The 144179-nt window shown below is 41.4% G+C and overlaps 1 protein-coding gene across 3 annotated transcripts; it reads left to right on the forward strand.

Annotated features, from left to right (window-relative positions):
* Positions 1-9624: 9624 nt before the first annotated feature.
* CA8 (carbonic anhydrase 8) lies at positions 9625-62511 on the forward strand. Of its 3 annotated transcripts, XM_048840760.2 has the most exons (9): positions 9926-10233; positions 10971-11162; positions 15564-15688; positions 44830-44925; positions 48829-48891; positions 50968-51016; positions 52884-52996; positions 60649-60822; positions 61232-62511. In XM_048840760.2, exons 1-8 carry the CDS (start codon positions 10026-10028, stop codon positions 60781-60783), a joined length of 981 nt encoding a protein of 326 aa, XP_048696717.1. In that variant the 5' UTR covers positions 9926-10025; the 3' UTR covers positions 60784-60822; positions 61232-62511. The 3 variants fall into 3 exon arrangements, with proteins under 3 accessions (XP_048696719.1, XP_048696718.1, XP_048696717.1); XM_048840762.2 differs by lacking the exon at positions 10971-11162 and having other exon boundaries at positions 9625-10233; XM_048840761.2 differs by lacking the exon at positions 48829-48891 and having other exon boundaries at positions 9925-10233.
* The last annotated feature ends 81668 nt before the right edge of the window (positions 62512-144179 follow it).

Here is a 144179-nt window from a genome sequence, read left to right on the forward strand (position 1 = left end):
TCATTGAATGGAGCTGTTTTCCAGTGGGGTTCCATAAAGACCAGTGCTAGGCCCAGTGCTATTCAACATTTTCATCAATGATCTGAAAATGAATGTAAAAATCATTGCTGATAAAATTTGCAGATTTCATGATTGGTAGGGTGATAAATAATGAGGTAGTCATACAGAGTGATCTGGATTGCTTGGTAACCTGGGCCCATTCAAACAAAAGGTGGGGTTTCAATGCAGAGTTATACATTTTAAGAACAAGGAATGCAGGCCATAATTTCAGAAGGATGGACTGAATCCTGGAAAGCAGTGACTCCAAAAAAGACTTGGGGATCATAGTGGAAAAGAAATTGAACATGAGCCCCCAGTGCTATGCTGTGCCAAAAAGAGCAAATGTGATCCTTGGATGTGTAAACAGAGGAGTAGTGAGTATGAGCAGGGAGGTGATTTTTCCTCTCTATACAGCATTGATGAAAGTGATACAACAATACTGGGCACAGTTCTGGTGTCCACATTTTAAAAAGGATGTGGAAAAATTGGAGAGAATGCAGAAAAGAGCGACCCAAAAATAATAATAATAATAATAAAAAAAGAGCTAGAGAAAATGAGAGACTTAACAAGCTCAGTCTGTTTAACTTATCAAAAAGAAGACTGAGAAGTGACTTGATTACAGTGCTCAAATAAATTGACTGATGCTCAAATAAATTGGTTAGTCTCTAAGGTGCCACAAGTACTCCTTTTCTTTTTGTGAATACAGACTAACACGGCTGTTACTCTGAAACCTTGATTACAGTGTATAAGTGCCTCACAGGGAGAAATATCTGGTACTAAAGTGTTCTTTACTCTAGTGGAGAAAGGAGTAATATGAACAAGTACCTGGAGGCTGAAGGCAATAAAATTCAAATTAGACACAAATTTTCAACAGTGAAGGTGATTAAGCACTGGAAAAAGTACCACAGGAAGTGGTGGATTCTGCATCCCTAGATGGCTTCAGATCTGGACTAGATGCCTTTCTGGAAATTATGCTTTAGTCAAACCCAAGTTACTGGGCTCAGTAACTGGGTGAAATGCAATGCCCTGTGATATACAGGAGATCAGATTAGATGATCTAATAGTCACTTCTAGCCTTAAATTCCATGAATACATGGTTTTATTGAAAAATATAAATAGTAAGATGGGCACTTTAGTCATCCCCACATGTTTACACACTGAAAAGTAAAATTAATGAAATGAAGAACTGAGCATCTCTTTGCTATCATTCTATACAATAGAAAATAAGGTTACCCCTAACCTCACTTGCTTTTTGTGCACTGCTTTCCTCTCTACATGTGCTCCACAAATGGATTCCCTTATACACCAACACTGTTCACCTTCCTCACATGAAAAATCCCAGTTTTTCAGCAGGATTGTTCATCTCAGTAAAATCAGGTAGGGTATGAGCCATTATATTTTCAAGAATTTTATCAGGGATAGAGGTCAGGTTAATTACTCAGATCATTCTTTTTTCTTTTTAAACACTGGACCTATATTAATTTCCTCCCCCATCCTTGGCTGTTTCACCTGATTTCCATGATCTGTCAAACGTAATCACTACCGCTTCCTCTATTTCCTTTGCTAGGGCCTGATCCCAAGCCCATTGACTTCAGTTGAAAGCTCTGCGTGACTTCAATAGTTATTGGATGAGGCTCCCATAGTCTTTCAGGAATCCCACCTGGTCTTCAAGATTTGTATTAGTGAAGGTCAGGTGAATACTTTTTTACCACCTCCTTACTGACCTTTTTTTTCCTGCATGTCCTATTTTATTCCTTTTAATTTGGCTCTCTGTGTATCTCTAGTCCTTTTTTCCTTCCTATTAAAAATGAAGACCTATTTATGCAGGAGTTCTGCCATGTTAGAGCCCTTACATATTGTTTTCTCTTCTGTGTTCCACAGAGATCCTATTTCATCCTCTGTCTGTCTTTTCCCCTGAATATATTAGGAAAAAACTCTTATCTCTCCATCATTCCTACAGTCAACAGGATTTTGGTGTATTTTTTTTTTAGCTTCTTATTTTTTGATGGATGTTATGCATTCTGCTTTTGGCATCACTCACGTAGAAATTCTACAAATGTAGGGCCTGATCCACTATCAACTGATGTTAGTGGAAAGGCTCAAATGGGCACCATTGGCTTATTCCCTTAATTTCTTTCGTATACCTCTTTTTAACCACATCAAGTGTTTTGTTACTATTTACGGTTTTCCTTTTGATTAGGATTGTTCCTTTTTAGGCTTGCGAGTAAACCTATCAACTTACAATTGGACTATGAATATATGTAAAGTGAAACGTGTAAGGGTTTTCAGGATCAGGGACTCTGATTCAATTGGTTGGTAAAAATAGGAAGCCAATTTCTCTACCTACAGGATCCAAACAACACCTATTGACTTCCACAGGAGATACTCAGATTCTACATAGGAGAATCAGGCCTAAGAAACCAGTAATATTTCAATATATCATATACTGTAACCATTTTTAAGGGTTTTTTGTGTAGAACTTTGTAAAGTTTCATAGGAATGTTTCTCAATGGAACTTAAACTAACAGGCTTCATACAAAACCATGAAATATACGGGGGTGCTGAGTTAACTCTTTGTGAAATTTTCACAGAAGCTAATCCTGATAGCTAAAATGGTTGGTTTATTAAACAAAAAAACCTAACCAACCCCCCCCCCCCAAAACAAACAAACAAACCCCCCCCCCAAACAGATGGCCCAATTTTGAATATTATCCGTATCTGGAATGCTTATACTGAAGGAAATGAGAATTCTCTGGGTAGTGGTCTTGCAGAGCTCTGGTCAACATACTAGGGCAGCCTTAGCCAGCACAAGCATGAAATATAGACACACATGGAACCTGTCACTGAGAAGCATTTCTCTTTAACTAACCTTAATCAGACTGTCTCCCTTTCTCCACCAGGGGGGTCAGGTTTTTATACCACCTGATCACAGCTTGTTTCTCCCATAATCCATTGTTCTAATCACAGAGAAAATTATGAACAACTATTGTCTTCCCCAAAGTGGTCCTGTTCTATAGAACCGTCCCTAGAAATCAGCCATTTCTGTTGAACCTTTGCCCTTTAAAATGTGCAGCTAAATCTTCTACCTTACCATATTTAACCCCACAGTCTAACAGACAAATCGAGCAACATTTCTAATTATTCTCCTCAATCTGAATAAAACAAAACAAAACTACCCTCTATCCCCCCACAAAGCTTAGTTGAGGAAGCAACTTGGCAAGAAATCAAGAGAGAAACAGCCAGACAGTGTGTGAGAGAGGGATGGTGGCTAGCCAGCCTCAGACAGAGATAGTCAAAGCAAAAACAAAAAAAGCTATTCATTCAGAAATCCAGGTGCTCCTCACCCCCTTAGACTCTAAATTAGCTCTTTCTTTAGGTGGACATTTCAGCACAGCTGTCCAACATTACATCTACTACTCCTTGGGCACTTCTCTTCTCCCCGAAGGCAGATATAAATCCCTAGTGTCCCCCTTCTACCCTCCATTAGGGGCCCCATTTCCAGGAATGCCTTAAAAAAAGAAAAAGTAAATCATGAAGGAATCCCATTCCTATCACAAATCAATCCTATTTTTTCCTGAGAGTCAGAGGAATAGCTGTGACTTCTACAACCATCACCAAGCATTAGCGTGCTGGTTTCTGGGGCATGGGAGGGGGGCCCCAGGAAGTAAATTTTGTGGAAGAGGAGCTATACTTGACTTGCAAGGTATCCTCTTCCTCCTTTTCTCTTTCAGTGCCCTGCAGAGAAGGGGGTGGGGCTGGAGCAACAGAGAAGGCAGGGAGTGTTACAGTTGCTTTCTTCTAAGGCAGCACAAGGACCTTCACTGAAGTAAGGAAAACATTTTTATCACTAAAGCTACGCTGTCTGCTTCACTGTCCCAGCCCCATCCTGTCCTGCTTTCTGAGTCAATTGAAAGAAACAGTACACATAATATCATGTATTCACCCTTTTTTTCTGAATCAGCAAAATCGTTAACGAAAAATAACACTGATCCAAACTGGGGCCCCTGCTTTAATCCTGGGTGAGCTTTGGACTGTGTGCCAACACTGTAAGAAGAAAGTTTGAGGCCTTTTAGGATTTGTTATCTCTCAGATTCACAACCTTTAAGGTTGGCAGAGTTGTTTTGATCTGTCAACCCAGAGGCATCCTAGTTGGGCTTACTCTAGCGATTGACATGAGGATTACCCTACAGCTCAGCAGAACTAATATGGGGTATTTTTGCTGTAGAGGACTTTTTTTTTTTAAGCACTCTTTACTGCTCTCTCTACCAGCTCATCCTCCTGTGGTTTGTGAGGGCTGGAACTAAAATGCTTTAAAAAGCTTGGTATTGAGATCTAGAACACTTGGGATCATTGTTAGTGGAAATGTATGGGTCCAAAGTTCCTTACAGGTGTTTGGATCCAGAGGTTTGATTGAGGCTTGTCTAGCAGTATTTAAATTGTAAGATCTTTGAAGCTGGGATAGTGGCTTCATAAAGCACCTGTCTGTAAAGTTCCCAGCTTGGCACAGTGTTGATGCTATACAAATAAGAATCTGTAAATAAAATAATAAACAAGCAATAATAATTAAAACCTAGATAATGGGTAACACAAGAATGGCTGATTGCAATCTAATGATTAAATATTATATTCTCAGACACTGAAAATGTTCTAAAATACAACTCTTCAGCTTGCAACAGCAGATGTGAGACCACTGGACTTAGCTGTCTTTGGGCTAAGTTGTCCTCTCATTTCCAAGAGACTGGATTATGCAACAGAAAAATGAACTAGTGTTAGGTCATGGAGTTCCTCATAGATCTTTTATTGCTGCTTTCCACAAATGGTTCTTTAAGGACTCTAACCTGAGGGAAAATATCAGCATTAGATACCCGAGAGGCAGCCTGGTTTAAAGGGTAGAGCATTGGCCTGAAATTCAGGAAACCTGAGTTCTGTTATCAGTTCTGCCAATGACTTGCTGCATGGCTTTGTACAAGCCACTGCTCCTACGCTTCCTCTCAATCTTTCTTCTATATATAGACAATATATGCCTCTTGAGGGCAGGGACTATCTCTTACTATGTGTTAGCATACGATTAGTTAGATAATAATGTGGAATAGGTACACTTTTAGAATGTGTAGGGCTGAGTATTATAGGAATTTGAGGCAATATGCAGAATATATGCACATTCAATAGATTACACCTATGCCACAGAACAGGAATGGGGCTAGAGGGTAAAACTTTCAGAAGTGCCTAAGTGACTGAGAAGCTCAAGCCCCATTTTCAAAATTGCCTAAGTCACTTCAGAGAGAGCTGTGCAAATAATAATTTTTTTGGTTTGCTGACAATTCTAGAAAACTGGGAAAAATTGTTTTGGGTCAACCTGCAAATAATTAAAAACACCAAAACAGATATGGCAAATTGAAAAGTAAAAGAAAAAAATTCATTTTGGGCAGAACAAAATTTTTTGTTAGACTGGAATCAAAATGTTTCATTTACATTTTGAGCCTTTTTTAAATAATTTGCATTTTTAAAAATAAAATGAAGAAAATTTCTACACACAGTCATTTCAACACCCTAAATCAGAACTTTCCATTTAAAAAATGTTGAAATGAAACATTTTATCTTTTCCAGAATAGATTCATAGATTCATAGATTCATAGATATTTAGGTCAGAAGGGACCATTATGATCATCTAGTCTGACCTCCTGCACAACGCAGGCCACAGAATTTCACCCACCACTCCTGCAAAAAACCTCACACCTATCTCTGTGCTACTGAAGTCCTCAAATCGTAGTTTAAAGACTTCAAGGAGCAGAGAATCCTCCAGCAAGTGACCCATGCCCCATGCTACAGAGGAAGGTGAAAGGAGGTGATATAGAATGAAATGCGAAATAGGGAAATACCTGCACGACAGGCCTTAGGTGATTTGTCTGAAAACGTTTTTGGTGGCCCCTCCTGCACCAACCCAAAATGCACAAGCAAAACACAACAACTAGAAAAAACTAACACACCAGGGATTTGGCATCCCTGAATGTGATCATTTGGCACCCCCAAATGTTGACATTCAGGGTGGCTGCACCAATTGCCCACCCCAAAGGTTGGCCCTGAATATATACTCTAAAAAAAGTGGTGATAAGATATGCAGAGATTAGCTTTCAAAACCATATGCTCACACTTTCTTGTTTTGCCCATACAGCTACATATTCTGCATGTGCAATTATTTTTTTGCAGTGACAATGTAGGCACTTATTTTAAAAATAATTGGCTCAAAATACCATATTCATGTTATACCAACAATTTAAAAAATACAGACATTCACTAATCTGCATTTTCTCCCCCAGTTATGTTCAGTTTTTAATCTACTGATTTAATTTTTCAAAAGAAGTTTCTAAAATTGCATGGAGAGGTATGAATGTCCAAGTATTTGGCAAGCACTTTTTCAAGAACAAGCGGTAGTCTGAGCTAGAACCCTTTGGACATTATGCACACAATCGAATCGGTTGACATCAGTTGTAACTGCTACTCATTTTGCCCAAGCAAATGCAGTTTTTGTGTATAAATTTATCCACCCACAATTACTTGATTATGAGAATTGATGTGCTTAGATATTTAGGCATTGAAAACCACACATTCAACTAGAGTTTAGGATAGATCATTGGCCCCACAGTGAACAAAATATCTAAAATATTCTGCATGTCATTTCTTTACTTTTTCAGATAGAAGAGTTTCGAAGACTGAGGACACATGTTAAAGGTGCAGAGAATGTTTTTGTCTGTTTGTTTTCAAAATGAACAATTTATCCAAACTGAAATTAATTCACAAAATGTCTTGATGTTGTTGAATCTGCATATTTCACAGACAAAAAGTTTTGGCTGAACATTTTCACCCGGCTCTAATTTAGGACCCTAAATCCCTTTGACTTTCAAGAGGACTTAGCTTCTTCAGTCACACAGGTGCTTTTGAAAATTTTACCCAGCACCTACATCTGATGCACAAGAAAGTCAGCAGTAAAAGGACTGCAGAGGAGCTGGAATATTAACAGAAATCATAAACCCGATGACTGAGTGTCTGGCCACAACCAAGGAAGTAATAAGATATTTGGATGCATGGAGAAATCAAACATATGCTAGGGGAAAAGCCAATGCCAAATATTCAATACCTACTGTGCCTACCTTGCCTCGTTTTGCGGAAAGATATGAAAAGTTGGAAAGGTAAAAATGAAGGGGAACAAATATAAGTAACTTCTTAAGCAGTGAATGGAGGCTAGAAAAACTAGTATTGGGTATTTATTACAATTCGGGAAATTGCAGGTCTAATCATGCAGTCGTCCCTGTATGAAATTCAAGCATGGACCTTCCCCCCTCAAAGGAAAACTATGACAGGAGCTGACTTAGTATAGGACATGAATGAAACACTGTATCTAAAAGGTATAATGGGAAGACTATAGATGCCCCAGAATGTTTTGAGATGTGTGAGATTCTGGAAGGAAAGGGAAATGAATTTGCAGTCTGGTAGGCCAGGCTCAAAGGAGCTTTAGGAGGAACTTGTTTTTTCACTGGGATGATTAGTGTGTAGAATCAATTGGTTTAAACATCAATAGCAGGAACTAATGTATATTTAAGAAATGCTTAGAGGGAAAAATATATTACAAGATACAGTCGAAAGAAACAGATGTGGATGGGTAACATGATCTCCTTAGTGCCAAAAGTTCCTGTTATATAATGTGTGTTTCATTTGTTCAAATGTCAAGGATTCATTAGATGATGAATTATGGAATTTAGGTTTGCAGTGCTACCCCCATGGTCAAGCAAAGCTGCAATTGTGCAAGGCAAGCGACCCTGAAATAAACTTAGGAAGGAAAATAACATCTTGGTTTAGAAAGGATCCAACAAGCTGCTGCCCTTGAACATAGCTCATTAGTGCAGTTTCATTCCCTTGATGAGCTCAGAAGAATAAATAATAAAGGTCTTGCAGAAAGAAACCTGTATTTGTATTCCTGTCCAAGAACGGGAAGCAGACCCGAGTGAGCTCTTCCCAATTTGCCCCATCCTCTTTTTACCTTGTGTAGTTGCATATATTTCACAATACTTGTTAGCTCTTGATTTATCGTTGTATTTTGGGACCCCTTTTCCAACCTATTCCTTCCTCTCCTGCAATAGCAATCCAAGGCTGACATTAACTTTTACTCTTGTTACTGCCCAGTAATCATAGGCATTACAGGTAAACTGGGGAAGGCCCAGGTTCACCAAGAGGCACAACTCGCTCTAGGAGCAATATGATGACATCAGTAACATAACCATGTGGTTAGGAGCTGCTGCCTCCTTTGAGTGACTGAGGACGGAGTGTATGTATGGGGGGTGGGGGCTCCCAGCTGCCACAGCTACTTAGCTACAGGTGGCTGGGGGAACTTCCTAACTGCTTCTGCCCTCTCTAGGTGGAGATGGGAGCCCTGACGGCCACTGTTGGGCTCCCTCCTACCCAATTGCCACTGGTGCAGCTTGTGCAACTGTCTGGATCACTTTTTATCTTTATACCCTCTGAAGCAGGGAGCCCTGTGATGAGACTGGTTCACTTCCCCCCCACCAGAGCTGAAGGCTGTCACCTCCACAGGCTGCTCTTGGGGCCGGGCCCTGTGAGGAGGCTGCCTGCCACACCTGGATCAGGTGTGTGTGTCCTGTTTATGGGGAGAGACCTCCTCCAACTGTATGCTGCCCAGAAGTAAGCACTCTGCTGGGGTGGGAAGGGCTGAGGCCTCCCTCCTCCTGGATGCACCCAGCCTACCCAAGGATGGGGAACACTGGACTAGGGAACAAGGAGGCCCCAGCCCCCCTGAAAAGCAGCAGTAGCAGGGGCTTATGAACAGGCAGTGGGCCCCATCAGCCTATCCGAAGGCCCCTTTCATCACCAACACAAGTATTACGATTATTTATTGTTTTTATTATCATAGCAGCTAGGAGCAGGACCCTGCTGTGATAGGTGCTGGAAAAACACAGAACAAAAAGACCTTGTCCCAAGGAGTTTCCAATCTAAGTAGGGGCAGAGTCAGGTGGGATGGAGTGGGGCCACTTCTGGGGTTCTCTGAGTGGGTGTGTCTAGGATCCTCAGCTGCCTTAATCCAGCTCTGGTTAGGGGCAGTTGAGATTGTGAGGATATTTACAGGTATGAGGGGGAAGAAAGAATGAGGGGGAAACAGAGGTGGCGAGGGGGGACAGAGGTGGGGGGCTACAGGGAGAAGACCTGTGATCAGAGTTAGGTAAGAATCAGAGAAGTGTAGGACTGGAAAGGACCTCAAGTAGTCCTCTAGTTCAGCCCCCTGCACTCAAGGCAGGACTACATAATAACTAGACCATTCCTGACTGGTGTTTATCTAATGTGTTCTTAAAAACCTCCAGTGACAGAGATTCACAGCCTCCCTGGGCAATTTATTCCAGCCCTTAACTACCCTGGCAGTTAGGAAGTTTTTCCTAATGTGCAACCTAAACGGCCCTCGCTGCAATTTAAGCCCATTGCGTCTGGCAAGAGTTCACTTCTGATCTCATATCTGCCTATGAGCTGCTGCCCATGGGATGGCTTCAGTACAGCCCCAACACACACTTCCTGGCGGTTCTGCATTAACTAAATCTACCTGCAGTATAATCCTGCTTGCAGCATCGACAGACAGACGGACACGGGGACAGATACTATCAACAGTATCAGCCCTCTCCGTTTATAGCACCAGTATGCCTGTGTAGTACCTACCTGTCTGTCTACTCAGGCTATAGTCTCTCTCTCTCTCTCTCGACTTTCTCTCCACTATTGTCCTCACAACAGTGTCTCCAGGACGTCTCCCTATAGAGCATCCAGGGATTTAACCTGTCTAATCACCTCTGAGAGTTACACAGAGTGTTACAGCCCCACAACCCGCCCCCGCGTGCTATGTGTATGCCACAGAAAGACACACACCGGCTGCTCTGCAAACCAAACCTCCAGCCACTGCTTGACACGCACGGCGCAGAGACACACACGCACACATGCCCAGAGCGCTGCGAACTAACCCCCCTCTCCCGCCCGAAGCGAACAGGCTTCCGCAAGGCAGCCCCGCTCAGAGAGGGACACCCCGGGACGCTCCGAGGGACACAGGAGGTGTGGAGGCGCTGCCCATGGCTGACAAGAGCTTCATTGAGAAACCCGAGTCCTGCCCGCAGAAGGAGGAGGCTTTGGAGTGGGGCTACGAGGAAGGTAAGGAGAGGGTGGGAAGGCAACGAGCTCCCCGAGCTGCTGGCTGGGGCCGAAGGACGGAGAAGTTTCACTGTGTGGGGGAGAAAGGGACGTTTCACCTATGGAAAGGCAAAGTACAGTGACATACAGCCCATCATCACATCATCTCCTCTTTAGTAGCTAAACTTTCAGGGTAATATCGAAGCTGAGATCATGGTGTCAAGGGGCACGGTCAACTTTCATTTGTCCCCAAATCCATATTTGGTACAAACACCCTTTTATGCAACATCAGGCCAATAGAAATATTTTCCCCATTAAACAAACAAGCAAACAAAAACCTAACAGGAGAAATCAGGTATTTTAAAATAAATAAATATTCCTCTGCTACCTTTAAAATTCAGACCCTGCAGCACTAAGAACCTGATAGTGAAACCAACTATAAAACAAAGTAGAACTGATTTAGTTTATTTCATTGTCCAAGTTCAGAGAAATGCAAAAAAGGCAAACTGATAATAAATTATGAGTAGCCAATGGGATTTTAAAAATGCATTCATTCATGTTGAACTATCGAAGATGCTATTAGTAACAGGGGTAAAAGAATTAGTTCGTTTACGGCATTTTTTTGACAGTGCCCCTTTAAGTGAAGGGGTCTCTTCAATGATATATTTTTGCATGTATGCAAAGGTTAAAGCTGCATGTCCTTCACGAAAAGCAGTCATATTTTATTTCCACATGATAGTTTTTCATTTTATTTTTAGGAGTCGAGTGGGGGTTGATCTTTCCTGATGCTAATGGAGAATACCAGTCTCCTATTAACTTGAATTCAAGAGAAGCCAAATATGACCCCTCACTACTAGAAGTACGTTTATCACCAAACTATGTTGTTTGCCGTGACTGTGAAGTAATTAATGATGGGCATTCCATTCAAATTGTCCTTAAGTCAAAATCAGGTATGCTTAATCATTGTTTACATTTTTTTTCCAACACAATAAAATGGATGATAAAGTTTAGATTATCTTAAGCAATATTCTCTACACTGTAACTGAAATGAGAAAGAACATTCACTTCTATAAATGGGCTATGATCCAAATCCTGCATCATTTTAGTCAATAGGAGTTTTGCCACTGACTTTAATGGAAGCAGGAGTGAGCTTTGTGGGTAGCAGGATTGTTATGGTCCAAAACTGGACATTCATTTTTTGTGAAGCTCTTAGAAATCTAATAATTAATCCTTATGTCAAGAAAGTTTGCTGTTGCTAGAAATCTAATAATTAATCCTTATGTCAAGAAAGTTTGCTGATGCCAGCCTGGTTCACAGCATGCAGCATTGTTGAAAATTTCCGCTTATGATGGTGTGACCTAATTCGCTTGAGCCAACAGTGTCTGAAGTTTAGAAATTGTCCAGAATATAACTACGATGTTGTGGAACTCAAATTGTATTTTATATATATGGCTGACAGAAACTGTGGACCTGATCCAAAGTCTATGGAAATCAACAGGAGTTTTCCATTGACTTCCATGGCTTTTGATGATGCATTATATGGATAACTGTGGACCTTGATGGTTCATTTAGGATAAGATGCTTGAATTATACTTAGGATGTTGATGGACCTTCAATTTTAAAGGGTCAGTATTTACCACAAAAATAACTAGAAAGCAATAAAAACATGATTTCCAGCTAAACTGAAAGTTGAAATCCTGGATGTAGAATTCTGTGATCAGAACGTTGGGTCTGGTTGAGCTATGCTCAGTGCAGGACTTAAAAGTCAGGAGGGAAGGTGGAGAGAAGCAATCCTTTGTGGCTTTCCAGTCCTGTGGTAGATAGGACCCAGTTCCGACCCTGTATAAAGTTAGAGGAGTCTCAGAACTGTGCTGTCTGGTAACAGCCTTGTAGAGGCTGTTATGAAGCACAAGATTGCTCGAGCCCAAGGCCTTCCAGCCATGCTTTGTTCTGCCTGACATGCCACCTACTCAAAGCAGTCTGGGAAGGGTGGTGCAGAGCCAGCTCTATGCCAGCTGGTTATTCACCTGTGCTGGGGGAATCCCCAGCCAATGCCCTCTAATTTTTGACAGGCCATGTGTGCAAAAAAATTCTTCTGTGCAAATTTTTGACAGGCTGTGTGCACAAAATATTTCTTCTGTGCAAATTGTTGTGCTTCTGTGCAAATTTTGTGCAAGCGGTGTTTTGCCGTGTGTGCGGGGTTTAGGATCTGTGTGCACGTGCACACATGCACAGCTTAGAGGGAACAGTGTCCCCAGCTGCTCTGTTAGTGCAAAGAGGTCAGAGCAAGGGCTCAGGATCTGGCCTGTGATGTTTATTTTCATCAAACCAATAATATAGGTGGCAGATTTGTATAGTGGAAGGAGAAACAGGTGTGCAATGTATATCTTTGAGATGAACTTTAGTCTGTCAAGCTAGCACTAAGGATTAATGTTAATGTTCAGAAAGTATGGTGTTTACCATATTTGAACAAGGATGAAAACTTGCACAATGTGACCGGTCAGTTCACCACAGCAAGTGTTCTGAGGGCCATCAGTGGTACATGGGTCATAGTTTGGGAACTTCTGTTGGGGGATTTTTACAGAGAGTTAAAAAGTAATACATGTCTGGATATGAAGTCCTTGAAAAGCAGTACAGTCACCTCTAGGTCACCAACAGGAATTCAGAATGATAGTGCCCAACTATAAGCTGGCAGTCTCAGTCAAGTCCCATCTTCTGTTCCTAGGTCTGCCACAGATTTCCTGTCACTTAATCTCTCTGTGCCCTGTTCTCCACCTGTAAAATCAGGATAGATGTTTCATTACAGGTGTATGTCTTCTGCCTCCAGGAGGGGGAGGAAGGAGTTAATAAGCTCCCTTAAGCTTAAAGACCACCACCAACAGAATGCCTCTGTGTCCAGTTCACTAAACTTGCCCGACCTACGATCCTGCTGCAGCTCCCACAGCTTGCCACCTCACCAGGGTGCTGTGAAGACAAATCTATTCAGCCAGCTATTTAATATATAATAAATGGGAGCTGCTGAGCACTGAGCACTTCTGAAAATATGGCCAATTAATGTATGAGAGGTTCCCATATACATAGCGAAGTAGCCATAGAAAAGCCTACAAATATATAAAGTAGATGACTAAAATATATATTAAAATCAATGGTTATTCCATTTCAGACTATATGTTTTTCAGTTGTATCATTGAACAGTGCACATATTGTTGTCATCTATAGAGCTGTCATTAATGATGGTTCTTTTGATCCTTAATTCAGAACATACATTCAGACTCTTCATTTGACTTTGTAAACATTTTACAGGTTGCATCCAGTTTCGGCACTGTGCATGTATGATATATAAGATGGAGGAAGCATGACTGACTTTATAATGGAGTAGAATAGATATGATTGAGAGCCTTCTTGAATATTTCAGAAATATTTTTAAGGGTATTCTACTAGCAGAAACACTTCTCCTTTGACCACAATGGAGGTCAGGTATACTCTACAAGGACTGACAGTTTCAGAATGATTTTCTGGTAGGGAATCACACATTGCAGAGAGGCAAAGTGCACATGAATATGTTCTATGCACTGACAATAAATACTCTTAACATGGGATGAGTATTATGAATTAAACCTCATAGATAGGTTTGGTGATGGTCCTGTAGATCCAAAACAATATTACAGTAGAGAGCACTTCCAGTTACACACACATAATGGGAATAATACTTCCTTTCACAAAAAAAAATCTGTGTTACTAAAGATATAATATTAATATAACACATTATCAGATTTTGCTGTATTCTGGGCATGTTGGTTTCCTCAATGTTTATCACATTAACAATGTAGCGCTTTGTCAATAGTGGTATAGTTAAGAGGAATATAAGATGCAAATTTGAATCTACACATGCACTTTAGGATAGTCCTGCTATCTTACAATTGAAAGACTTTATAACTGTGATGATACTTAGAAAGAGCATCAAAGCTTTATGTTCTGTCGATGTGGAAGACATACTAATCAGTATGGGTGACTTTGTCCTTTGTTGTAACTTATAGTAGAAATCTTAATTGGTGAGTTTTACCTCTGACATGTTACATTCTTTTGGCAAACAGTTCAATATGATAATATTGTGTGTTAGTAGTATTTCACCATAGCTGATGCTCCAAGCTGAAAATGAGATTGTATTTAGTTAAAATAGATACAATTATTTAAGATTGTGGATCCTTTATTGCATAAAGCCCAGCATAATGCAACAAAAAACTATTTAATTTTCACTAATTTACTGGTCAAAGAGGGTCCGATGCAAAGTCTATTGAAGACAGTGACAGATTAGAGTTTGAGCTTTGAAGCAGACCTGTAACCACTCTAAGCTCCAAATCTGCCCTTGTATATGAGAACATTACTCCTATTGACTTCCGTGAAGAGTTTTAAGCATGTACCTGAGGGCAATATTTGGTCCTAAGCAGCTTCAGGACTCATTGGACCAAACTCTGGCATGGATGGAAGTGAGGGCCAAAGTTTGGCTTCAGATATGTACACCTATGTGTATATCCCATTGCAAAAAGATAGATTAATGTCAAATGTTCAAGTTATAATTTATACTGCTTTCCATCTCCTATAACTGGGGGATGGATCTTTTTGTTGTTTAATTTTAAGGCATTATCCGACATTCACAACTGTGGCTTTTGGAAACAGCAATAAGAATATTCTGGCAGTCTAGAAGACTGTGAAGCATCTTCCTAGTGGTTTACTTTAAGTAAATACAGTATAGTGTTGATATTGAATCTTAAGATTATTTATTGCGAGCTCACAGAACACAAGGGCAACCTGTATCTCACAAGCCTGGCAGGTGGTGTCTATCAAAATATCATTATCTTACAAAACACTGGCAGCCAAGAATGCCAGAGTTTCATGACCAATTTCCGCACAATAAACAAAGGTGATACAGGCGAGGCATTTGTACAGCTATGAGGCAATTATGCAGTTTGACACCAGAAGGAAACTGCATCATCTGGTTAGAACACAGAGCTACTGTTTGGCTATCAGTCTATAAATGTATTCACTCTTTGGAGTGATAAGCATACAATGCTTTTATCTTGCAACATGACTAGCTGTTCCACCTTGCAAAACTCAGAATGCTGGATAATACCATTTTCATAGCCTTATATAACTGAGAATGAATTGGGATTCTGCAGATGCGTAGTAATACAGGAGAAAAGGCAGCAGGTATGTTAGCTTTGCTCCCATTTTCTCTAAGATAGATCGTAATACAGAAGTTTGCAACAATCTCCCAGTTGTTTGTGGACAATGTACTCAGCAGCTTGTTTGCTTGGAAAACTAAGTATGTCTTCATTTGTGTTCTTTTCCAGTGTTAGTAGGTGGGCCATTACCTCGGGGACATGAATTTGAACTACATGATGTTCAGTTTCACTGGGGGAGAGAAAACCAGCGTGGCTCTGAACACACTGTTAATTTTAAAGCTTTTCCCATGGAGGTAAGAGTGACATCGTATTGAAAAACACCTGCTCTATGCACAAGATGTTAAATCATTGCTTGATAACCTGGTAGTTCAAAACAGCATTTCTTTTTTGCTCCGCATTTTTCCTTCGAAAATACCGTCTGCTGAAGTGTGCTTTAGTGCCAGTAAATTGAGATTTGCGTCTTTAGTAATGTGCCTCTAGCATACATCGTATTGCATGATTAATTGGCCATAAAGTTAACTTGCAGAACTATTAACTTCTGTCTTAATAATATTAGCATTCTAACAAGATCTGCTATTTCAACACTTCCTATGTCACCTTGACTAATAGCTATAGTTGGGGGAAAATAGCTGTTGGAAGCCTTTCCATGGAAAATAATAATTTGGGGTAAACTTGTTTAAAAAAAGCATAAACAAATTGCTCATGAAAAGCTTTAGACATCTGAAAACTGGAGAATATATGAAATTCTTATATATAATCATAGCATGGAGTGAAGTTCAGCTTTGGAAAGAAGGGTAAAGGTGTACTGCAATCTTAAAATTTGAGCTGTTCCACAGATACTCAGCTTCATGTTCCACCATTGCAACTGTGCTGCAGAAGATCATTCCAGTATTTTCATTTACTGTGCACTTCATCTTTTGTATTATAAGGAGACTTTCTTGCCTTTTTTCAGAGGTTTTAAAATTAGTTTTGCCTTGCTATTTATCATAATCCCTTAGAAGCTTGAAATGGAATTTCCTATCCATTTATGCTCTCCTCTTCAAGTGCTTGGGCATTTGTTACTGGCTGGTTACACATGGATCCCACCCTGCTGGAATAGAACTTTTTAAAAGAAAAAGGATAAAAATCAGCATTTATTTTAAAAATAAATATAAAAATCCACATGGAGTTGTGGAATAGGTACAGGTTTAATGCGTAGCTTAAATAACTGGGTTAGGAACTTTGGTCATATCTTGGCCTCTGCTTTGACTGCTTTGCATCAGTCTGCTGCAGAATTGGCTTCAGGAAAGTTACCCCTACATGGGGGACTCACCAGGTAATATAGGGCCAAAGTAACAGCTTCTACACCACCTTTTACTGGACCCTGTATAGATGCATCCCCATGCCAAAGCAATTCCAGTGGCCCTTTGTGACAGTGGGCAACTGATGCAATATAAAGCAAACCTGCCCCCAGTAAGTTAATGTCCATTTAAAAAATAAATCAGTATGTAAAAAAGGGTCAGCATGGAGGCAAACCATGAAAAAGGTCCAGGGATTAGCCAGCAGATCTGATCAGCCTCTATGGGAACCCATGGTAAGCCTCCTTTAAGGGCAGCATGACAGCTGTACTAAAAATTCCTGACAAAGTGAGGGATGTCAAACCAAGATTTCATTACAGTTAGCATAGAAGTGTGTATATAGAGCTATAAAAGAACAAACTGGCTTCCACCTCATCTCTTGCATCAAAGCTGTTTTTGGTTAAGTTCTGATCCTAGGATCTTGGCTACTGGTGACAGTAGGGTAGGTCTAATGGCTGGAAGTTAAGACTTATTTATCTATTTAAAATACATTGTAAAAGCAGCATAAATGTGCAGCCTTACACACAGGTCCCCAAGTAGATTACTCTTCTCTTGGGGAAAGTTACCACTCTGGGGTTAGAAGTCATGTACAGACAGATATACAGGCTGTAACCCCATGTCCCTTATTCCCATACTATCCTGCTTTGACAGCCTGTAGATTGACTTCTTTGCATGTCTTTTGGGGAGACTGAAATGGTGGAGGAACCACATTCTCTGTAGAAAATTTCTGCTCCATGTTCCCCTTCTACCTGTGAGTTTTCTAGTCTTAGGCATACAGGGCAGCTAAATTTTGTCCAAATATCATACTGTAAAACTTGAGGAGGATGAAAGTAGGTGCTCATGACAAATATATATGTTCCTTCAATAGTACGATCTATGTCACAGCTTACAGAACACAGGATTCTAACCACTGTCTTCATTCCGGGGATTTCCACACATTACTTTTATCAAGAACAGTCACTTTGATCGTTAAAGCTATATTCTTGCCTGTTACACTGGCATCTTTTTGTGCGGGAGCTGGTGGTCATAGTATGTATTTTAGGGCCTCATTTTCAGCAGGTTGGTAGGTAACAGTAATTTAATGTGTACACTAATGGGTAGTGATAGGTGCCTATCCAGTTTCATACGCATCTGTGGACTGTGTGTTCTTGTCCTGTAGCGTGTATGTGCAAAGGCAAGCCTGAGAATCAGGCCCTTGATAGCTGTGCCTGGCTTTTCTGCTAGAAGAGAATATCTGCCCCAACTGCTGATTTTTGCCTTAGAAACCCAAAATACATTTCTGTCACTGATAATAAAAAACATTGGATGATAAGACCTTCAGGAGGACACAAACCAAGTGTATGAACAAATGATAAACAAAACTGCATGGTTTTTACTAAATCTATTAGCAACACACCAAACTGGGACCAGATTGTAATCGCTATTATTCCATTAAAATCCTGAGTAATTCCACTGAAGCCAATGTAGTAACTCTGGATTTCAACTGATATAGCTGATATGAGTATCTGACTCTCTGTATTTACTGATCAGAGCAGCAGTTTGATCTTGAATTATGACTCTATGATATAGGAACCATCCTACACACCCTGACATTAATAAACTGGGCCAGCTATTACAGAACAGCTACAGAATATCAGTGTAACAACCCTTGTAAAGTCTGACTTTAGAAAGGAATGTTACTTCTCAATGTTTGGAAGAGGATTACTGTATAGTTCCTTCCTCTGGTTCTTTACCCTTGATATCATAACTATTAGCTAGAAATTAAGCAATATCCTGTATCTCTAAGTGTAACAATCTATTATTTTCTAACTAGACATCTTGGAATCTTGTACAGGGTTAGGACATTACGGTTCATGGCTAAATAGATTAGCAAATTAGGCTTGTACTGTGACCTCTGGGATGAATACTTGAGCTCATTTACAATGTTGTTTTAATAAAACGGCTGTTTATGTGACTCAGAGGCTAAGTTCATTGTTATTTTTATTATTATCAGAAATTTGGTAAAGTCTTGTTTTTTCAGCTTCCGTAAGGGAAGAAGTCAAAATGTTGACTTTAATATATTTGTTATCATTTTAATTGAAACACTTTTAGTTGCAATAACCAAGAAAAGCCAGACAAAGCAGCAAACTGCAGGCAAAGTGGCAAACTGCAGTCTAATGTAAACATTGTAACACCTTTTAAAATATGTACTGTACATGCTGTTCACAATCCTCCTCCCTTTGTTCCTGCAAAGAAATACAATGCCCAACCTTGCCTTGCAGCCAAAGACCAGGAGGAGGTATTTCATACAGACTTCGTCAGAAATCATATGCAGTATTACTGAGCACACTCAGGGATACTTTACTCTCTCAGGCTTCTGATGCTACATGTTTGATAAAGAGCTCAACAGTAGAAGATTAGGATATAGTTCCATTTCCTTGAAAGATACAAAGGCTAGATTGTGACATGGAGTACGCACCTATACAGGGGAGAAAAGGGAGTAAAAGCTACGTTTCTACCTGTGCATGAACTACCCAAGCCTTGAGTGTGGAGATGAACGAGTAAGTGGGTGCTGAACCTCCTTACTCTTCAGCCCCTCTAGAAGGTGAGGGGGGAATGGGAAGGAAGGGGTGGCGAATGTGTGGAATCTTGATTCTCCCCCTCCTACTTGTTGCCTGGTGCAGGGGCGGAGGTTAGCAATTTACTGCTGATATAGGCCGACAGCAAATTACCACCCTACTGGAGCAAGGGAGAAGCATGGAGGGAATTGTGCCTGAGAGGTATCTCTGAATGTCCTAGTATGTCCCTGAACTTGTCCAAGGATGGCGTAGCTTACGCACTTGTACTGGCTCAGGACTAGATCGCACGCCCTGGTTCTCATGGGTGACTTTAATTTTCCTGATATCTGCTGGGAGAGCAATACAGCGGTGCATAGACAATCCAGGAAGTTTTTGGAACGCATAGGGGACAATTTCCTGGTGCAGATGCTAGACGAGCCAACAAGGGGGAGCTTTTCTTGACCTGCTGCTCACAAACAGGGAAGAATTAGTGGGGGAAGCAAAAGTGGATGGAAATCTGGGAGGCAGTGACCATGAGTTGGTTGAGTTCAGGATCCTGACACAGGGAAGAAAGGTAAGCAGCAGGATACGGACCCTCGACTTCAGGAAAGCAGACTTTGACTCCCTCAGGGAATGGATGGGTAGGATCCCCTGGGGGACTAACATGAAGGGGAAAGGAGTCCAGGAGAGCTGGCTGTATTTCAAGGAATCCCTGTTGAGGTTACAGGGACAAACCATCCCAATGAGTCGAAAGAATAGTAAATATGGCAGGCGACCAGCTTGGCTTAACGGTGAAATCCTAGCGGACCTTAAACATAAAAAAGAAGCTTACAAGAAGTGGAAGGTTGGACATATGACCAGGGAAGAGTATAAAAATATTGCTCGGGCATGTAGGAATGAAATCAGGAGGGCCAAATCGCACCTGGAGCTGCAGCTAGCAAGAGATGTCAAGAGTAACAAGAAGGGTTTCTTCAGGTATGTTGGCAACAAGAAGAAAGCCAAGGAAAGTGTGGGCCCCTTAATGAATGAGGGAGGCAACCTAGTGACAGAGGACATGGAAAAAGCTAATGTACTCAATGCTTTTTTTGCCTCTGTATTCACTAACAAGGACAGCTCCCAGACTGCTGCGCTGAGCATCACAACATGGGGAGTAGATGGCCAGCCCTCTGTGGAGAAAGAGGTGGTTAGGGACTATTTAGAAAAGCTGGACGTGCACAAGTCCATGGGGCCGGACGAGTTGCATCCGAGAGTGCTAAAGGAATTGGTGGCTGTGATTGCAGAGCCATTGGCCATTATCTTTGAAAACTCGTGGCGAACGGGGGAAGTCCCAGATGACTGGAAAAAGGCTAATGTAGTGCCAATCTTTAAAAAAGGGAAGAAGGAGGATCCTGGGAACTACAGGCCAGTCAGCCTCACCTCAGTCCCCAGAAAAATCATGGAGCAGGTCCTCAAAGAATCAATCCTGAAGCACTTACATGAGAGGAAAGTGATCAGGAACAGTCAGCATGGATTCACCAAGGGAAGGTCATGCCTGACTAATCTAATCGCCTTCTATGATGAGATTACTGGTTCTGTGGATGAAGGGAAAGCAGTGGATGTATTGTTTCTTGACTTTAGCAAAGCTTTTGACACGGTCTCCCACAGTATTCTTGTCAGCAAGTTAAAGAAGTATGGGCTGGATGAATGCACTATAAGGTGGGTAGAAAGTTGGCTAAATTGTCGGGCTCAGTGGGTAGTGATCAATGGCTCCATGTCTAGTTGGCAGCCGGTGTCAAGTGGAGTGCCCCAGGGGTCGGTCCTGGGGCCGGTTTTGTTCAATATCTTCAATAATGATCTGGAGGATGGTGTGGATTGCACTCTCAGCAAATTTGCGGATGATACTAAACTGGGAGGAGTGGTAGATACGCTGGAGGGCAGGGATAGGATACAGAGGGACCTAGACAAATTGGAGGATTGGGCCAAAAGAAATCTGATGAGGTTCAATAAGGATAAGTGCAGAGTCCTGCACTTAGGACGGAAGAACCCAATGCACAGCTACAGACTAGGGACCGAATGGCTAGGCAGCAGTTCTGTGGAAAAGGACCTAGGGGTGACAGTGGACGAGAAGCTGGATATGAGTCAGCAGTGTGCCCTTGTTGCCAAGAAGGCCAATGGCATTTTGGGATGTATAAGTAGGGGCATAGCGAGCAGATCGAGGGACGTAATCATTCCCCTCTATTCGACATTGGTGAGGCCTCATCTGGAGTACTGTGTCCAGTTTTGGGCCCCACACTACAAGAAGGATGTGGATAAATTGGAGAGAGTCCAGCAAAGGGCAACAAAAATGATTAGGGGTCTGGAACACATGACTTATGAGGAGAGGCTGAGGGAACTGGGATTGTTTAATCTGCAGAAGAGAAGAATGAGGGGGGATTTGATAGCTGCTTTCAACTACCTGAGAGGTGGTTCCAGAGAGGATGGTTCTAGACTATTCTCAGTGGTAGATGAGGACAGGACAAGGAGTAATGGTCTCAAGTTGCAGTGGGGGAGGTTTAGGTTGGATATTAGGAAAAACTTTTTCACTAGGAGGGTGGTGAAACACTGGAATGCGTTACCTAGGGAGGTGGTAGAATCTCCTTCCTTAGAAGTTTTTAAGGTCAGGCTTGACAAAGCCCTGGCTGGGATGATTTAATTGGGGATTGGTCCTGCTTTGAGCAGGTGGTTGGACTAGATGACCTCCTGAGTCCCTTCCAACCCTGATATTCTATGATTCTATAACTGGGCCAAACAGCACAATTTAACCCTAAAAGAACAACTAATTTTTAGAGTCAAACACAGGAAGCTGCTATAAAATAAAACTGACACTGGTCAAAAATGGTTCCTCACAATGCTAGCAACTTGACTGGGAGCAGAGTGGAGAGTTCTGTAGAATCTATCCCTTTAAAATATTGGCTGATGTTAGCTTGTTTTGTGCACACATTACTAGCCAGCTGCAATATGTTTTTTCCAAACCTTGTGCAAGCTATCAGTGGAAGGGAATAAGCTGCAAATCATTTCCAAGCCTTTCCAAGATGTGGAGGAAGAGAAAAACCTTCCCTTTTGCTGTCATAAATTTTCAATTAAAAAAACCCACAAAACCTCACAGTTGCCTGCGGAGTCCGAATGAGTTTTGAACAGCAAAGCTAAACAAAAGTAAAAAATAAAATAAATTAGAATAGTCTTTTGAGTAATGTAATATAAAACAAACTCATTTGTTCTGTAGTATTTTTCATCATGACAATAACTATCACTAAAAGTGCTGTAATAAATACGTAAAACTCACCCAGTCTAAATGAAACAATTAGATATTCTTTTGCTCATCTGAAATGATGCCATCTTAAGTATTTAATTGAGACAAAGTACTATTTTATGGCTTCAGACTAAAATTATGATATTACATTTCTCTCCCTCAAGCATCTTCAGCATCTGTTTAGCAATACATAGTGTTTGGTTCTTTGGATTTTTTTTAATGAGCACAGCTTTCAAATCAGATATATAGACTGTACCAATCTGCCCTCTTTCATTTCTGTGGGAAAAAATTCCATGCCTCTAAGGCACAGGTTTATACTGAACTTTACATTAATCTTGAAATGTCTGAATTAGGTTTTGTTAAAGCATTTTTGGACCAAATTCTGCTCACCTTTGGTATGTCTACACTGCAATAAAACACCTGTGGATGGCTCATGTCAGTCAGCTTGGGCTTGGGCTGCAGGGCTATAAAATTGCAGTAGAGATGTTTGGACTGATGCTGGAGCCTGGGTTCTGGGACCCTGAGCGGGGAGGGTCCCAGAGCCCAATCTCCAGCCTGAGCCCAAATGTCTATACTGCAGTTTTGTAGCTTCACATCTGAGGCCCTGTAAGCCCAAGTCAACTGACATGGGCCATCTGTGAGTGTTTTATTGTAATGTAGACAAGCCCTTGAGTGAAATTCACCCCTTATTTGGCATATATGTATAGGGTGACCAGACATTCTGTTTTTAAAGGTTTCAGAGGAACAGCCGTGTTAGTCTGTATTCGCAAAAAGAAAAGGAGTACTTGTGGCACCTTAGAGACTAACCAATTTATTTGAGCATGAGCTTTCGTGAGCTACAGCTCACGAAAGCTCATGCTCAAATAAATTGGTTAGTCTCTAAGGTGCCACAAGTACTCCTTTTCTTTTTGTTTTTAAAGGGACAGTCCCATATTTAAGCCCTCCTACAGGTGTCCCAACATTTTCTTAAAAAAAGACAAATTATCCCATATTTTTTGTCTCCCCTGCCCCCATCAGTACTGGCGGGTCCTGCTGCTGGCTGGATCTTTGATCACCATCCGCCCGCCCACCAGCAGTGAGCTGGGGGGAGGTCCAGTGGGGGTGGGTGTACAAGGCTGGTGGTGGGACTGGCTGCTCCCCATGCTGGTCTGTCAGCACAGCCCCTGTTGCATGCTGGCTCTTGGTCATCAGGGCCCCGCACCCCTATCCCGTTTCTGGCCAGCACTGGCTGCACACTGTGATAACTGGTGAGTGTGGGAAGGTGCCAGGCGTCAGCCTTTGCTACCCAACCATCAGCCCTTTACGTGTTCCCCCCCTTGCTGTCTTCTCCTTGATTTGTCATTTCACACCCCCCAGCCCCACTGCTCCTCCATATCCCCTCCCGCCCATGCGGGGTGCATCCTGTTTCCAGCACTGTGCAGAGAACCAGCCCCTAGTTGGAGTGCTCAGCTCATCAGCAGCCTGGCCAGCAGGCTCCTTCCTTCCCCCACTGCCTCTGGCTGGGCAGGCCCCCCCAGGAAAGCCCAAGACCCTCCGGCCTGGGGTGCTGGCCAGGAGGAGCCAAGCCCTGCATGGACCAAACCCCCTACACAGAGCTGGCATGGGGAAGCCTCTCCGTCCCTCAGCTAAGCTCTGGAGTGTGTGTGTGGGAAAGCGATTTCCAGCCTGTTCACGCCCCAGACCTGCAGGCTCCACAGCAGGCCCTGCGGCAGGGGCTTAGCACCCTCTTTACCCGTTCCCCCTCCATCCCCACCCTGGGTCCTTCCCCACAGGGAGTGCAAGGCTGCTGCTCTATCCCCTAGTCACTCTGCTCTGCTGAGCCACCTCTCTGGTCGGGTTAGCTGAAGCCCCTGCAGTCAGGTTCCCTGGGCCCTGGTGCACAATGCATCCATAGGGCTTAAGCCCTCCCTGCCCACACTGTAGCTGGGGGACAGGAGGCGGCTAGGTTATGTCAGTAGCCAGCAGCAGCCTGGAGGTGTTAGCTGCCTTTCAACGCTGTGTGGGCAGGAAGGAACAAGCTGCTTCCAATCACAGGGGAGCGGGGCGGAGAGAAGAGATGAGCTCTGTGAAGACCCAGTCCAGGTCATCCCTTCCCCCCTCCTGCCCCTGTGGCTGGAAGCAGCTCCTGTCCCTTCCCTATGGCACAGTGCTGAAAGGTTGCTGCTGGACACATCCTGGTGTGAACCCTAGGAGAAATCTGGGGAGAGGAAGCATGTGACCCTGCGTGCCCCCCCATGAGTTGCCTTGGGGGATGTGGCGCCATGTACCAGGAGAGGCGGGTCCATTTTGGGGGCCCAGCGAGGCATGGAGGATGGAGAGCGCCGGGCAGGGAGGGTCGGGTCAGTCGGTCACCCCCCACCCCCGTGTGAGGGAGGTGTACATGAGTGTGTATGTGTGTTACCTCTCCCTGTGTGAACCCTAAAGCCTTAAAGATAAGAAGATAAATAACAAGAATCCAACTATGCAGTATTCAGAGGTGAAAGTAAACTGGTACGGTCTGGTACGGCATACCGGCAAGAGCCAGTACACCGTGCCGGACCGGACTGGCTTCCCCGGCAGTGATTTAGAGGGCCAGGTTCCAGCTGCTGCAGGGAGCCCTGTGCTCTTTAAAGTGCCGCCGGGGCTCCGGCAGTGGGGCTCGTGCGGTGCTTTAAAGGGCCCGATGCAACTGCCACTGAGGGGAGCCCCAGGCCCTTTAAAGCACGGCCCAAGCCCTGCTGCTGGAGCCCCAGGGTAGCGGCGGCAGGGCTCCTGCAGTGATTTAAAGGGCCCAGAGCTCCGTGGCGGCCCTTTAAAGCCCTGGGCCCTTTAATTCGCCCCTGAGCCCCGGGGCTCCCAGCTGCCTCCGCAGCTGGTAGTTCTGGGGTGATTTAAAGGCCTTGGGGCTCCTAGACACAGCTGGGGCTCCCAGACACAGCCGGAGCCCCAGGGCCCAGCTTCTTCCGGTTGAGGCCATGCCTCTTCCGGTTGAGGCCATGCCCCCGCTCAAGACTCCAGCATACCGGTAAGTCCTTTAAGTTACTTTCACCCCGGCAGTATTTCTTTTTGATAGGGGCTCAGACATCTTGATGTTAATTTGAACATTTGTACTGCATAGTTCTGATTGCCATTGAGTTCGCTTGAATATGAGTAATTTTACCAGGTGTTCCGTATTCAGCATAGGGAAATATGATCACCCTAAATATGTAGTTCAGAGGCCTTTGTGCTGTTTATTTTATTCAATGATTTATTGCCTCATTTGTAAATTTGCTTGATAAACCAAAGCAAACACAAACAAAATACACGTAATTGTAACACAGGGTTGGCAATCTCTACTCCTCTCCATGCACACACAAATCCTACTTGCTTTACCTCACACAAATACTCCCATCAACCTCTTTGAGTCTGGTGAGAGGAGTAAGGCAAGCCGGCCCATATTAACAACACTTTTTCTGAGATTAGGCACCAATCTTGCACCATTGAAATCAGTGGAAGTTTTGCCATTAACTTTAATGTGACTATGATCTGGGCCATAAACTCAAATGGGAATGTTTTAAACACAGGCCTACATCTCATTCACCTCAATGATCTCATTGATTTCCTGCTTGTAAAGGATGGAATTCACTTCTTTGCAGAGGGGCAGCACAAAGCCTATGAATTGCTTAAGATCCATTTACGATCTCAAAATAAGGGGGTGAATTTCACTTTTTACAAGGAGGAGTTGGCTCAGAGTGCTTTAACAAAACTTAATTCTGCTATTTTAATTTTAAATTTTAGGTTTTTCTGCTTATAATTTTTAAGAAGTATTTTTAATAAAGTTCCCTAATAGAATATTAACTTAATAGTCAAATAACTAAATGACTGTTCAGTCTAGCATCATTGTTGACTAGTAACATAAGTAGTGTTTAAAGTAGTGTTTTTTATGACTAACAACTATTCTTTTATTCACAACCAGATCCAGATTCAAACCATCACCTGGTGAAAAAGAAATACACTATTTTACCTCTTATATAGAATACAAGTATAATTATAATATGTACCCCTTACACACACTTTATGAGTCAGGCTGATTCCTGGTACAACTCCAGAGTCATCACTGGAGTTACACTGGGGGTTGAATCTAGCTGAAGCTCTGCAAAAAAAGTATTTTCCAGCAGTTTTTCACTTAGTACTAACTTCAGATTTTCCCCTTATTTACTAGTTTGTGTTTTGTTTTTGGCTGTTGTGCAAAACTGGAAACCCTCTCTCCCCCACTCAGTAGACCAAAGAGAAACTGACCAAATGAAATAAATCATTACCATAATTTTAAAAGTAATATGAGCAGTATATGATTCCTGAAATAGCTTTGTTACCAGTTGCTAAGCTCTTTCATCATGAGATTTGTTATTGTTGTTGACAGATAATTTGATCCAAATGATCACTCACAGTTCCTAAATTGTACTTTGATTCTAGGTAGTTCACCAGCATGAACACCGAGTGCTTATGGCTTTGCTCAGTCACACATAGTTTATACTTTGCAAAGAATATATCTAGGAACTATGTACAGTATTGCAGTGTTGATTCATACGGCACATCAGCTGCATTAATGGTTGATATGCTAGCAGGCCGGCATGGCTTTGATATAGTCGGATGTAGGGAGAATTGCTTCTTCCAGCTCTTTGAAAGAAGGGTATTCATGTACTTACGTTGAATGTGTCTGGGGCCTTCTTTGTGAGCAAAAACTACAATTTAATTCAGGGGTGATGCTGGGAAGACATACAAGATACTACTCAGCCACCACCATTTAAGAGAAAAGTCACCAGCAGGCTAATCCCAAACAGCTCATTGCCCATCTGCTCCCTTTCCCAGGGATTTTCCTGTTTTTGCCCAATCGTGCAGCAGATGCTCTTGAGTCTCATGCACACCTGAGAATCTTTTGTGCTGGTTACTGCAATAGTTCCTCTGAAGCACCACTGTTACCAGTACAAAGGATTCTGGTATGCATTTAAGAAATGGAAGGTCCCCACTACAGATAAATCAGCCAGAAAGCAAGATACCCCTTTGGGTAAGAAATGACACGCAGGGAATGTTTGGTAGAAGGAAATGAGTAGCAAGACATGGAAGAGGTCTGTGGTTGAGGGCTAGTTTTTGCCTAGAAGGCCAACACACTAGGACCAAATCTTGTTGTATTCACTTAGGGCTAGGCTGTTGCGCTTAGCCACAGTGTGTAGTAAAGGCTGATCTGGAACTGCACCATCCTAGGGGGAGCACTGAAGGTGGAGAGCAGGGATTGCATTTATGGCATCCCTATGGAAGTGCAAGGCATGGAAGCACTATTATCCCCAGTGTATAGATCGAAAATTGGCTAAATGACTTGGCCAGTGTCTCACAGAATGTCTGTCAAATGACTAACTAAATGGCAACAGAACCCAGATTCATAGATGCTCAGAAACTGCTCAGAAACTGCTGAGGCACTCAGATACTACAGTATCTAGATACATAAATACTAGAGTTGGTAACATTTTTTTTCCAGTGGAAGAGTTTTCCTTTGGAAAATGCTGATTTGATTAAATTGAAATGTTTTGTGGGAATGTATCGATTTCATTGACATTTTTGACCAAAAATTATCGAAACATTTTATTTGGGTAAAGTCAAAATCTTTAGTTTCCATATGGCCAAAGCACTTCATTTCAACATTATTGTTTCAACTTTTATGCTGTATGAAGTTCAATATAACATACTGTAATATAGTCAAAATAATAAAGTCAAAATGAAACATTTTCGTAAGATCATTTAGATATTTCTGAAATGAAAATTTTCCCACTTTGTGGAAAAGGTCTTTTCATTATGATTTAGGATGAATGGAAATTTTGAAATGTCAGAATTCCTCATGGATTTAAAATTCTGAGTTTCAACCAGCTCTAATAAGTATCTATATAGACAGACCATTCTCCTGAGTGCCAATCTAGTACCTTAATCACAGACTATCTCAGAGAAAAGTCATTACACAATACTAATGCAGCATGTAAAACTGCAATTCAACAGCAGGCTATTAAAGATACACAATGAAGATTATTATTGTTGGAAACATGGGCAGTATTGAGCAGAAAATTGTTCTGAGCTTCCTTGAAGTGTGTATTATTTAAGTATAACTGCTCATTGGAGAGAAATGAAGATTATGTTTGGAAAATAATCTACTCTTGCTGTTACTGTCATCCATTTAGGAAGAACCTCTGGTCACCTTACAGCAAATATCAAACCAATTATCTGTAAAAATGAAATAAATCAGATGGGAGTGATCATTTTGTTATTCTGCCTTCATTAGATAAATCTATGTATAAAAATAAAATCAGTGAGATTAAGAGCCCCCGTCCTGCAGCCCTTGTTTAAATGACTAATCCTTCCTCGGGTGAATAGTCTGGTTTTAAATCCCTGGAAATTAATGCCAGTTACCTTAGGCCCACTGATTTCATTTGGGAAGCTGGTTGTATGAATAAATTTTCCAGAATTACTCTCTTAAATCACACCTCTCCATGTTTTCTTTGAAGCTTAGAAAACTGGTGGCTCTGATAGCACACAATATAGTTAACTCTTCCACAAGATGCAGTAAACTTGTATGCATTAATAATCATTTATGTTAATCCAGTCCTCTTGCCAGGTTTTGGTCTCTCAAAGCTTAAAAATAATATATCAACACACACACACGCATACACATGAACCAGCAAGATATCTACATAGCAAAAACAGAATGGAGAGACTTTTACAGAAATCCTCATCTTTCCCATCCCCCCCCCTTCCTAGTCATCCTAACTTAGAGGTAGTGGGAGGCCAGCCTGGAGTGCACAGTGCTTCAGCTAGTGCAGAACCTTGAGTACTATTATCAGCTGGCACAGATTAGAGCAGCTCCAAGGTGCTGTATCTTTCACCTAGCCGGAAACTTGGCACAGCAAAGAATCTGGCCTATAAATCTGACCGCGGGATTTACACAGCATTTCACGTTCCTGGTGAAGGGTTTGGTGCCAAAAGCCAACAATCGGGAGCCAAGTAATGACATATTTGCTTTTTTCTTCTTTTGTTACTATATAGAATATTTATTAAGGGTGGAAACAGTTTTCATTTTGGGATGATTCCTGTTTCCATTGTATCTCCTGCACACTCAAGGTGAAAAGTTGAAAACCTGAAAATAGTGGAGTTTGTCCTTGTAAACAGGAATAAAATTAGATTTGCACAAATTTGGTGCATAGCTCATCTTAGGAACCCTCAATTCCCCTGCCTCTCCGCCCCAGTAGCTAAGTTTAAAAATACATTTAGGTCCTCTAAGGTAGAAGCTGCTGTACCATTGAAAATGCATATAATTATTTGATGAAAAATGCCAAAATTTGAATATTATTCACAAAATATAATTCAACCAACTATAGGGCTGGTTGAATAAATGAAATACTTATTCACAAATAGCACATATGTTTGGTAAAATCATGATCTGTTCACAAACAGGAATATTCAAATGAAATGAATTGAATGAATTATCATGGTCCAACCTCTTCACTAAAGGAACACACAATAATTTACTTATAATGCACCCCTAATTATACAATTGTGGGGGGGAAATTTATTCCTCCCATAACTAGTGAACAACATATGACCTGACACAAGACCCTTGTATTGTTACCTTTGGTGGCCTAACTGCACAAACTTCTCTTAGTTCCTCTACCAATCATACTGAGCTGTTTGCCCCCACAGTACTCTATGGCAGTGAGCCCTGCCTGTTAATCATATTGATTATTACAGTGATATTTTGGTCTCCTATGCAAAATCGGAGTAAAAGGGTTTTGTGTGTGGGGAACTTAAAAGATTTTGCGAGGGATCAGGTCCTTCTCCCTGTAAACCAAGGCAAAGAGAGGAGAACCTTGCAGCTTGGCCACAGGAGCTACTAAAGCCCATGGCCTGCAGTGGTAGCTGTGGCTTACTGCATTACATGCAGGTAGCTCAAGGTCACATCTTGCCACTTTCATCGGTGTTGAGAGAGCTGCTCAGTATTCATCTCTGTGTCCATCAGAGACTCCCTGTGTGGCCTCCCTGTTTCCTGACCTCATGCACAATGGAAATGAAGTAGCGCTGTTGATTAATCACGGTTAACTCAAAAAAATTAATCCTGATTAATCGCAGTTTTAATCGCACTGTTAAACAATAGAATACCAATTTAAATTTATTAAATATTTTGGATGTTTTTCAATATTTTCATATATATTGTATTCTGTAATTGAAATCAAAGTTTATATTATTTTTCATTATAAATATTTGCACTGTAAAAATGATAAACAAAAGAAATAGTATTTTTCAATTCACCTTATCCAAGTACTGAGGTGCAATCTCTTTGTTGTGAAAGTGCAACTTACAAATGTAAAGATTTTTTTGTTGTTATATAACTGCACTCAAAACCAAGACAAGGTAAAACTTCAGAGCCTACAAGTCCACTCAGTCCTACTTCTTGTTCAGCCAATCACTAAGACAAACAAGTTATTTTACATTTACAGGAGGTAAAGCTGCACTCTTCTTATTTACAGTGTCACCAGAAAGTGAGAACAGGCATTTGCATGGCACTTTTGTAGCTGGCATTGAAAGATGTTTACGTGCCAGACGTGCTAAACATTCATATGCCCCTTCATGCTTCGGCCACCATTCCAGAGGACATGCTTCCATGCTTATGACGCTCGTTTAAAAAAATAATGCATTAATTAAACTTGTGACTAAACTCCTTGGGGGAGAATTGTATGCCCCCTTCTCTGTTTTATCCACCTTCTGCCATATATTTCATGTTATAACAGTCTCAGATGATGACTCAGCACATGTTGTTCATTTTAAGAACACTTTCACTGCAGATTTGACAAAACGCAAAGAAGGTACCAGTGTGAGATTTCTAAAGAAAGCTACAGCACTCGACCCAAGGTTTAAGAATCTGAAGTGCTTTCCAAAATCTGCGCGGGACGAGGTGTGGAGCATGCTTTCAGAAATCACTGAAGAGCAACACTCCGATGCCAAAACAACAGAACCTGAACCACCAAAAAAAGGAAAATCAACCTACTGCTGGTGGCGTCTGACTCAAATAATGAAAATGAACATGTGTTGGTCTGCACTGCTTTCGATTGTTATCGAGCAGAAACCGTCGTCAGCATGGACGCATGTCCCCTGAATGGTGGTTGAAGCATGAAGGGACATATGAAATTTTAATGCATCGGGCATGTAACTATCTTGCTATGCTGGCTACTACAGTGCCATGAGAACACCTGTTCTCACTTTCAGGTGACATTGTAAACAAGAAGAGGGCAGCATTATCTCCTGCAAATGTAAACAAATTTGTTTGTCTGAGTGATTGGCTCAACAAGAATTAGGACTGAGTGGACTTGCAGGATCTAAAATTTTACATTGTTTTATTTTTGAATGCAGTTTTTTTTAACTTAATTCTACATTTGTAAGTTCAAATTTCATGATAAAGAGATTGCACTACAGTACTTGTATTAGATGAATTGAAAAATAATATTTCTTTTGTTTTTTTACAGTGCAAATACTTGTAATCAAAAATAAATATAAAGTGAGCACTGTACTTTGTATTATGTGTTGTAATTGAAATCAATATATTTGAAAATGTAGAAAACATCCAAAATATTTAAATAACCTGGTCTTCTATTATTGTTTAACAGTGCAATTAATCACACAATTAATTTTTTTAATCACATGATTAATTGTGATTACATTTTTAATCACTTGACAGCCCTAAAATGAAGCATTTCTGCTAAAATTAATCCCTTCTTGTATTGTAAGATGGGGTAAAGAGGAGAACTTGGCTGGCCTTTTCTGTATTTCTGATCCTTACTTGTCTTTCCAACCTGCCAAAAATAGTTCTAGTCTTTAGAGTCTTTCCCCCATGGAAGCCCTTCCTGCTATTAATTCTGTTTTTCAGAGGACTGTCAATATTTCTGCTATGTCTTATTTGAGATGAGATTGTCATGTGTGAATTTACTGTTCAGCATAAGGACATACCATTGATTTATATGTAATGTCTCAATTCTCTATCCCTTCTTTAACACAGCCTAACAGCTTAGTTACTCTGACTGCTTAAGCAAACTTAATAGTTTAGTTACTCTGACTGCTTAAGCAAACTGGGCTGTCCACAATGACACCTAGAGCTTTTCTTCAAATGTTACAACTACTTCAGAACCCATCACCATGTGTATGGATAGTTTCAGCTCTTCCTTGCACTTTCACTCATATAAATTGAATTTCAGCTGTAGGTGTGCCATGCCGTCATCTAGTTTTGTTCAGGCCCTTTGGTGTGTGCCTTGCAATCCTGCCCTTTATTGACTAATTACATCGTTTTGTGTTGCCAGCAGATTTTCAACCCTTCTTCGAGGTTGCTAGTAAATAAATTGAAGAACACTAGTCAGTGCTGGTTTTGGGCTACACCACTACCAGCCTCTTGCTATAGAACAGGCCATTTATTCCTAATCTACGCTTTCTATCTCTCAGCTAGTTTTTAATCCATGATTGAGAATTACATCTTACCCCGTGGGTACGAAATTGGCTGAACAGCATCTCACTGTTACCTTGTGCTCTCCTCACATCTGTTCATTGTACCCACCTGTTGTCTCTTTTGGACAGAGGCTATCTTTTTGTTGTGTATGTTTACAGAACCTAGCACAATAGGGCCTCAATCATTAACTGGGCCTGTAAAGGCTACTGCAATACAAGTAAATAAACATATGAATAGTCATACTAATTCTGAGGGACTTTATATCACCAGCCCTTAGACTTTCAAAGTCAATTATATCCAATGGTTCTTCTTTCTCATTCAGTGAATTATGACAGGTTAGAGAGATACCATTTAGCTTAGCAGAAGTTGTGCTGGTTTTTCCCCATTATAGTCGTTGAGGTGCCTTCTAACTCTAATGATTTTTGTCAACTATGTTCCCTAGCACTGAAATGCTGCTCTTCAGTCCATACTTCTCAGGATCCCCTTTATTATTGTTTTCAAAGGTGGGCTGTCTCAGGGTGCCTCTGTTACTACCCAGTGAACCTCTTTGCCTAGCTAGCTCTGGTAGTTTCACAGCCAGCCATACACACTGGGCTGCTTATCTTATACCAAGGTGTGTATTTACTCCTCTCTTACATAGTAATACCATGCAATGCAGTCTTACAGCCAGGGAAGGCTTCCCTGCAGTGTATGCAAACTGTTTGCTTCCTTCTGACCTCCTCCTGAGCTGCCCCTTGCTTCCTGTTTCCTCCCCCTATGTTCTCTCCAATTACCTTGCTAGCCCAGTGCTCACAATGCCCTCCAGAAAGTGTATAATTGCCCTCAGCTGGACCTGCAGCCTTCTCCATATTGTCAGTGTTCAGCGTGCTGCTGATAGCACTCTGTCACGTGGGAACAAAGTTCTATTCACTTCTCTGTATAGCAGCCATTTTTGTCTGCTTTTAAAGGAGACTAAGGGAGTTAGGTGCCCAACTCCTGTTAAAATTCAGTGGAATATCAGCATCCCTGGGGTTCGTTTGAAAAGCCCAGCCTGTAATGATAAACTACATAGCTTTTGTTAGCATCCCAGGTGCATGTCCATTCACCGAGAGCTCTCCTCAACAGCCTGCAAGTATCCCACGTGGAACAAAACTGTACAGGTGATGTGGATGCTCAGCTCAAGATCCTTGTACCCTATTCCTCAGAGCCACACTGGAATCAGACCCACATTGCTTTCACTATTATTTATTTGTCCTCTGGTAGCACCTAAAGCCCCAGTCCTGGACCATGGCCCCATTGAGCTAGGTGCTATACAAACACAGAACAAAAAGGTAGTTCCCATCAAGCCTTCTGCACCCGTGGAAGGGACTAAGGAGGGAAGGCAAGTTCTGGCCAAAGTTGATGTTCTGTTCAGTTATCACCTAGCTTCACTCAGACTGAATTTGCATGGTGAAATGATATATTTTTAGCCTGACTGAACACCTGCACCTTGCCATTTAACCACACAGGCTTTTTTGTTTAGTTCACTTTTTTGCTTCCTTTTTGTGTTGTGGGCTACACAGACTTTCTGTCTCGCCACTAAGATATTCTCAAACAGCCTCTATACTGCTTCTATGAATTTTAATTTCCTAACTTTCCCCTTCAGGCTGTTAATAACTAACTTCCTATTTTAAAAAAAATCACCATTTTGAAATTGAGTGCCATGGTAGTATTCCTTGGTATGATCCCCCTGTGAGGATGTGGAACTTAATTACTGTATATTATGGTCAGTCTTAGTGGCTCAAACACACTTGCTTCTTAAAACAATTCAGCTGTAAGTCAAGTTTCTCCCCTTTAAACGCTCACACAAACTATTGGTTATGGTAGTAAGAAATTGTTTTCCAAGTCATGCCCTCATGTGACATTGTTTACTCAGTATTTGGGTAGCTGAAATTACACATTACCATTCTACTAGCTTCTATTGCCTTTCTAATCTCACATACATTTCTGGACCATATCCTAAGACATTGGTTCTCAAACTTTTGTACTGGTGACCCCTTTCACATAGCAAGCCTCTCAGTGTGACCCCCCCCCTTTATACATTAAAAACACTTTTTAATATATTTAACACCATTAGAAATGCTGAGGCAAAGTGGGATTAGGGGTGGATGCTGATGGCTTGCGACCCTCCCATATAAGAACCTCATGACCCCCTGAGGGATCCTGACCCCCCAGTTGAGAACCCCTGTCCTAAGCTTTCACTAGGACACCTTTGCTTTCACCTTTGCATTGTAGAACCTATAAAAGGAACATCATACCAGTTCCAAATGGGCAGGTGAAGATTCCCTTTACTTCATACACTCTCCTCCACTTTTGTATCATGTTGTGGGTGGAACCACAACATGATGCCCTGTGGCAAACCTGAACCCGTGGAACATCCTTTAGGGCAGTGTTCCTCCACCTTTTTGATACCAGGGACTGGCTTGTTGCCTTCCTAAACTGTGCCAGGGAGATCTCAGGGGCCATGCCAGTCCATGGATCGGTTGTTGAGAAACACTGCTCTAGAGAAAAGGAGTACTTGTGGCACCTTAGAGACTAACCAATTTATTTGAGCATAAGCTTTCATGAGCTACAGTGAGCTGTAGCTCACGAAAGCTTATGCTCAAATAAATTGGTTAGTCTCTAAGGTGCCACAAGTACTCCTTTTCTTTTTGCGAATACAGACTAACACGGCTGTTACTCTGAAACTGCTCTAGAGGACTCTACTGGCTAGTATAAGTTAGAGCAGCCCTTAGGTTGCTCTAATTTATGTCCAGGGCAGGTTCAGCCCCAAGGTCAAGGACAAGGATGATGATGGCTTACCACGGCTTTTGCTTTCCCCCATAGTTGTTCCCTTTGACTTCATCTTTGTTCTTATTGAGAGCCCCATGTGCATCCTAATTTTAATAAACTCAGATTTGTATTCCTGCTGAATCTACCTCCTAAGTATTCTTCTCTACACAGAAAACCTATTCTTCCTAAGACACTCTCTCTATATCCCATAGATTCTTTAATACGTAGTAATACTTCTCTTCCTCTTCTACCAAAACCATTTTTCTAGTATAAATTGCAGCCAGAAATCATGGTATAATGCAGTTCATTCTCATCTAACCAGTACATGAAAGCCAACCTATTTGTGTTTTCAAGCTTCCTGCATTGGTACAGAGGCATTTGTAGTCTTTATGTGTAATGATGCACTCATCTATATGTAATCCTTTGCACTGGGATGCCTATATTGGATTTCTCTGCCTTTCTTCTGGTGCAACCTAAATTAGAGCATGCCCTCTGATGCCTCAGATGTGAAATGTGAAGGAGAGCAAGGAAGACTACAACAAGGTGGAAAAGCTCAGGAGTTACCCTCTATTTTGGGACCCAGAAGAGGCTCCTCTGTAGCCATGCCACACATTGGAGGAGCTCAGCAATTTGGAGGAGGGAAATTCAAAGGGGTGGCTGGGCAGTAGTCGTTGTTGGTGGCAGGCTTCCCTCTGAACTGGGTTGCTATTCATGCAGATATCTGTCTTGAAGTTAATGCTGATCCTAGCAGCTGTAACTTCTACTCCATTGCACTTCCTTTTTGTCTGAGAGGGCCATTCCACAGTATTCATACAATATTTAAAACCAGAGTGAAATCAGGTTTGGATAGGATACATTTGGATACCCCTCTTGATAAGCTGTATGATGCTTAGCTCACCCAAACAGAACCTTGGAATCTCTTGAGCTTGAGAGACACACAGAACTAATAGGGACAGTCTTTGTCTTAAACCTTTAGAAATATGCTTAGCTGACAACAATACTGGCCTAAACAAACTGTTCCAGAGATTACAGTACCTAGTTGCACAGCTAATGGGAAATTTCTGTGTAACCTAGTTCTGACAGAGAAACAAACAGGCTCCCAAGGATTAATTTACATTTGACATTGCTTGCATAAAAGAAGGGAGTCTTTGTAATAATTAGCCAATGAGAGTAAGAATTTAGGCAATGGAAGAAAATGAATAGCTGATTACAAAAATAGCACATGCTCAGTAATCATAGTGAAGTTACAGTAGCAACAAAATGTTTTTCTAACTTAGATACACCTGAAAAATTATTCTTCAGCAATGGCAGCATATTATTGTACATATCTGCTCACTATGATCCTCATTCTTGTCCCGCATTTTTAGATCCTCCCTGCCCCTCCCCCAAAACCCAACAATGGGCATGCCATATGTCTGCCTTCCTGTGGGGAACAAATAGTGGAGCGAATATATAGAGGGAATCCACAACATACTGTTGTGATGTTCCCCTGATGTTATCTGGACCAGTGATCTGTTAGGTCACTCCAATCCTTGGCTCTGGGAGCCAGCCTTACCCTGCTCTGCTGTGAGAACCCCCACTCCTGGGCTGTTCCCGCACACCCTCTGGCATGTAAACTGCTTGGATTGTGCAACCAAATGACACTAGTCAATATCTCCAGTCCCAGACACAACCCTAGGAACCACTGTCTTGCAGCGTCCAGTTATGTACGCTGGATGCTGCAAGCTTATATGAGTTCGTCAATTTAACAAAGAAATTGATATGTACCAGGCTTGTTATCCCAAGGGGAGTCTCTGACACGCTTCAAACCATCGCACTGCTTCAAGTAGAATAAACAAACACATTTATTAACTACAAAAGATAGATTTTAAGTGATTATAAGTCAAAGCACAGCAAGTCGGATTTGGTCAAATGAAATAAAAGCAAAACGCATTCTAAGCTGATCTTAAAACTTTCAGTGCCCTTACAAACTTAGATGCTTCTCACCACAGGCTGGCTGTTGCCCTTCAGCCAGGCTCTCCCCTTTGATCAGCGCTTCAGTCACTTGGTGATGATGTCTGTAGATGGTGGTGGAAGAGAGAGGAGGAACATGGCAAACATTTCTCCCTTTTATCATGTTCTTTCTTCCCTCTTGGCTTTGTCCCCCCCGCCCCTTCAGGGTCAGGTGAGCATTACCTCATCATAGTCCCTGACTGACCAAGGGAAGAGGGATAACTCACTCAAGAGTCCAACAGATCCTTTGTTGCTGCCTATTCTAGTGTCCTTTGTTCCTGTGAGGCTGGGTTGCGTTTTTCCCATACATGCCCTGATGAGGTGTGAACTGCCCCTCTGTTTCTGGAGAGTTTTGCCTAGGCTTGTTTTAAACCACAAGGACACATTTTCAGCCTCATAACTATATACATGAAATTAAAACCTATAACATTACTATAACAACAATGCTCAGTGCATCATAAGCCTTCCAAAGACAGGACAAATTTTGCATTGGATACCACACAATCATTTTATAAGGATGAACATGGAGATGCAGGGGGTTCCCCCAGGCACAGAGTGTCACAACTGTGAAGTTTAAATCCCCAGCCATATTCTTCACAGAAGTGTGGAGAAGAGCTCAGTGTGAGAAGAGCACAACTGGGAGGCTCATGAGCAGAGCTAATCCTCAGGACCACATCACCATGTTAAAGGGGTGCCATGGGCCATGGCTGCTAGCTGGACTGGGGGAAGTGGCTACAGCCAGGTTGTGCAGGTGCTTCATGCTGCATTCTGTTCTCTCAACCAATGTGCTGTTGCCTTGTGCAGACTTTTTCTGTCAGGGCCCAGTCCTGCTGCCACTGAAGTCAATAGACGTTTGCCTTTGAGGGAGCATGAGCTGGCCTGTAATTGCCTTTCCAGTCCCAGCTGCTTAGTTTACTATTAAAACTGTCATTTGAGTAGTGCAGAAGGAATGGTTCTTTATGTTTGTCCAAATACTAAATGAGGATTTCATAATTCCTCTTATAACAGTTAAAGAAAGTAAAAATATATAATACTTTTTAATGTAGAAAAACTGGGCAAATTATTCCCTATTGTGTAAATGAATAACATACTTGTAGTCAGGGCTGGATTAAGGCTAAATGGGGTTTAGATCCACCAAACCTTTGTGTGTCTATCTCCCCAGACAGATGGCTTGCTCAGCCTCCCCTTCCCAAACAGACTCTTCCTCCCAAGTGTGAGCCTGTTCCCTTCCTCAGAAGGGAAACAGACCAACTCACCCTAATAGGTAACTGGCTCCCATTTGCCCACCACAACCACTGAGCCCAGATCTCAAAGGTCCTACACCAATCTGTACTGTTAATCAGATGTGTCATCATAAATAATGAACTGTGATTTATTCCATAGGGAGCTTTTCCATATGGCATCTCAGGAGGGGTCTGTCACTCAGATGACAGTTGGATATGGGAATGTGGCAGTAAAGGACAGGGCTAATAGTGAGTCAAGTCAGACATAGCTTAGAAGACTAGGTAACATTGCAATCCAGAGTTTGCACTGCTGGATGTCTGCAGCCAGGTACCTGATATAGCACTTCCTGACTAGGTTTCTCGATGTGTAAGAATAAGACTGGCTGACATCAGAGCTTAACTGATCGCTTTTGTTCTCTGTGAATTCATGACCCCTTTGAGCTGCACAGAACAGCCATTGACCTAGTCAGGAGTGAACTTTTACAAGATTCTGTGACTCTGTTTGTTATGGAGAGAAGCTGACTGCCAGAACTAATAAACCTATCAGCAGTACTGAGAATGCCTCTGATTCCATGTCAGGCTCCAGCACCCTAGGGCCCCATCTTTTCATTCAGACATAAAAGATCTTGCTCTGGTGGCCTGGAAACAGAAAAGCATGGTTTTCTAAATCAGGGTTGGTCAATCATTCTAAAGTCGCAGGTACATTATTAACATAGGGCCTGAAGCTCAGGTCCTTACTGAGTTTGTATTCAGTCCTTACTTACTGATGCAAATCTCAAGTTAATGTCAGAGGGGATTTTGTCTGAGTAAAACCATAAGGACTGAGATCAGTGCGTGTTTGGCTTAAGGAAGGATGGAACAAAAACTAAGTAAGGTCCTTAGGATATGGCCCCTACAGAAAGAAATATTTCTCCTAGGCTCAATCTAGTATCTGAGTTTCTTAGTGATACTTAAGAAGAAACTTCTGTCTAACTGATGGCAGAACAAGTCAATTTCATCAGTGCAGTGTTATTTATTTACCATTTTTAAAGTTTCAGTTCACTTTGAAAGGAACTTGCTACTAACTTGCCACTCATCCAGCTACAATAAAATCCTCTGAATTATTATTTTCTCCTCCAAGGAAAATAAGTTCTTCTTTGACAGCTAAGGACCTTTTCCTAGTTTTATAAATAGTTTATGAAAATACTTCTCATTGTGCATCCGAATGGCAGAGTAGCAGAGTAGCTGACTCTTTCTGGCTCAATAAAAACATCATAACCAGTGAAAATCAAAACTTTAACGGAGTAAATTGTACAGAACCTTTCCTGTTGTACTGACAGTCTCAGCTTGTTTCTCCTCTGAATGATGGATGCTTTAAAACCACATAATGATAAACTGCCAGTACAGTCTAGTGATTTTAGTCTATTATTTTACCAGATCTGTGGTTATAGTCATATCAGTCTGGGGTATCACCAGTATGTGTTCTTTATATGACTGCCTCACATTAGAGTAAAATGAAGGTTAGCAGAATATTGTGCATTAGTCTGATAAGGATCAAAATGTTAGCATCACTCTCAGAATAGTGAATATAAATTGGTGCATGTTGGATGGAAAGTGAAGCTATGAAATGTACAGTTACAAAGGCATCATATATTTGTATTATAAAAATCTTCAGAAGTGTTGGGATCAGTTCTTCAAGGTGGACATCCAACTCCCATGAATATTAACAGGAATTGTATGTTCTATCAATTGGGGAATGTAATCCTCAGAGTTCAAATTGTATAATCTCTGTTGGTAGATGGGTTTTCTTTTTTTTTTTGCCATCAGTAGTTGTTTTTATTTTTGTATCTCATGTTGTTACCTGACTTTTGTATGCCTAACCATATTACAAATAAAACAACTAACAAACAAAAGAACACACACACACACACAAAGAGTAAAAAATAAATGGTAGTTTGAAAACAATGCTTTCCTAAGAGCAGAATTGTTTTTCCACTTGTTTTCTGATGTCTCCCTTTCTTGGTTCCCCCTTGGTGTACCTATCTATTTACTTATATGGCCTCCATCAATTTAGCCTCTGAGTGATTCCCAAGTATATAAGACTAGAAGGAAGAGGTACAGTTTTGAACTCTCTTTCTTCCTCCCCTCCTGGAGGAGAATTAGCTTGATTAGTTTTTTAATGAAGCTATCCATCGGTTTATTTGTTTAAATGTGCATGTATAAAGTCATCAGTGCTAGAGCGAATGCAGTGAGGCATGGGGTCATTCTTATAGTATGATTTGTGGTCATTTCTCATTATGTTGCTTGTCTAATTCAGACTGTAAACTCCTGAGGACAAGGCCTTTGTCTCCTTCTTGTCTGTGAAGTGCCATGCACAATGTCTCCTGGAGCTCTTCCAGCAGGCACTGGGAACATTCTCACTGTAACCCCATTAGGAGCATGCACTGTGTGTTTACCTGAGGGGGTGGCACTGTCCCCCAATATTTTTCCTGCCACTCTCAGCTATGTAGTGGTCACTAGCAGAGAATAGCGCATGTGCTCAGGAGAATGCAGAGCCTCCCACTGTAGCTGGAGCGTGAGGGAGGGAAGGCTCCTTGCACATGCGAAAACCAGGCCCAATTTGTCCCTAACTAATGCTCATATGCGCCCATCTCTCATCACAGTTAAATTCAGGAGTCTTTTAATTCAACCCATCCTATTCCGCCCCTCTCTTATTCCCCATCTGCATCCATTTTTATCTCCTAGTAGTAACTGTCATCTCAGTGCTTTGTTTCTGCACCCACAAGGTGGCTCAAGCAACCCTCTGAAGCCAAGGGACAGAACCAGATATACAGAGTCCTGCACAGATACAAAATTTGTATCCTCATCTGATCGATGATCCACAAAAATGGTCTGTGGATGTGGATATCCACTACAGAGCTCTACAGCTACAAGAACACAAGAGCACTTGTCCTCCTCTGATGTGGACCATAATCATCCTGATCTCCACCAGGTCACTGCAGCAGCAAGGTGCACTTCACAGCACAAATCCCCACCAGGGCTTCTGTTGCACAGGACGCACTTCACAGTATTTCTGCTCCTCCTTGTAGACTGGCCACAGCAAAATTTGACCACTAATGATTTTCTTAATAACGGAGCTACAGTTATCAGTCTTGTTACACCGAGATTGGGGCCCCATTGTACTAGACAACGTACAAACTTGTAGTAGACAGTCTCTGCCTTGAAGAGCTTACAGTCTAAATAGATAGGCAAGACACAGTGGGGAAGGCACAGAGAAGTGAAGTAATTTGCTCCCCAGTACACAGCAGGTCAGTTTCAGAAATAGAATCCAGGTCTCCTATACCCCAGTCTAGGGCCCTAGCTACTAGTCCAGTCTGCCTCTCAACAAGTAAAGGATGCTGATGTTGTGCTATATGGGGCTGGTACATTCTTCCCCCTCATTGAGGAAAATCTCAAGTCATGCATTTTCCTTTTAGAACTTCAGAAAACAACATGTTGCAACGTTGCTGTCGGAATGCAAAAAAAGTCAGATTACAAATGTTACCTCTTTGAACGTAACAACACATTGAATGTCATGGTGGCTTTAGCTCAGATCTGCCTGTTGACTTAGTCAAAGTAATGGGCTCTCTAAACGTTCAAGACCATTGTTACGGTCACAGAAAGAAAGGTTTATGCTGACATTTAAAATAATAGCAGTGATATGGGGTATTGTTTTCTGCAGTACCAAGGACATTACCATCACAATTACAGTCACTGGAATGTTATTCTTTTTTGGGTGTCTGTACAGACCTGTTTGTAGGAAGTAGATTTTTCCTTGTTAATTTCAAGGTTTGTTATGTTCATGAGGCTGCGTGAGCCCCCTCTAGTGGCTAACATAATATCTGCAAATTCCAGTCTAATCAAATAATGTAGCGTTTTGGACAAATAGTCTGACTTAAGGTATAGCATTGCCTTCTAAACTAATTGGGTTGTATTAGTTCAAATTTTTCCTAGAGACAGTATTAGTAACTAAATTGTCCTTATTTGATCTTTTGTTTCGCTTTTTATAGAATCATTTAATATTAAAAAGTGAAAATGGAAATAAAGGTCATTTTGTGAAAGTTTCAAACTTATGAAAAAAACAAAATTACCAAAGGACACATTTAAATAGTAAACTTAAACAAGATGATTTGCTCCTTCACACTGATTTGGTTCCAAGTAAGGTTTTATGAATGCAGGAGTACAGGGACACAACTTAGTTCTGTGTCTTGTTTTAGCTGGTAATTTATTTGCCTATAACTTCTGTAGCTATGGGTAAGTACCTTTTATATTAGCACTTCTAGATGCAACTGGACTTTCTAACGAAACTTAGCTTGGAGTTTTCTTTATCATGTCAAATATTTGTGTTCAGAATGAACAAAATGATGTAATATGCTAATGCTAACAGTACATTTAAATATTCTTTATTGAATGTTTCTGAAAGAATGATAATCAGATTTGTATGTTTGGTTTCTATCTGAGCTGAAATAAGGGATGAGGCAGCAGTCTGAGGGCCTGATCATGGGAGATGCTCAGCAATCTAAGCAAACTCTCTGGGAGTGGAGAGCAGTCATCCCTGCTTGGGGGTGCCAGGCAGAAATAGTAAGACAGAGAAAAACTCTATTTTAAAGACTATTTTTTGAGAAACTGGGAAAAATGCTAGATAAACAGGTGACATTTTCACTCCTCAGACACGTAACAGTGCAAAATATCGATCACTTGATTTTACAGCAGGGAATTAAATTTAGTTTTTTGTTGCTGTTTTATCTGCATGGAATGTGCCAGGTCTGCTCCTAGATAAACTTAAAAGCAGACATGCTTGAGTGGGGGAAACCTCTGCAATGCTATGGGCCACAGCCAAGGAGATAACATGTTATCATTAGTGCTGGAAACAGTCAGCTGTTTGAAATACATATTGCCATTGACTATATAAAGCTGTCAGTCTTCCCCTTTCTTTCTTTTCATTAACAGATTGCTTCTATGACAGGGATTCCCAATGCTTGCTGGGCAGCTGTACCAGTTTGCCAGAATAAGACCTCCCTTTTACCAGCCAGTGACTATTGCTTCCTGTTTACATGTGCAGCAACTAATTCAAGCCCTGATTCCACAAGCTTTTACTGGCGCTTTGGGGGGAAAAAGGCAGCGTAATACACACTTATTATCCACCAATACCTTCATCTCTCGCATCTGCAAGCTGCCTGTCTCCACTTCTCCCCAGCCATGCTACCTGTGTTTACCTTTTCCCCATTTAACCTTTTCCCAACCCATTACGTTCAATGAGCATGGGGCGGAGGAGGGATTGTTGTTCAGTGATGAGGTCCCAGCAGTTCACCATTGCAGTGGTAGTTCATAAGACATGTACTATCAAGAAGGCACAGCCAGCCAATTAAAAGAACGTTAGGAAAATTTATGTCCACAGCTATATTCTAATGTGGCATATATGAATTTGAGGTTTGGAAGAGAGCTAGCTGGCAGTGAGAGGTAATGTCGATGGCTTGAGTTTACAGAGTTTATATCAGAGCCTCAAAATGAGGGAGTACACCATTTGTAATGCACTGCTCCCACATTGATTCATGCCTTTGTCATGGATACTTGAGAGCTGAATGCAAGGCATCCTTTCTGTGGTTAAAATAGGAGGGGAGGCTATCAACAGTACCTTCTTTCTTACTGGACTTATAATGGTCATCATGGGATTCCATCTTCTATAATATGTGCTGGCTTTGTTAGCTAAATCACCTTCCTGTTTTTCAGGTACACAGAAACTTTTACCTACTGGTGACATTCTCTGTATCGTTTTGTTTTAGCTCCATCTAATCCACTGGAACTCTACACGGTACAGCAGTATTGATGAAGCAGTGGGGAAGAAGCACGGTATAGCTATCATTGCTCTGTTCGTGCAGGTAAATATTTTACTGTGGTGATCACATGTTATCATTTGGCTCCTGTAAAAGAGTCCCCTTCTACTTTCTACCGTTAGTGATTTCAGAAAACAAAAGAAATCGACAGCTGCTTGTATTCTATTACAACCAATGTTCCCTCTAATTTTTGACAGGCCGTGTGCGCAAAACATTTCTTCTGTGCAAGTTTTTGACAGGCTGTGTGTGTAAAAAATTGCTTCTGTGCAAATTTTTGTGCATGCAGTGTTTTGCCATGTGCGCGGGGTTTAGGATCTGTGTGCATGCGCACACACGCACAGCTTAAAGAGAACAGTGATTACAACAAGTGTTTGTCTACATGTATCTTCAGTGTATATGGTAACTAAAATGATATTTGATTAAAAGCAACATATTTAAAATAATGTAACTAAAGAATGGAAAACGTGCCATCTAACCGCCTTGTCCTGCAGCCTTGTCATGGCATATAAGCTAAACAGCAGTGGGCTGGGTAGGTACTTGGATGACATACCTTTAAAGGTTTCAGAGTAACAGCCGTGTTAGTCTGTATTCGCAAAAAGAAAAGGAGGACTTGTGGCACCTTAGAGACTAACCAATTTATTTGAGCATAAGCTTTCGTGAGCTACAGCTCACTTCATCGGATGAAGAACAAAGAACACCTAGGTGGCAGCAGGAAGTGGTGTTGGAAATCTTACTCAGTCAGTGCTGAACACTAGCATGCTAGGTGGCACTGTGCTGCTGCAGGTGCTGTATAAAAACTGAAGTGCTGACCACGTCTTTGCTCGTTAAAAGTCCCACAGCACTCTTAATATGAAATAGGCTGTTAGCATTGATGTTCTGGCCAGACTTCTGCTTGGGTAATTACATCCAGGCTCCATCAATTCACCCTGAAGTTTCAATTGGAAAAGGAAATTCTTAAGTTTCTTCTCCTAAACTGTTGTGTACTGCGGCATGGTGCTACCTGTAAATGGTGGCAGTACAACACAGGTCTCTGCTTGGACAGGTGTGGAATCACACCCCTCCAGTGGGAACAGAAGGAGGTAGTGTGCCTCTGGGATACAACACCTCCTAGATCTCTCAGGGACCAAGTCCACTTAAAGTTTGCTCCCTTCCACTCTTGGTCAGTCCTGTTATTCAGGTCCTGGGAGATACGTGGACAGGAGGAGTGTTGTGTGGATAAGTCTCCACTTAGTTTAGCACAGGCCAGTGCTGCCAATAGGGGTAACCCCGTAGAGAGTTTGTGCTAGACCCAAGGACACCACCATAGTGTGGCCTCTGCATAGGAGCATAAGGTGGGGAGAGACTTTTGGACTGGGAGATGCTGGGTGATGGTGGTCATGGGGCAGCCCTTCCTGAAAAGTCAAAAATAAAGGGGCTGTGTGGCCTGTTGGTGACCCTGGGAGTTAATTGTGGGTTCATGTGATCTCCTGACTCTAAGTGACACTGAAGTGGCTTCAAGAGCTGTGAACCCTATGAACAAAGCCAACCAGTTTTGATTCCCAAAACCCCTGTGAACCCAAAGCATTGATTTCACACAGCCCTAGTCATGACAAGCAGTGAACAGTTCCATTTAAGGAGTTTCAAGGAAAAGAGTTATGATTTATGTTTTGATCAAATGGATTCCCTTTCACAGTTGTACTGTTAATTAGTCATATTCCATAATGAGCTTCTGAGCACCTCTGAGATTTACCTCTGTTTGAATGTAAAGGTACATTGGTTACAGTCTCAGTGTTGAGATAGAATTGTTAAACAGTAATGCTAGAAATTCTCAGTTCTCTCAACTTCTTATCCTACAGGCTTATGTCAAAACTGCTTATGTAAGTCACCCTCTAATTCCAGCAGAGATAACCTTGGAGTCACTTACAGAGTTACATACCATTCTTAAATAAATCTTTGAAACTTAACCAGTATCTTTTTTTCTACTTCTGTCTCTTGCCTTAAGCATTCCATGATGTTTTCTTATTAGCCAAGAAAGGCTCCACATAATTAAAAATTGTCTAAAGAAACATCATAATTTGCTTTATGCTACTTATTAATGGTCCAGTGAGAAAATTAAGTCACATTTTCTTTTCACTTCTGTTAAAGGCAGAAAGAGTGATTTTTTTTCAGCCCCTGCTGTTTATAATCGCTTCTTGGAGGTTTCTAACTCCTACTGAAATTTTTTTCCTCCTAAAAACCTATATGCGCAAACACATGCCCGAGCACCCCCAAGACCACAAGTCAGTTGGAAATGTTGGGTGCATTTTTAAAATAACCTATTCCTGCCTTGGTGCAAGTTCCCCCTGCACTCCAGTTCCTCCCATCCACAGGCATTGATAAACATTTGGCAGATTAGAAAAAAAGTCAAATTTTAGTTCTTTCAATCTTGTCAACATTCTTATGAATGTAAAAACACCGCAGGGGCTTGTTCTGCTCTCACAATGCATGGTGTAAGTTAGGAATAACTCAGCTGAAATCATGATGCATGGTGACATCAAAATCAAGCCCAGAAAGTTTTATGAGTTCCTGATTTTTAGGGAGGGATTTTCAAAATCACCTACTTAAGAGCACGAGTCCCACTAAAAGTCAATGGGTCCTGTGCTCCTAGATCACTTACGTGCTTTTGAAAATGCTCCCCGTATTTTATTCTATTGCCCTTGTTATACAGGAGGTCTGACTAGATGATCACAATAGTCCCTTTTGGTCCTCGGAAACTGTAAATCTATTATTCTATTCTGTATAGACTTAGATAGACTCTGTATAGACCCTCACCATCTTAGTATCTTCCAATAAGGCATTAAGCAATGTGAGTAACATCTGTCATAAGTGGTTCATTCTTTCTCTCATCCTCTCCAGAGGGGGAGAACTGTGTGTGCAGTGAAGTTTTTTGCTTCCGTAGGTTTTTTAAAAAATATGCCCATGCTGCTCTATAGTGCTTATGTACCTAGTTCAGAAACATACTGCATTTAAACAATGACATTTTGTAAACTATCTAAGCGCATTTGTTCCCATGTACATGTTCATACAGCTCTTAATGAAGTCAATGGCAGGCATGCATATATGTGTGAGCATATATATATATAGCTCAGGTTAGAAATGGGCCCTGATTCTATGATTCAACCTGGCTACTTTAAATCTACATTAATAATCAGGATCTTTCATTTTAAAAATTTCTTTCTACATGTGTCTTTTGTCTGCTTCTCAAAGACATTCAATAAAGGTCTGGGGTGAAATCCTGGCCCCATTGAAGTCAATGGGAACGTTTTGCCATTGACTTGAATGGTGCCAGGATTTCACCCCTGGAGTATAAAAAGGGTGTGGGTGTATATGGGGGGTTGGGGAAGAAAGGGGTGAGCTATGATTCTGCACTTCTCATCCAAGCAAACTTTCCTTCGCTTCAATGAGAGGTTATCCTTAATAAGGAGTGGAGCACACAGCCTCAGCTATGCAATACTGTGGGAACAAACTCAAAGGTTTCTGTCATGCTTGTGTACTAAGTTCTCTTCTACGTACTCTTCTAACAAAAATGTGTAAGGACAGATTGTAGCCTGGGCATTTATACCTCACGATGCTGCATGACTTTGACCCTTACATGAAGCATGTGCTGCACTGTGGAGGCAAAACAAGGTGAGTTCAGGCTTATCAACCTTGACTTTGATTTTTTTTTTTTTTAATTCTGCCAGTTTCTGTTACTGTTTTAAAGTTACTTAAATCTAGTTTCATTCAGGCCAATGACTTTTTTGTATGTGAATTAGTACCTCTTGTTTGAATTTGCCATGTACCAGAATAGTTGGTTAATCCAAGGTTGTATAACTTAACTACAAACAAGCACTGAATTGGCCAGACTTGTTGACCTTTCTCTTAGTTTTCAGAAACAATACAGCAGCGAAGTTCATTTTTGGGTTTGCTTGTTTGTTTGTTATGTTTCAGATAGGAAAGGAACATTTAGGCCTAAAGGTCGTAACTGAAATTCTCCAGGACATCCAGTACAAGGTGAGGAATTGTCTGAGGGAAGCAGAAATAGTTGACAGAGATGGACTGAATGGGGGACGGGCAAAGAAGATAAACTGAAGCAAGAAAAATAAAGAGAAGTCAGAAATGTTTGTGCTAAGATATCATGTGGGAGCCACAATACAGTGGTCACCATTAAAAGTCAACATTTAACAATAAATCCGACACAGTTAGTACAGTTATTTCCTATTCTGACTGCAGGGAAAGTTTTAATCTCATATACCAGTAACGGTTCACAAGTATTGATTTTTTTAATGATACTAATACTTTGTCAATGTGAACTCAACCACCAAGAAAGATCTGTATTGAATGTTCAGAGAACCCCATTGTCAGTAGTCCCCAGCCTGTCAGGTTTCAAGTTATACAAGAGCAGAATATGCAGACTGAACACCCAGGTAAAATCACAACTGCAATATGGCTATAGCATAGTGGAACCCTGTTAAGAGAGTCAATGAATTAGATATGGCATTGGAATGGTATTCAGGGGATCTGGGTTTATAAAGAGCTTTGAGATCGATGAATGAAAAGTATTGTATAGGTCTGAAAAGACTGAACCATAGGAATTTTAGGAATTATGTATTATTATTAATTAATCTGAATTTTAAATCTCGTTTTAGTTGAACAATATCTCATGTACTCCAGGTGTAGCATTCATTTCTACAGATTATTATTGTGTGTGTTTGTGTACATGTGTGTATGTGTGTGTGTGTGTAAGAGAGAGAGAGATTTTATAGAACGCTTTATACTCTATTGGTAGCACAGATAAAAATAGGAAGATCCTGAATGCGTACTCATGAATTCAGTGGGCCAGCATGATACATTCTTTGTGCATACATACATTTTATTTGCATTAAGCACATCAACATAGTCTTATATTATAAAGTGTCACACCCCAAAATCACATCTTCAATGTCAACCCAACTTTGCCATAATCAAAAGAGGTTAATGAGAAATTTATGATAATATATTCGCTAATACTTAGAATTGGTATGTTACACATTTTTCTAACAAGCTTTACAAGTCACGGAGTGAAGCACAACACTTCCTGCTCGGTGGGCCTGATCCAAATCCACTGAAGTCAGTGGAAGTCAATGGGCTTTGGGTTGGATTTGTGTTAGGCATTTTGATGTGGGAAATACAAATCCAGATGCTCAGGACTTGGCATGTAAAGGTAGGAGGGAACTGAATTTCAAACACTTTGTTTTAAAATGCACTTTTAGTTAATTCATTTTCCCGCACCTGTTAATAATCTCCAGGTGCTTCCAATTTAAAATAAAAATTAAATCAAATGTTACCAAATAACAATTAAAAGGATCTTCCTTAAAATGCTTCCCCTTTCCTAGAGCAAGACAGCCACTGCAGAGATCCTGCCGTCTGCTATTAAATACAAACGCACATGCAACATATAACAAAATATTCCTCCAGGGAATAACCCTTCCCTCCCACACTCACTGGTAATTTTTACATTTATAAAGTGTTGATGTTGGTGTAAAGCATCTTTTTGGAAAAAACCCCAAAGCTTTGAAATTCACTTTTGAAAATCAAAGACAATTTCAATTTTGCGGTGAACTCTGTCCTTGGATGCACATGTTGTCATCCATGATCTCAAAGGCCATCTGCTATTAGGCATCTATGGGCAGAATTTGGCCCTTAGAAATAATGGAGTAAACAGGCTGCTTGGGACAAAGCTCATGTAGGGGCCAGTCCTGTGTGTAGGCACGTTGCTTCACCTATGTGGAATCCCACTGAAGCTAATGCAGGAGCTGCAGGATCAAGGCCTTACAGGGGGCTCTGTGCCAAAAGGAGAGAGTAAGGTAGCAGAGATCTACAAAAATGGGCTGGGTAGCCTTGGACAGAAAATATTAAATAAATAAATAAAGGGGTTGTATAGCTGCAAGTACTAATATAATGATGATTCAATGGAGACTGTCAGCAGTGGTTGCCAGGGACAGAAATTCAAGGCTTACTGTGATGACAACTTTCAAAGGCTTCTTTTTTTCCCTTCAACATCTTTTTAATGAGAACTGGTGATGAGATGGATTTGTATTGATTTTTCAGGGGAAGTCCAAAACAATACCCTGTTTTAATCCCAACTCTTTATTACCAGGTAGGTGTTGTTTCATATACAGCAAACCTTTACTTACTAGTGTAGATGTACTGTTACGTATGTTGTGCTCTGAATAGTTGAATACCTTGTGCCACTTTACAAAATCCTGTTGCAACTCATTCTCTCCTGGAGAATAGCTTAATGCAGCTGAATTACCAGCAAACTCTCTGTAGATCAGGACATGGGTGCTCCATTGACCAGCGGTGGAGATGAACAGTGTCTGGCTATCAGCAATTTACCCACTGAGTACCCATTATATTTCTCATTGTGTCTAATCATTGTTTTCAAGATTACTGCCTCTGCCATGCAGCTGCCAACTGTGATACTCACAGGAAGTGACAGCATACATCAGTGGCTTCATTGGTGCCCTAGAGGCACAGACCCAGCCTGGGGTGATGTGGAGGTACAGTGTTTTCCTGAGCATTCCACCTGGGGAGTGTGGATGCCAGTATATTCTTTAAGATTGTGCAACATCCACTACTCTCTGGCCAGCCAGCTTGATAATCTTCCATCCCTGCTGGCTCTGGGGGAGACATTAGACCCAGGTTAGAGGGAAAGTTGTGTGCTATCTTTGTGCAGTGCTCTCTCCTCCTCCAGGCTTCAGAGGGTAGATATTAGTAATTCCTTATACAGAGCTGTTTTTCTAAACAACTATTTGTACAAAGTTTGATAATTAATCCCCACAGCTCCGTTGGGCTTGATGTCAACGGAAAGCATGCCCCAAATGGTAGGAAATGTACATCACACATGGGTAACAGAGAAGTTAAGTGACTTGCCCAAAGTCACACAGCAAATAAGTCTTAGACCAACAAAGACAAATTAGTGTAACCAACCGCATTGCAGGGTGTCATGAAAATGTGACCCCTTTTTTGACCAGTTCTACCAATTTGCTCCAGAACAAAGCTTCCATTGTAAGGGCTGCCTCCATGTCAAATTCCACGCCATTGTGGAATTCTCTTTCCACTTTACAGACAAAAAACTACATTAAAAGAACATTTTTAAGGTTGGAAAGTCAAGTACTGAAAAGATAGCAAATGCCAGAATTAAGGCTGCAAACGCAACCTTAATTCAGCCCCCTGTTGCATATGCATTATGATATAGTCTTTAATTACATGCTCACATACTGGTTTTTTCCACAGGACCCTTGCCTACCAGCTCTGCCTAAAATTAAAGACTGGATTGTGGTTTTAAGCCCATGTGCATGTTGGGTGAGGGTGAAAATGTTTGCAGTGGAACAATGCCAACGGGAGAACTAGGAGAATGCATACAGTGGCACTTTTACAGGGTGCAGCAAGTGGTCTTCCTCATGATGACCAAGGTGCACATGTGGATATGGAGGGAGTGTATAACTACAGCCCTCGCCATACCTGCTCCTCCTCATGGGGTTTCTGTTGCAGCTCTTGGCCCTATCACTGTGGGGGCACAAGAATTTAAACCCCAATCTAGCAAAGAGCTCTGAGCTTCCTGCAGGATCAGAGCCTGAAACTGTGTCTGATCTCCTCTGACCAAGCTACAAGAAAGGAACTAATTCTTTCATCTTCCCTTTTATACAGGCAGGGCTAGGCACAGTCTAGTCCTAAAGGAGGCAGCACTTACTAATGGTTAGAGCAGAAGACCAGGGAATCAAAAGACCTGGAATCGGTTTTCCACTCAGTCATATATTTGCTGTGTGACTGAGGACGTACGCTCTCTGAACCTTGCTTTTTCACATCTGCAATATAGGGATAATAATAGCCATTTCTGTAGATTTTAGCAGTTTTAGATTCTTGGACAGAGTAAGTATAAATTATTATAATAAAATCTGTGCATATATGAATAGAAACTCCTTAATTACTACATTAACGTTAAATACTCTTTTTAATTTCAGATCCTCTTTTACGTGATTATTGGGTATATGAGGGCTCCCTTACCATCCCACCTTGCAGTGAAAGTGTTACCTGGATATTATTTCGATATCCATTGACTGTATCCCAACTGCAGGTAATAATTGTGCTTAAAGTGACCTGAGAATATGGTTCTGAGCTAAAGGTTATAGCGTGCGAATATACAGCATGATGCTATATCCGGTTTTCCTTGAAGATCTCATTAAATCTGTACATGGCTTTTCAAGTCAATGTTAAACCTTTTTAGTCAGTGAATGCGTGGAAAGGTCAAAGATGGAAAAAAAACTTATCATTTATCATCTGCATTTAAAATAATTCTTTGCTAAAGTGAAAGCAAGAAATCAATGAGCAAAAGAAATTCAATCCTTTGTAATCAAAAGCTTTCAAATATCACTTCTTTTTGATGTTAAGGGAACAAGGACACACTAGGAGACACTGTGTCCTAGAGAATGAAAATTGTTAATAGTGCGGGTTAACTCTATTTCTTTGCACTCTATTTTATTTATCTTACTCTTTTCTTAATCTTACATAGTAAAAGTTAGCAAATGAACAGTCAATATAAATTTGGCCCATTTTTTTAAAAAGATGCTTCTATAATACATGTAAGCCTTTCTGCGCAACATAAATAAAAAATACCAACGGAAACTGTTGGTGCTGAACACGTAAATATTCCCCTGCAGTGTTTGAAACCCAATCATAGGAACACCAGCAATGAGCAAGGTGAACCTAACTATAACATAGAATATGAATGCACTGATTTTTCATTGTCCGTGCTGAGAGAAGGCAAAACAGCAGAGACAAAAGAGCATAAACAGTGACAAACTGGATTTTTAAAAATTCTTTCACTTTTAATAATCGAAGGTGTTACTTGTAACACAAAGAAATGTGTTTGTTTGCAACTTATTTTAAGTTGACAGTGTTTGTTTTAATATGAGAAATTAATTCAACAATATAATTCATATTGAATCATAGAATAAAGGCACGAGCTCCCAGTAAACTACTTTTTAAATTAAAAGGCATGCATCCGATGAAGTGAGCTGTAGCTCACGAAAGCTTATGCTCACATAAATTTGTTAGTCTCTAAGGTGCCACAAGTCCTCCTTTTCTTTTTGAGGATACAGACTAACACGGCTGCTACTCTGAAAGCTTTTTAAATTAAATGACTGCAACTTAAAAATATCTAATCATGAGTCTGACACTTATGTTCTTGCTGAAAGGGCAGGTCTCATGACAGTTTAGCACTGATTGAATGAAAACACATCTGTTGGTATCAGTAGACTCAGAATAATACTCTGTATTAATCTATGTCAACTGCTATAACCATCCTAGTATGATATGATAAGTAAAAGATCTTAAATATGAAGGTAAACAAATAATACTCAAGTATCAGAGAGGTAGCCGTGTTAGTCTGTATCCACAAAAACAACGAGGAGTCTGGTGGCACCTTAAAGACTAACAGATTTATTTGGGCATAAGCTTTTGTGGGCAAAAAACCACTTCTTCAGATGCATCAAATAATACTGTGGCTATCAGACTGAGGCCTTGAATGACATTCTGCTTTACACTACTTAGATATTTTTAGCCTATATTCTGTATTTTCTGATAGTCAATAAAATATTTTAGAATGTAAATACAAAGCCCTGAATACAATGCACACAACTGAAAATGCTAATAGATTTTGTGGGCTATTGTGGAGAGAAGTTTACTAAATCTCTTTTTTCATCACAGAAATTGCATACTGCATACTGCAAATGCATACTGCATCCGATGAAGTGAGCTGTAGCTCACGAAAGCTTATGCTCAAATAAATTGGTTAGTCTCTAAGGTGCTACAAGTACTCCTTTTCTTTTTGCGAATACAGACTAACACGGCTGTTACTTTGAAACCTGTCATTAATTTGTAGAACTTTCTTCCGCAGGACGTTGTTGAAGAAATTAGCTTCCTAAATTTTCATAACTGGATCAGACATTTATACAAATAATAATAATGGCATCTGCAATGGTACAAGGGAGGAGACAAATTATAAGACTATCAATCCTCATGCTTCAGCACTAAGAAGATCAGTCTGTTGGGATTGAAAAGAAATATCCCCCAATACTGCAGTATTACAAAATCATGTGTGCTATAGGGTCTTTTTGAATATAGTCCTCTGATGCATTTGGGGACTGCCATTGGAACATAGGATACTGCGCTGGTTGGACCATTGGTCTGTTTTGATTTAACAATTCCTATGTTCCTATTATTAACCTGGTAATACAGATGATTTTAACATAATGTGATGCTGAAGGAAAAATAGAAATAATGGGAAAATATTATACAGTTTATGTAACATACATTTAGATCTCCCATTCCTGTACATTCCAACACATTTTCATTTTCATAAAATCATAGAATATTAGGGTTGGAAGAGACCTCAGGAGGTCATCTAGTCCAATCCCCTGCTCAAAGCAGGACCAACACCAACTAAATCATCCCAGCCAAGGTTTTGTCAAGCCTGACCTTAAAAACCTCTAAGGATGGAGATTCCACCACCTCGTTGGTAACCCATTCCAGTGCTTCACCACTGTCCTAGTGAAATAGTGTTTCCTACTATTCAACCTAGACCTCCCACACTGCAATCTGAGACCATTGCTTCTTGTTCTGTCATCTGCTACCACTGAGAACAGTCTAGCTCCATCCTGTTTGAAACCCCCCTTCGGGTAATTGAAGGCTGCTGTCAAATCTCCCCTCACTCTTCTCTTCTGCAGACTAAATAAGCCTAGTTACCTCAGCCTCTCCTCATAAGTCATGTACCCCAACCCCCTAATCATTTCCGTTGCCCTCCGCTGGATTCTCTCCAATTTGTCCACATCCCTTCTGTAGTGGGGGGACCAAAACTGGATGCAATACTCCAGGTGTGGCCTCACCAGTGCTGAATAGAGGGGAATAATCACTTCCTTCAATTTGCTGGCAATACTCCTAGTAATACAGCCCAATATACCATTGCCTTCTTGGCAACAAGGGCACACTGCTGACTCATATCATATTTTTGCTTAATATGGGCACAAAGACGGTAGAGAAGTATAAACTGGTTTGATCTAGAGTTAGTTATGAGTGGCTGATAAGGATTCCAACCAGTTGGCCTGACTCTCCTCTTACTTATGATAGTTTTATACTCCACTGACCACAGTGGAGTTACTCCTGATTACACCAGTGTAAGAGAAGAATCAGGTCCAGTACATATTTGTCACTTTGGTTGCTGAGATCAGAACTTATTAATTACCTGAGTAACAAAAGAAGAAACAAGGAACAGAACTATCAGGATGTTAAGGCCTGATCCTACTCCCCCAGCAGTCAACTGGGGCCTGACTGTGCAGCTGTTTTCACAAGCAGTCCTATTTAAGTCTGGATGGCTTTTGCCAAGTAACTGCTCAGCAGTGGGAACAAGGGGTCCACACTCTGGCCCTTGGATTTTTGTCACTGATGTCAACAGGAAGAAGATCAAGCCTTTACAGGATAACTGCTCCCTCCTAGTGGCAGCCTTCTCCTTCTTCCTCCCTTCCCTTCTCTTGTCTGTTTATGACCCTCACTTCTCATGTTACCTTTATTTCAATGGGAAAGACAATGTCTTAATTTGTTTTGGGAGACGCCGAGCACATTCCTATGTACTACAGAAATGTAACATTGTAATAAGAATAGTATTCTCCCTCTTATTATGTTCCCAAAGGAAAGGAAAAATAGGGAAAAGCTTGTTCAGACTTTTCTGGACAATTTGTTTTTGTAACTGGACACTTACGAAGAATTTGTTTTGTGGTTCACTGAAGCACAGAACAATTGCATCCTCTGAGCCGATCAGAATGTGGCTTTCTAACAGTGATACAGTGAGCAGCTGTCATTCCGCTATACTCACTGTCAGAGTTAGCTAGTTTTGAATTGAGTGGCTAGATCTCTAGCCCCTTTGTCTAGCTCATTTGTTCTGAATCATTTTTAAAGAAAATAAATAGTCACTGGAATAGATGGTTGGGGCTGGAGTGGTGTGGAAATATGTTCCGAAAAATAGAGAACTATGGGAGATTCATAGTATTTTGTTCACTCAAAAAATTGCCTGTTTTCATAGAAAGTGTTACTAAGGTACGTGAAATTTTCAAGCAAAACTGGAAACAAAAAACGACCTAAACGATAATGGGTCCATTTTCCAAGCAAAGCTGATTTTCACAGAGGAAACATTCTTGGGTTTGTGTTGTGCTATGAAGAAAATAGCCATTTAATTGGAACCATGAATAAAGCAAAATTTAAAGTCTGAAATCAGGAAAACTGACCTAAATGTTAAAGCAAAATTCTGAAAAATAGAAGCTAATGGTGTTTTGTCATTAGCTTTGATATAAATGATGAACGGTTTCTGCACAGTGTTTATAATACAGCAAAGAGCTTTAATCTGGTTTAGGGTTCTACATAGTTAATGTTTTGGGCTTGAATTGGTTTTCAGTAGAATTCTAAGGGAGTGTTAGGATGGATTTTAGTGGGACCAGGATTGGGCCTTCTTATTCCATTCAAAAGATCAGCTCATGCACCCTGGATCTGAACATGGATGGAACCCTCTGTGCCTGGATCTCCCCACTCCCAGGTGGAATGGGTGTTCTGGGAAAGGGAGTCACCTTCACTGAAATATCCTTTTTCTCTGCAGGGCCTTGCAAAGTGTGTTGCAAATGGTGGTATCTGTGGGAGGGGGGAGACATGGGAAGGTTGGCAGAGGGTGGCAAACTACACATTGGGTGGGGCAGGGCCAGTGGGTCACACAGTTTCCCTTCTCTTCCCTGTGGAAGTTATCCGGGAAAGGTAATAGAGCCTGGGCCTGTCCTCTTTCCCACAGAGCCACTTCCTCCGTGGTCATGAGGACAGCCATGGCTAGCAGAGCCATGCAGTGTGTCTGGCCTGGAACCACGCTACCAGGAATTGGGCAGGCAGACAGTGTGGCTCCAAAGCTGATTCAGAGGCACAGTGCATCTCAGTGCGATGGCTCTGACCCTCTGCAGATCAAAGGTTTGTGATAGGGCCCCAGAACTCAGTCTGTGGGACTGGGGTGAACCCTGGGGTGAACACCTGAATGGTGTTGGAGCTGCTCTGTGAGGAAAGCCTCCAGGAGGTATGTGATCCAGCCCGGCGTATACTGCAGCACATTTGAAGTTGCAGCAGTGGGTAATTCCAAAATATTGGCTTTACAGAAAGGCCTTTTCCTGCTTGATTTGTTTCTATTTGAAGTCTCCAAGCCTCCAAAGATCAAATGAAAGCTGTGCTCTTGTGAAATGCTTCTTCCCAAACTAGTGATTTCAGATTATTCCAGTATTGATTCAGTTCAGCTCTGGTGGAAGAGGCCACCTTCAGAAAGGTCGCTCACTGCTTCGACCAGCACTTGACTTCTGCAGGCTTCTTCAGTCTCCAGGCCTATGATGTGTTTATTTTCAGTTTGAGTTAAATAGTCATAAAATAATAGAAAAAAAATCTTCAAGAATAGGCATCTGTATTCCAGCTAAATTAATACAACAGCCCTGCCTTTAAAAGCATTCTAAAAGAGCCCACCATTCCTCCCTCCTTTCATCTTTTCAGACCAAGCTGTCTTCCTTACATCTCAGCTATGAGAGGTACAACATGCTGCTCTCTGAGGAAAGAGAATCTCAGCTACAGGGAAGAGCTAGCCATCAAACACATAAATATGAAAAGAAGCGGCTCTGTACTTTTTTGCAGTAAATAACAGTGATTGTGGTTATCTTCTGAATTACAATAGGAAACTGTGTCCCCAGCCAATATAGCAGCTACAAAGATTCTAGAAAATACCACTAGCTATCTTGGAACACTTCACTTTCCTAAAAATCTGGGGTTAGATTTACATACCCCTTGGTCTCTATTATACATGCATGGAGGAGTCCTCTGTGACACCCTTCCCTCCTTGGGGCTGGCAGAGCCCTTTCAGCATGCTGGGGGATCTGTGCTGTAGGAGGGTGTGGAAACAGAGTCATTCAGGAGGATGAATGGATGGTAGGAATACCCACCATCCACCCCACCCTGGCCTCACAGATGTTACCTAGAAATGATGATATGATCCTAGGCGCCATCACTTTTTCTGTGGAGCTCCAGTCTAGGGATGCAATGGAGTTGGGTTGCTGAGGAGTTGGGTGCTAGGGCAGAGAAACAGAGGCCAATGTAAAATGGCACAGTTTTCGAATGGTTTTCTACACACAATGGAGTCTCTGTGAGAGAATCATTATAGAGATTTCCATACTCTGAGTGGGGAGAATCTATCCTCTATATTTTGTTATTATGCCAAAGAAAAGAAAAGAGATGTAATTCTTCTATGAAGTTTAATTATTTAACAGATCACTCTTTCCTGTTACTTTCCTTCTACTATTATGTTCTTTTCTGTTTAAAATACATGTGATTTGCATTCATTTAAAATCCTATTTTAAAACAAACTGTCAAAAAGAGTGTGCTGTTGCAGCCAGGTGCACAGACTGGTTCAGTAGTGCTGCAGGACTCTACTTTTTGTCTTATGCTTAACAAATGAAGATATGTCACTATGAACTCACCCTCTGGCACCTTTTCTGATTTCACAGAGGACTTATGCTGCTATTAAACGAGTTATCCCTGATTTACCATCATCTAAGTGAGAGCAGAAAGAGGCCCTCTGTCTGTTGTGTTATTGCATGCATAGATTCATAGATATTTAGGTCAGAAGGGACCATTATGATCATCTAGTCTGACCTCCTGCACAACGCAGGCCACAGAATTTCACCCACCACTCCTGCAAAAAACCTCACACCTATCTCTGTGCTACTGAAGTCCTCAAATCGTAGTTTAAAGACTTCAAGGAGCAGAGAATCCTCCAGCAAGTGACCCATGCCCCATGCTACAGAGGAAGGTGAAAGGAGGTGATATAGAATGAAATGCGAAATAGGGAAATACCTGCACGACAGGCCTTAGGTGATTTGTCTGAAAACGTTTTTGGTGGCCCCTCCTGCACCAACCCAAAATGCACAAGCAAAACACAACAACTAGAAAAAACTAACACACCAGGGATTTGGCATCCCTGAATGTGATCATTTGGCACCCCCAAATGTTGACATTCAGGGTGGCTGCACCAATTGCCCACCCCAAAGGTTGGCCCTGAATATATACTCTAAAAAAAGTGGTGATAAGATATGCAGAGATTAGCTTTCAAAACCATATGCTCACACTTTCTTGTTTTGCCCATACAGCTACATATTCTGCATGTGCAATTATTTTTTTGCAGTGACAATGTAGGCACTTATTTTAAAAATAATTGGCTCAAAATACCATATTCGTGTTATACCAACAATTTAAAAAATACAGACATTCACTAATCTGCATTTTCTCCCCCAGTTATGTTCAGTTTTTAATCTACTGATTTAATTTTTCAAAAGAAGTTTCTAAAATTGCATGGAGAGGTATGAATGTCCAAGTATTTGGCAAGCACTTTTTCAAGAACAAGCGGTAGTCTGAGCTAGAACCCTTTGGACATTATGCACACAATCGAATCGGTTGACATCAGTTGTAACTGCTACTCATTTTGCCCAAGCAAATGCAGTTTTTGTGTATAAATTTATCCACCCACAATTACTTGATTATGAGAATTGATGTGCTTAGATATTTAGGCATTGAAAACCACACATTCAACTAGAGTTTAGGATAGATCATTGGCCCCACAGTGAACAAAATATCTAAAATATTCTGCATGTCATTTCTTTACTTTTTCAGATAGAAGAGTTTCGAAGACTGAGGACACATGTTAAAGGTGCAGAACTTTTAGAAGGCTGTGATGGGATATTAGGAGATAACTTTAGACCAACTCAGCCACTTAGCGACAGAGTCATCAAGGCTGCATTCCAGTAGCAGAAGAAAAAACAATAATGATAACAAAACTTTATTTAGGTAAGTGAAAATTCAGCGGAAAAACAAAAATGAGAAGTAAGTCTATTAAAACAATTTTCACGATAGAGATTGTGGTTTAGAAGACAATGCTTTTAGACAAATGCCTTGGATAACCCATGTACTTTGAACCTTGCATTATTTTAATTTTTCAACTGATACCACCATATGTTTTGCCTGTATCTGCTCTCTCAAACACCTTGTAATAATTAGGTTAAATATAGGCTCTGTCCAATACTCAGTAAAGTCAACTGGAAATTCTTTAAAATTCTTTGATTTCAGTGAACATTGGATTGGGCCCTATTAGAGCAATTTGGTTTCCTGTAATAAGAAGTGTGCTAAACCTGAGGACAAGTGAGATTTTCCTAGTGATATGGATGCACTGGTTGATTTTCACATTTTGTATTTTTAGGACTCCAGTCACCAATGAGTCATTTTAGTGTTACAGAGCTCCACTCCTTGAGACTGATAAAGATGGAGGAAAATGACGTCATCTCAAAGGAGGGTTGTTTCATTTGGATCTCCTCTGTCCTCTGTTAAAATGTTACTCTTTTATTCCAAATGCTGCACATTTAGTTAGACACAGCCAATGCATGCAGAAGAGAGGATGCTGAATAACTGGCCTTTTCATGGCTAATGTTAATTTGTTGTTCCATTAATCAGAGTAGGTGTGATTGTTTCTTGCCTCAGTAATGTGTTTAGCTTCCACTGGCTTGAAGAACAAGAAGTAAAAGATGATTTTGGGTCCCGTGCATAGGTGCAAATACACATTTGAACCTTCACTACCCACACGTCAGTTAATCTATTTCCCCATACCTGACATTTAAAAATCCCTCAATATTCCAGCATAAGTCACCAACCCTCATTACACTTAGATAATCAATGTACTACACAGCAGCCTAGTGATGGGATATACTAACACTGAATAAAAGAGAACTTACTATGCAGACAATAGGATCAGCCCCAACTTGGTAACCAACATTATTATTTAACAGCCCTCCAACATTGTCAAGAAAATGGACCATTCCAGATGCACAAGCTACTCACTTGCTCTCTGTAATGACTGATGATGCAAAATAAGTAGACATATCTCCACAGCTACAATGATCAACATCCTCTCCGCACAACATACATTTCAGGATCCATGGGTCTTATACACTCCTGTCACAATAATGTGATGTACCTCATCCAGTACATCAAATGCCCCAACCATGTGGGTGAAATGAGACAATCACTATGTTTCTTAAATGAACTCACACAGAAAAATGATAAAAGACAAAAACACCATATCACCCATGGCCAAACACTTTTCACAAAGTGATCATTCCATCTCTGACCTCTCAGGCCACAAAGGAAACCTGCATAACACCTTCAGAAGGTGAGTCTGGGAGCTTAAATTCATAACTGTGTTAGACTCTTAAAATCATGGACTCAGTAAAGACATTGGGTTTATGGCTCATTACAACAATCCGTAACCCACCAACCCTCCTTTGTCCTATGACTGCAGAGGTGTTACCTGCCCACTTCACCTTGAATGGTCTCTTGCAACATGTGTTAACTTTATGCTTAACAATTTGTATTTAGCTGTGTCACTCTGAGTACCTTTCCCATACCTGAAGCAGACCTCTGTGTAAACTCAAAATCTTGTCTCTCTCAACAACAGAAGTTGGTTCAATAAAAGATATTACCTCACCCACCTTGCCTCTCTAATCTCCTGGGACCAACACAGCTACAGCAACACTGCAAACAAAACAGAAAAACTAATGACATTCTGCTCAACCACTAAGAAACGTTCTCACCCTGGGCAAATGGATGAGTAGATCATCTATAAAACTTCTCTAGCCCTGGAGTGTCTGAGTGTTGTACGAAAATAAACTTCAACTAAATACTACAAGAGCAATTAGTTCACAGTTATCCAATAACCTGTTCAGCTCTGCAGGAAGAATCCAAATACATAAAAGCAACAATTTCCTTAGCTTCTGGCCCCTTTAGAACTACTGGTTAAAAAGAAAACAAGCACATATTGAACCCCACTTGAAAGAATGCCACCGTTTGGTTTGGTGTACATAGAAGGGAGAGTACTTCAGAATCCTGCCAGAGTGTGAAATCTTAGCCTGATTAATTCAATTTAATCCCACTTGACTTCAGTGGGACCAGGATTTCATCCCTCGTCTTTATGAAATTATGTTTTGGGCTCCAGCTCCCAATCTTGATTGGCATAACAAGTGATCAGGCAGAAGATGGCCCCTTTGGTAGATTGGTAACTTGAAAGGATCAGAAAATGGAGCCATTAAAACCAATGGGTTATAAATGGTCTCTCTTAGTGTAGTAATCCTTTACATAGAGATAATATGAATGACATAAATTGTTAAATAGGCTAGTGCAGTGGCCTAGCATTCTGGTGGAGGGCTTTAATCAAACCTTAAAACATTTTCTACGTAAATACTTACCATGTATTTCATACCTGTGTCATACCTGCACAGATTTTAACAGTGAAAATTAAATACTGGTCTCTCTGTCAGCATTGCTTCCACACTCCTATATTTAATTTTTGGACACATCCCTAAGTCCACTGAAACCTCAATTACATGGGCCTCTGCAGTCACAAAATGTCATCACTTTAATCATGAAATCGGTGATTCAAATCAACTTGTCTCCTGCAGAAAAATTACTTAGGAAAATCATAGCAATATTTAACTACATTTTTTTCCTCTGTGAGTGAATAATGCCCTAAGGCCATTGCAGGTAATTCAGGTCTCTGAAACAGTGAAATTACTTTACATGCTGACTTTGAATTTTAAGCATGAAAGAGTTTCTTTTATAACTGTTGGAATTGAAATGTGAAAACATCCCCCTTTGCTTTTATGTTTGAAATGTTATTACATTTGTCAACACCTACAAATAATGGTTTTAAATAATCAAATTTGCCTTCGCCTTGCTTCACAAAATAACTTGCAGTTTCAATTTCCAAATGATGGATTTTTATATGTAAAATGGTAGTATTCACTCTTGGGCTATGCTAGTTGAGGACTCTACAGTACTGAAAAAGTTCTGTGTCTCTGAGCATTTTATAAGTCTACAGAAGACATGGATCTCGGCTCTACACCTGATTGAATTATTTATCAGAAACTCACTTTGCCAAGGGCAGTCTTCTTTTTAGTTTTGGATGCAGTAGTCCAGATAGCATCAAGCTAATCAAGGGGGAAGAGTATATCCTCACTGTTGAGTTTGTCTCTGAGGAACTCAGAGTATGATTTATGAAGGCTAAAAACTGCCCCATTCACAGTCCAGCTTTGATCAGCCCTGTCTAGAGAAAGAAGTGAGATGAGGGGAAGAAGAAAGGAAACTCTTATGTTCACTTTGTAGAGTGTTCCTGGCACTGTCCTCATTGGTGAGAGGGGTTGAGGGACTGCAGCCTCAGGGATCCATGGGGAAGACACCTACCCTACTATGTAGAGCCATCACATCGGGATGGCTAATACTCTGCATTTTCTTCTCCCCAATGACGGTGGAGTGTCAATAGGAACTGTGTTGACACTGGATGGATCCTCCTGTGAATTTTATTAAAGCCAGTCAGAAAATGGTTTTTCTGTCCCATGAAAAATTTGGAGATTTGGGGAAAAAAGCATCCAAAATTGGGATGAAAAGACAAAAATTTCAACATTTTCATTTTTTTTCTTTTCAGGTTAATCAAAATGTTTCATTTTGACTTTTACCCTATTTATTTTTATACCGAATAAAGTACATTTCTAAAGAAAAAGACATTTTGAAATAAAAAAATGAAAATGTTCATTCTGAAAACATCAAAACAGGATGTTTTGATCTTTTCAAAACAGGTTTTCTCCAAAAGCACTTTTGTCAAAATCTAAACAATTTGGCAAAAAAAAAAAAAAAATCAGTTTTGCCGACAAAGTATTTTCCAACAGAAAAATGTTTTGCCAGAAGCTTTGGACTAGCTCTGCTTAATAGCACCAGTAGAGTTCAGAGCTCCCACTGGAAAAGAAGAGCGAATGATGCCAGTGATAGCACCATCTCTTGCATTGCACATCTCTTTGACCCAGGTCTACCCCCAGTAATTCACAGAATGGCATCTACATAATAGCCAGGGAGGGAATGCTCCCTCCCTTCACAGGGAAGGTTACTTTTTGGAGGGTCACTTCCACTCATATATATTTCTGGTTTTATTATGCCTTAGCTAGTATATCTATAAAGGCTGGCAGACTCTGTACACACAGGGTTATCAGTATTCCTATGAGTAGGTGAGCTGACCATTTTCTCCCATTATTCAACTTAGCATGGTTTGGCAGCAGGCTTGCTGCCACTGAGTACGGAGGCCCCCTGCAGTAACATCAGAGTTCTCCCCGACTTCACCGGTCTATCGGGGAGGAGGAGCCAAATGATTCAGGCGAGTGTATTGTGTAGCGAGGAGGAGAAGAGGGTGCTTGAAAGGTTTCATTGTTTCCTAGTGAATCAGAATGTGGCCTCTGTGTATGCCACATTCATAAATTTGCAGAATATCTGCTCCTCAACATAACATAGTGTTATCCCTCAGTGCTAGTAGTCTGACATCCCAACTACTGAGCTAACACCAGTACCTGACAGTGTTCATGTCTGAGATAGGGGTTTATTATGTGATGTTGCTGAAGCTGGGCCCCCTCCTCTGAACAGCCATTACCCATGAGAAAAGATGTTGCCACAGGGGTTTTCAAATAATTGAGGTGAAACCATATTGTCAACATGACCATAGTACAGCCAGATCCCTTACACAATAGTACCTGTCTCTCCTAGAGCTGGTGGTGACAGGTAGCCCCTCTCCCACGCTGCACACACATATCCCAGAAGACTTGTTTCCATTTCCGGTCTCTCTCAAACCACACCCACCGCCTGCAACACAGCTACTGCAGGTAAAGCTCATTGCAGTATATTTGTCCTACGACATGCAGGACTTAAAAAAAAATCCACAGATTCTATTAAAACTTTTATGTAAAAAATCATTTTGGGGCAAATACCACACAAGTCGTTTTCTGCTCAATAGCAATTCATTTCAAGAAGTTCTGAGCAACTGAAAACAGGAGCAGTGTTGTGCACCTTTATGACTGATATCGCAAATCTTGCAATATTTGGTGTTTTTCCTAGAGCCTCCTCTGCTGGACTGCAATTGTTACCCAATAATCTAAGCTAAAAGTATGTCAACAGCTTCCATAGGTGCTGAGAAAAGGTACAAACTGTGACCCCCTAAATGCTGCAACACTAGAAGGTTGCAGGAGGGAGCCCCTGGCTGGTGCAGAGTGTTGGGGTGCAGAGGGAGAGTGAAGGGTGTGGGCTCTGGGAGAGAGTTTGGTGCAGGAGGGGACTCTGGGCTGGGGGAGGGGGTTGGAGTGTAGGAGGGGGGGCAGGGTCTGGGAGGGCATTTGGGTGCAGGAGGGGGTTCTGACCTGGGGCAGGGAGTTGGGGTGTGGGAGGGGGTGCAAGGTGCAGGTGGGGGCCGGGAGGCACTTACCACAGGCAGCTCCTGGCCAGCGGCACAGCAGGGCTCAGGCAGGCTGCCTGCATGCCATGGCCCCACGCCGCTCCCGGAAGTGGCTGCAGCCGGCTGCTGCTGGCATGTCTCTGTGCGCTGCCTGCACCCACAAGCACTGCCCCTGCAGCTCCCATTGGCCAGTTTCCGGCCAATGGGAGCTGTGAGGATGGTGCTGGGGGCAGGGGTAGCATGCGGATCCACTTCCCCCCCCACCAGGGGCGTGCAGAGGTGTGTCAGCAGCAACTGGCCGCTTCCAGGAGTGACATGGGGCCACGGCTGACAAGCAGACTGCCTGAGCGCTCCGCTGCGCTGCAGGACTTTTAGCAGCCCAGACTCGGAGATCGCGAGAAGGCAGAGGAGGCCGGACAGAAATGTTAGTCATGGCGGGCCTGACAGAAATGTTAGACGAGCCGGATCCGACCCGCGGGTGTATTTTGCCCACTCCTGGTGTAGACGTACCTTTTGTTATTGATCCTGAAGGTTCTGAACATTCTAGACCTGAATCAGCAAGGTCTTTAAGCATGTTTCCGACTTGAAACTTTTGAATTCAGTGGAAAGTTAAACACATTTTTAAGTACCCTGCAGAACAGGGGCCTATGACCCTGATCCTGTGCACATGGTAATTAATGGCAGACCTCCCATCAACCTGGATGGTGCAAGATGAGGCCAGGAGTGCCTGATCTAAAAGCCATTGAAATCAACGAGTATCTTTCCATTGACTGCAGTGGGATCAGGCCCTAAGTTCACGTGCTAAAAAATTGTTGGGGGGCAAATATTTGCAGATGTAAGTATTTCTGCAGTTAAACGTATCTTCTTTTTCTATTGTCGTCCTAAATCAAATAGATTTTTTTCAGATCTAATGACAGATCTTTTTCCTCCAGGTCACAGCCTATGCTGATTTTTATGGCTGATTTGAAAGCTTCTGAAAACATGATTTACGATGGAACTGCTGATGTACTCAGGCTTCACAGATACTAAATGCGTCAATAACTAAACATTTGTCCAATGTACACCGGCCTTTATTGCAGTAACAGAAAATAGCTCAGATTATAAATAATTTGATAAATAAAATCACTAGTGTCCCAAACTATGGAATGGAAGTAATAGGAAAAATAAATAGTAGTAATAAATAGTTAAAATATCATTGGGTGGAATTACGCTTGGCCTTCTGATGGCTGCACAGGAGAGCAGGGAGCGGGGGTCGGAGTAACTCGGTGTGGGGAGGAGTAGGAGCTGCATGTCCGGTATTTCCCGCTCTGAGAAGGGGCGTAGATTGTGTGGAACCTTGGTGCCATCCCCTAACATATTAGCCAGTAGAGTTGGCAGGATGTTGGAGTGAGGGGAGAAGACACCGTAATAGTCTACACCCAATAAACAGGTGGTGCAAATGATTCCCTTCATGATCCAGAGAGCTGTCCTGGGATGGTGCAACTAGACACCTCCCCGTACACAGGGCAGTGCAGAACGGGTCAGTTCAGCCCATAGGAATGGGAATCATATCAATAGATGTGCATCCATACATTTCATATAATGTTTGTAAAGTATGTCACACTGCAGAGCATGAATGCAAGCCCAAATAAAGGATGGTCTATGCAGCAACACATTGCCATTATGAGATTGAATTAAGGAAACTGTGATTCTGTTAGTTTGTTGTTGCTGAGTAAACAGCTGAGGCAGATTTCTGCAAACTTGACATTTCACGGATGTTGACATTACCAATCAATAAGTATCTTTTTTCCCACTTACTAGAAGCCTTTGCGGTTCTTGAGGCTCACAAAGAAGCTGCCCTGGGGAAATTCCAACACATTGGGATTTTATTCTTTCCTGTTATGTTGATACAGAAGCTGGAACAAGCTTTCATCAGGCATTCATCACTCTGATGTGATTACCATTCTTCTCTTCTGCCTAGTTTTAAGAAATACCGTCAACATGGGTTTGTTCGAAATGTACAGACTGATGTCTTAGAAGTGAAGAAATAGGAACATTTGCACATTTAAACCTTGTTCCATTTTTAATGACTCCATCACAACCATTTCAATTCCTCTTACTGTATCCACTGGTTAAGGTTCAGTATTTAAAAAACGGGTTAGTTTTACTATTAAGTTTCAGGTTTAAAAAAAGGCTGTACTGTATATTGCCAAAATCTAGTTTTGGGTTTCCTCCTTTTGCAAAGACTGTTATACCAATAAAATAAAAACCAGCAGGATCTTATTAAAGGGAAAAAGGCAAAATACCACATTTATTGTGAATACAGAAAGAATCATAGTAAGCAGTTAGTTATAGTTATAACATTCCATTCAATCTCATATTTATTCACACATTCATTCATACAAACACACACACACACATATACACACCCACACACACAGGTTCTGCAAGGTTGTTATCATAGTTACCAGCCTTAGAGTTGCTCATGCCAAGCCACTGGCCAGGTGGCCTGGACATGAGGAGGGAGCAGGGCCTTGTCAGATGCTCATCTGATGCTCCTGGAAGTTGGTTTGCAGAATCAGACCCCAAAGTTCTCACTTTTTAGAGTCTATTTTTATAGGAATTTCTTCCTATGCCAGTCTATGGGAATTGCTTCATCATGCCGTTGCTGAATCAATCAGCAGATAGCACATTCCTGACGGCTCCAAGATATTATCTTGTTCTTTGGTTCTCCCATTCTTGAGGCTGTTGGGTGGATTCCAGTCTGCCCTCCGGGGGAGGGGGGGGTCCTCTGGTTCTTTCCACTTGACGCCTTCTTCAGCCGATGGACACTGGATTCTTAGGCTGGCACCTCCCTGATCATTCAGTTATTATCCACACCAAGCATCCATCCACATACATCCTCTATCTCTATTTTAATCACAATTGTTAATACAACAAAAGGGCGGGGAGTCTCTGGGTGTTGTTTCTGTTGTTAGAGTATTGCTTTGAGTCTCTCTCTCTGTGAATTGCTTTGAGAACAGACTCTGTCTTAGAATGTACTAACACAATTAGCAGCTTGCAAGTTTCACACATAGAGGGAGAGAAACAGTACCAAAAACCAAGAGACCTCTTAATTAGTAATACCCTGGAATTTAAACTATGGGGAATCAAACTCATTTGTGATTTTAATACAGAACTTCTTTAATATGATCCAACAAGACTGCTGTATGGGGCTTAGCCCTCTGGCCCCAATTCAGCAAAGTACTTGAACATATGCTTACCTTTGAGCACAGCACTAGTCCCACTGAAGTCAACAGGACAACCTACATGTGTATGTAACTCAGCCTTAGCTAAGGGCCATGTGGCTTTTAGCTCATGCAGTAAAGATTCATGCACTAAGCTCCAGAGGTCCCAGGACAGGTCCCTGTTCAGTCCCACCCGCCAACAACCAGGGTCTGTCAGCGTTACACTTACACTGTGTGTGCTTAAATATGTAATTGGATCCAATACTATTCAATATCTTCATTAATGACTTGGATAATGAAATACATAAAATTTGTGGATCACACCAAGCTGGGAGGGATTGCAAGCACTTTGGAGGACAGGATTAGAACACGAAATGATCTTGGTATGTTGGAGGATTGGTCTGAAATCAATAAGATGAAATTCAGTAAAGACGTGTACGAAGTTCTACAGTTAGGAAGGAAAAAATATCAAATGTACAAATACAGAATGGGGAATAACTGGCTAGACAGAAATACCACAGAAAAGGATCTGGCAGAGATAGTGGATCACAAATTGAATGTGAGTCAACTGTGATGTTTTTGGGAAATGGCAAATATCATTTTGGGATGTAGTAACAGGAGTGTAAGACATGGGTAATTTTTGTTCTGCTCTGCTTGGCACTGATAAGGCCTCAGCTGGAGTACTGTGCCCAGTTTTGGTTGCCACACTTTCAGAAAGTTCTGGACAAACTGGAGAGTGTCCAGAGGACAGCAACAAAAATATTAAGAGATTTAGAAAAACTGACCTGTAAGGAAAGGTTAAAAGAACTGGGCCTGGTTAGTCCTCAGGAGAGAAGACTGAGCAGGTACATAACAGTCTTAAAATGTGTAAAAGGTTGTTAGAAAGAGGTGTGTGATCAGTTGTTCTCCAAGTTCACTGTGGGTATGACAAAAGGTAATTGACAGTCTGCAGCAAAGATTTAGGTTAGATATTAGAAATATCTTTCTAATGGTAAGGGTAGTTGAGCACTGGAGGTTATCTAAGTAGTTGTTGAATTCCTGTCATTGGAGGTTTTTAAAAGTAGGTTTAACGAACACCTGTCAGGTATGGTCTAGGTATAATTAAACAGCCTCAGCACAGGAGGGATGGATTAGATGACCTCTCAAGATCTCTTTCAGACCTACGTTTCTATGATTTGGTGTCACTGGATCTGGGCCAGAGTGCTCAGCACCAGGTAGGATCAATCCCTGTCTCCCAGCTGGAATTACATTTTCAGAATGAACACATTGTTGGGATTGTCTTTGTTTAACCTGTAATTGAACTGCTTTTTAAATACCTAAATAGAGATAGGTAGAGAGAGACATACATAGCACATCGAAATCTTTTGGACTATTAACAACAACAAAATATTTTGCTTTCTTTCTAAAGCTAAACAAAATCAAGAGATAGCTTAGGGAATTGGTTACCTTTAGGTCACTAGTACATATTTTCACTTGGTTCCATGTAGACAACAATCCACATCATAAAAACCATCATCACGGTTAGCAGTAACTGGCACATCTATTGCCCATTTCAGCAGAGAAGCCAAGAGTTAAATGGACATTGATACTGTGCTACAGAGATCCTTCACATTGAGATAAAGTCTCAGCACAATAGGTTGAAGCAGAGTAACAGGAAGCTTAAATTGCTACTGACAAAACTGTACCTGTTCTGTAAAATAAGCCCTCAGCTCTCAAGGATCAAGCATTTTAGAAATGATGGACATACATATACAGAAGTATGCATGCACACACACATGCATGCGCAGTCCCAAGAAATCCTACAAAGTACAGTCACCTCTCAAATGACATGCAACAACTTTTTAACACCACACTGCAACACAACACAACAGTTTAGAAGAGAAGCAAAGTACACTGTGCTTTAGCTAGCTGAAACCACAGTGGGGGAATTTCAGGTAGGCCGAATGTAATCACCTGTTTGGAACTTGAACAAGACCCTGCGTTGCTCTTTAATTTCTAATTCAGCACTTTCAACGTGAACTAAAATTATTTAATTATAATTTATATCTAGAAAAATAAACCTGTGACAAGCACAGAGCTATCCATTAAAAAAACCCAAAAAACAGTTGTTTGGCATTTTTAAAATATGTGTATAACTTATTATTCTGACTTTACCTCAGAGTAATAAAATACCATCTATATCAGTGGTGGGCAACCTATGGCCCACGGGCTGCATGCGGCCCATCAGGGTAATCTGCTGGCAGGCCGCAAGACATTTTGCTGACGTTTACTGTCTGTGGGCACGGCTCCGTGCAGCTCCCAGAGACCTGCGGTTCACCATTCCTGGCCAGTGGGAGCTGCGGAAAGTGGTGGCCAGCAAGTCCCTGTGGCACACTGTTTCCCGCAGTTCCCTTTGGCTGGGAATGGGCCTGTACAGCAGCCCCGCCAGAGGACAGGGCTAGGGTCGGTACACGGCTCTCCTGGGAACTGTTCTCTCGGGAACTGCAGCAGGGAAAAGGAGCAGAACCTGGGGCTGCCAGGCAGCCCCACTCTGGCAGCTCCTCCAATGTGGCCTCTGTACTGCCTCCCAGCCCCTCCCCTGCCCCAGCCCTGTCCTCCAGCAAGACTGTTGTACAGACCCCAGGCAGGAGGACTCAGGAGACACAGCTGCATGGGAGGGCTGGGGGTGGGGATGCGGGAGGTACAGCAACTGCACCAGAGGAGCTTCTGGCATGGGGCCACCCAGCAGCCCCATGGTCTTCTGCTCCTTTCGCTGCTGCCATTCTGGAGAGCCCTGATCTCCCAGGAACCGCAGCAGCAAAAGGAGCAGAACGTGGGGCCACCAGGTGGCCCCACACCAGCAGCTCCTCTGGCATGGCTATACTGCCCTCAGCCCAGCCCATAGCCCTCTCATGCAGCTGCGTCTCCTGAGTCCTCCTGCCTGGGGTCTGTACAGCAGAAGTCTCCAGTGCAGCAGGAGGAGGACAGAGTTCCCCCAGGCAACATGGAATGGATGTGGATCATGGGGAGGGGACCGGCAGAGTGTGGGGATATCGGGCTGGGGGCAGGGCAGGGAGGAGTTATGTAGCGGGTCACGTGCGGAGGTCACGTGCTCCCCACCCCCGCTTTGTGTCCCTCCCATGAGTGCAGCATGCCAGCAAGAAATGATTTCTACTTCCACCACTGCTAATTTCCTATATGAAGTTCCAGTCTTATGTTTGTGACACAAAAACTATGATTTAATTGTGATTTCAAACAGTTTTGATTAAGCTGCTTCTGTAATCTCTTAAACAATAAATTATTTAATGCAAGAAATGACCTTTGAAATAAGAGATCAGCAGAATTGCCTTGGAAACAATGCTTTTCAGACTGTGGAATGAATTGTCAGTGGCTTTTTATGGTTATTTAAATGTGTTAATATTTACTTCTTTTGCAATTGTTTTAAACTGCGGTATTCTAATAATAGGCCCCCAAAATTTCCCAGGTAAAATGTTTACAGTTTATGGCCCTGATCTTGCAAGCTGCTGTCTATAAATTTACCTGCTTAGTACCTCACTGGAATCAATGAGACTCCATAAGGGTACAGGTTCTACCTATGGAAAGCAGACTCCAGGATCAGGGGCATAAACTGAAAATAAACATTTCACTCGGGGAATTTTCTGATTATTACACACACCCATTTTTTCCCCAAAATATTCCTTCAGATAAAAAAAAGCTGTTGTTTTGGCTGATAAAAATCTTGTACAATATTTATCTCTAGTGCAAGATTTATCTAATAGAACATTGCTACTTTTAATATAACATGGTAGTAAAATTATCCTTAAACAAGAATAAAGGGTAAGCTTATAACACTATTATTTAACAAAATTAACATTTTGTCGCTTAATACTTTACTTTACATATATTTGCATAATAAACACAATACAAAATCCTCACATTTATGCATAACTAGACTCCTTACCACAAACCTTCCTTTAATACAATAGTTGCCCAAATCCTAATTCAACTTAATTTCACTGACTTTGATTTCTGGACCAAAAGCATTAAGCTTGAAGTCGTGAAAAATGTATCATGTGTGCATTCAATTATGGAGTAATTAGATTCTCAATCACCCTTACATCACATGAGGGATTAGCCAAGAAAGAAGAGAGATTCTACTCACTGTAGTGTATAGAACAGTTTTGTTAATTAGTTTAGCACTAATTGAGATTGAGAAAGTGTCAGTGTGTCATAAGGTAGGTTTGCCTACATTTAGCCTTAGAAATCTAGGTTTCCAGCTGTTTTTGAGAACTGTGGTCCAGAACTTGTAAACTAAGGCTATTGAGATTTTCACTTCAGTGATTTATGGATTATGCCCTTACTGCCTAATAACCCCCTCAATAACTATGCCAATAATACCAGTTATTTATTTTTTGAAATGCTGTTAGTTTATGGCCCCAGTGAAGCCACAATGAGGAGTGGGGATCCATTGCAGGAGCACCCCTAGACATTTCTCACATAGCACACACAACTGAACCACTCTCACTTTAATTTAACATAGCACCATTCGGGTTTGGCCCAGCTGCCCTTCTGTCATGGTGGAGGGGGCCACCAGGCCAAATGTTACTGAGTGGCATTGCAGCCTGGTGCACCAGGTCACAACACCACTCACTGTGGGGACCCTCTCAAACTGGGGGCTTGGGGCAAACTGCTCCTTTTGCCTCCCTCCTCCTCCCAGGCAACCCTACCCCAGCAGTGGTATGTACCATGTGTAAGGCTGTGGGGGCCTCTGTGTTTTGCTGGGCACTGTATAAACACTTGAGTTTACAGTCTAAGATACATCCAGTGGTGGGAGCCAGGGAGAGGAAAACTCGGCAAGGCTGCCATCAGGGCGCTTACTTCACATCCTTCCATTGGGCCTATCCTCAAGCTCCATGGATCCCTTGAGAGTTGTGAGGATATTGGGGAATAACCTGGAACCATGGGGACAGTTGTATAGATGCCTTTGTGCCCCCTCCACATTAGCCCCTTAGCTCCCTGCAGCTCTCCCTCGCTCCTTGACAAGACAACCACAGCATAGCCATATTGCCAGGGAGTATCTGCCCCAGGATCTTTTAAAGAATTGGGGCTCTCCAGAGAGGAGGGGGCTCTGCCTAAAAGCCAACACGTTCTCAGAGGAACATTCACACCTCAGCACTTGGTACTCCATGTTTATAGATTTAGATGCGGTATTTTTAACAGTAAAGTAAGGTTACTTGTCCAATACAATGAAATAGTTCATTACATTCACACCAGCCATTTCTGGACAGGTAAGGTGAAGAGCATCACAGTTCATTTGATTGGAAAGATATGGATGAGATGTGTTTGTACAGCACCCAGAGAAGTGGGAGCCTGATCCATGACTGAGGTCCTAGACACTGCCATGACACAAATAATAAATAATAATGTTATTTCCCTAGGTATGTCTATAGAATAGACCTAAATGAATCGCCTTATTAATTGAAAATTGGACTTCAGCCTGCAACATGCTGAGCAATTCCTGCAAGGTACATAGTAACCTCCACAAACATACAGTGACTGCAGGGTGCTCAGCACTTTACACATTTGGGCCCCTGAATCCATGCTCTACAGTTACATTTATCTATCTAGTTACCGTTTGTATTATGTACATTACAGCAGTTTTCCAGTTGGTCTGGCTGGGCAACTCACTGCTTGGTACAGCATTAGGGTTGGTTTGAAGTTATGATGATGGTACTATTTTACCAGTATATTTAACATTTTGACATGTTCATGTAGACTTTTTTCCTCCTCTATTAAATGTTTCACATTCTCCTGGAAACAGAAGAGAAGTAACTGCTATAAAATTCAGACCAACAAAGGCTTAATTTTTTGCAGTGGGTTTTGTGGAACACTTACACAGAAATATCAGGCATGACTGATCTTGCTCACACCAGTTTTTCTCCATTGCTTTCAGTGAATTTCCTTCTGGTTTACACTGGTGTAAGTGAGTATCATACTCACTTACTGCCATACTGTCATTGAAGGATACACTCTGCAACTCTCCCCACCTGCTGTCATTAAACTCCTGCTTCAGTTTCCCCTGTCTCCCTAGCAGGACATAAACAGTCCTTCAGACCCACTGTGGAGGAATTTCAGTAACATAATTGTTCCACTCTCCTTTCAGTGAGGGGGAAGACAATGCTTCCACAGTGCCCTGGGATGAGAAATGGAAACTTTTGAGACTGCTGCTTCAGTTTAACCACAAAGCCTGTATTGTCTGCCTTCATCTAATTCAGTCTTGATAGACAGCTGTGACAGTTGGCCTGTCCACATGGTCCAGTGAAATTCTCGGAATGGGCTGTACATTAAAAAAGAAAAACACATTAAAAACCTCCCAGTCACCGCTGTTATCTTTTTACATTTTAATTACTATTACTGACATACTACAGTTTCTGTATTGTCGAACTCTGTAGCTGCCTACAATACAAATAATATTAGTTTTAAGTTTGAATGTGAATATATACACACACACATCAAATGCACGTGTTTTGGACATTTGGTTTTTGTATTTTATTTAGTAGTATCTCTTCCTGTGTTGGCACTATCCAACAGTTCTCTTGTAGAGGAGAGATCAAAGATGCAGTTTATAATGTTAATAAAATAATTGTTTGTTCATGGGGAAGTTTATACAACTTCAGAAATAATTGCACAGATGGAAAGAACTTGGTTGGAATCTCTCTTCACCATCCCTGCAAAAACTGTGCCCTTAAACCTCAATGCATAGTTTATTTGAAATGTAGCAGAATGCAATTTGCATTATTAGGATTCTTTTTAAAGTCTGGAAAATTAACTGATGTTGAAATAAACGATTGTGTTGATTATTTTATATGCATTGAATAGCTGAGTTTTGAAGAGAAATATTCAATCCTTACACAGAAAATGTCAGGGCTTCATCCACGTATGTGCTGTGTCATTCACAAGGGAGGGAGAGGTTATACATGGTGCTGCACATTGATGAAAGGGGCAAATTAGATTAAAACTGGTGCAATGCTGGACTGCCTCTTAGCACTGTGTACTGTAGTGAGGGCAGCACTATCTGGTGTCTGAGCCCAGTCCACGCACAACATGGGGAAGAAGGGCATGGCTTTTGGAAAGGGAAGCAGAGCCAGACTGATGAAACCTGCAGCCTAGATGATGAAAATATCATGTAAAGTAAAGCTGTCAGTGGTGGCTTGGACCTACATACGTAACAGCGTACCCTGCATCATCAATGCTGGAGCCAGGGATTGAGAGGGCAGGTTCCAGCATGGTTCTGCATGAGCAGAAACACTCTCAGTCACAGATGGTGAGCCCCATGCAGGGGCACAATGGAGATGCAAACACAGGGCTCACAAAAGGAGGGTTAATACAGAGGAGCAGACTGGTGAATCATCAATCACGAAGGCATCACCGGGCTGTGCTAGGCGCAATGTCACAATGCACGTTTGATCCAGGTTTTCAGCACTGCATAATGAGCAGTTGCTGCATAAACAGTTATGGAGTCTCACAATCATTTATGTGCATACTAGGGCAGCTGGGAACAATAGAGCAGACCCAAACATCAAACAAAGGTGGGGAAGCAGAGTGGACTATCGTATGTTTCATCTAGCTGGCTAGATTGTCGGGCTCAACGGGTAGTGATCAATGGCTCCATGTCTAGTTGGCAGCCGGTATCAAGTGGAGTGCCCCAAGGGTCGGTCCTGGGGCTGGTTTTGTTCAATATCTTCATAAATGATCTGGAGGATGGTGTGGATTGCACTCTCAGCAAATTTGTGGATGATACTAAACTGGGAGGAGTGGTAGATATGCTGGAGGCAGGGATAGGATACAGAGGGACCTAGACAAATTGGAGGATTGGGCCAAAAGAAATCTGATGAGGTTCAATAAGGATAAGTGCAGGGTCCTGCACTTAGGATGGAAGAATCCAATGCACCGCTACAGACTAGGGACCGAATGGCTAGGCAGCAGTTCTGCGGAAAAGGACCTAGGGGTGATAGTGGATGAGAAGCTGGATATGAGTCAGCAGTGTGCCCTTGTTGCCAAGAAGGCCAATGGCATTTTGGGATGTATAAGTAGGGGCATAGCGAGCAGATCGAGGGACGTGATCGTTCCCCTCTATTCGACATTGGTGAGGCCTCATCTGGAGTACTGTGTCCAGTTTTGGGCCCCACACTACAAGAAGGATGTGGATAAATTGGAGAGAGTCCAGAGAAGGGCAACAAAAATGATTAGGGGTCTGGAACACATGACTTATGAGGAGAGGCTGAGGGAGCTGGGATTGTTTAGCCTGCAGAAGAGAAGAATGAGGGGGGATTTGATAGCTGCTTTCAACTACCTGAAAGGGGGTTCCAAAGAGGATGGCTCTAGACTGTTCTCAATGGTAGCAGATGACAGAACGAGGAGTAATGGTCTCAAGTTGCAGTGGGGGAGGTTTAGATTGGATATTGGGAAAAACTTTTTCACTAGGAGGGTGGTGAAACACTGGAATGCGTTACCTAGGGAGGTGGTAGAATCTCCTTCCTTAGAGGTTTTTAAGGTCAGGCTTGACAAAGCCCTGGCTGGGATGATTTAACTGGGAATTGGTCCTGCTTCGAGCAGGGGGTTGGACTAGATGACCTTCTGGGGTCCCTTCCAACCCTGATATTCTATGATTCTATGATTCTATGATTCTATGTGTCAGGGGCATGCTGTACATAACAGAAGCCATCACTATCACACAGAGGGAACACAGACATAAATAAGACTGTCGGTCATACCATACAATGCACCCAATGCACAGACGACATGCAATAAGCAGCAGCTGTGACACATGTTCATAATGAAATTGCCCATTTGTTTTCATCATACAAGAGGCCAATGCCTTATAACTAGTAACTGGGTGAGATTTTCAAAGGGGAATTCGATACCTATGAAAAATTCACCCTGAATTTTTAGGGTTAAACTTGCTGCCACCCTCAATTTTTTACCTGGTTTTAAAACCTTTTCCCCATGGGGCCAACAACCATGTTGTCTGGTTGGGACTCAAATGTTCAGTACTGGCAATCAGCATGCATATAATCGGAGCATCCGCTACCCCACCACCTTGTTAACAAAGAGGCCACTTCAGTGCCTGCTGCTGCTGCTTTCTCCTCTCTTGGACAGCAGCTCCCAATATCTGCAGCAGCAGTTAGCAGCCACTGATAACAACAAAATAAGTGCCTGAGGTCCTTCCTCCACTGAGGAGCCTCTATCTGTCAGGGAAGGTGGAGTCTCTGACTCGCCCTCCAGGAAAAAGGGTTGAGGCTGGCAAATGTAAAGCAGCCTCTAATCCGCAGGGGCTGGATTGGATCAGCTAGACTTTTGCCAGTGAACTGCTACTGTTTCCTACCTGCCATGGTGTGCTCCAGTAGCTCAGCTTTCCTTTAAAAAATAATCAGGGGTCAGACGTCGATGGACCGAGGCCAATTTTTGTCAGCTGGGCATCTGGCCCTGGGTCTCTAGCCTTTGGGAAATCTCCAAAATGTAAACTAACCAAGCTGTAAACTTAGCTCATTCAGAAGAAAACTGGTGATAGTTCTTTCCCCATTTGCACATAACATGTTAACAGCTGAATATTAGCTGATGGATCTATAATTTTAATATGACAAATTATGATGAAATCTGAGCTATATATATTCTCCAAATAAAATGTGTCTCTTATCTTGGGCTGTACTGTGTTATCCTGGCTGTGAAATAGGGAATACATTGTCAAGCAAATGATGTAATGTCTCCCTTAAAAATATCCATTATTTCCCTTTCCGTGTTTACTGTACTTTGTTGCATTGCTTTGTGCACTGATGCTCATAATGGTAAAAGTGCTACAACTGAGGAAGGGAGGGAGCTTAACAGACCTGGCTCATTCAGAAGAAAACTGGTGATAGTTCTTTCCCCATTTGCACATAACATGTTAACAGCTGAATATTAGCTGATGGATCTATAATTTTAATATGACAAATTATGATGAAATCTGAGCTATATATATTCTCCAAATAAAATGTGTCTCTTATCTTGGGCTGTACTGTGTTATCCTGGCTGTGAAATAGGGAATACATTGTCAAGCAAATGATGTAATGTCTCCCTTAAAAATATCCATTATTTCCCTTTCCGTGTTTACTGTACTTTGTTGCATTGCTTTGTGCACTGATGCTCATAATGGTAAAAGTGCTACAACTGAGGAAGGGAGGGAGCTTAACAGACCTGGCTCTTCAACATTATTTTTATTTTTGAAGGTTAGACTTTTGAAGAAAAGAAAAACAAAAAAGCAATCGCATAAAACTGTATTTTGCATTTACAGCTAAACCTCACCCTAACAGCAAACATGGTCACATATCATACTGTGCTAATTATAAAGGGTTGTTGTCAAACCAATTTCTGTGTGTTAAGAAAGCTTTCCTTTTGGTAAATAAAGATGGATAAATCTCTCTGGCTTCAATATGAATTCTTCAGGTGTGAGGTCTGTAGACCTGGTCCTCTGTCTTAGGTTACCATCATTCTGCACACACAGCTTCTATCGATAATAGAACACCTCAGTGAGACACCTACAGGTATGGGTGCCTATTAATATATTTGAAAAATTCCAAGAAACAATAGTACATAATAAATGTGTACTGAGGACAATATATGGCGACAGACTAATAATTTCCTTTTTAAAACTACATACGTTTCTGATCCAGATTGCCATATAACACTTAAAGAATATTTAGGATATATGTTTATTTTTTATGGTTCTCAATACAATTTTAAAGACTTCTTTGAAACTGAGTTAAGGGTGCCGGGCATAAAATAATTCCCCAGACAAAATTTCTGCAATGTAGGACAAAAGATTCCTGGCATGATCCAAACCAACCATGTATAGCCTTCAAGAGAAAGGCAGAAAACCAAAGGAAACCCAACTCTGGGCAGGAAAGTGTGTGGGGAAGAACCTTTTCTTTAATTGGTCTTCCCACTGCCTAGGGGATGAAATTTTTTTCCTTGACCCATTCGATAGCCCACAGGAATTCTTACAGCCCTCCAGCTGATGTAACTCCAACAGGAGAAGAGGAACAGGCTCCAGGTGCATTCAAGTTGTCTCACAAAGGACTATCTGGTGCATGTCTGTGTGTGTGCTTGACCTCCAAAGAGTAACTGAGGGCCCATCATTGTTGTAGATGGGTTGAGCTTAGTGTAAAAATGCTTAAAAATGAGGATGCAACTTAGAAAAATAAATTTTATTGAGACAATTATTAAACTGAACTTAATTGACACTGCATAAGGAAGTTGGAGAGGGTGAGTTCCAGATCTTTCTTGTCTCACATAAACCCCACCCACCAAAACTCTACCACAGCCTATCAAGTTGAGCATTACATCATGAGACCAAACTCTCATTGTTTGATCGTACCTGGAGAGCATGACGCTGTTGCTTGGTTATTGTGAAGGCAGCGGCCTTGTACAAATTAATCCTTCCATGGTTGTCACGTACACCAAAGTGGGAGAGAGGAAGGACTTCCTGCCTTGTAAAAATGAGGGACTCCCTTACTGTCAGGTTTGGGGAGGGGGAAAGAGGAGAGATTTCACTGTTTGGTTTGGAAGTGTGGCAAGAGGAAAATCTTTGACCTGATGGATGGTTTTTTCCTCCCTGGTTGAGTTCCACAATGGAACTGTCAGTCAGGCATTGGTCTTTGGGATGGATCAGTCATTTACAGTCTTGCCCTGCTGACTGAATGTCAGGCAGCTGGGGTAGAATTCACACCACATCTCATGATGTTGGAATGGTGGACAATGCACAGATAGTGTGTATGTGTCTATATAGAATTTTATCTATATTGCATACAAAATGCATTAAAAGAACTTTGTTAAGATTGCAAAGTCAAACACTCAGGAAGTTAGGAAATACTAGAATTAAGGTTGCTTGCACAACCTTAACTGCCCCCCCCCCCCCAATGCATAGGCATTATAATACAGTGTTTACATGATCAGATACTATTTTTTTCCTCAGGAATCCTCATTCATTCAGTGCACAAGATGGATTGTGCTGATTCTACAGTTTGCTTTTTCTTCGTTGTTCAGTGTGTGGCCCCCAGACCTTATTAACCACACACTATTCAAACTCTGCTCCTAAGATAGAATTATTCATTTTCTCATGGACTCTTCTCTTTATCCTATCTGTCTCTTAGTCTTGGCCTCTAGGCACCCTTTCTTCCCTGCCCCTCTCCCGGTTTCCTGTTTCTCCTTACTCCAAGTACGAGTCTTCCTCCCCAGGCTCTTTGTCTAATCCATTACCCCCTCTCTCCATCTCCATCTCCTTATCCTAGTCCTGCCCTCACACCCCAGCTTCTCATTAGATGTGTCTCCCCTGTGCCCTGAGGTTGTTAATCCAGTCTCCATGCCCCACCAGTCCCAGTCTCCCTGACCCAGCTCCTCATCTGATCTCAGTCTCTCTCTTAACTCACTGGCTCCTAGCTTCCCTCTATTCCCCTCTTCTGTTCCCAGTTCCAATATCCTTGCTCAGCCAGTTCAAGTGTCCCCCTGGCTCTCAATCCCAGGTTCCTTGCCCAGCCAGTCCCAATCTCCCTCAAGCTCCCAGTCTCCTTCCCCTGGCTCCCACTCTCCCCAACTGCCAGTTCTCATTTATCTCTCCACCACAACAGATTCCTGTTCCAGTCTCCTTCCCAGACTCCTTGTCCCAATCTATTCTCCTCCCTCGAGTCACGCTTTTGTCCCCACTGCATTTAAATCAGGCAGCTTCCTCCTCCACACTGCTGGGCCTAGCAGGGAGTTATTGAGAGCACAGGAGAGACAAGCTCCCTGCTCTTGGTTCTGGTGTCCAGTCCTTTCTTGACTCAGAGCAGCCCAGAGCTACAATTGCTGAGAAAGACATGCTCAGACTCAGGCTAGAGCATGCCCAGTGCACACAGAGCTGTGGAGTTTTAGCTGCTATATTCCAAGAAGTCTCTGAGCGTGCGTGAACTGCAGTTTTTCAAAGCGGTTATAACTTGGCAAATTTCACAAGGACACCAAAAGCTGCATTCATGACACAAAGCCCCCCCTACCCTCTCAAATTTCAAGTCCCTACTCCAAAGCAGGGAGGCGCTGATCCTTTTCAGATAAAAGGTCACCAGATTTTTTTAACTTAGGCAAAATAATGAATTTTTCCCTAGCCTTATACTAAGAAACAACTGAACTGTTTTGGCTAGAATTTTCCAACATGTTCAGCCTGAGGCAGATACCCAGTATGGAAAATTTATGTTTAAGTTTGGCAATGTTATAAGTTACTGAAAACACGGCCCTATAATGGGAAGTATCAGGCAACCTAAATAAAGGCAGTGATACCCCACCCCTAAATAAAGGCAGTGTTACTCCGCCTATAATATATATATATTATATATATTATCAGCTGTTCAAGCTTTTGAATATCACAGGGGGAAAAAGGAATTTGCTTATTAAGCCTCCATCTTTGCAGCAAGTCTGTGGTTGGGAGCTCTTCTATTATTAATTATTTTTATTATTAATACAAGACTTACATCTTGGAAGTTCCCATGTCCATTGCCCATCATTACTCCCTGCTTTGTTTCCTCCAGGAAGACAGTAAACAAAGCTTTACTTGAGAAACTGCATTTCATCCCACATGCAATAGACACCCTTTGTTACCGTACACTCCAGCATTTATAAAGCAAAGAGTTTTCTAAGGATGGAGCTTCGGAAGCACAAAAGGAATTGCATGTCCTCATTATTTCAGATGATATCTGTGTCTGTGTCAGAGACAAAAACATCTTAATCTCACACAGAGGTAAAGCCCACTGTTTCCCATAGGCTTTAATATAAATATACACTACAAATAGAGCTTTCTTAACTGCCTCCCCTGTAAACATCTGACAGTGCTGAATAGAAAACAGATGAAAGTTATGGTAACAGAGTGAAACACATACAATTGCATACTGTATGTCATAGCAACAATATTTTATACGCTCTATTTAAAAGCAACTTTGAAAAATGTGTGTGTGACTTGATTTTTATTTTTGATGGATTGAAGAATATCAGTGGAAAGTGAATTCCGTGATTGTGGATCATAATTAGAGAAAGGCTTGATCTCTTTAGCTGAACAATCTAATATGGGTTGAGCAAAAAGCAAGCCAGAACTAGGGGAAAGGTTTAGTTGCGGTTTAGAAAATTGCAGTAACTCACACAGGTAAGGAAATGTTACTCAAGAGACAAATAAAAAACAAACACAAAAAATCCTGAAAGCAATCTAGTATTGGGAAGGAAGACAGTAACAATTACCTAGTGCATGAGGTTTAGAGTGAAATTAGAGAGAGTGATTTAGCAAACGTGCTTCAGCATTTTGAACCACTTGATTTCATAGCACTGTATGTTTTAGCCAACCCACCATCACTGTATTATAAAAAAAAATCACCTCTCGAAACACAAGAGGCAAGAGTATCCCAAAGGATCCACAGCACAGCAAGGGCCAAAGTGAAGGGATTTATTTCACACAGAAACTCAAAAGCAGCAGAAGTCTAAGTTGATAGGGTCCTTCGCATGATGCCTTCAGACCAAGAGGAGTTTGAGAAAAGTTTGCATGGATCTGATGTTTACTTGAAATGTATTATTCAGCCAGTAGATATCTGTGTGCTATATAGCATTCCAGACAGGGTGTGGTCCTTACTAAACGAGACAAAGATGAAACTCAAGCTGTGTGGATTCTGTCTTAAGTTGGAAGCTGTGTTGTCTTACAAGTGCCCCTGGTTTAAGAAAAATTGTGATTCCTTAGGTCTGGACAGACGCTGCAGGGAAGTCCTGTATATGGAAAAACAGAGCCATGAAAATTAAAGGAATCTATGGATAGGACCCTTTCTCTTGGTCATATCATGTCCCAGAGAAAATTCAGAAAGAGATGGCTACAATCAAATAGAAATTACTGCTGCCTAAATTGGCATGAATTCCCATTAAGCAGGGTATTTGGCTCAAAAGAAGAGGCGGTAAACATAACAAAGATTGCTGTGAGGCAGCTGTAGCAAGTGTACATGTGGGCAAGGGTGGACGCAATGTCAATGTTAACAAGGGGGTCGTCAAGAGGAAAGTTAGAGACTCAGCATGGGAAATGGGCAGGGTCACCACCTCCCTGGCAGAACCGGGTCCTGAGATCTGAGAACTCCAGCCATGACACAGGCTCACTGAGACATACCCTAGCAAGTAGCCACAGGTACTGTAGCAACTGCAGCTGTGCAATTCTGCTCCCTCTGTGGGTGTTCCACATATTTGCTGCTTCTAGCATCCGTTTCCTTGGCAGCACTTGTACAGCGATGGAGATCTATTTATTGTGGAGGCCTGTAGCTGAACTTCCAGTTACTTTTAGCCCCTGCCATGCTTTCAGAAGTTGTCTTGGTCGCAAACTGCAAGGCATTCTCGCTGGATTTTTATGCTGGCTGTTATTTGTGCAAGTTAACTGTTATTATTTGTCCAGTGCAAATAATGTGTTCAGCACTGTGCAAGAAACAAAGATAGTCAAGAAGTACAGAAGTGAGACTTGAGGGTGCCCAGTGCTTCACAGAATAGAGCCCACTAAGAAGACAGAACAAACTGGGACATCTAGAGGTCAAATTTTTCTTATTTTTAATATGAGCTAATTTACTGCAGCTAACATACCTTTTTGCCCATACTGCTTTTCCTGTGTGACAGAACATCCTAGCCCAAGCAAGAACCTTAACCAAAAGTCAGAAATTGTGTATAAGGAAATATCTGAGATTTCTATTTCAAAGACATTTTCTTACTGAATTTTCTAAGAGACAACTGATGGTACATTCCCCAGTGTTTCCTTTCTGGATGCACACTATGTCAGAGTTACAAGAATTTAATCCAGAAGAGTACATGAATTGGCAAAGAGCTTTTCAATTTCATGAACCTCAAATTTTGCTCTAGGTTTGAGACACAAATGCAGAGGCCCCTGTCATCTATGCTTCACACATTCAGGATGGAAGTTGCCTCTGTGATAAACACTAGCAGATGTCAAGGCATTCTAGTGGCAAACAACATAATTTTTTAACCTTTCTCCATCAGGAAGCCTAGGTCTGCTCTGAAGAAATTGCAAATTCACAAATCATCTTCAACATCCTGTAATTCTGGGCTTACAACCACTCCTGTCTTCACTGGCTTTCAGCCTTTCGTCTCACCCTGCTTTTCTTTCTCAGTTGCAAGATGCACCCTCCTATCACTTTTCCCTAATAGAGCCAATTCCTAGTATTATGGATTCCGTTTTCAAATAGATTCAGTCAGTGGATGCATAGTCTATAACATGCCTAATTTTCTACATTGTAGCAGTATTGTGCAATTTTCTCTTTTCTATATAGATTTGGCTGACAAGTCATTTTCAGGCTTTGCACATTTTCTTACAGCTGTTGATCAATTAAAATACACCAGTTGTTTACAAAACTACAAAATCTAATCTCATCCTAGAGCATTCATTCTCATTTTAGGATTGATTTCTATAGCTAAGCTTACCGTACCATCAAGATTTACATTTTTGGGGGGTCAGTTAATGGCTAATGAGCATTATAAATGTTCATTTCAGACCCATTTCATTTGTTAAACACAGTGAAAGAAGAGAAAACTCCTTTTCTTTCTGGCCGATAGTTCCAGAGGTTTTCTTTAGTCATTGGTAACAGTGAGCATCAAACTATGACTGTTTCACTTAAATTAAGCTGGGAGAGGGATTGAGCAGGGAACAGTTTTTCGATAGTTTAGCCTTTCCTTTTAAGTGGTATCTTTCCCTAGGAGGCAGAAAGCCTCATAGCCCCAGTAACAGCCACTTCTTTTTAAACCAGAGCAGTTGCATGCATTGCTTTTCCGTTTCTGTGGGAGTGATAAACCAGGCCAGGTTCATTGCATTCCATTACTGGGACATCTTTCCTTATTTACAAAAATCCTGAAATTATTGTCGGTGGATGAACTAGTTTACAAGAAGAGCCTACAATGTTTCCTAATCCCAGTGTTGCAACAGTAGGCATAAGCGGCATTAAACATTACAGGGCAGGGAGGGATGGAAAGCTTCCCCCCACCACACACACCCTTTTTGCCCCTGTGTAAGTCAACATTCAAATGTTAAAAAATATAAAGATTCTGGTTTTATAATGTGTAAAACCCCTAGTAGTATTAAGGCAAGTCTATTGGAGATCAGCCCTAAATCTTTTCCCATCATACTTAGGTCACAGAAAGAAACTATCCTCCCTCTTTCTATTAGAGGTGGAAATTGGGTAAATTGAGGAACATACAGATATATGAGCAAATAATAGAAGACCATCCTACATGTACACAGGGATTTGGAAGTGCAGTAGACATCCCAGAATGCAAGGTTTTTTGATCTCCTTAATCTGAAACATCAGAGATGACCACAGCTGGAGATGAGACATTGGGCGGGGGAGGCCAGACAGTTGAGGTGGCATGGAGTATTTTCTGTCTCAGGTACGTGGCTGGTTCTTGCTCATGTGCTCAGGGTCTAATTGATTGCCATATGTGGGATCAGGAAGGAATTTCCCCCCAAGTCAGATCGGCAGTGATCTTGGGTTTGTTTTGCTCTCCTCTGCAGTGTAGGGTGCAGGTCACTTGCCAGGATTATCTGGGGACATCTCACTTAATCATTTCCTTGCCACTGTGGGGGCCTCTAGCATTGGTGCACCTCAGTCCCTCTTAATCTCTAATTTTGATTGTTGGGTTTAGCGTCTGGGTGCTGTGTGGTATTGGTGGTCTGTGCTATACAGGAGGTCAGACTAAATGATCTGGTGGTCCCTTCTGGCCTTAAACTCTATGACTCTATTTGATAGAAATTTCTCATCTGTTTTTCATGTGTTTTTGCCCATTATATGCTTAATCAATTTCTCTCATTAGGAGACATGATTTTAAAGTTTTTGGCATTTTGTTAAAGAAGAGTTCCAAGTTTTACCTTCAACTGATGTAAAAATAAATCTCTGACTTTATCAGTTTTTATGGAGAGAAAGTCCCCAAAATGGAAAAAGGTGATTTTTTTAAATAACCTAAATTTACACGTAGTAGTTACTAGAACAGGAAAACAACTGAAATCCCAGCCAGTCATAGCAGGTTCTACAAATAGAATGATTTCCCCCCCTGTACTCTAGGTAAATAAACACCTGGACCAAGATTTTTAAAAGTGAGGGTCTAAAATTAGGTTTCAAAATCCATATTTAGGCACTTAAGTATGTGGCCTGATTTTGAAAAGTGCAGAATAGCCAGTAGCTCCCTCTACCATCACAAGCTGTAATCGAGCATCCACCCCACCCAAGGCAGAGCAGGCTAATTTAGGTTAATTAACCTGATAGGCTGCACCTGAGGGAGAGCCAGGGCTTGAAAAGCTGATTGATGATGGAGCCCAGCTGAGAAGGAATGGGCAGGGCTGGTATAAAGCCAGGAAGGTGGCAGCAGAAAAGGGTGACAGGGGAAGTAATCTGCAGTCACTCCCTGGGATGAGGGAGTTTGGGCTAGTAAACCCAGAGAGGGGGTGAGCCAGAAGATGTGGAAAGGAGTCCAGGGAAAGAGCAATGGGGTCTGAAAGCAGACCCCAGTTACTAGACAGAGACACTACTGTAGTAGTTGGGGATCAGAAAGTAGTGGGACGTCCAGCCACCTCCGCTTTCCCTGGCCCTGAGTTACAGAAGTCGGTAGGGGGTATCCAAAAACAAAGACTCCTTGACACCAGAAAATGCCACTACTTGGTGATGATCCTCCCATGTCCAGGTATGCCCGGGTTAATATAACATAACATACTGGCACAAAGTGGTCACATCAGGCTTGGAGGATCTGGGTCTAGAAATAAGAAAGAGCTTAATAAGTCCATCCAGTCCAAATCACCTACGTAGTATGTTTTTTCTTTAGTGTTATGAAAGTTTTGTATCCTCTTAGTTGTTCCTAAATTCTTTTTTCATAAATTCGAAGGCCAGAAGGGAACATTATACTCACATAGCCTCATCTCCGATATAACACAAGCCATAGAATTTGACCAACTGATTTCTGCATCAGGCCCATAATAGATGTTTGAACTAGAGCATATCTTCTAGAAAGACTTCTCAGTCTTAATTTAAAGACTTCAAGTGATGGAGAAGCCAACACATACCCAGGTAAGTTGTTTCAATGATCACTTATCCTGATTGTTGAAAATTTGCACTTTATTTCTAGTTTAATTTGTCTACCTTGACCATCCAGCCATTGGCTCTTGTTATGCCTTTGTCTGTTAGATTGCAGAGCCCTCTTGTGTCAGCAGTCAGCTCCCCATGTAGTCACTTATAGTCTGTGATCAAGTCACCTCTTAACCTTCACTTGGATAAACCAAATAGACTGAGCTTCTTTAGTGTCTACTATAAGGCTGTTTTTTCCAGACCTCAGATCACTCTTGTAGCTTTTTGCTGAACCCCTTCCAGTTTGTCCACACCATTTTACAATCGTGGACACCAGAACTTAACACGGTATCATAATAAGTCTCACTAATGCCATATATAGTGGTAATAATGTTTCCATAGTTCGATTTGATAGCCCCCGCTTCTACATCCAAGAACTGAAATTGCTCTCTTAGTCATGTTATCACACTGGGAGCTCATGTTCAGTTGGCTATCCAACCTGACCTGGTTGAATGGGTCAGTCACAGGATGATTATAACCCACCAGTGTGATGCAGCTGTGAAAAAGGCAAAAGTATCAGGAGAGGTATTTCCAGTAGGGAGAGAGAAATATTAATGCCATTGTATAGGCACTGGTAAGAGCAGGGGTGAAAGTGAGCCGGTATGGGCTGGTTCGGCATACCGGTAAGAAGCCGCAGCACTGCGTTAACATCCCTACCCCTTTTGCCTCCCCCGTCAGGGGCACTGCCAGGTGGGTCTGTACTGGCAGGGCCACCAACGGGTGGGTGGGGGTGGCGGGGAAGGGGCAGAGACGTTAAAGCACTGCCGCGGCAGCGTTTTAAGGAGAGTTCTTTGCCGTGGCAGCACTTTAATGTCGTTGCCCCTTTTGCCCCCCCCAGGCCACTGACAGGGGGAGGGGGGTGCAGAAGGGCAGCTGCCCCAGGGCTGTCAATTTAAAAGGGCGCAGGGCTCCTGGCCGCCGCTGCTACCACAGCAGTGGCCAGAGTCCTGGGTCCTTTTAAATTGCTGCCAGAGCCCTGGGCAGTGGGGTCCAGGCAGCACAGATGGGCTGGCTGGGGGAGGCTGACCCCTGAGGCCCCACCCCTTCTACCCAAGGCCCCGCCCTTTCCGGGGGCTGGAGCCAGCCCCCATAGCGGTAAGAATTTATTATTACTTTCACCCCTGGGTAAGACCTCATTTGGAATACTGTATACAATTCTGGTCACTCATGTTTAAGACAGATGAATTCAAACTGGAACAAGTGCGGAGAAGAGCTACTAGGATGATCAAAGGAATGGAGAGCCTGTCTTATGAGTGAAGCCTGGAAGAGCTTGGCTTGTGTAGGTTAGCAAAAAGAAGGTTGAGAGGGGATAGGATTGCTCTCTGTATAGACATTAATGGGGTAAATACAAGGGAGGGTGAAGAGCTATTTAAGCTGAAGAACAATGTTGGTAGGAGAACAAATGGATATAAACACGAACACATTCAAGCTGAAAATTAGAATAATGTTTCTATCTAAGGGTGAGATTCTGCAACAACCTCCCAATAGGAGTTATGGGGGGCAAACAACATAATTGGTTTTAGAGCTACCTGAGAAAATTTGAGTGCAATTGTATGACAATTTGCTTATAATGGCAGGGGGAAGGACTCAGCTTTTTTGCTTTATTGTATATTAAAACTTCTGGTTTATGTTTTATGTTTCTAAAAGCTCATGCTTCAGGGTTTCAGCTGGCCACTGACATGGGTCAGGAAGGGATTTCCCCACACTCAGTGTATTCTGGGGTTGCTTTTTTTACCTCATTCCTCTGAAGCATCTGGGATGGCCACAGCTGGAGATCAGACATTGGGTGGGAAGAGCAAATCCAAATTTCAGCAGAAGATTGGGTTCAGGTTAGACACCCGCAAAGGCTGAGGTTTAGTCTGCTTTGGACTAAATCAATTCACTGAACACAATATGGTTCTTTTTCCACTGATGCACAGCAAATGTATTGGGACTCCCAGTAGTGTGGATGGCAGTTACTAATAAATGGATGGACCCCAAAAAGTTCTGGACATTTCCTTAATTATTAAAATACTTTTTAAAATCTGTTCTTCAGTGTCTGTGTCTCCTTTAATGTAACCTCACCCTTCCACAACGGTAAACCAAGTGTACAGACAGCCCATTATTAATCAAATACTTTTTTTATCCCAGCCTAAAAATAGGGATTGGTGACACCGAGCAGATATCCAAGAATTTCTGTTCCTAATGATATTATAGAGAAAGTAAATCATAGATAGCAGGAGTGCGCTTATAGTCTTTCCCCCCTTTGTGCAAGTATGTCAAGGTCCCTGGTGCAGCAAAGCCAGCTCAGTTTTGCTGTCCAAAGATGTATTTGGTGTGGGAGATTAGGATTTGTGAAGCCGGTAGTTGGATTGTGAACTGCCCCCTGTACAGTACAGAGCCTGATTCTCTTGGGACTCCCTGGATTCTGTCACATTGCGGGAGAGGGATTTCTTCCTCTCTTCTTCCCTATTTTATTTCCTAGGCCCAGTTAGGTTATTGCTCTGGCTGATGCTGGGAATACAGTTTTGACTAAAGTGTAGTACTTCTCTAAGGAAGTGTCTGTGTGTGTGTGTGTAAAAAGGGCACCTTCTGACTCTGCAGTGTGTGTATTCAGAGTAAGATCTGCTCACTTTCATGACAAAAGTTAGTTTTCAATACTGCTCACACCCTTACAGCTGTGTGTGTGTGTGTGTGTGTGTGTATATATATATACAGAGACACACCACAAATATATATATTACTTTTTGAAAAAATATATATATTCAAAAAGTTTATATATAAGTATCTCCCTAAGTGAAAAAAAGTCCTATTTTGGGAGGAGGAAACACTTTCCTGATCACGAAGCATGCTGTTTCCAAATGCTGCTTAAACAGTCTTTTATTAGCAGATTTAAAATTAATATCACTTCACACCTATCTTATCCAACTGCAAGTATTGCTGTCAATGTTGTTTACTAAATTACAACAAACTGTCTGTGCTGGGTTGGCATCTGTCATACTAAGCAATGAAAAATTAAAAAGTGAGGAGTAAAAGTAAAAGTGAGGAGACATCACAACTTCTAAACAATCAAATTAGACCAGTTGGCCTAGTCGAAAAGTGCTGCAATAATAATTTTGTCCATTTGTATTGTTTATTGAAATACACAGAGAAGCAAGGTTGAGACCACATACTCTGGCACCTGATTTTGCCACCCTTCTTCACACTGGGTAGTATTTTTTCCTATGGGCAGTGCCACTGAGTTCACTGTGACTATTTGTTTAAGTCTTAACTAGTCTAAGGATGGTGGAATTATGACCTACGTAACTTTGTCTCTTTTCCATTTTAGAGTGATGGTTGCACTCCTAAATTTTGGATTATGGAATAACAGCAACATACAAATTCAGACCTGTGGAGTGACAATGCCATCAGCTGTTCTGAATCTATATAGCCAATATGCATTCCAGTGGTTAACTTGAGCCACTTTAATAAGTTGAGGGACTGTGCCTTTTCTTGGTGCTTGTATGCTTTCATTGTGAAATATGTGTTGTTCAGAGTTAAAGCTGTGTAAATAGTAAAAGGTAGCTCATATGCAACAAGTCCACAAGCTAAAGAATTGGTTCTTTACAGATCAAACTGATGTTTCCAAATGCTGCCACCAGAGGACATACCAACCACATTTTGTATTGGATCAACATATACAAAGATTAAAATAACCAGACTTTCCACCAGAGGTAGTATAACTTCTCTAACGACACTGGAAATTTCATTGTAAACAACAGGTCATAAAAAAAGACAGAACATAGTGAGAAGCAAAGAGGGTTGTTATGTGTTAGATTTTCTGATGCCTTGTTCCCAATAATTCTTGAGTCATTAGCATGATACTAAATGGCCCAAATGTCCGATTCATTACTTGAAAACACTGTTAATAGTGGGAATGTCTATTCAAGACCAAAGTCCATTCTCCATTGCAGCTTCTTGAAAAGACAGCAGCCATTTTAGTGGTTGAATATTTTTTCCCATTGCACTAATTTATGTGGTAGATCTGGGACAGTCAGCTATTTAGGAACAGCAGAGAATGAGGAGTGCTTAAAGTAACAATCTAGTACAACAACAGGTTTCTAGTACAATGTTTACTAGACTGAAAAAGTGACTCCCAGTCATTTGAAAAATGGTTACTGTAAAAAGAAGTAGTAAGAGCCTCAGCGGTAGATAACAGGATAGCCTTTAAAATTGGTGTCTTAGAGCAAGGTCTGTTATCTTCTCAAAGCGAAATGTCAAAGACTACTTAATAGTTACATCCTATGTCAACAAGAAAGTATATACTTTGTAGCTGAAAAAGCACATTTCATCCCTCCAATTTTGCCTGTTATTAAATAAATTGTATACTTCTAGACTACTACAAGTATACTTTAATATACGTACTTTGAGAATGTATCATACAGATAGATTTCAGGTTTGCTTACCATGCACTAATTCTGCTTTTATACCTCATTAAGGGTCTGACCCTGATCCCATACAATTGGCTCCAATAGTGCAAGATCAAACCCTAATTTAGCTATTTTTCCAGACCAGAAAAATTGATTGTGCTAACACATTGTAACCAAGATGATTTTTAACAGGACTCTGCATCTAGTGTAGGCTGAACAAACAATGTTTAAAAACTTTAGCTGGTTGTATTTTACTTTGACCATGACTAGCTAACATTTTAAAACATGATTTGCCCTTCTTACACTAAACAAAATCTTGTCTTATTTAAAACTGTCTTAGTTAAAACACCTTAGCAAATATTTTAAACACAACCTATTTCCCTAATCCAGATTTGTCCTTATGGTAGTATATCAAATAAACAGAATATTGAAAGTCTGTGGAAAAAACGTTATTCTGGGTGTATTACAAGTTGCAATTTCATTTATTTTTTATGGCTTTGTCAATATAAAAATTTGTAGAATAATTTTGTCCCAATTATAGTGTTAAGAGCAGCTTCAGTTGCAGTAGTAAAAATAGTGGATTAACATTAATTTGACAAAGATATTATATTACGAATAAAGTCATATAGTCAATACAGTGAATTCTGTTAACTAACAGCATATTATTTCCCACTAGGATTCATTTTTCAAACCCATCAGATTTTGTAAACAATATAACTAGTCACTTACTCCAACTTTGAACACAGGATGTCAGCCAAAAGCACATATATATGTCTGCTGGGACATGTAACACAGCAGGTGGCCCAGTCTCTCCCTCTGAAGGTGGACAATAACTCACCAACCAGTGTCTCCTTGCAGCAGGACCAGATAACAGAAGTAATCTGTAGCCCATAAAATCCTCTGGCAGTTTAGTACCCTACTTTTGTTGTGTGTCTACAAATCATAAAGCTGTTTCTATAGTCCATTATGGGAAATCCCTATTTAGGGTACACACACAATTAAATGAGCAAAAGTCAACCAGTATCAAAAGCATGGATATAGCACAGCTCAAAGTATTAGTCGTCTGGCTTGTTGTGGTCCAGAACTTAGGCCCAGACCCTCAGAGATATGTAGGCTCCTAACTTCTATTGCATTGTAATCAATACCTGTAAATACCGATGATGATCAGGGCTGATTAGTCACAAAACAATCCCTACCCTCCTAAAACCTTATTCATGGGTCCAGTTAGACTCAGTTGCCAGGGGAGGATCAGGGGTTGACTCTACTCTATCTGTGTGCTCCGGTCCAAAGAAGTCCACACCAGCAGGTTCTACTCCAATGTGAAGCTAGCGGTCCAACTCTGTAACATCGACTCTGCCCCTGGTGGTCTGGTTGGTCCTTGTTGAAAAGTCAAGTCTGCACCACCCCATCTCTCAGGTCTTAGTGAAAACAGATCTGAACTGCCACCTCAGGTCCAGTCAGGTCCTTGCTATGAAGACAGCTCTGTTCCACTCCCACTGGCCTGGTCCGGTCTGGTCCTGTCCAGTCTAATCCTACAGAATCCTTCCACACTGGGTTCAGAATCTCCAGAGGCGGGCGGAACCTAGAGAACCCTTGGGAAAAGTCTCTGAAATAAAGCACTCTCCTCTTTCTTGTGGAGCTTGGATCCCATTCCCAAAATATAGTCCACTGCCTATACTCTTAGGGCAACTCTCTTATGGCAGGGTATATTAGGCACAAGTCTTTTTGCCTTCCATAAGTACAATTGCGGTAACAGTTGTGACGGGGCAAGGCCAGATGGCTATAGAAAAGTAGTGGGAGATAGATATATTAGCTCCAGGCTAAACAAATCCCTGGTACGAGGATAAGTGAAATGGCAGCTGCTCCAGGTCAATTAAGACACCTGGGGCCAATTAAGAACTTTCCAGAAGGCAGGGAGAATGCTAGGTTGATTGGGACACCTGAAGCCAGTCAGGGGCTGGCTGAAACTAGTTAAAAGCCTCCCAGCCAGTCAGGTGGGTGGGCATGTCAGGAGCCATGGGAGGAAGTTGTGCTGTTGGAGAGACTGAGTAGTACACACCGTATCAGGCACAAGGAAGGAGGCCCTGAGGTAAGGGTGAAGTGGAGCTTGGGGAAGTGAGGGCTGCTGTGGGGGAAGTAGCCCAGGGAATTGTATGTCATGTTTCTAAAAGGTCAGCTACCATAGCTGATACTATTAGGGTCCCTGGGCTGGAGCCTGGAGTAGAGGGTGGGCTGGGCTCCCCCCCCTTTTGCCCCCTGATTAATCACTGAGACTGGGAGACAACAGAGACTGTGCAAGGAAGGATATCTTCTCCTCACCTCCCTCTCTGGCTTATGATGAAAATGGCTCAGTAGACTATAACCCTTGTCTCTAGAGAGAGAAGGGTTACGTGGAGGGTCACAGTGAGCCTCTGAGGCTAGCGAAATCCGCCAGGAAATACGGGACCCACGGAGGCAAGGACAGAGCTTTGTCACACAATTTATTATAATTTACACAATCAGAACATCATGATTATTATAAATAAATCTGTCCAGAACAGGCTTTTCCCCTCTAAAAGGAACCGAGAGTTCACAGAATCATAGAATATCAAGGTTGGAAGGGACCTCAGGAGGTCATCTAGTCCAATCCCCTGCTCAAAACAGGACCAATCCCCAGCTAAATCATCCCAGCCAGGGCTTTGTCAAGCCTGACCTTAAAAACTTCAAAGGAAGGAGATTACACCACATCCCTTGGTAACTCATTCCAGTGCTTCACCACCCTCCTTGTGAACAGTTCTATCCTGGTAAGCCTTCTAGCACATGTGTATTCCCAGAATTGATTTTTTCCGACCACTTTGATGCCAGAAACCCCAAAAGAGTTTTGATTTGACTGTATGTGGGAGCTTTCAATTATTATTCATGTGGTAGTCTATCCTCTGCAATGGCCATATCTGGAGCCAATTTCTGGAGTTTCAGAGTAGCAGCCATGGAGTTAGTCTGAATCCGCAAAAAGAAAAGGAGGACTTGTGGCACCTTAGAGACTAACAAATTTATTTGAGCATAAGCTTTTGTGAGCTACAGCTCACTTCACGAAAGCTCATGCTCAAATAAATTTGTTAGTCTCTAAGGTGCCACAAGTCCTCCTTTTCTAATTTCTGGAGTGTACCTTAATCTACAAGCTTGCTGAAATCACTAGCACTAACCCTTCAGAAGCTTCGCAGATGGGTTGCTGACTGGGAGCTGCCTGGTTATATGACTTTTAACATATCTTTCAGTTAACTCAGAGCCCAAATGCAAAATCTTCTGTAGTGTGGAGGGACATCCTGTGGATTTGTGATACTTGCTTGAGGACTTCGGAGCCATAAACCCATGAATGCACTACAATAAGAGATACATACAGTATTTTCTTCTGACAAAGGCAATTTTGTCCCGATACTTTAATGGCATTATTTAATTGAAAGCAATAGACATTTTGCTCAACTCAGAAATTTGGAAGTGTAAAAGATAAGCATTTATCAGCGTGAATAAATTGTGAAAGGTATTTGAAAATAAAAATGCTTGGTCATCTGATAATGTTAAATCTACTTCTTTATGAGTAAAAAGAAAAGGAGGACTTGTGGCACTTTAGTGACTAACAAATTTATTTGAGCATAAGCTTTCGTGAGCTACAGCTCACTTCATTGGACGCATGCAGTGGAAAATACAGTGGGGAGATTTTATATACACAGAGAGCATGAAACAATGGGTGTTACCATACACACTGTAAAGAGAGTGATCACTTAAGGTGAGCTATTACCAGCAGGAGAGCGGTGGGGGGGGGGGGGTGTGGGGCAGGGAAAACCTTTTGTAGGGATAATCAAGGTGGGCCATTTCCAGCAGTTGACAAGAACATCTGAGGAACAGTGGAGGGTGGGGGAGGGAGGAATAAACATGGGGAAATAGTTTTACTTTGTGTAATGACCCATCCACTCCCAGTCTTTATTCAGGCCTAAGTTAATTGTATCCAGTTTGCAAATAAATTCCAATTCAGCAGTCTCTCGTTGGAGTCTGTCTTTGAAGTTTTTTTGTTGAAGAATTGCCACTTTTAGGTCCATAATTGAATGACCAAAGAGATTGAAGTGTTCTCCGACTGGTTTTTGAGTGTTATAATTCTTGACGTCTGATTTGTGCCCATTGATTCTTTTACTTAGAGACTGTCCAGTTTGGCCAATGTACATGGCAGAGGGGCATTGCTGGCACAGGATGGCATATATCACATTGGTAGATGTGCAGGTGAACGAGCCTCTGATAGTGTGACTGATGTGATTAGGCCCTATGATGGTGTCCCCTGATGCCTATCTACATGCCTCCAGCTTTCATCCAGACTACACCACATGATCCATTGTCTACAGCCAAGCTCTATGATACAACTGCATTTGCTCCAACCCCTCAGACAGAGGCAAACACCTACAAGATCTCTATCAAGCATTCTTACAACTACAATACCCACCTGCTGAACTGAAGAAACAGATTGACAGAGCCAAAAGAGTACCCAGAAGTTACCTACTACAGGACAGGCCCAACAAAGAAAATAACAGAACACCACTAGCCATCACCTTCAGCCCCCAACTAAAACCTTCTCCAATGCATCATCAGGATCTACAACCTATCCTGAAGGACAACCCATCACTCTCACAGATCTTGGGAGACAGGCCAGTCCTTGCTTACAGACAGCCCGACAACCTGAAGCAAATATTCACCAGCAACCACAAACCACACAACAGAACCACTAACCCAGGAACCTATCCTTGCAACAAAGCCTGTTGCCAGCTGTGTCCACATATCAATTCAGGGGACACCATCATAGGGCCTAATCGCATCAGCCACACTATCAGAGGCTCGTTCACCTGCACATCTACCAATGTGATATATGCCATCATGTGCCAAGCAATGCCCCTCTGCCATGTACATTGGCCAAACTGGACAGTCTCTACGTAAAAGAATCAATGGACACAAATGAGACGTCAAGAATTATAACATTCAAAAACCAGTCGGAGAACACTTCAATCTCTTTGGTCACTCGATTACAGACCTAAAAGTGGCAATTCTTCAACAAAAAAACTTCAAAGACAGACTCCAACGAGAGACTGCTGAATTGGAATTAATTTGCAAACTGGATACAATTAACTTAGGCTTGAATAAAGACTGGGAGTGGATGGGTCATTACACAAAGTAAAACTATTTCCCCATGTTTATTCCTCCCTCCCCACCCCCCACTGTTTCTCAGATGTTCTTGTCAACTGCTGGAAATGGCCCACCTTGATTCTCCCTACAAAAGGTTTTCCCTGCCTCCCCCCCCCCCCCACTCTCCTGCTGGTAATAGCTCACCTTAAGTGATCACTCTCTTTACAGTGTGTATGGTAACACCCATTGTTTCATGTTCTCTGTGTATATAAATCTCCCCACTGTGTCTTCCACTGAATGCATCCGATGAAGTGAGCTGTAGCTCACGAAAGCTTATGCTCAAATAAATTTGTTAGTCTCTAAGGTGCCACAAGTCCTCCTTTTCTTTTTGCGGATACAGCCTGACATGGCTGCTACTCTGAAACCTTTCTTTGTGTGTGGGTTTAAAGTCTAATCATATTTCTTCTTTGAATCTGGGCCAATCCTGCTTCAGGTGAAGCCAATGGGAGTTTTAAAGGAGAGAAAGTTTGGGTCCTACATATTAGCTTCACGGAGGAGCCCAAAACTTCCACATTCTGGAAACTAAGTATTTCCAATTGCACTAAGCTGACTGAATACAACTTGCCACATCTCCAGATAAGCACTGAAAGGAAAGAAGACAACCAAGTGTTGCTTTCTTCACACTGGTGCCAGATTCTAAAATTTTAAAACACCCTGAAAAAAATTATAACTAAAATGCTGGCTTCTTGGGAAAATCCCCACCCCCCGAAAACCTCTGTCTCTCTGCAAGGTCCCTAAGCCCAGGCACTGACCAATTGTTTCCATGAGGAGTAAATGCAGCACAGGGCTACAGCTACACAAAGTAATTTACAGTTTCAGATAGTGCTGTTTGAAACATTTTTATCAAAATGGCTTTTTGACAAAAAAAAAGGCCTTTTCAAACGATATGAACATTTCTGTGATACATTTTTATATTGTTTGAACATTTCTAATTTTTTTTAACTAAATGATTCAAAATGAAGAAAAATATTTTCAAACTGATTAGCAATTTAAAAAAATCATTTTTATTAAAAATGAATGGAATAAAAATGAAAACCTTTTGTTGGTAGTTTTTATTCCCTCCCCTCTGTTCACTGCTTTTTTCCATTTAAGAAGAGAGGGAAGGAAGAAAAAAGGAAGAGAAAAATGGGAGGAAAATCCAGAAAAATGATTTTTCCCTTTCAATTCCATATTGTGTGACTCAACGGCAGTTAGTTTCCACAAAATATTTTGAACAAAATGAAAATCACTCATTTCAGTCACATAAAAATGTGCTGATTTTTTGACAAACAATTCAAAACTAAAAAAAATGTACTTTCAGATTGATACAAGATGAATATTTTTTGTTTAGAGTCACCCAATATGGAATCTAATTTGAATGTAGAACTGCCCTTAGAAATGTCACATGAAGGCATGTCAACTGTGTTGAAAGTGTATGTGTCTGATTTCCTAAAACTCATGAAGTTTGTAGGCTCCTGCAAGGCCCTAAATCTGATTTTACATTCAGATTAAATGAAATCTAAAACAATAAAAATATCAGAATGAGTTAATAGAAAGGCTTTTCAGAAATGTATTAATATACTTAATACAATCTTATAGTTTTTAGAAGTTTTTCTCTTCATTCTGGTTCAACTAAAAATGAACAGTAAAATTCATTTTCTTAGCATTTTTGAAAATGCTTCATAGAATCATAGAATATCAGGGTTGAAGGGACCTCAGGAGGTCATCTAGTCCAACCCCCTGCTCAAAGCAGGACCAATCCCCAATTAAATCATCCCAGCCAGGGGTTTGTCAAGCCTGACCTTAAAAACTTCTAAGGAAGGAGATTCTACCACCTCCCTAGGTAACGCATTCCAGTGTTTCACCACCCTCCTAGTGAAAAAGTTTTTCCTAATATCCAACCTAAACCTCCCCCACTGCAACTTGAGACCATTACTCATTGTCCTGTCATCTTCTACCACTGAGAATAGTCTAGAACCATCCTCTTTGGAACCACCTCTCAGGTAGTTGAAAGCAGCTATCAAATCCCCCCTCATTCTTCTCTTCTGCAGACTAAACAATCCCAGTTCCCTCTGCCTCTCCTCATAAGTCATGTGTTCCAGACCCCTAATCATTTTTGTTGCCCTTCTCTGGACTCTCTCCAATTTATCCACATCCTTCTTGTAGTGTGGGGCCCAAAACTGGACACAGTACTCCAGATGAGGCCTCACCAATGTTGAATAGAGAGGAATGATCGATCTGCTGGCTATGCCCCTACTTATACATCCCAAAATGCCTTTGGCCTTCTTGACAACAAGGGCACACTGCTGACTCATATCCAGCTTCTCGTCCACTGTCACCCCTAGGTCCTTTTCCGCAGAACTGCTGCCTACCCATTCGGTCCCTAGTCTGTAGCGGTGCATTGGATTCTTCCGTCCTAAGTGCAGGACCCTGCATTTATCCTTGTTGAACTGCATCAGATTTCTTTTGGCCCAATCCTCCAATTTGTCTAGGTCCCTCTGTATCCTATCCCTACCTGCCACCATATCTACCACTCCTCCTAGTTTAGTATCATCCGCAAATTTGCTGAGAGTGCAATCCACACCATCCTCCAGATCATTTATGAAGATATTGAACAAAACCGGCCCCAGGACCGACCCTTGGGGCACTCCACTTGATACCGGCTGCCAACTAGACATGGAGCCATTGATCACTACCCGTTGAGCCTGACAATCTAGCCAACTTTCTACCCACCTTATAGTGCATTCATCCAGCCCATACGTCTTTAACTTGCTGAGAAGAATACTGTGGGAGACCGTGTCAAAAGCTTTGCTAAAGTCAAGAAACAATACATCCACTGCTTTCCCTTCATCCACAGAACCAGTAATCTCATCATAGAAGGCGATTAGATTAGTCAGGCATGACCTTCCCTTGGTGAATCCATGCTGACTGTTCCTGAGCACTCTCCTCTCGTGTAAGTGCTTCAGGATAGATTCCTTGAGGACCTGCTCCATGATTTTTCCAGGGACTGAGGTGAGGCTGACTGGCCTGTAGTTCCCAGGATCCTCCTTCTTCCCTTTTTTAAAGATTGGCACTACATTAGCCTTTTTCCAGTCATCCGGGACTTTCCCCGTTCGCCACGAGTTTTCAAATATAATTGCCAATGACTCTGCAATCACAGCCGCCAATTCCTTTAGCACTAACGGATGCAACGCATCCGGCCCCATGGACTTGTGCACATCCAGCTTTTCTAAATAGTCCCTAACCACCTCTTTCTCCACAGAGGGCTGGCCACCTACTCCCCATGCTGTGTTGCCCAGCGCAGCAGTCTGGGAGCTGACCTTGTTCGTGAAGACAGAGGCAAAGAAAGCGTTGAGTACATTAGCTTTTTCCACATCCTCTGTCACTAGGTTGCCTCCCTCATTCAGTAAGGGGCCCACACTTTCCTTGGCTTTCTTCTTGTTGCCAACATACCTGAAGAAACCCTTCTTGTTACTCTTAACAGAGGTAGAAGTGAAACTCAAACAGCTTAATGGAACTATCTGGGCCCCCTGATTTAATCTTCATCCAAGAATAGTAAAGGAATTGGCACCCGAAATTGCAAGCCTATTAGCAAGAATTTTTAATGAATCTGTAAACTCAGGAGTTGTACCGTATGATTGGAGAATTGCTAACATAGTTCCTATTTTTAAGAAAGGGGAAAAAAGTGATCCGGGTAACTACAGGCCTGTTAGTTTGACATCTGTAGTATGCAAGGTCTTGGAAAAAATTTTGAAGGAGAAAGTAGTTAAGAACATTGAAGTCAATGGTAAATGGGACAAAATACAACATGATTTTACAAAAGGTAGATCATGCCAAACCAACCTGATCCTCTTTGAGAAAGTAACAGATTTTTTAGACAAAGGAAACGCAGTCTATCTAATTTACCTAGATTTCAGTAAGGCGTTTGATACCGTGTCACATTGGGAATTATTAGTTAAATTGGAAAAGATGGGGATCAATATGAACATTGAAAGGTGGATAAGGAATTGGTTAAAGGGGAGACTGCAACGAGTCCTACTGAAAGGTGAATTGTCAGGCTGTAGGGAGGTTACCAGTGGAGTTCCTCAAGGACCGGTTTTGGGACCAATCTTATTTAATCTTTTTATTACTGACCTCGGCACAAAAAGTGGGAGAGTGCTAATAAAGTTTGCAGATGATACAAAGCTGGGAGGTATTGCCAATTTAGAGAAGGACCGAGATACCATACAGGAGGATCTGGATGGCCTTGTAAACTGGAGTAATAGTAATAGGATGAAATTTAATAGTGAGAAGTGTAAGGTTATGCATTTAGGGATTAATAACAAGAATTTTAATTATAAGCTGGGGACGCATCAATTAGAAGTAACAGAGGAGGAGAAGGACCTTGGAGTATTGGTTGATCATAAGATGACTATGAGCACCCAATGTGATATGGCTGTGAAAAAAGCTAATGCGGTCTTGGGATGCATCAGGAGAGGTATTTCCAGTAGGGATAAGGAGGTTTTAGTGTCGTTACACAAGGCACTGGTGAGACCTCACCTGGAATACTGCGTGCAGTTCTGGTCTCCCATGTTTAAGAAGGATGAATTCAAACTGGAACAGGTACAGAGAAGGGCTACTTAGATGATCTGAGGAATGGAAAACTTGTGTTATGAAAGGAGACTCAAGGAGCTTGGCTTGTTTAGCCTAACTAAAAGAAGGTTAAGGGGAGATATGATTGCTCTCTATAAATATATCAGAGGGATAAATACCGGAGAGGGAGAGGAATTATTTAAGCTCAGTACCAATGTGGATACAAGAACAAATGGATATAAACTGGCCACCAGGAAGTTTAGACTTGAAATTAGACCAAGGTTTCTAACAATCAGAGGAGTGAAGTTTTGGAATAACCTTTCAAGGGAAGCAGTGGGGGCAAAAGACCTATCTGACTTTAAGATTAAACTCGATAAGTTTATGGAGGAGATGGTACGATGGGATAACATGATTTTGGTAATTATTCATGGTAAATAGGCCTAATGGCCTGTGATGGGATGTTAGATGGGGTGGGATCTGAGTTACCCAGGAAAGAATTTTCTGTAGTATCTGGCTGGTGAATCTTGCCCATATGCTCAGGGTTTAGCTGATGGCCATATTTGGGATCGGGAAGGAATTTTCCTCCAGGACAGATTGGAAGAGGCCCTGGAGGTTTTTTGCCTTCCTCTGTAGCATGGGGCATGGGTCACTTGCTGGAGGATTCTCTGCTCCTTGATGTCTTTAAACCACAATTTGAGGACTTCAATAGCTCAGACATAGGTGAGGTTTTTCGCAGGAGTGGGTGGGTGAGATTCTGTGGCCTGCGTTGTGCAGGAGGTCAGACTAGATGATCATAATGGTTCCTTCTGACCTTAGTAGTATCTATGAATCTCTTGCTAGCTGCAGCTCCACGTGTGATTTGGCCCTCCTGATTTCATTCCTACATGCACGAGCAATATTTTTATACTCTTCCCTGGTCATTTGTCCAATCTTCCACTTCTTGTAAGCTTCTTTTTAATGTTTAAGATCCGCAAGGATTTCACCGTTAAGCCAAGCTGGTTGCCTGCCATATTTACTATTCTTTCGACACATCGGGATGGTTTGTCCCTGTAAGCTCAATAGGGATTCCTTGAAATACAGCCAGCTCTCCTGGACTCCTTTCTCCCTCATGTTATTCCCCCAGGGGATCCTACCCATCAGTTCCCTGAGGGAGTCGAAGTCTGCTTTCCTGAAGTCCAGGGTCCGTATTCTGCTGCTTACCTTTCTTCCCTGTATCAGGATCCTGAACTCGACCAACTCATGGTCACTGCCTCCCAGATTCTCATCCACTTTTGCTTCCCCTACTAATTCTTCCCAGTTTGTGAGCAGCAGGTCAAGAAAAGCTCCCCCCCTAGCTAGCTCCTCCAGCACTTGCACCAGGAAATTGTTCCCTACATTTTCCAAAAACTTCCTGGATTGTCTATGCACCGCTGTAGTGCTCTCCCAGCAGTTATCAGGATGATTAAAGTCGCCCATGAGAACCAGGGCATGCGATCTAGTAGCTTCTGCGAGCTGCCGGAAGAAAGCCTCATCCACCTCATCCCCCTGGTCCGGTGGACCATAGCAGACTCCCACCACTACATCACTCTTGTTGCACACACTTCTAAACTTAATCCAGAGACACTCAGGTTTCTCTGCAGTTTCATACCGAGGCTCTGAGCAGTCATACTGCTCCCTTACATACAGTGCTACTCCCCCACCTTTTCTGCCCTGCCTGTCCTTCCTGAACAGTTTATAACCATCCATGACAGTACTCCAGTACTGTTATTCCAATCACATCATAATTCCTTGACATCACCAGGACCTCCAGTTCTCCCTGCTTGTTTCCAAGGCTTTGTGCATTTGTATATAGGCACTTGAGATAACATGCTGATCGCCCCTCATTCTCAGTATGAGGTAGGAGCCCTCCCCTCACAGACGTTCCTGCCTGTGCTTCCTCCCGGTATCCCGCTTGCCCACTTACCTCAGGGCTTTGGTCTCCTTCCCCCGGTGAACCTAGTTTAAAGCCCTCCTCACTAGGTTAGCCAGCCTGCTCGCAAAGATGCTCTTCCCTCTCTTTGTTAGGTGGAGCCCAGGGTATGGGCTGAGACACTCTCAGTTCTCAGGTGTTTGGGATATTTGACTTCCAGACAAACAGTGCACCAAAGGCAAGATGGTTCCTAGCAGTGATGTTTAAGATGGGAATTGTGGGGCTCAATCAGGCAACTGCCATGCACCTCTTATTACTCTGGCTGTGGCATCCGTTAGAAGGGGAAGTTTGCTTATGTGCCCTATAAGGCACATACCTGTCCACACCTATAAGGGGACACATAGCATAGTTCCGTGGCCCCACTCACAGCTACTCCACAGCATACAAAGAGGAGGCAGCATCAAGCTGCTGTTACACAAAATCGGAGTAATCTGTCAGCGCCTGCCCACCCAACCTCAGCCTGAAGGTTGAGGGAGCCTGGAGACTCATTAATTTCAGCCCGACACTTGCTAAGAGAGACCATCTGTAGTTGAAGAACTGCCTACCACCAGAAAAAAAGGGAACCCATTTCCCAACTGACTACCCAGCGTACAGCCTGCTCCCCACCCCAACAAATCTCTACACCATGAGAGACTGCAGAGTATCTGAAAAAATCACTGCTGCTGTGAGGAACGGCTGCCAGGTCAGGGAGTCAGAGGTGAGGATGGAAGGGCTGATGGCGGGAGAGGGTATGGAACTGATGGATTTTCTGAAGACTATTTTAGCCAGAGAACATCATACCTATCACTGACTCTGGCAGAAATTTAAGGGACCCTGTTAAAATTTTGGCAGCATATCATGGAACTCTAGAGCTACATAAGGTTCCATCCTTTGCTATGACTCCACTTTTGCAGTAAATAGGGCCTTATTTTCAGAGGTGCTGAGCATCTACAACTCCCACTGACTTCGCCTAGGGCTTTGGGTGCCCAGCCTGCTGGAAAAGTCAGAATGCTCTATATGTGTGATTTTTCTGCAGTATGCTGTATGCTTTTCAAGTACAATGTGAAGCATGTTAAAAGTGTATTATCTTTTCCTATGAATTATATTTGTGCCATAATAATTCTCTCTCACTTTGGATGAAGGCTGAGGAATTCATTTCATTTATTTGGGAAAGATGAAGTCTGGGGTACAACGCAGTGGTTAAATAATTGCCAGGTCACCATAAAGACATTATTCTATTTAATGTGCACAATCTTAAATTCTGTCAACTGGTGCTAAAAGCTGAGCAGAACTAATCAAAATATTGAAAGTGGGGTCTTGCTGCCAGTGTTTCTTGAACGTTTACCAGTCGTGCTATTTACTTTATTGTGAGGGAATTGGTTTTTTAAAAAATATAATCTGTAGATAAAATTGAGCAAAAATATCTACTAAAGAGAAGCTAGACAGTTGTAGGTTGGTCATGATTTGGATTTTTATATTCATCAATTCCACCAGGGATAATATTCTCTCTTTTGCAGATACACACCATTTTACAGCTCTTTTAAAGCATACATCCCACTCTTTACAGAGAGGACTCAGCATTGCTACCTCAGCTTTTGATCTGGAAAACTGGATATCATAACTGGAGGCCAATGAACCAGAGAAATGTATGGCTGGAAGGGACCTCAAGAGATCATCCAGTCCAGTCACCTGTGCTGAGGCAGGACCAAACATACCTATACCATGGCTAAAATGTATTTGTGTAACCTGTTCTTAAACTCCCCAAAAGATGGGTATTCCACAACCTCTCTGGGAAGCCTAACTATTCATATAGTTAGAAAGTTTTTCCTTAAATCTTACCTAAATCTCCCTTGCTGCAGATTAATCCAATTGCTTCTTGTCCTACCTTTAATGCACATACAGAACAATTGACCACCATCCTTTTTATAACAGCCCTTAACATATTTGAAAGCTATTATCAGATCCCCCTCAGTCTCCTTTTCTCAAGACTAAACATGTCCAGATTTTTTAACCTTTCCTCATAAATCAGGTTTTCTCAACCTTTTATCATTTTTGTAGCTCTACTCTGGACTCTCTCCAATTTGTCCACATCTTTCCTAAAGTGTGGTTCCCAGAATTGGACACAGTACTCCAGATGAAGCCTCACCAGTGTCAAGCAGAGTTGGACAATTACCTTTCATGTCTTACATACAACACTCCTGTTAATACACTCCAGAATTATATTAGCCCTTTTCACAACTGCATCACATTTTTGATTCATATTTTAATTTGTGATCCACTATAACCCTGGATCCTTTTCAGCAGTACTGCAGCCTAGTCAGTTATTTCCCATTTTGTAGTTGTACATTTTATTTGTCCTTCCTAAGTGTAGTACTTTGGACTCGTCTTTACTGAATTTTATCTTTTTGATTTCAGGCCAATTTTCCAATTTGTCAAGGTCATTTTGAATTCTAATCCTGTCCTCCAAAGTGCATGCAACCCCTCTCAGCTTCATGTAACCTGCAAATTTTATAAGCATACTCTCCACTCTGTTATTCAAGTCATTAATTAAAATACTAAATAGACCTGGACCCAGGACAGACCCTTGTGGGACCCCACCAGGTACGTGCTCCCAGTTTGACAGAGAACCATTGATAATTACACGTTGAGTATGTTTTTTCAATCAGTTGTGCACCCATTTTGTAGTAATTTAATCTACACTGTACTTCCCTAGTTTGCTTATGAGAATGTCGTGTGAGACTGTGTCAAATCCTTACTAAATTCAAGATATATCACATCTTTCGTAAAAGTTCACTTTGGCTTTCCCAGACAGTGTATCTTCATCTTTCATTCCCTCAGACATGAATAACTCCATCTCCTCCTGGGAAAGGTCTGGCAGACTGGTAGCTAGCATGATTTTCTGACATGTGATGTGTTCTCCTAACATCTCTCTATTAAACCAATGCAAAAACAAAAAGCAAAAACCCAAACACAAAAAAACAAGTCTTGGAACAAGAAGGAGGGGGAATTTTTGTAGGTTAATGAGGCCCAGAGTACAGACTGAGGGATAAAGAACTGAGTCGTGATCAGGGAATTTTAGTGAATATTTTTGTTCTATGCTAGGCTGGAGCAAGCAGTGAGGGCATGCCTTAGAGACATTGTACAGTTTGCTATTAGTCTTAAATAGACCTTCCAGCACCTGAGAAGTGACCTCTTCATGGTTTACTTGGTGAGAGGCTGAAGAACTCAATCAGTCTGTTCAGCAATATCAATGCATTAACCCTGTAAAATGCTTTGTCCAGGGAGAACAAAAGAGAAACCAATCAGAAAATTGTCAGAGAAGTTACACATTAACAATTGTGAAACAGCCAAACAGTAGCAATGTAAGAAAAACAATCAAAACAGATAGGATGCCATCGGAGGCAGTTATCGTGTGAGATCACAATCATAACTTGGAAGGATGGAGAGAAACTTGGGCTTCAACATAGACTCTACGGTCAGAAGGGACCATCACGATCATCTAGTCTGACCTCCTGCATATTTCAGGCCACAGAACCTCACTCCCCAACTCCTGTAATAGACTCCTAAGTTACTGAGTTACTTCTCTAAGCTTTCTGTGAGGCCAGAGGTGCCATAAGCTGGAAAGAAAGCCACATGCCCAATTTGTGACTGTTAACTTTATAAGGGTGGTAGGCTTTGTATTAGATCAGTGAGCTCATCTGATGGTAAAATATACCTGATACAAAAAACTACTTTCTCTTAAGATGTGAAACTCAATTGGAACAAACTACCCAAGAAAGGTCCAGTCACAAACTGTTATTTGCTGTTGAGTAAAGACATTGCTAGAGGAAGTGACACTTAAAAAAAATAACCTAATATTGAAACCTCTTTGATGGCAGATGGAATTTGAGTCAGTGAAGCTGGTATTCACAAAATAAAACTACTATCTTGATTTAGTCTGGGATGAGCTGGTGTAATGTTAGTTGCTCAATTAGACTTCACGTTGAAGTTATACAACCAAAAGTGGGCTATATGAAATAGGAATTCTGGTTACATTGACATAAACTCTTCTGGACTTGTGACTTTACACTGGTGAGAAAGTAGCTTTGGCTATGTGGATGAGACAGAGTTATCTTAATACTATATGTCAGAAGTCTGATACTCTAATTTGTAACAGAAATTCAATGCCAGACTCATAATACTTCCTTGCTGTAATTCATCTACACAATTTATTTTTATACTTCTCTTTTACATTATTAATTTCTCTGTATATCTTTAGACTTGCCAATAAATATTGTTTTACTTAAAATGGCCTGTACTGAGTCTCTGAACTGGTAACTGGGGCAGTCATTAATTGGTGCCTTGGTAAGAGAAACTGAACACTGATATCAGAGGAAGCAAGAGTCATAAGTAAGTGTTGACAGGAGTATAATTTGTAATTTGTCCAAGGTCTTGGTTAGATGGAAAAAAAACCCCAAAAACCTAAAGAAGGATCCCAAACTCTATTGCCATGATAAATCTAGTCTTCTCATACATTTCTGGTTTAACACTTCCAATTGACAGATTAACAGAGATGAGTAGCATATGGATTGCTCTGATATGAGCTATTGCATGTGATACTCAAGCCTAAAGTGTATCACTTTCTTAGAACGATGTACGATGGAAAATTGTTAATAGATACTTCCTGCTTAGATCAAAGCTAGTTTTAAATACAGGAAAATGAGTTCAAGTATCAGTTAGAACCAAACATTCTTGAAAGCTCATAAATATTTGTCTAATTTTATTTATTTTAATTTTTTTAAATCTCTGATATTCCTGGCTTCAGCTTGAACCAAAATCAGAACCAAAACAAACTTCCTTCTATAGCCCAAGAAAAGCTATTACCATGATGTTTATGGCTGAAACTTCAGGGGAATGTATTTTCAATTAGCCACATATGCAGACTGACAATATTGCAATGATCATTCAGTTACCATAATATATTCAATCCCAGAGTGCACATACACATTTGTGATACATTTTAAAAATGACCCTAATGAAAGGTTTAATAACTTTAGATAATATTTACTTATATTGACTAGTCTCTAAGTAGCTTTCACTAGAATTTTAGACATACTGAGCAAAATCCTTCCCCTACTGAAGTCAATGTGACTTTTGATGGAGACTTCAATGGGTCCACGATTTCACCCATAATGGGTACTTGACTTCATAATACCATAAAAAGGGAAATTAGAGGCCTATGGCATGACCAAGGTGTGCTCCCTACATCACACAGCGGCTCTCTCCCACCTGAAAATGATTTTTTTGTTTTTTAAATGAAATATAATTCCAGCACATTACTGGGGATCCCAAAGCTTTTAGATTCAGAATGTTTTCTAACAGTAGTGAAACCCTCAGACATAACCCCCTCCCATATTCAGAATTTTTCCTGACCCATGTCCATGAATCATTGCCAAATCTAAGAAACTAATGTTGGAAAAGTGAGAAAATGGGCAATTTTGATACAAAATTTAAAGACGTGCAGAACAGCAGCAACCGAAGTATATCTTCCTTCCTCAGAAGGATCTTATTGACATGTTCTTGGATTTTTATCCTGAATACTACAATCTTTGAGTTTATTTTAAACTCCCTTTGTTTTAAACTCTGAGCGCACCTAGTCCATTAGCACCATTCCTTTATTTTCTTACAGTTTTATTTTACTTCACAATGTTTACTTTAACCTGAAAAACAATAAAATCTATTGAGTCAAAAGTGAAGTTGCAGGAATTTTCTGAGTATGGCGTATCTTTAAAATGAAGTAGGCATGATTCAATTGAAGATAATGGATTTCACAGCTTAAAAAAAAATCCCTTTATGATATCTTGTTAAAATATAGAGAAGAAATTTGAAGGAAATAAATTTAAATAGCAGGGCAGATCTGAGATTTATATTTTGCTAGACTGTGTAATTTTAATCTGTCTCAGTCCAAATTGGACTATTTTAAAAACACTGGATCTATAAAAATATGTGCTTTTAATGCTAATCTCACTACTCAGGGAGTTTGGATGCCTCAGTGAAAGAGTGAAATGTGTGATAACACTAATTGCACGAATACCCAGGTAGCTAAAACAGAACAAGAGGTGCATATACTGCAATTGATTGAATACAATTTAGCACCCAGGTATAGGAAAATAGTCAATTACTGATCTATGCCTATGTATGTTATTAACTAAGGACCTGGTCCTGCAAAGCTTATGTACATTAGTGATCCCATAGAAGTTAATGGGACTGCCATGTGAATAAGGATTACTTGCATGAGAAAAAGTTTGCATGATTAAATCCTAAAAGATAATGATTCTGGTCCTTTATTTACACATCATCCTCTGATAGGCACTTTTTTACATGTTTTGTAAAAACAAATTTATACTGAATCTTAAAAACAACAGCGTTCTTTAAAAATTACCTATATTCTAGCTTTGGAGTTTACTTCATTCTTCCTTACACTCCAACTGATACCAGCTGTTTAGAAGACTGATGGACGTGGATAATTTTATGCCAGTGTTGTAACACATCTGATTTGCATTACAAAACTTTAGAATTCACTTCACTCCATAATGGGAATTGTTTCCTTTACCTCCAAAAAATGAAGAATGCAATGTAAGTAGTTTCTTTAGTCAATTGTGTATAGTTTCCTTACAGCATGTAAGTCTGGTATTTTTTTTCAACAGCACTTATATTTTCCATATATGAAAACAATTTTCTATGGCTTGCCACAAAGGCTGTTCACAGGCCTCAGTGTTCATATACAGATAGACATAATGCCCATATTTGACATCAACAGATGCAGCACTATCATACCATACAGAAAGTAATGGTGCCTGACGTTTCTCGGGTGAAAGCCTCTCTTTGATTTTACTGCTAATGTAAACAGACTTTTTTTGTCTTCTTGTAAATCCAAAGCCAAGATGTAAATGGGTATGTAGTAAGCAGACTTTTTTTATTCCCATGGAAAAGAAGAAAAAAAAAATTTCACTGCAGGTCTATGTCAGTGTACTGAAAGAAGATTTTTTTCTCTGTAGGTTTCATTTTTAAATATCTACTAGACATGTGAATGGACTGCACATGCAAGTGCCAATATTTATAGTTTATAGAGGCAGGGGTTTGATATCCACATAAATTACAGCATGGTGAAGTATTTACAAATGGAGGAAGAACTTCAAACAGATTCACTATAGTGATTCCCAGAAGTAGTATTCTAATGCCTAGTACTAAATAAAAATCTCAGGTACTCTGGAAGTTAATTTTATAGCATCTCTGAAGGGTTGGTTCTCAACTTAATGAAGCAGTGTCAGTAAATAGTGCCTGACTTCAATGGAGCGATGCCAATTTACACCAGCTGAGGATCTTTATAAGCTAAGAAAGGTGCAGCAGAAAGCTGCTAAACACTTTTGAGAATACTTTTGGATTGTACCAAGGCAGGGTTTTTTTTAATGAGGGTGACCTCTTGTACAATTTTCACTGTATTGCCAGAAAAAAAGGAGGTGCTCAAATGGTATTTTTTGAAAAGTTACAGTGCAGAACAAGGCTGAATGACTAATTATGAGACCTAATTCCTACAAAATGTATTTTCAATGTACAGCATAATTCATTATACCTTTTTTGCTTCATTCATGGAAGCTAACAGTGCTCTTGTTAACTGAGTGCCATCATGGTGACATATAAAATAAAGGAGGTCACTGTCCTTGACCCTTACAGTCTGAGGTCCTGATCCAGCAAATATCTAAACATGTGTATAACTGAACTCCGTGGGACTATTTATATACTTAGAGTTAAATATAGACTTAAGTTTTTGCAGAGCAACCAGTCCAGACAACCAGATGAAGGTCACATTTAAAAGCTGTGTAGTTATTTTAAAAATACATTTTATGGCATATTACATACGTCTTGCTTGGTGGATTATCATGATATGCTCTTTGGATTATGTGATGGTTTACTCTTTAAAGTGCAATTGACTCTTTGAAAACCCCGAGAGCTGAAAAACTAGTTTATCTCATGTTTAGTTATCTTTGTCCTGTTTTTTCTTTTTCTTTTTTTGGTGGCAGAATTTTAGCTAGGAGATCATTGAAATTCTGAAGTAGAGCAGAGCCACAATAAAAATGTACTTCCCATGGCAAATTCTGACATTTCAATATTTGTTTCTGACCCAATAAAATTAGACAAAAAGCTGACATTTTGAAATTTTTCCCAGAATGGAAATTCTTAAAAATTTTGACTCAGAAATATTTTGATCAAAGTTAAACTTTTGACGTTCCTGAAATTGAAATGTTTCATCTTGTTTTGTTGAATTGACCTGAAACACTTCCTTTCAAGTCAGATCAACATTGAACTGTTCTTTCTCTTGCCTTACAGGAGTTGTAGTTTGGACCCCTATTTTGTCCACAGTGCAATGCGGACTGAGTTGCATGATATATCAGGGGATTCACATGTCTCTGTGTGCATCATGGGAAATGTGGTGCAGCCTGGGAGCCTGGCCCATGAACACAAAATGGGATACAATATAATTGTAAACTCGGAAAATCTCCCGCCTTGTTTTATACCACCTGTCACACTGGGCCAGTCTTTCTCTCTGAACAGACACAGTCTATTGTGATGGGATGCATCTGCTGAATCCCACATGCCTGTAAGCCCTGGGGGGTCTGGGTGGTGACTGATCACTGTTCCTAGCTCTATGTCTCTCAGAAACATGACCCCATGCCTGACACCCTTCTTGAACAGTGGGATCCTGCAGTCTGGCTGCCTAGACCTTGGAACCAATATCTTCGCTCTCCTGGGCCTCCAGTTATTTAGATATGTTCCCCCAGAGTCCACATGCTGTGATGGCTCTGGTTTTCTAGACATGGCATTAAAACAAGGAGACACAGATGTAGCAAAGGAATTTCGTATACACACATATTTTACTCATAAACAAGCACAAGAGAGTTACAGATCTATGGAAAAAAAGGCTCCTGTATGCAATCTCCCTCAGTGACCTCACCAGCCTTTTGAGATCTGATTTTTGGTCCGAGTCTTTCAGGCTAGTCATCCCTTCTATCTTCTTGACCCGGCTGTCTTGTTTGTGGTGGAATAATGGCTTCCCTTTGTTCTGAGAGTATTCCTCTTTTACAACAGCTTCTTGCCCATGTGCTTCTGCTCGGAAAGTTCCAGACTCCAACATCCTGTCAGCATCTGGGCAGAGTCCTTCAACGTCAATGTCTCTGCTGATAGCAAACCGGCTGTCCACCAGGGTAAAACCATTCAATGCTGAAGGCCATCAATTCCTCTGGCAAAGCTTCCCAGATGTAATCTCTGTAGTCAGTGTCAAGTTCCTGCGACAAAAATAAAGGCTTAAAGCCACAATGAAAGGTTATGGTAATAAATGGTGTTCACAAAATAAAAATGGGATTCATAAATTGACACACATATCTCCCCAACTGTCACAATATCTTCATATAACCTGGATTGTGTAATGTTCATGTCATACAAATGGAGAAGCTGGATTAAAAATATGAAACATTCTTTATGAAAAGTTGTAAAGTAATATGACTTTGTTTCTTTAAAATCCAGAAACTTACCCCACAAGAACCAAAAACAGAGAGAGACAAAACAGGATGCTCCTAAGGAACAGAGTCACAACTCAAGACCCTTGCTGTAGGCTGGCTCTCTGCTGACTGACTACTGTAAGACCCAGATCACATGTTTCCCTATAGTGCCCCATAGCCCGCAAGCAAGACCAGGAAATCCTGGAATATTTAAAGTGGTAGTTCAAAATGTGAAAATAGTTTTCAATACACCACAGATTGATGGAAGCTGTTTAATTTCAATCCAAAGTCTTATTGTGTGAAAAGATAGTGTTCCTCACCAATTTACAGGATATGATAGGCCAATGTCTGGAGGCAGCCTGCGGACAGCTAACCAGGTGGGGTAACCTATATATCTCATTATTTTTCTTTTCTTTCAATAAAATTTTGTTCACAATAATACAATATTGACTTGATTATGATTATGTATAAGTACTGTCATGGGGAGAAAACACCAGGCACTAAAGTGCTCTTTAATCTAGAGAGAAAGGCATAAAAAGAACCAATGGCTGGACATTAAAGCTAGAAAAATTCAAATTAGTAATAAGGCACACATTTTTAGTAGTGAGGTTGTTTAATCATTGGAACAAAATACCAAGTGAAGTGATAGATTCTCCATCTCTTGATGTCCTCAAATCTAGACTGAATGCCTTTCTAGAAAACATGCTTTAGTCAAACATAAGTTATTTGGCTTAATACAAAGGGTAAATGCATGTCATTCTATGGCCTGTGTTATACAGGAGGTCAGACTAGATGATCAAATGGTCCTTTCAGTCCTTAAAAATCTATGCATCTAAATCTCAAAGTCTGCAGTACCCTTTTAACACTAACAGACTGGAACAAGAAACAGTCCACCAGTTTATTCCTCTGCCCTCTGATATCAAAGTCATACACAGCGGCCATTTAAACAGTCTTATCCTTGAGACAGTTGCAAAAATACACATGATTTTTAGTTGCTGTCGCTAGGGCATTTTATAATATCCTACACTACCCCATAATAATGATAGCTTTGTGCCACCAGCATGCAGTCACTTATACTTTTCCATAATGGACATGCACATGAATCCATAATAGACATGGGTATGGATCTATTTGAAGTTACTCCATTTTTGTTTTTCGGGCACGATTAAAAAATCAATAGCTAACTAACTAACTAAAGATCAGGCAAGAGATGCATTATTTTCTTGTTTCGGTTCTTATTTGAATTCGTTTTTCGCTTCTCACTAATGCTTTTCATTCTAGAGAGCTCTATGAATATATAAGTGTAAGTGCTGCTTATTGTGAGCCCTCAACAAAGAGCAGAAGCAGTGGGTTTCAAGGCTTTTTGGCTATAATGTGCTGCTTTCTTGATAATGGGCTCTCTTGGAATTGTAATGAAAAGCAAACATATCATTAAGAAGGAGCTCCATAAAAACTGTCTGCCATATATCTTAAGGTTCATTAGTTTAGATTAATGACTTACTTGATATACATGACAATGGGTGAAGCAAATCTTTGTTTATCTATTGACAATTCAATGTAACGGTGACATGCATAAACCGGCTTCCCTCTGATTAGTTCCATGTTTTAAAGTAACTTTGTGTTATAAAACTTGTTAACTACAGTATCATTTTATTGAACTCTGCTCTGTGAATGATGTGATCTACATTGGAAAGCATCAATATTGCAGCCATTCCTAGCAGGCATTGGAGCATTATGCACACAGATTGGAGTAGATATCTCATTGTACAAATCCAGGGACCCAGAAAATGTCCAGTTATTGAGACTCTGCAACGAGAGTACAATGTTCTATTCATGGGCTCTGCAGTGTAAGGTCAGAGAATGAAACCTGAACTAAGTATAAGGTTCAAATTATGTTCATGATTTTGCTGAGGACCTCCCTGAATGTTGGGTTCTGAAAGCATAGATCCTTTCCCAGAGTTCCCTGCCAAAGATATATTTAATTATTCATAACACTGGGCATAGCATTATTATGAACTGATACTTAGGGAGTGATTTCCAATCTGAAGCTTCTGTAAAGCCAAAGAGAAAGAAGAAAAAATGAGATGTGGGTAAGGCTAATATCCTATTTCTCTAAGTGACACAAGGGAAGTTTTTTGAGCTTATAACAGTGCCACCCCTTCAGAAGGTGCTTGGGGGCTGGTGGTAGAAAGATGTACATTTGTTATGGATGTTGGGTTGCATGAAATGATTTATATTAGCATTAATTTAAAAGTTGAAAGTTATCAAGCTTATTTCCCCCTTAACATCACTGACACCCCATGGTTCCTCTTAATAGCTCCCCTTTATATGCCATGAGCTCTCGAAACACATATTTAGAAAGGACTCCTTTAAAAGAGGGTATTAAAGGCAGAACTGGCAGTGCCACCTTTTATTAAGATTGTCCAACATTTCCCATTGTAAAATCATGTTTTCAGTTACTTATAACTTGGTCAAACTTTTACCAGTTGGGTTGAAATTTTACATGCCACCTGTCTGTCTCGGGATGAAAGTTTTGGAAAATTTCAGCCAAACTGATTTAGCCATTTCTGAGAATGAGGCTAAGAGGAAAATACATTGTTTACTCATATTTTAAAAAATGGCAACCATATCTTTAAACACCCTCTCTGGAGCATGGACTTGAAATTTGGCAGGGGAGGCCTTTTTGTCAGGGATGTGTCTTTTTGAATCCTGTGAAAATCCACCCAGATTTGTACAAATTATAAATCTACTAAATATCAAAGTTTGCACAAGCTCAGTAGAAACTCCTTCAATTTTAGCAGCTAAATTTTCTGAAGGTTCCTTCCTCATTGAGCATGCTCAGGCCTCTCACAGCTTCAAGTGTGCATGCATCAGCTCCACAGCGTGACTGAGCACACTATATGACATCTCCCTCGTAGACCCTATATGTGACTGGACTGCTCATGTGCCATCCCCACAGAGTGTAACTCCAGCCCAGGGTTACGGGGATGAAGCCAGACTTTCCCTGTAATAGCTACTCCAGGCCAGACTGGGGCTCGGAACTGGAACTGAAAGCAAGGAGCCTGTCACTCCTTTGTTCTCAATGATCCTCCTGCTAGGCCCAAGCAGTGTGGAGGAGGAAGCCGTCTGATTTGAATGTAGAGGAGACAAAATCTGGACTAGGGAGGAAGGAAAGGAATGGATTGGGACAAGGAGTGTGGTGAAACTGGGACTGGGTGGTGAGAGGCGAGAACCTGTGGTTTGGATTGGCTGTGCAAAGAGACTAGGAGCTTGTGGAGGGAGGAGAAAGGGGACTGGGGCTGGGAGGGAGTGGGGGTGGGTGGGAGGCAAGGCTTGGACTGGCTGGCCAGGAGCCTGGGACAGGGAAAGAGGAAGGAGGGGAGGCTTGGTGGAGTAAACTGAGATCAGATGAAGAGAGTGTCTCGCCCCTTTCTTCATCTGATCTCAGTTTACTCCACCAAGCCAACCGGCTCTATGTCCCTCACCCACATTTTCCTCACAAGCTCCCAGCCCCAGCCTCCCCTCCTTCCTCTTTCCCTGTCCCAGGCTCCTGGCCAGCCAGTCCAAGCCTTGCCTCCCAGACTGGTTGGGCAAGGTCTTTAGGACAGGGAGCATCTTATTATTATGTATCTGTACAGCACCTAGCACAATGGGGTCCTGGTCCATGATGGGGACTTCTAGGCACTATGGGAATACAAACAAACAAACAACAAAGGAGACTGGGACTAAAAATGTGGGAAAACAAGGTTGAGGGAGGGGAGACAGATGTTACAAGGTAGTGGGGGGAACTAGAACTGGCTGGGCAACAAGACAGGTACAAGGAGCCAGGGAAAGAGTGGGGGAGAAAGGGGAAAGGAGAAGCTGGGTGAGGGAAATTGGCACTGGCTTAGTAAGAGCACTGGCGTGGGCAAGGGAGGGGCTGGGAATGACTTGGGTAGACTGAGATTTGTACAGCAAATCTGGAGGCAGAGACTAGGACTAGATTGGCATGGAGACTGGGATGAGAAGTCTGAGGAGTGGAGGTGGGACAAGGAAGGAAAGAGGCAATATTGGGACAGGATCAGATTGAAGGGATGAGGCAGAATCATAAGCACCAACTCTGTGGGTGAAGCACCCATGGGGGAAAAATGGTGGGTGCTGAGCACCGACTGGCAGCGCCCTCCCCCTTGATCAGTGCCTTCCCCTCCCTCCCAGCGCCTCCTTCCCACTATGATCATCTGTTCAGCGGCATGCAGGAGGTGGGAGGAGTGAGGGTGGGGCACTCGGAGTAGGGGATGGAATGACACAGGGCAGGGGTGGGGCCTTGGAGGAATGGGTGGAGCCTGGAATCAAGCACCCCCCAGCACATTAGAAAGTCAGCACCACTGGGCAGAATGGCCAAGGATCAGGGGGGAAGGGCAGAAGAGTCTGTGCCCACTAGAGCACATGCCCCTCCAGAGCCTGGAATGGAACCCAAGGTTCCTGAATCTCACTATTCCTCTGCTGTCAGCAAATATCTGTGAAACCCACCCTGCTCTAATTCTGTGCTGCACAGAGGAGGACAGCTACTATTCCTATCAGTTACTCGGGTAGCTCAATTGGCAGAGGTCTGTGCAGTGGAGTTAAAGGTTCCAACCTTGTTGATTCATATGGGTATCAATGTGATGCCCTATGACAACATTGCTGGGTTTTTTTCAGTTTGCTTTTTTAAAAATCTAGGAAATTACAGCCAAAAAATGACATTTCAAAAACTCAAAAGTCAGGAAATGCCAGGAAATGCCTGTGCACCCTTAATTTCACCCCCTTGTGCATGTGCATTATGATACAATCTTTAATTACATGCTCCCATACTATTTCCACAATATCCCTGCCTCATTCTGTGCACAGGATGAATGGTTCTCAGTTAATGAGCAGCTATTCAATATTTTGTTTTCTCCTCACTGTTCAGTGGGTGGCCCCAGGCCTTATTTACTGCACACTGTTCAAACACTGCTCTGAAGACAGAATTATTAATGTCCCCATGGGTTTTTTCTATGGTGTTCCTCACTATTGGATCCAAATGCTTCACAAACATTAATGAATTTATTTTCACAATGCTCCCCTGAGGCGAGGGGATGAGCTCTGTGGCAGAGGCAGAGATAGAATTCCAACCTCCAGCATTCAACTGCCTTAACCATGAGACCACCTATCCTCTTTCTGCAGCCCCCTGCCTCATTTGCTACATGCATACCAACTTCTGAAACAAATGAGGCCAGGATCTTACAAACAACAGCCTCATTCGCACTACAACCCTGATTCATTCCCAGAGCAGGTCCAGTCTGTGCACTGAGTGAGGCAAGGGGCCTATAAAAATAGTATGTGATCATGTAATTAAAGACTGTAAATATAAGACATATAATCAAGAGGACTAAATTAAGGGTTCATTAAGGGCAATTCTAATTCTGGCATTTCCTGATTTTTGAGTGCTTGACTTTTCAACTTTAATAATGCTCTTTTAATATAGTTTCTTTGTGTATAATACAACATGAACCATATTATCATTGCTGATTATTAGAAATAATATTGGGCAGCCTTTCTGTACCATTAGGCTTCTATAAAATTTTCATATAAATCGAAAATAAAACTATTCTATCTTTGAAAACATTCTCATTTTATGGAAAGGCCAGTCTTAGGGCTGTGCTAGAGTTTTGCATCATAACATCATCAAATTCTGGAGAAAGTGGGGGATGGCTGGACTATTGCAGATCATTGAAAATAAACAGTCTGGTTTCCCCCAGCACATTAGATTCATATTTAGTTGAGTATGATCATGGGGGGGGGAGGGATAGCTCAGTGGTTTGAGCATTGGCCTGCTAAACCCAGGGTTGTGAGTTCAATCCTTGAGGGGGCCATTTAGGGATCTAGGGCAAAAATTGGGGATTGATCCTGCTTTGAGCAGGGGGTTGGACTAGATGACCTCCTGAGGTCCCTTCCAACCCTGATGGTCTATGATTCTATGGTCTATGATCACATAGTACAGAAGAGTTGTAAATACAAAGTTCTGCATCCAGGTGACCTTGCCTACAAAGTAATATAATTTCCATTAGAATAAAGAAGGGAGGATAAAGTTATACTATTTGTAGGAGGTGATAGTTATGTGGTTTCATTTCCAGTGCCTTGGGTGGCAATAGCGTGTACTTTTGAACAATGTTATTTGTAATTGATTTTTAATACGGGATCTCCTTGGTATTAAAACAATCACCATAGTCCAGAGCAGCAACAACAGAGTCTGCTCCTAATTACCATTGTCTCTAAAGAATATGTTTCTTACTCTCCAAGACATCATAGGAAATTTCTAGATCATAACCTAACAAGCACAGCCACTGATAATCTATAAGCACCTCATGCCAGGGGCATCAAACTGGGAGTAAGATTTACACCTCTAAACACATTGAGGAAAGAGGGTTTCGCAGCTCACAGGCATCATTGCCATAAGAAGAAGAGCGGTCATCAACTGAATTCACCACTTTCACTTCACATCCATCTCAAGCAGCTTGACACTTCTGAAGTGCCTCAGGGATCATTGCAGAAATCCTTATTCTACTCTCTCTCATCCTAGCGTCTTGAAGGAAAGTGACTTATCTCTGTTGGGTAAGAAACTGAGGGCTAGCATGTAGGCAGGGTGCTTTCTGTGAAACGTGGTAACACCTTTGTGACAGAGGGCATGCTGTGAAATGGAGCAAAGGCAATAGGTAACTTGCATTAGAAAAGGGATTTTGATCTAATGTATAAATTTAAGAGGTTGCATCTTTGTTTTTTTTCTGCATAGCCTGATTGTGTAATTGTCCTTACTGTTTCATCACTGAATCTATGATTTGTTTATTTTCATCCCAAGCAGGTCTCTGTTGTGCAAACTGTGTGGAGTGTGTCTCCCAAAGTGAACTGATAACTGGGAAGCAGGTTTCACATAATCAGGGGTGATGAACCAGAGGGGAAATCTGTAAGTGTCTGGTAGTTATGAACTTGGCATAGATGTATTTGGAGAGACTCAGGACCAGAAGGGCTGTTGAGGTCACCCTGCAAAGAGTATCTAGGCTGGTGGAAGCCAGGGTGAGACCTTTGTGCTGGTAGGCTGGCTACTGGTGTTCAGGCTCTGAGCCATAGCAAGACAGCATTAAGGCACCCAAAGTTATAAAGCAGGGAGGAAGAGAATCTCTTATTGGTCTGGGTGATCCCCAAAATTTCTTTAAGAAGAGCTCTGTGTAAACTTGAAAGCTTGTCTCTTTCACTCATAGAAGTTGGTCCAATAAAATATACTACCTCACCCACCTTGTCTCTCTATCATCCATGTGGGGTATTGTTAATGAACTCAGTGAAGGGGGCAGCTCACATGTGTTTTTACTTGGTTACTACTGGCAGGATTTTTTCTAAATTAGTAAAGGCACCTTATCCACTCTTCCTGCAGCTTCCAGTATTGTTATGTGCTTGCTACAGACTTCATGAATCTCCAGTATACAGAAGATAAAGTGTTAGTAATATGAAATATCACCCTCCACTCCACGTGCATGCACACGCACCATACATAGCTGTTAATGAAACAAAATACTCTGTATGAAGAGTGTGACCACTTGGAGAGACACTCTCAAGGAGGAGTTCAAGTTGCAGTGGGGGAGGTTTAGGTTGGATATTAGGAAAAACTTTTTCACTAGGAGGGTGGTGAAACACTGGAATGCGTTACCTAGGGAGGTGGTGGAATCTTCTTCCTTAGAAGTTTTTAAGGGGTCAGGCTTGACAAAGCCCTGGCTGGGATGATTTAGTTGGCAATTGGTCCTGCTTTGAGCAGGAGGTTGGACTAGATGACATCCTGAGGTCCCTTCCAACCCTGATAGTCTATGATTCTAAGGTTAGGAACTGCTGGGCAGAGTGTCTTGTGTGGTTTCCCTAAATAATTTGAATGGGATGTTTTGACTCTATAGAATGGGCAGGGAGGTTCTGTCCCCAGCCTCATGGATCTCCTGTGTCTCTGTGCCAGCTTTCTGACTAGACAGGCCTAATAAGCCATCCCCCAAGCCACACTGCTATCTCAACACCCTCCCACATTTTAAGATAGAATTCAGGACTTGTCATAGCATATAATTGCATCTTGCTCAGTGTCCTGTCTCCAGCAGTGGCCTGTACCAGCAGTACCCCTGAAGCTACAGGTAATGAATAAACCTGTCCACGGGGGAAAGTTCTTTCTAAATCAAACAGCTGGGGAGGTTCGTCTATATCCATAAGCATTGGTAACTTAAAACAAATCCTATTTAACTTAACTCTGGATACACGTCTTATGAAAATAAATGTCCAATCCTTTTCTGTATCCTGCTCAGTCATTGGCCTCAAAAAATTTCTCTAGCATGGAGGAGACCAAGGAGGGGTTGATGTGACACTATGCTGTAGATCCCTGACCCTGCAAAGATAGCCATGGTGGGATCCAGGCAATTGGGGAGGGGAAAAAAAAAAAAAAAAAAAGGAGCCATGAAGACACCTTGCCTCCTCTCTCATCTGTTTAGGATGTATGTTGGTGTGGTGGAGAGTAGATCTTTATGAAGGAACCCCCTAGGCAGGCAATATTGTCCAGATGTTCTGGTCTCTTGTTTGCAAGATGTGTTGAATAAGTAGGCTATTTCCCTTCTTTTTGATTGCTGGTCTCCTCTTGAGATATCTGTCCGAAGTATAAATAACAGATTACTAATTTCTTAAATGAAAGGACCATTGATGGGCCAAAGGGAGATGCACATGTAAAACCAGATTTTCAGTTGGTATAAATCAGTGCAGTCCCAATGATTTCAATGGAGCTGTACTCATTTAAAAGCTGGGGATGTGGCCCATGATGAAATGAAAAAGGATTTTTACTAAAAAACGTCTGCTACAAATTCCCTTGGCCAGAGAAGAACAAAACATCTCAACATTCATACAAAGATCTGATCCTGTAGCCTTTACTCACTTATGTAGCTCCTTAGTCTTCAGTGTAATTATTCCTATGAAGAAAGGCCTACAGGATCAGGTATATAATGTGAAGGGAATATGATGTACATATTTTTCCATAGAGAAAGAACAGAATTCTGCACATGCAATTCAGTTCAGTTTAGAAATGAAAAACTCCTAGAGTGACTCAGAATGCACTCTATTATAAACTAACAGGAACTGGAGAGAGACATGGGAGTTGTAATTCTGAAGCAATGAGCTTACTTTAACTCTGGCCACTAATTACACTGAATAAGGATCCTGAGATAATATTCATGCTAAATAATATTAATGAGGTTAATGCACTGCAATTTTATTGATACTGTAGACAATATAAATTCAAAGATAAACAAGTCCAAAAGAAACCTTCATATCAGTCTCTTCCTAAATCACACAATTGTAACACCTTTATAGATCCCCAAAATTAAATGTAAAACCCATATGGTTTCAAGATTAATAGATCAATTTTCATAAAAAGACCATAGGCATGTTTAGTTTGATTGCATGGTCTTTTTCCTTATGCCAGAATAAATTCCATCATTGCGATACCTTCTTATTTTCCTAATAAGATGTTGGATAGTTTCACTGCATTGCTGAAATTCCATGTCATTAGAACTCATGCATGTATTAAGTGCAAGATTTTCAGAATTAAATCATGATTTTTTAAACACTCCTTTACTTCAAACTCACTTTCTCTATATTTCCAGTACACAATTTCCCTTCCGAAAGAATGTCCAGTTGTCTACGATTATAATTCAAATTACCATCTACAAATTGGAGGTTACAACAAAAATGCATTATTCTTGTGACGTGGTGAGTAGAAACAGATCTCAAAATAAGAACAAATGGCAGTATTATCTCATGGGAAAGAGCCTTCTGTATTGATCTATTATTTCTCAGCTTGAAATGTGCCACTATTGTACTTCCACTTGATTATGAGCCTTGTTATCACTTCCTCTGGTTGATTCAACATGAGTGCTTCTGACATTTGCAAAGTTACTCACATATTCCACAGAGCAGCAGGGGAAACCTTGTTAATGAAGAAATAACAAGTTGAAGGTTTGAATAATTATTTAGTTTATTGAAAAGAGGTACAGTTAATTTTTTTTAAGGTTGAAAACTGTGGAAACACAGGAAATACTTTCTTGTGTCCTCTAAAAATGGGTTATTGTGGTCTTTCTCCCTGTGCCACAGGGCACTTTTCATTTCCTGATTTTATTATATACTAAGTGACCACCTGAACCTGCCAATGAAGTTGTTCTATTGTCTTTTTCTATTTTTAATCCAGAAAGAGTGAACACATTTCTCATCAGATGCCTTACAGACAGCTGTAAATTGGTAAGATTTATGAAGGTGCAACTGGGTTATTACAAAGCCATTCATTTATAAATAAGTGTCCATTTTGAAGGAAATCATAAATGATAGCAGCATCTTCATCATTTGCCAAATCTGTATTACAAAAGTGTGTACTTTTTTTTTGTTTTTTTGCGATAGCTCTATGGGTATAACTTGGTTTTTACACTTTATTTTTAAATTCACTATGTTTTCAGATCTAATCTCCGATTAAGGGTCAGCCAGTATGATGAATTAGAGGAATATAATGGCGGTCTCAATATTCATTTATAACAAAAAAAACCCCAAGAGTCCAGTGAGCAGAACTTGCAAACTGTGAATTAATCACACTGCTCGATGTATTTCTTCTGGTGGACTTTGGAACCCTGTGTGGGCTGCTCATTAGATGCTCTTCAGTGAAGTACTCACAGAGATTGCACCACTGAGGATTTTCTGCAGCTATAATCACCTTGACAGGGACTATGCTGTTCATGATTTCAGGTGGTTTTAGCAATGTGGAAAGGGAGCTTTCTTAATACATCTTCAGTGGTAATGATGAGTGACCCAGTGAAGAGTTCTCTTTAAATGATCTTTGGTAGAACTAGCTGGCAAATTGGCCACTCCAGGGATGGTCTTTTGTATCATCTCCTGATGCAGGGCCAACTTAGATACAAGGCAATAGGCACCTTAGAAATACCGTAGATAGTTCACAAAGAGCAGGAGGAGAAAGGAAAAAAGTAGGGGTACCTGGGGCCTTCTAAATGTCAGATGGTAACATCCAATGGGACACTATTGCAACCTTATTAAATAATCTTTTGGGATTGAAGGCCCCATTGGCCCATTTGTTTAGCTGGCTCTGAAGTTATGCTGAAATTAGAGCAGTTAGTGTAATGATGGTCAGAAGGGTTTTTTTAGGGGAAAAAAACCTGCGTTTCTTGCCATGCAAATCTGATTTTGACAGTTCTGGGTAAAATATCCCACCACATGAATGCTGGGTTGTGACTATCATAATAACTGTTTTTAGCCCAGTCTCAGGAACTGTGTCTCTGTCAGCTTGCTGTTTAATCAAAAGCCAAGTGTCATATTTTAGACATGTGTTTTTCTTTATTTTGCTTTGAGTTCAATCAAAGGGTCAGGAGGAAGACCAGAATGCATCAGTTACCACAGCAGGCTCTCTCTAATTTCCATACAAAATAGTTTAATGGGCTGCCCTGAAGGCTTTCAGTTCTCAATATTTGATTTTCATTTGATGTAAAGGAGCAACATGGTAACTTGCAGCAGTTGATATATGCAGTCCTTATATACATTCACAGTCATGGAAAAATCCAGTTCTAACTACAGGAGCTTTGTCCTGCTTCGGAGACTTAATTTTAGCTGATAGATCATTAGAAAAAACAAATGCAGGCATTCTCACACCAACTTTAGCAGCCAAGAATAGTGAAAGTATTGTAATAAGTTTTATTTGAATATACAAAAAGAAAAGGAGTACTTGTGGCACCTTAGAGACTAACCAATTTATTTGAGCATAAGCTTTCGTGTGTTGCATCCGATGAAGTGAGCTATAGCTCACAAAAGCTTATGCTCAAATAAATTGGTTAGTCTCTAAGGTGCCACAAGTACTCCTTTTCTTTTTGCGAATACAGACTAACACGGCTGCTACTTTGAAACCTTTGAATATACAGTCACTGGAAATCAATGTACAGTTGTTACAAAAAGAAAGTAGGAGTGATTGACATAGTATTAACACAAAAAGAAAAGGAGTACTTGTGGCACCTTAGAGACTAACCAATTTATTTGAGCATGAGCTTTCGTGAGCTACAGCTCACTTCATCGGATGCATACCGTGGAAACTGCAGCAGACTTTATATACACACAGAGACCATGAAACAATACCTCCTCCCACCCAATGTCCTGCTGGTAATAGCTTATCTAAAGATCACTTTAGATAAGCTATTACCAGCAGGACAGTGGGTGGGAGGAGGTATTGTTTCATGGTCTCTGTGTGTATATAATGTCTTCTGCAGTTTCCACGGTATGCATCCGATGAAGTGAGCTGTAGCTCACGAAAGCTCATGCTCAAATAAATTGGTTAGTCTCTAAGGTGCCACAAGTACTCCTTTTCTTTTTGCGAATACAGACTAACACGGCTGTTACTCTGAAACCTAGTATTAACACAAAAGCTTAAAATGGATTCTGCTGAGTAAAATAATTGATTTCCATGGGTCCTATGAATGAAAACCTTGTCCAGGATCCAAAAGGATGCTAATTATTGAGGCTCTGTTTGAATGCTTATAGTGAAGGCATGTAATTTCCATGACCGCCAGACCACCACACACCTCCATATGCACCGAAAGGAACCTTCAACCGGTCCATATTTACAAACAAATGCAAATTTTTATGACATCAGGTGGACTCACCTGAGTGGGTGCAGTGGCTCTGATGTCAGCTCATGGGAGGAGCAAGCTTCAGAGACTGACTGGTATTCTGGCAGGTAAAGTATGAAAATCATGTTTAATAATAATAGTACCTTTCTCTTAGCAGTGGAGCTCAAAGCTTTACAAACCAGGTCAGCATCATTAAACCTATTTTACAGGAGGGGAAACTGAGGCACAGGTCAGCGAAGGGACTTGCCTCAGGTTACCAAGCATGCCATTGGTAGTGCCAGGAATAGAAACCATGTCTCCTAAATCCCAGTCCACTGTGCATTGCTCTAGGGCACACAATCAAATAGGTTTAATCAAAGGCAAGAAGGAAATTCCCAACAAGGAGTTCAAATCATTGCAGTCCCAGTCCAACTAGCACACAGAAATCACCCTCCTCTTCAGTGTCTCCACTGCTCCCTCTTGCTTTCTGTATCAAGTCTGAAGATCTTTGGCCTCACTTTCAGACCTTTGGACCACTCTGCTCTGACCTGTGTCTCTGCTCTCCTTTCTCCCTGCTTTTTCCTCCCTCTCCATTCACACCTCACTTCTTTCTGGTCTTCTCACCCTGCTGCATTTTGTCATGCTTCCCCCTAACCCTGGAGCTCCATCCTGATCCCTGTGCACAACGATCTCAGATTTTCCTCATTCAAATCCCTCTTCAAAAACATCCATCTTCCATGCAGCCTATTAGCCTTAATAAGCAATATTCTCATTCAGCCATTAAAAAAATGAATGGCTGCACTACTGTGCCATGAACCCGAGTCACTTAGTGTCCCATGCATTGTTTGCCTGCTTAACTACATTGTGCAGACAAAAGTCCAAATCAGCCTGGTACCTAAAATTGTTTATAAAATTTAATATAAGTTGGAGATAAGTAGACTGGGACAAATTGGATTGTTTAATAAACACTTGATAAGGGGTCGGGCAAGGCTCCTGGTAGTCACGGGTTGGCATGACAATGAGCTGAAAGATTCTAAAAATGGGAGGAAATGTTTACAGTGGAAACCACCAAAATGTATTTTGATTGGTTAATGTTAATGGGCTGAGGCAGCCATCTCTTCTTGGACATATAGGGTCACTAAATGAAACGGAGTAGGACACACTGACTGGAAAAAAGCCAATTTTTCCATCATGGCTGCCACACTCACTGTCTTCTGGGACCCCAGAGTACTCCATGAGACCACCAGGCCTTTTTATTCTGATCCTGAAAGATGTTCTGAGCCAACCAGGCCAGAGAGAGCATACTGCTGGCATCACCACCTCCACCAGCTTCAGCTAAATCCCATGTCTGAGACTCGGATTCCTGCTGCCACCCCCTCCCTCATGTGTCATTTCCCTTCCCCATCTTATTTCTCTTCTTTCCTCTCTCCCTCTCTTTTTGACTTCTAATAAGAGTCTGGCTTAGCCAGCCAAGACAACTCCATTTCTTGCAGCTTTTCTGTGAACCTGTGGCCAGAGGCAGCTAAAGGCAATGCCTTAAAAACAGCCTGACACTACAAGTTTGCCAGGTCTTGTGGTGGCTAATCAGACTGTGTGTTGGGACCTTGTTTGTCCAGGAGTGAGATTGCAAGTTACAGTAAGCATCAAAGACAGAAGCTGTATTTGTTATGTTTGTTATCCTTTTCTCTTCCCTTTTGTGTGTGTTTGCCTTGGTTTGTCTTAATGGAAGCAGGAGCAGACTCCACTAACTATGAGAGTTCCAGACTCTGTAAATTAACTCCCTCCCCCACCAAAAAAAGAACAGTTAATTCTGTCTTTAAATACTATCTAAAAGACTGTCAAACAGTCCCTATTAAAAAACCTCTATAGTGAAAGGGAAAAGAGGCTAAGGGATGTTATTAAAATGAACCCCTTCCTTAATACTTTACGTTTCAAATGTTTTTACTGTTTTTCTCCTTTTTCTGCATCTTTCACAAAAGATTAAAAAGATGTTTAGTGGTGGCTGTTATAACGGGAGTAAGCCAGCAATAATTTGAGTTGAAACTATGGACCACACTTAACTGGTTAATGTTGTAACAGTGAATAAGGGTTTCATTAATTTCTTATTCCTTGCTGGGCCTGAGACATCCCCTTTTCAACACAATGTCTAGTGAGCTTGTTGGGGTGGGGACTTTATCTAGTCCTTGCTCTGTACAGAGTTGAGCACTGTGTCACCATTCAACAAGTCAATAACAAATGACCCAATCCATGTGCATTTATGGCAAGCAATTCCACCTTAACCTTAATGAAAGGAGATGGTGTGTTACACTGAATTAGAGATGGGTGAATGCAGCGTCAGAGTCTTCATGAATATTCTGGAGAATAAGCCCCAGGAATCACTTCATTAGCTTCCATGCAGAATTTTTTTCTGCCATTTGCACTTTTCAGCCAAAGAGGTTGTGGGCCCCCTGCCCATACAGACAGATCAATAGAACAACATGACTAATGCTAACATCACCCCAAGTGAGATGCTTCATGGCATTGTCAAAGGGTCACAGCTTGTCACCTCTTAAGCTGCGTCTAGCATTTTTGCGGGAAATCTTCCCCCTTTCATTACCAGTGGAATCAGCTGAACACTGGTTTTGACTGCTGCGTAGTCTAATCCTGCTCTAGCTTTAGATAATAAGGCTGTTAGAAACATCAGTGGCCTGATTGCACTAGCTACCCCAATGGAGTTGCAGTGGCAAGAGATTTCCCCAAAACGCTGGTATAGGCAGGACTACAGAGTCTACAGTTGCAGTCATTCTGCCAAGGCAATGTGTACACTGCTGTTTTCTTGGTCTGATATGAGTTGACTATGCTGCTCATAGTGCTAATTCACCATGTGATGTGGGGAATTACACCTGCTCCTGCTTCATTTGGTGGAAAGGAAGATAAAGCTTTAATGGGTGTTCTGGAAGTAGAGCTGCATGAATAGTGGATTTTGCAGTTTGCTGGCAGTTTCAAAAAAAATTGGTAAAAAAATTGTGGGTTAAACCAAAAATGAAATTGGTAGAAATCTGCATCAAATCAAAAAGCTGGAAAAAAATTATTTTGAGTTGAATGAAATATTTCATTCAATCCAAAATGAAACATTTCATTTCAAATTTCAGTGTTTTGATATTTTAGAAAAAGATTCAAAACAAATTTGAAGGAAATTTCTAAATGTAAAGTCCATTTTGAACTGAAAAATTAAAATATTTTGTTTAGAAAATGTCAAAATGAAAAATTGACATTTGTGGGTCTTTTCCCCCCAAACATGAATAGGCAAAACCAACACAAATCCATGAACTATTTACAGTGTCACCAAGTCTGTGAGTACATGATGCACAGGCCAAAGTATGCGCTGATCTTCCAGATAATATCAAGAACACCCGCTCCCCCCCCCCGCCCCAGCTGCATTCCCTGTGAGAAAGACCTTTGCCACCAGGTTTAGGAAATGCTCTAAGACCTTTGCCACCAGGTTTAGGAAATGCTCAAATGGTTGCCCTGCCATGCTTTGCCCAAGCACTGAGCTACAAACCTGGGAGGAAGGAAGACATCAGCCACTTTAATGATACTTCACACAATGTCACTAGCAATATGTGGCTTCACAAACCTCCAGTCACGGTGAAGTGTGTTGACACATGGAACGTAACAGGTAACTTGACTGCTAGTTCCCACATCTGTGGTCCCACCCTCACAGCTCAAAATCCATTTCCTTTTTCCATTACAGGCTACTACTACCATTAAAAATAAACATTTTTATAAGACTAGCAAAACAATGGGGGACTTTAAGTCCGAAGGGATGTTAGCAGCACACTTGTGACCTTTGGGCCTATTTTTGCTCAGAGCCTTCTGCAACCCCCTTGAAGCGAGTTGGGGTTAAAGCCAAAATCAGGTTGGCCACTTGTGTCTGAAAGGGATAGAGAGTGTTCAGTGTTGCCAAATTAATCCTAGAGGTTCCTCAGGTATCAGCCCAGGAACTGTGTGTGACATACCTGGAGTTTATGGGCATAAAGAACTAAATATGTTTTAATTTATTGTGGAAGTTTAAGCATACAGCCTTTTAGAAATGAAAAGGGTCCATTATTAACAGGTTGGAAGCAGAGAGGTCCTAGCCTGAGCTGCTGGCTTAAATAATTGAGTCAGTGGTTCCTCAGATTAAGCTAGTTTAGGAGTACAGGGGCCTTTGGGAAGCTATGTTCTGAGGTAATGGCACATACTGTAAATAAAGTACACTAGGATAGTTTATTAATTCTTGGCCTGATTTTCAAAGATGCCAAGCACGCTCATTACCCATAAATATGTCTGTGTCTATTTTCACTCTAATAATATTATTACACATTTTCCTCTCAAAAAGAAATATGCCCCTCCCTTTAGTACAGAGCACCCTGACTGTTCAGATGTCATGACACTAGCAATTCACAGGACAGATCATATTATAAGAATATATCAGTATTCTATTAGTTTTCACCACTTCTCAGTAATAACAAAACAAATATTTCTTCAGTAAAAACATCAGAACACTCTCCTTCTGTGATATAGTCAAATCCAAATGTTCCCTGTGTTTGGGATGCAATGTCATCTCTCCAGTGTCACTGTGATCAGTAGTACCAGTCCTAAGTCACTTGAACCCATTTTTGCTTCTTAAATCTTCATGTATCTAGGGGAAAAAAATGCAGGATCATGATATTCTACTGCCATCTGGTGACCAATGATAACATTTTCCTTAGAATTTAGTTCATTACAGCAAACGACATCTAGAATTCCACTGATCAGCACTGAAGAAAACACCAGTCCACCAGCAAAGTATAAAAAAGCAAAAAATATAGACAAGAACTCTGTTATGGTGCATACCTTAATAGACAGGGTTGCTGAAACTGCACTTTTGTTGATCTGCACAGTAGGGCTGGCTCACCTGTTTCTTCTTGGAAAGCTTCATGCTGGCCTGCCTCATCTCACCATGCTGGTGCTTAGTTATAGGTTTCCCAGAAAACTAGCTTTAAATGTATTTATTGAAAGAAGTGGTGCTCTCATTTGACAGCTAACAGAACCCGAACATGCAGGACATTAGGTATTTTTAAATGTATTTTTTTTAAGAGTGACTTCAGTATAGTTTCCATGGCAGCTAATTCAACTTTGACCCAAATTAAAATTTCAATATCTAAAAATTCATCCAACCAGAGAAGGACAACCTTTAGCCTCCCCTGAACCAGTCACAGAGCTGACTGAGAACATTTCAATTAAGTCTCCGTCCCAGTTTTGCTCCTTGCAGCAGGAACGTATGTAAACGTGAAGAAAGTTTGTGCTGCTGCATCACTCAGCTGGGTGCAGAAGCCTGAGTTGTGACCTCCAAGCTGCAGAGATGTTTGCTTCTGAATACAGCCCACTCAGGGGCTAACGTTTTTGGGACATGTCATGCCTCATATGGCTGGAGTAGCAAATAAAAAAAAACACACGCATAGAAGTAGGAGACTTTGCCTCGTCTCAGAATGAAGGGAAGACAAATCTATTTTGTGTCCTTTAGAGAAAATAATATTTGTGGTACTGTTCACGCTCATAAAACCCTCTCCATTTTATGACACTATCAGCACAAAACAAGTCATTTAGCTATTACAACAGTATTTTATATGATACATGGTATCAAAGACTCTCTCACCATAATGGCAGTGAAGCACAATATAGAGTTTATAAAAGAGAAAGAACCTTCTCACACCTGTTATGCTGATGGGGACAAAGTCCCTGTTTCAATCCCTCAAGTTATGGCAAATTACTTTTAACGTACTATATATTTCAATAATATCTAGTTAAGGTTTCATTATGACATTTCAGTCTAAAATGTGATGTACAATTTCTACCGTGTTTTCATAAAACATTACTGTGGGTGAGATTTTCACATTAACCACAACTGCAGAAATGACTGATGTTTAAATCTAAAGACAATTTTTGTCATTATTAAACTTCATTATGAAATAAAGTATGTGGGTGGAATCGTGGTTTGATGCTTTTGTAATTTGTTCTACCTTTTCAATGTACTTTTCAGTTACATTAACTGAATCATTTCATCTTATAGATGCAAAGATGAAGGAGAAGAACAAAAACATGCCCATTAACTGAAGCAGTGCAAATGTGCATAGTTAATGGAAACCGTTTTGACATTTTGTATTTGATTCCATGGTGTACCTACTCAAACAATTTCAATGGCATATTAGAACAAAATGCTACATTGTACCCTGCACTAAGAATGCAAGTAATAGACTTCAAAAATTACCTTTCAGCTGAAAGTATTATCTGTTGGAAATGAAGAAATGTTTTATATTATGAAAGGCTTATATGAGTAAAAAGGAACAATGGACTGGAATAAGAATGCAGGCAGACAGGGTTTTTTGACTCTGTGTTTGCCAAATTGAATGTGTTTTTATAGGTTATTGCAGAATTGGTTAGATAGGAACACAATGGCAATTGTTTCACTGATTATCTTACAATTAAAGATTTCTTAATGGAAGATCATATTAAATATTGTGACAATATTTGTTCTGTCACAGAGTAGCTAATTGATTGCTTTTTCAAAGTAGTTTTTTTCATTACTAAGTCAATTCAAAGACCAGATGCAGTCCAAAATATATTTCCACTCTGAGGCTAAAGCAAGTTTTACCTCTTAAACAAATTCTGCATTTCATCAAAGTGGAATTTATCTATTAATAAGCATATAATAAATAATTTTAATATGCATTTAAGGCTGATTAATGAAAGTATTTCCATTTCTTGTCATTTACAGGCCAACTAAAAAATGTTGTATCTTAAATTTCACATGTGAAATTTCATAGAGGTACCATTCTTCTGCTCTCCCAACCTTATAATCCCTCATCTGTAGTGATTAAGTTGGTGTACTTGGGAACAGCTGGACTACAACCCTGGAATGCAACTAGAAAAACAAAACACTCTGCATATATGTTTCAGCTAAGTGCTAGTTTTGGCATTTCAATGAACTGTTTGGCAACAGAATTTTGTTTCATTCAAATTCACAACTGAGTGTTTGACAGATGGATAGACTGCAACCTTGTTCAAACTGATCCACTGTAACAAGAGGTTAGGGTATGCTTGCATTCCTTCTGTTTGTCTCTCTGCATTTATAGGTCAGCCTTTCTTTCCAGAGATTGTGTGTCAAGATGCTGTGGTTATAATGCAACCAGCGCTGAAGAACTTGCTGTAATTGCCTTAGCTGTGATCCTTAATTCACTCATGAGAAGAGGATTCTCACTTTTTGAACTTCCTTGGCTGCTCTAACATAGATATATCATTGCCTGTGACAATTATAATCTTTCACGAGAATGAGGTATGAGAATTTCATCCTGCTTTATACATGTAACATCAGCATCAAACTTCAGATCTTTCATCTTTTCAACATTGCCTAGAGGGTCAGATCCTCAGCTGGTCTAAATCAGCATAGATTGATTTCCACTAGGTGAAGACCTGGCCTTCTGTTTTGACTGGCTAACTTCTCTTATTTATTGTATTGCTTATAAGCCCGAGGAGGAATCACCCTTCCATCAAAATACAACATTTTCAAAAAAGTTAAAGCAGTGCATCTATGCTTTATACCATTATATTTTCAATGGGCTTTTGGAGGCATTACAGCTCTCATGTCTTCATCTCATGACACTTAGGGCTAGTCTACACTGGCAACATTAAAGCGCTGCCATGGCAGCACTTTAATGTGGCTTGTGTAGTCACAACAGAGCCCTGGGAGAGAGCTCGCTCCCAGCGCTCTAAAAAAAACCACCTCCATGAGGGGCATAGTGCACTGTCTACACTGGCGCTTTACAGTGCTGAAACTTGCTGTGCTCAGGGGGGTGAAAGTTGCAGCACTGTCAATTGCAAGTGTAGACAAGCCCTTAGGGTTGCCAACTTCCTACTCGCACAAATACAAAAACACTTGCCCTGCCCCTACCCTGCCCCCCCACCTCATGCTCACTCCAACCTTCCTCTCTCTGTCACTTGCTCTCCCCACCCTCACTCACTCATTTGCACTGGGCTGTCTCAAGGGTTAGGGTGCAGGAGGGGATGAGGGCTCTGGGTGGGGCCAGGGATGAGGGGTTTGGGGACCAGGAGGGGGCTCCAGGCTGGGAGGTGGAGTTGAGGGGTTCAGCGTATGGGAGGGGGCTCGACACTGAGGCAGGGGGTTGGGGTGTGCAGGGGTGAGGGCTCCATCTGGGAGTGTGGGTTCTGGTGTAGAGCCAGGGATGAGGGATTTGAGGTGCAGGAGGTGGCTCTCGGCTGGGGCAGGGGGTAAAGGTGCAAGGGGGTGTGAGGACTTTTGCTGGGGGTGCAGGCTCTGGTGTGGGGCTGGGGATGAGAGGTTTGGAGTGTAGGAGGGTGCTTTGGGCTGGGACCAAGGGGTTCTTAGGGCAGGAGGGGGATCAGGGCTGGGGCAGAAGGTTGGGGTTCAGGAGGGGGTCGGGGTGCAGGCTCCGGGCAGCACTTACCTCAAGCAGCTCCTGGAAGCAGCAGCATATCCCTCTTTCAGCTCCTATGTGGAGGCGTGGCCAGGCGGCCAATGGGAGCTGTGAAGCTGGTGCTTGGACTGGGGGCAGCGTGCGGATCCACCTGGCTGCCCCTATGCGTAGGAGCTGGAGAGGGAACATGCCGCTGCTTATGGAAGCCACACAGAGCCACGGCAGGCAGGGAGCCTGCCTTAGCCCTGCTGCGCTGCTGACTGGACTTTTAACGGCCCGGTCAGCAGTGCTGACCAGAGCCGCCAGGGTCCCTTTTTGACTGGGTGTTCCAGTTGAAAACCGGACTCCTGGCAAACCTAGTGACGATTATATTTTATAACAAGATTAGAAAATAGGATAGTTACTAGGGAATGGAACTACAGTACTGGTAGAATTCAAGAGTCTGACTCACCACTGTATTACTTCTGTTTTACAATTTTGTAGCTCCATTTTTTAACTTTCTGTAGAATAAAACTGAAATAAAGAGGAAGAGAAGGCCCTAAACAAGGCCCTATATATGGAAGCAGGGCTCTTCTGATGAGTAATCCATATGCCCAGTGCTTGAAACATGTATGGAGATGCAAGTAGTTACTGCTGAGTCATAATGACTCGTGCATTTTGCTAACTCCAATTTGAATGTGGAGGGTTTGAAATGTCTCCCTGATTCAGAGGGAAGTAGGGGCTGGGAGAAAGGAGGTCCTGCAGGGAAACCAAGGAACAGCCAAGTTTGTGGAAAAAGTCTTAGTCAGAAGTTTGTTCTTGTATTGCAACTTGTATTACAAATAAAGAAACTCCAGGAAGGGATTAAAATTGGATTATGCAGAAAGTTTATATATTCTGATGAGAGCAGACTGGAAACTCCACCTGTTTACAGTTATATTTAGGCAAACTAGTTTAATAGAGTTTGGAACTGAGACTCAGAAGACCAATTTTCTATTGTGGGCATTGCCAGTCACTCACTGTATCAACCTTGGGCATCACTGTTCTGTGCCTCAGTTTTCCCACTTGTGAAATGGGGTTAATACTGGGTCATGATGTGGTCTTCATTAGCAAACAACACTCCCATTAACATCAGTGGCAGTTATGCAAGATGTGAGGCTATAGTCCGCTGTATTTACTCTCCCTTGTACAGTGCGTGGAAATCCTTTTCTTTATGAGCGGCAAATCCAGCCCCTTTCTTTGTGGCTGCAGAAAGTCCTTGTGCAGCAGAACTCATGAAGCCCTGCCAGATATGGATGGAGGGGAGCTGTATCTGAACCAGCTCTGCACAATCGCTCTGCACCATAATTCTGCACATCTTCTCTTCCCTGCCTAAAGTAACCCATAAAGACTACTTCAGCCTGTGGCTTTGCAACTGCTCCATGGTCTCCAGGTGAGTGAAAGACCAAGCTTTGTTATCCTTACATGCATCTCCCCAAACAACTGGTCTGGGTTCTCAAGCTGGAGCCTAGATCCTGGACTTTTTCCCAGTTATTTATTAGTTCCTTTACAGAAAATCCTACAGAATTACAGATTAAATCAGTAGGGTTCTACATAAATTAAACAGGGCTCTGTGGCTAGTACTCTGAAGTCTTTTAGGATTTATAGAGTATGATAGTCCTAACAAAATGAAAAATATGCTGGTTTAAAAATTCTGTAGGAAGATCATACTCTATGAAGTTCTGTTGGACGTTCCCAGAAGAAATATTAATAATATCAATTACCACTACACAATTACCATAACACAACTGTTACATACATTATTTAGAACATTGTTTCATTCCATGGTACATTCACCTTCCTTTAAAAATCAAGGAAGAAAAAAAATTCTTTCAAACAGAAAACACAGCCATTCCATTTGTGTCCTTATATTTATTCCTGATGAGGGGGTGAGAGTTCTGGACAGATCATTCTGATAAATATGGGTCAGACATCATCTTTGTTCCTCTAACTCTCCATTAACAAAATGAAGGGAAACCTTGAAGGTTTAGGCCACCAGTATATTTTTCTGTGTGGATGGGTAGAATAGAATTGCTCCATTTTCTTTGTTATAAAAGTATGCATCAGTTTTTCTATTTCTCTTTGTAATGGGGGCCCTTGCCCCTAGCGGCTCAGTTCAGCGCTGGCATTGCATTGTTGCCTCAGTTTTCCTGAGTGAGATTTTTAATACGTTCAATTTTAATAAGCCTGTATATTGAACAGGGCCCCTTTCAGGGTCTAATTTATTCAATCCCAAAGGAAGAACATCACTTGAATAGGCCTCTCACTCAGCATCCCTAGCAGGAGAGAGCAGGGGCTCAGTCAGCCTTTGTCCATCAACCCCAATTATGTCCAAGGTCCCTTACCAGTGAGATCTTCATGACTCAGAAGTGTTTTGTAGAGTCAGGGGCCCCTTGTCACTAGCTGGGGGAAGGTCCCCACAGAGGCTCAACTGTGATAACCCTTCCTCAGGACATCATGTAATTCCTCTAATCTAGGGTTTCTGGTGTTGCTTGATAAAGTCTTTCATGGGAGTCATGCTTCTCTGAGACTTAGCATTCATAGTCCCTTCCTTTCAGAAACTCTCCCACCCAGAAGCATTCTTCCTTGGTTTCCTTTGCTGGTGAGCCCTTTGTCCCCCTTCATGAACTTCCCTCGGAGAGGCCTTCTATAGAGGAGTTTTCTCTTTCTACATTCGGAGAACTGTTCCTCTCCCCCAAAGCCTCTGTTCCCCTACCTAGCACCACTGGGAGTAATTTCCTTTTATTGTGCCCCGGTGCTCCTCTGCCTAATTAAATACCTCCCAGATACTTAGTGAGTTAATTAGTCTCAGGTGACCCTGAGTTGCCTTATTCCGCCTGGTAGAGCCTGTAGGCTGAGCCCCTGACTCCTTGAGAGGGCCTGCTACCTTCTGACACTCTTATATCCCAAAGCTTTCGTAAGCCAGTCACTGAACAATTAAGTTTTGCTTGACACATCTGTCTCTCTGCTAGATCTATCATTAAACCATCTAATTAGTTTAATATTGTACTACAATACATTTCACATTTAAAAAAAAATATTCAGGTCAGTGGTCTTGAAATTAAATGGCCTCCAAGTCTGAGGCCAAGGTTTCAAAAAGTGATAATGATTTTGGGACTCTCAAGTTTTGGGTGCCCAACTTGAGACACCTTAAAAATCTTGGTTTTCAGAGAGTAGGTGCTCTGCACGTTCCGAAAATGAAGTCCCTTTTACATTGACCTGAAGTCATGTTCACAGGAGTACAAAAGATGTAATGTCAGCACATTGATTTTCCAGACTGTACCATCAACATGACCTTCCCTAGAGATTTGAGGGCAGTATAACCTCCATGTTTTTATATCTTTGAGCTTTCTTACAAGGTTGCTGATACAGCTGCCAGGGAGTGCCATTTTTAATGGTGGTTAATGTGAAATGAGCATCTGTCCACTGGGAATTAGAATACTTCCCTACATTCATTTCACACAGGTACCTGAACAGCCATCACTTCTGACCACTGTTAGAAAAGGGTCCATAATGGAATACTAGCTCTGAACCCCCTGGTCTTAATTTAGTTGAAATTCAGATCCAGATCAGATTCTAGGTATAAGCTTCAAAATATTCAAGTCTATTTGTACTCACTGCTAACTTATATTTGAGAGGAAATATGGTCTTCTGATTTAAAGCATGGGTTTGGGAGTCAAGGGATCTGGTATCATTTCCTAGGAGATCTTGACCAAATTACTTAACTTTGCAAGTATCATTGTAAAATGAGGATAATATTTATCCACCTTATGGGGGTGTTTTCTAAAGTATATCTAAATTCTTTGAGATCCTCAGAGAGAAGGCACCATAGCAATGCAGGGTATTATTTTCATATCATCAACCTATTAAAGTAATCTTAGGAAAAGAAAAGAAAATTACAGGTACAGGAAAAACTTTACATCTAGGATTCACATGACATCAACCCTACAGCTACGTATCAATCTGCAGCAATCAATGGCGGAAAGCATATACCACACCATAGTAATCACTAACTGGATACAGGTTACAACGGGACTAGAACTCACCTTCAGCTCCCAGAACACATACTTCTATGGGGTGAGTTCAAAGAACAGCTCAGCCATTTGTGAGAACACAGGAGTAAGCTTGAATCCATCCCACCCAGTAGAGGAATGTCACGCAAAACCCCAAAATCATATACTGTCCCCTAGGTAAGGCAAAGATAGTCCTTGAACTCATTGCAGAAAATCTTTCCAGGATATAGGAGTTCTTTTCCATCAGACAGGCACTAATCTGTAATGATTCATGGTCACATATTTACATGTATTTATATATTTATATCTATCGATCTATACACACAGAGGTCATTGCTCTATTGTCGATGGTGCACCCCCCCCCCACACACACACAGAGAAGTGTGGGTTTGCTATCCGTGCACCTTCGGTACATCAGCTGCATTCTGCCCACTAATCCATCTGCTGTGTCTTATTCCAACATGCCAACCCACTGAGCGAAGGGCTGCTGGGTTTTTGTTTTTGTTTTTTAAAAACACCACAACCTTACACAAAAACATTTCCTCCTCTCACCAAATCTAGAAGTTTTCCCCTTCCACCTACCTAATGTGGACCAGTAATAGCTTTTCTGTACCTAAAAATGCCATGAAGATGGATCGCTCGCTGCCCTACTTTGCTTTCTAGTAGGACTTGCTTCCAGCCTCACAGGTCCAGAGATATTAAACATTTGGACGTCCAGAAAAACAATTTCAAACCCTTTGTAGTGGAGTTTATGGCTCCCTCCGAGGTATACAGTTAGATTAATGGTAACGTAGGCACCTGGCTTTATAGAAAATAGTCTTCATGCTACTTCAAGAAATGCAGTCTTACTCCCATTACACCTTATCCTGTAATATGATTCACTAACCCAGACCTCTGTGCCTGTACAAGTTATCCCTGAGACCACATTGCAGGCCTAGAACCATTGTCTGCTATATGCGAGAATTACTCAAAGAACCCAATACGTTTTCTTGAAAAAGGCAACTGTCCTTAATGGAAACAGATAAATAAGTAAATAATCACCACTTCAAATATAGAGGTGTTCCAATCAGATTAAAAAGATTTTAAATTTTCTTATTTATAGTGCTTTGTTTTGGAAGGAACTACAATGAAACCATGCAGGACAAAAGTTATGTAGGAACTTCCAAGTGAACTTAGCAAGCAGAACTAGCAGCTGATATGATAGCAGTTAAGTGAGAAAGTGATGCCAGGTGCTGCACCTGATTAAGATAAAAGGACATGATGTCAAAGCATTTTAATCAATATTGTAAAGAAGTCACAAATCAAAACTTAGTCAGTCAATGCTGTAATAGATAGTGTTCAACTAATTATCTGCTACACAAAATTTACACATCAGAAAGGAACATCTATAATATCCTGCATTTTTTTAACTTTGGGTCTGGGGCAGGATATAGAAAGAAACATTATTTTAAAAATCTCATATTGCTAAGAGAAATATGGAGAGTTATTAACAATATTTCTATGATGTTAGAGTATATTTACACAAGAGGGATCTCAAGACCTTCGAAACAACAGTATCCAAGTTCACAGGAATGTGGGGCCGCGTGATCACTCAAAGTTTCTTTCTGCTCTTGCTCAGATTTTCTCTTTTTTAAAATAAGGGTGTCATCAATTATTGGGCTATTAAATGACCTCATTGCTTCTTCTTCAAAGGAATGGTGCCTTAGATTGCTTTCAGGAGCTTAGGGCCTGATCCAATGCAACTGAAGTCAATGGGAGTCCTTCCATCAATTTAGAAACCCTCTATTGATAGGCACCCGACAAAAACCTTAGATTAGATAGATAGAATTGCCATACTGGATTAGACCAACATCAAGTCTAATTTAGGTCTCTATCACTGGCCACAGTGCAGAAAGTCACTTTCAATTACTTACATATACACACTTGTGAAAGATTTCCAGAGACCTGTATGAGAGTTTTCTTTGGAGGAAAGCTGAGTTGTAGCTGACAGTGAACACAGCTGTGACTGATTTCTGTAAGTCCAGGCAGACTTTTTATTTCACCCTCACATGGGTTTGTTAAGAGGGAGAGCTAGAGGAAAGGGTTTGTCTGTGGAAGGCCATGATAAGTCATGGGAGCTTGCCAAGGTGCTGGGAGCCCAGAGAAGGTTTTAGTCTCTGGTAACAGATAAGGACTCTCTCACAAAGCTGTATTTAGAATTCATTTTTGTTCTAAATTTTAACAAATGTTTTATCATTTTAACTCCTGTGCTTTGGGATAAATAAATCACCTGAGTAGAACTGATCCTTTTTATTTTTCCATTCACCTGGAACATCTCCACTGCCACAGTCCAATATTAGATGTTCCAGATGGTGAAAAACAACAATATTTCCATAGGGGATCACTTTTAATTTTGGCACATACTCTTTTTTTGGCCTGAGTAACTGGGTTAATGCTCAGAAAGACAAAGAAGAAAGCCTCTTACTCTTAAAATAATCTTACCACCTGGATCTTACTAGAAAAGTTAGCTCCTTACAAGACCAAAAGAAGGGACTTCCTTATAAAACAGCCAGCAAATATCGAAACTGTTACTGCCAGCATGTATTTTACAATTGCACATCAAAGTGCTGGTTCTCCGTCTTGCCCCTTTTTCCTTCTACTAAAAATCTTTTCATACTTATCTGTGTGCTGCCTAGAGAATTCAGAGTTAATTCTTGAGATCCTCCAATGTACTGAAGGTAATTGTCCTGTGCATGCCCTGGAAATGTAGGTCCACTTGAATGCTTGCTACTGGCTAGTTCTGTAAATAATTCATTAACCTGCTGGTGGTTTCAGCATCCAAACCCATCACCAAAATTAAATTTATTAAAACTGTGTGTGCGCACGAACAGTATGTCTAGATATGTTTTACACACGCCTTATCTCATCTGGAAAACTGAGCAGTGTTGTGGTACAATTTTGCAGGCTGCTCCAAATATATTTCTCAATTCTCAAACCTTATTATATAAAATGAAAATTTTATTACTTACTAAAATAAATTTGAATGCTTGTTTGTGTTTTTCATTCTCTTTTCCCTTTTCCTGCAAATTAATTCCCTCTCATTCCTTCCTTATTTATGTTCCTCTATTTTTCAATATGTTTTCACTCAGTCTAATTTTTCTTTCATTTTTCCTTCTTTCTGGTACTTCTCTCTTAATCTGCATTTTGTTCTCTCCCACTATCCTCCGTTTTCTCCCTTCAATTCTATGTCTCTCCTTCTACCCACTCCCAAGAAAAACCTCACTGTCTCCTCTTCACATGCACAAATGTTGGTGTGGAAGGTTGGGAGTAGCCAGTGGGAGTCTCTTTCCCTATCCTGTTTGACTGGCACCACATTATAGTCTTCTGTTTGCTGAAAGCAAGAGGGACCCCTCTTCCTTTCCCGTATTTGAGCAGAGAGGAAGCTGAGCCAGAGGATATCTTGTCTTTCCCTCTATCCCAGAGGACAGTTGAGATTCTTTCTAATTTTCTTCCTACACTGGAGGGGAGAATATATGTTCATTTATGGGATGGTTCGTCATGTCAGTGGCTCAGGCCACCTGCTCTCTCAGGCATAAATGAGAGTTTTGATCAGGGCTCAGCACATGCTCCCTGATTTAAGACCAACAAGCAGGCAAGTCCATGGTAAAGAGAGCAAGCTGAACCCTGACTGACAATTAACAATTCAGTATATTTGCTGCTGCTTGGAGTCTTCAGAGGAGAAACTACTGGAGATAACTGCTGCAGGGAGAGAAAAGGGAGCTCTAATGACCATGCTAAAGACCAGCTTAGTTGCCCAGTGACCTACTGCTGGCTTGATATTAACGTACATTACTTGGAACAGGAGCATCATGTGTCAGATGGTAAGCATAATTTATTAATGATAGATTTTTATATGTACAGTGTTGAATCTCTGGATATATGCTTAATAGGATAAGATAAGAAGTCTCTCCAAAGAAATAGTGCTTCCTTCTCCTCTCTCATGGTTCTTCCCACCTCCTTATTATAAATATTGTAATATTCAATGTTAGTGGCCCAAACACTGGTGTTGCAATAAATAATTGCCTAAGCTAATGAAATTATATGATATAAATATGGGATTTAGTCCAGGGGTTTGAGGGCAACATAAGATTATTTCTTTATACTCTGCTTGAATTATTTATCTCTTTAAACATTCAGAGAATGCAATTTTATCCAAGCTGTGGTTTTCCCCTTCATAATGTCTTCTTTCCTGTTTTCTGTATGTGACTTGGCACGTGGAATCACTGCAGCAGGCTATGGATGATGTATGACAACAAAAATCTCAGCCTCATGCACAAAGAATCTACAGTCCTGTGCAATCATCACTGTGCTCTGCTTTGCCATTTGAATAGCACTGTATGCAACTCATATTTACACATTAATCATGCTGCTGTGGGTGTGGCTTCTGACACTAGGGAAATTACTACCTTAGCAGAAAGACTCCCCATTGGGGTGTCATTTGTGGCCAGTTCTACCCATCTATCTATATTTTAACAACATAGTACCTGAGTACCTCAGTTTGGATGAATCTGAACTACCTAAACCAATGACAGAGGTTACACGATGCATATGTAATCCCACTGACTGTCTTCATCAGCCTACTCACTGACTCGTTTACACCATTGTTTGAAGGTGTCCCATATTTAGTCATGGGAGACTCCATGATCTCCAAGGAGAAGCCTGGGAGGAAATCTTCAAAGGGGAAACTACTGGAGATAATTTGCAAAGCAAGTATAGGTTTGGC

This window comes from Caretta caretta, chromosome 2 (genome assembly GCF_965140235.1).
Source record: "Caretta caretta isolate rCarCar2 chromosome 2, rCarCar1.hap1, whole genome shotgun sequence".
NCBI classification, from domain to species: Eukaryota; Metazoa; Chordata; order Testudines; family Cheloniidae; genus Caretta; species Caretta caretta.

Excerpts from the sequence above, each read along its gene's own strand:
- CA8 (XM_048840760.2), top strand. The coding sequence starts at position 10,026 with ATGCCCAGAGCGCTGCGAACTAACCCCCCTCTCCCGCCCGAAGCGAAC. Across the intron at positions 10,234-10,970 it reads GGAGTGGGGCTACGAGGAAG|GAGTCGAGTGGGGGTTGATC; the intron begins GTAAGGAGAGGG and ends TTTTATTTTTAG. Across the intron at positions 15,689-44,829 it reads TTAAAGCTTTTCCCATGGAG|CTCCATCTAATCCACTGGAA; the intron begins GTAAGAGTGACA and ends GTTTTGTTTTAG.